This window comes from Monodelphis domestica, chromosome 8, assembly GCF_027887165.1.
Source record: "Monodelphis domestica isolate mMonDom1 chromosome 8, mMonDom1.pri, whole genome shotgun sequence".
Lineage (NCBI taxonomy): Eukaryota > Metazoa > Chordata > Mammalia > Didelphimorphia > Didelphidae > Monodelphis > Monodelphis domestica.
The window spans coordinates 39,585,457-39,729,635 of record NC_077234.1 but is presented as its reverse complement, the minus strand read 5'-3'; positions in this window follow the sequence as shown (position 1 = coordinate 39,729,635).

Sequence of the window (144,179 nt, the reverse complement as noted above, 5' to 3'; positions counted from 1 at the left end):
AAGATAGCAATGATTTGTTCTTTAGATGTTTTTCCATCTGGTAGAGATCAAGATCCTGCTACAAATTCATTTTCTTCCCTCCCTCCCTCACCATCCCCTGAAAATCAGAAGTTTTTCAAGTATAAACACATTCTTTTCATTGAAGTCTATTTTCAATAATAATTACTTACACAAATTTGAATTTTCCTTGGGTACAATGTGAACTCAGCTCAATTTTTCAAGTGAAAAATGTCTAAGTGTTTTAGTGAACTAAAATCTCAATGAGTCAGCAGCGTGAGGGGGCAACCTAGAAAACCAAAGAGATCTTGAGCTACATCGAGAGAGGTAGAAAGGGGGGAAATGGAACAATAAAGTAAGAGATTACATCACTCTCCAAATCCTCCCCAAAAATAATTTAAAATAATGCCTCAGAGGGAACTTCAATGTGACAGAAAAAGTGAAGAGTTAGAATAAAACTAATGTCTACACAAAGACAACTTGGGAAGGTGGTAGGAAGGCTAAGACCTCTCAAGTTGGTAATCTGATCTGATTGAAGTGCAGACATCTCTAGGCAGATACTGATGAATCAACAAATAATAAGGCATGGGGGGTGTATAGGCAGCAGCTTCATCTCCAGAGCCTTCCACCTACCAACTATATAGAGACGGGGTGATTTAGCAGGGGAAGATTTCTGGGGTCCAGGAGGTCTTACCAGACACCACCTCAATTGCTGAGAGGCAAAGGTCCTGAGGGCTATGTTCTCTCCTAATAGAGCAAAGTCCCTAGATACAGTTCTAGGGTGGAGGAGCTAATCAACACTTGCAGCTGCTGGAGGACCATTGGGAGTAAGAGCCTGAGGGCAGAGAAGAGAGGTCATTCAAAATCTGGGGCATGAGTGGGGCATCAGAGACCACCCCTGGCCCGGGGTTGTAGAATCTGAACTAAGAGGTCAAAGAGTCTCAGAAACCTCAGTAAATAACAGCACAAAAAAGTCCTAAAATATTATCCTTCACACCATGTGAACAGAGTCTGACACTAACATAAAGTTAACAATTAAGAAATGGGATTTTTTAAAAAAATTAGTGAGCAAAACAGAAGGAATCCAAGCAGAGGTAGCTACTATGGTGATAGAAAAGATCAGGGTTCAAATTCAGAAGACAGTAAAGTTAAAATACCTACTTCTAAAACTTCAAAGAAAAACATAAAATGGTCACAGGTCCAAAAAGAATTCTTAGAAAAGCTTTAAAAAGACTTTAAAACCCAAATGAGGTGAGCTGAAGAAAAATTAGAGGAAAAAAATAAGAGTAATGCAAAAAAAAATTAAGAACTTTTTTTTTAATTAGCTAGTTGGAAAAAGAGATTCAAAAACTCACTGAAGAAAATATTTTTTTAATTAGAATTGAGCAACAAGAAGCCAATGACTTCATGTTTTAAAAGTTTAATTAATTAATTAACTTAGAATATTTTTCCATGTTTACATGATTCATGCTCTTTCCCTCCCCTTCTCCTATCCCCCTCCTGTAGCCAACACACAATTCCACTGGATTTTACATGTGTCATTGATCAAGACCTATTTCCATATTATTAATATTTGCACTAGGGTGATCATTTAGAGTTTATGTCCCTAATCATATCCACATCAAATCATGTGATCAAGCAGTTGTTTTTTCTTCTGTGTTTCTACTTCCACAGTTCTTTCTCTGGATGTGGATAGCATCTTTCTCTTAAGTCCCTCAGAATTGTCCTGCTAGGAGAGAAGTACATTATATTCAGTTGTGCCACAATGTATCAGTCTCTGTATACAATCTTCTTCTGGTCCTGCTCCTTTCACTCTGCATCACTTCCTGGAGGTCTTTCGAGTTCACATGGAATTCCTCCAGTTCATTATTCCTTTTAGCACAATAATATTCCATCCCCAAAAGATACCACAAATTGTTTAGCCATTCTGCAATTGAAGGGCATCCCCTCATTTTCCTATTTTTTTGCCACCACAAAGAGCACAGATATGAATATTTTTGTACAGGGATTTTTCCTTATTATCTCTTTGGGGTACAAAGCAGTGGTATGGCTGGGTCAAAGGGCAGGAAGTAATTTAGAGCCTTTTGGGCAAAGTTCCAAATTTCCCTCCAGAATGGTTGGATCAATTCACAACTCCACCAGCCATGCATTAATGTCCCAACTTTGCCACATCCCCTCCAGCATTCATTACTTTCCTTTGCTGTCATGTTAGCCAATCTGCTAGGTGTGAGGTGATACCTCAGAGTTGTTTTGATTTGCATTTCTCTAATTATAAGAGACTTAGAATACTTTTTCATGTGCTTATTGATAATTTTGTTTTCTTTATCTGAAAATGGCCTATTCATGTCCCTTGCCCAATTGGGGAATGGCTTGATTTTTTTGTACAATTGATTTAGCTCCTCATAAATTTAAGTAATTAGACTTTTGTTAGAGGTTGTTCTTATAAAGACTTTTTGCCAATTTGTTGCTTCCCTTCTAATTTTGGATGCATTGGTTTTATTTGTACAAAAACTTTTTAATTTAATACTATCTAAATTATTCATCCAATAACTTCTTAAGAAATAATAAAATAAAATCTAAAGAATGAAAAATAGAAGATAATATGAAACATTGTATTACACAAGAAGTATAGAGTACACAGCTAGGGAAGTGAGACTCCTGCCAGACCCCACATTGCTCACACAATCTCTAAGGTACTAATGTTGAGTTTGGTTGCCAAGTTTCAGGAAGAACACTGACAAAGTTGGAGAGCATGCAGAGCATAGTGACTAAATTGTTGAAAGGCCTGAAATTCAAACTATAGGAGAATCAATTGAAACAACATGGAATGACAAATAAGAGATATGTAAAGAAATAGTAGCCTTTTTCAAGGAACAACAACACTGAGTATTTATACATCATTTTAAATAGCGAAGTACTTTAAAATATTATCTCATTTTCACAACCCTGAAAAGTAGGTATTATAATTATCCTCATTCTATAGATGAGGAAATGGAAAATGAAAGAAGTTAAGTAATTTCCCCAGGATCACACAATTAGTAAGTATACAAATAATTGATTAGATATTATATCAAATTATATTTCTCCAATTGGAAGAATTTGAAGTTATAGGTGGAGGTTGCAAAGAGGTATATTTAGGTGTGATGTGAGGAAATTCTCCAATGATAAGAGCAAACCCAAAAATGGAATTAAACTGCCACGGGAGTAGTACCATTCACTTTATGGGAGGCCTTCAATAAAAAATGAGATCAATTGTAAGATATGATGTAGAAGGAATTCTTATCCAGTCTGAACTGGACTTTGGCTTCTGTGATACTACAGTTATGTAAAACATCTCAGAGAGCTGCCAAAATACCTATAGCCCTCCCCCCAAAAACTCACTCAATCATGCAATAACCTCCAAAACATAAACCTGATTTTGAAATGACAACATGTAGTAAAAGTTGCATGGGATTCAAGAAATTCTTCAGCCAGTTTTCAGTCAAAGAATGTTAGTCCTGGAATGCCTTGATGCCTAGGCATCCAGGTGAAAACCAGAAAATTAAGTCAATCATCCTGATGTTATTTCTCTATGACACTCAACATCTGGATTTTCTAAACAACCATCCAGGCATTTCCAAATATCCAGATGTTTGACATCCTGTAGATAGAGACAAAAATATTTAGATGATTGATTGAAATGTTTACTTTCCAACCCTTGATTCTGGCATCACTCAGAGAGTACAGAATCTCCACTTTCCCATTATCCCAAAACTTGTAATTCTGTCATTTGGGGACAAAAAGAGAAAGTCTAGCCCCTCTTCCACAGGTCAGTCTTTCATATACTGGAAAATATCTACCCCAGATATCCCCTTTCCAGTAGTCTTCCTGAAACAAAGTATCTCCAAGTCTTTCAACCTGATAGTCAAATGCATATCAGTGTTCCCACCCAGGAACAGAACTTCACCAATGTAATTCAACAAATACCTACTATATCTTTAAAGAGAAGAAGGAGGAGGAGGAGAGAAAGAGACAGAGACAGACAGACAGACAGACAGAGAGAAAGAGAGCCTGAATCTCTAATTTATGGCATGTTTCATATTTTCATATAACTCTATTGTATCTGAAGGCTAGCATGATCCTATGTCTACATTAAGCACTTCTTCTAAGTCAAGATTCTTCCTTCAAATAACCCATGATCAATGGTAAATGAGGAAAATGTTTTTTTCTCTTTCCCAACACCCTTTCTCTTTTGTCCACATAATATGAATCAATTTGATAATCTCTAATTTCATGCTATCATTGGTGGTGATGGAGACAAAAGGAGAGCCATAAGTATGATAGAGCCAATGGATGTTTTCCCCAGTGTGAACCTGGGGTGGTATATTTTTTATCTCCACAGTGGCTCAGTGGTTGGCATCTTCAATGTAGTATCTCACAATCCTCCATCTGCCTGCAATAGTCATAGCTCTATTCTTTTACCCAGTCCCAACCCATCCCACAGAGTCTCATTTCCATAAAGCTCCCCTGCCAGGGGAGTATATATTTTCCTTAACCACATGGTTGGAGGAATATAGAGGCATAAATTTAGAATTGGAAAGGACCTTCAAGGTCATTTAATCCAACCCTAATATTTTACATATGAGGAAACTGAGGCCCAAAAAGTAAAAGTTCGCCAAGTCTCACATAGGTTGTAAGTAGCAAAGCTGGAATTCATACCCAAGTTGTTTGGCTATAGATTCCATGATTTTGAGATTTCTCTGTGCCATAATCATTCCCATTCTCTCTGAGACTGTCTTCATATGTAAAATAAGAAGGTAGGATTTGAAAAATACTACAGTCCCTTCTAATTCCAAATCTATGATCCTCTCTCAAATTAAAAAGACTTCAGACACTATATCCACAATATCTACCCTGGCACAAAGATTCACTGAAAATGGAAACCTGGAGGGCAGCTAGGTGGCTCAGTGGATTGAGAGTCAGACCCAGAGATGGGAGAACCTAGGTTCAAATCTGACCTCAGATACTTCCCAGCTGTGTGACCCTGGGCAAGTCACTTAACCCCCATTGCCTAGCCCTTACCACTCTTCTGCCTTGGAACCAATACATAGTATTTATTCCAAGATGGAAGGTGAGGATTTAAAAAAAAGAAAAAGAAAATGAAAACCTGGAATCTGATGACCAATGTGGGAAGGCTATGACTGTGGGCCCGGTGGTGGTCTGTCTGTCTGTCATCTAAGGGTCAAGCTAGTAATTTAAAGAAGCTAATCACCAGCTGGGTAACAGATGGCAAATGTTTTGGCTACAAAAATTCTTGAAGACTGACTACAAGTTCAGAGAAGGGTTGCACTCTACATTGTTGTAGAGAATACACTAACTAAATCGTAGGTGCTCCCAAAAGAAATATATGTATGTGTACGTAAATGTATGTTTATATACTAAGTATATATATATATGGACTTATATGTCAGTAAGTATAAATTTTATATTATATATATATATATCAGCAAGGGTATATAGATTCTCTCTAGATTAGATATGAAAGAGAGGTAAATGTGCATACATATACACACATAAAAATATATATTCATACTAGTAATTATAAGTCTATTTAGACACATATATGCCAGCAAATAAATGGGTGTATGCATGTAGAGAGACACACAGAAAAAAAGAAAGAGAGAGAGAAGAGAGAGAGAGAGAAAGAGAGACAGAGAGAGCGAGAGAAAGAATGATGTAGTCACTAGAGAACCAAAATAGTGGTCAATAAGACCTGGTTCAAGTCTTGCCTTTGAAACATTCTGACTGTTTTACAATAAGTCCCAGTTTCTTGGGTCTTTAGGCAAACTCTAACAGTTTCTAATAAACTATAATTTGCAGGGAAGATACTTAATTACATTTGAAGAGGGAGTTTCTTCACAGATTATTCCCAATAGAAAAGAAATCACAGGTCAATCTCTATCCATAATATACAAATCTATATGAATATATGTTTTATATATGTACATACATACAAGTAAATATTCTTTAAAAAGTCAGAGAGGACAGAGACCTGAGAAGGAAATCAACAAGACCTGGGCTCATGTGCTGCCACCAACACATACTGACTGGGTGACTCTGGATCACTCCCAGGCAACTCTAAGTTGTAGAACGTGAGTTGATCTGCTTTAGTAGAAGGAATTTTGTCATTCAGAATTCCCTATACCAATGAAATCATGCTCTGTGTATGTGTGTGTGTGTGAGACAGACAGACAGACAGACAGAGATTGGAGATCAGGAAGGGAAAAGAATGACTCTTCCAACAGCCTCTATAATGATCACAACTCTGTATACCTCTTTAGTGTCCTAGGAGTTATGGAGGATAAAAGTAAAAACAACAATAAAAGTGGACATTTCAATATCATTCAAAAAGCACTTCTGAAGCAGTATCAGATTTGAACCTCACTATAACTCATGAAAGATTTGGATTGTGGAGGCAGATTGAAAGAATTTTAAGGGAGTCAGTGATGCCAAGCATCCTTTAATAAACAATATCTTAAATGCTAGCACACTAAATTTGACCTAGAACAAAGATCAGTGGGTTACGATATTACTAGAGGTACTAAATAATATCAACTTATACTCCCCCTTAAAAATTAAATAAGAAGACAAGAGGAAATAGATGGTAAATGGAAAAATATCTCAAACACTCCTTGGAGAAGCTGATGAAAGAATTGACAGCCTGGATCTTATCCTTATCCAAAGACAGGAAGAAGCATCATCTCATGGGAAACTTTGTCATCTCACAATTCAGTACTCATAATAAGCATTTATGAGAAAGACCACCATGTTTGACCCAGAGATCCCATTAGAGTTCAAAGATATAATGAAAATGTTCGTGGTATAGCACAGGATACATTATAAGAATTGAATGACTATATGTGTATAGATACATATATATAATATATACACAAACATATTAATTTATATGTATATTATTTATATGCATATATATTTGTGTGTATATTAGAGTCATTTATTGTTATGATAAAAACCTAAAACCAAGTTAAACCAATAATTGGAAAATGGCTGAACAAATTGTGTTGTGAATGTAATGAAATATTAGTTGACTATAAGAAATGACAACAAATTCAGAGAAGCATAAGAAGACTTGTATAAAGTAGTACAGAGTGAAATAAGGAGAACCAGGAGGATAATCTGAATAGCAAATATAACAAATACAACACACACCACACACACCACCAATCTGTTGCCTTCCCAAATTAGAATGTGAGCTCCTTGAGAGGAAGAACTTTCTCATATTTCTCTTTGTTTCTCCAGCACCCAACATGGTGCTTTGCATATAATTACCACTTAATACAGGCTTTGTTATTCATTCATTAATAAAAGGAAATGATGGCTTACTGCTGTGTGAGTCAGTGTCAGACTACCTTTCTGGGTACAGTCAAGCTGTCAATTTGTCAAACCAAATATCAAAATCAATATCATGTTAGAATACAGAGAAAAATTAGAACCTATGTTGGCCACATAATGAAAATATTGAAAGAGAATCAATGAGACAAAACAGATAGGCATGAAGACTTGTACTCTTTCCCTCCTCAACACTTACTAGATCTGTGACTATGGGCAAGTCTCAGTCTTCTGTATAAAATTGAGAGGGAATGCTTATGGTCCCTACCTCATAAGGCTATTTTAAAACCTTAAATGAAATGACATATTTTGAATGCTTCATAATCTTCATGGTGCTTTACAAAGATGACTATTCTTATTACTTCAGAAAGCTCTTGGGAGAGAAAATTGGATCCTGGTCAAAAGAATAAACACTGGAAAGACCATCGTCATTCCTTAGAGAAGTATAAATGTGTGAAGCAATCTCAACAGTAAAGAGGACAAAAGAAGATAGAAAACCCCTTAGTCAGCTAGTATTAATCTCCTTGCTAAGTTGGCAGCTAAGAATAATATCAGGGCATAATTTAAACTCATTCTTAAAAATCATATGGAGGAAGACAAAGAGGTATGTAGTGGAAAGAGTTATGTTATGGAATCAGGAAAACGAGTTCTAGACATAGCTCTGATACTTTCCAGTGGTTGTGACTTTAAGCAAGTTACTTAATTTTTCAGTGCCACCAACCAACTCTCTAAAATAAATTGTAGAGCAGTGGCTTATCTAGGGGTGGGAGGGAGGATGGAATTCCCATACTGGAAATTCTTTATACTAATAAAATCCATTTGGGACTAAAAAATAGGGAAGAATAGATGAAGATTGTGAGCAGCATCACTTCATAAATGGTAATAGAAGGAAAACAAGCTTGTAAAAGGCTTGGCAAGAGATTCAATCAAGCTGGATCATCTGAGAACATTTAAGGATGAATTTGGAAGAGGGACTCCCAAAAGATGGAAATTAAAAATTTTTTATCAAGATTTTAAAACAAATTGTGTCTCCTTCCATGACAGCAGAACCAATATATTTGGATTATAACATCACAACTGAATATTCTGTTTGAAAACATATCACTGACACTTAATAGGACAAAGATGTGAAGAGAGTTTTACCAGAAACAATTATATACCCAGGAAGTTTTTACTGAAAAAAGCCAACTTTTGATAGTGCTGAGAGATGAGTTCTCAAGATATTTAGGAAAGGATACCAAATGCTTAGAAAATAACACAGATTTTTTTTTCAAATGAAATAAGGTCATATGAGAAAACATCATGGTCAGCCAATCAACCAACCAACCAGCATTTATTATGTGCCTCCTATGGGCATATTTGGGCTACATAGAAAGGCAAAAACAACAACAACAAACAAACAAACAAACAAAAGCCCAACAGTCCCTGATCTGAAGGAGCTCATAGTCTAATGGGGGAGACAATATAATGAGTGATGATGACCTGTCATCTGAGCATCTAGGTAGCTAAACTCAGAGAAACTCATTACTATAATGGCTACAGGTTAATAAGTTTTTCATCCCAAAGGACTCATGAAAATCTTCTGCCAAGTAAAATAAGGGCTCTGAGCTGAGTCAGGGGACACAGGACCAACAAGTCCTTGAATGATTAAAGAAAAATAAAAAGTCAAACTTTATTTGTCTAAAAACTATGTCTTTCAAATGTGAGAGGTGAGGGAGGAAGACTGCTAGTGGAGATTAATATGATCAATGAACAAAATCAAACCAGATCATTTTAGATTAAAAAAAGAAATGTCTTTTGCCTTAGGGGTCTGGGTTTTTAGATGTAAGCAAAGCAGATGAGGACATCAAAAGAACTAAATCCCTGGCAAACTTTCTCCTCTCTTTGAACTATGCAGATGCAGCCATCCTATTGTTGGGGTCTTGCCATCTCTCAGACTATGATAAACCAATTTATTTTTTTAACTCTTACTTTCTGTCTTAGTAACAATTCTATGACTGAAGGGCATGGGCTAGGCAAACAAGGTTAAATGATTTGTCCAAGGTCATACAGCTAGGAAGTGTCTGAGACCAGATGTCAACTCAGGTTATCCTAACTCCACCTAGCTGCTCCATGATAAATTGATTTAAAATGTCCCTGACCTCTGTCTCTTTCCCAGAGATGTCTCAAGTGTAAAACTCAGATAGATTCAGCTTGGAGCTACAGGAGGTAGATTGACCCTAGATCTGGAGTCAGAAGACCTGGATTTCAAGTTATTTAACCACTCTTGGCTTCAGTTTCTTTATCTGAGGAAAATAAGGATAATGATACTTAAACTTATGAAGTTGTTAGCCATGAATCAATAAGCATTTTTAAGCACCTTCTGTGCACCAGGCACTGTGTTAGTGCCAGAGATATATGAACAAAAGACAAGCAGCCCCTATCCACTATGAGCTTTAGTTTGATTATTGAAGAACTTTGATAAATTGACAAATTTGACAAATCTCCTCTTTCCTCCTCATCTCCATCCTTCTTCTTCTTCTTGTTCTTCTTCTTCTTGTTCTTCTTCTTCTTCTTCTTCTCTTCCTCCTCCTACTCTTCCACATACTCCTCCTCCACCTTCTATAAACTACTCCATTGCTACCAATATGAATGTTTGCTCAAACCCATTTTGGATACATGGGTTTGTCACATTTCCCTGTACTCCTTTATTGCCAGGAACATCTTCAATGACATGGGGGAAGCTGAGAAGTCATGATAGTGAAGCAAAAAAAGAAAGAAAAGGACACCAATGAAACATTTTTAAAATACTCAGTAGAGAGCAGAAGAAAATTCAGAAGGGCCCAAAGATAAGCTAGCAAATTCACAGTTTAAATGAAAAAATGAATTTTAAACTGGCTTCAGAAGTTAAACATTCAAGAATGTAGGCATATTAATTTTGTGGCATTTTCTATGTAAAGTTACAATAAGTAACCACCTCCACCAGAAAGTATATTGCTAATTTTGTTGATATAAAGTTAGTTTGAGAAAATTATATTTTACCTTGTCTAGAATCATAGACTATCCCACCAGAAAGAGATATTAGGGATTATCTGATCTGGCACAGTCACTTCATAATGGGTAAACTGAGACTGAGAGAGGTTCCTATGGGTTGTACAATGAGGCAGTTGCATAACTGTGACCAGAGAACTGGGTTCAGAGTTTGTGCTAATAAAAGAAACATCTCTACTTAATGTTGCTCTTTCTCTAGCCTCTAACTTACTTTAAGAGCTAGTTTCCAAAAAATAAGCAATGGCAGAATAAATAACCATCTCAATATATAAAACCACTGAATATTTGAAAATCATGAAGGCTTTTAAGGCAACAATTATCATATTAGGGGCAGCTGGGTAGCTCAGTGGATTGAGAGCCAGGCCTAGAGATGGGAGATCCTAGGTTCAAATCTGGCCTCAGATACTTCCCAGCTGTTTGACCCTGGGCAAGTCACTTAACCCCCATTGCCTATAAATGAATAAATAAATGAATGAATAAATGAATGATTATTGAGTGATCCAGGACATTAAAGTTCTGGAATATTCACCAGATGGATCAGCAAGAAATTCTTCATAAACTGGCCTGAGTTTTGTAAATAGTAATTAATTAATTAATAACAATAATAACAACAATTACAAATTCATCTTTAAATAGAGGATAACTTTCCAACACCAGCATTCAGCAGGATTATTAGTGGCTGAGCCAGCTCCATCACACCCAAAGTGGTACGTCATGGCTATGTCATCTTCCTGGATTGCTGAGTTCTTCATTACAACAGCCCTCAGGAGATGAAATATTGATGGAAAAATGATGAGGATTTCATGAAACAACAAGCCATCAGAAGTCTGAGCAGATTATATTTTAAAACTGAGGAGCAGCATAAGGTGCCTCTGTATTTATCATACCACTTTCCTTTCAGATAATTATCATTTGTCATTTGAGTTTATTTGAAAAGGAAATCTGATTTTCTAAAAAGATTGACAGAGTTAAATCAAAAGCCTTTAACAGGCACTTAATGAATTCCCCCTACTGATGTTTACATTCCGAGGCCATCTATTTGTAGATCAGCTGTCACTCGTTTCCAATGTGTTCCATTTCTTTCAGCTGCATTAGTTGCAGTGCTCCATGAATCAGGCAATTACACAATAACCTTTCCCAGAAGTGAAGCCAGCATCTACCGTTCCAACTACATGGATTTCAGGGCTAATCCACATTTTAAATTACAGCTGTCTCAAGTCAAGAAAGAAGGAGAGAGAAGCAGCTGGTGGACAAACCACCCACTACTAAAGCCAACTGATGGATTTGTTTGGCTGTAATATTATAGCTAATTTTTTTGAAGCCTTAAAGCAAGGGAATCATATTTTCACAAACTCAATGACACATAAACCAATGGTGCTTTTTATCACTTGAGTTAAAAGGATGACTTTGCCCAGGCTTAGAGTCTTTACTGTCTTGAATTCTTTCTTATACAGAGAAATAATCCCTAATGAGTACTTGTAAGCCTGGTTCTGAAATGCTCTTTATTGGAAATGTTTTTGTGTTGTGTCAGAATAAATAATCTACCATGTCAATGTCTGGCCTCATTCAAATGGGTTTTCTCATGATCCTAAGTTGTTGTTTTGGTGTTTTTTTTTTATTCCATCAGTGTGTCTGTTGGACCAGATTTTCCTGGTTTGCCTAATTTAGATGTCAACAACCTTCCCCATGAGAGGCATCATAGTCTTAAAAGTCTTGAAGACCTTGAAGACCATGATCTGCCTTTGTCACATAATGACTCTATGACCCTGGATACATCACTTGATGTCTCAGTGAGTCAGAAAACTCTTCAAGAGGATAAGCTATAAGAGAGAGTTCTGTAAGTAGGAAAAGCTATATTGGGGAATGAGAGATTTAAAAACAAAAAGAACCAATACAAAAATTCTAAAGTAGCAAATGCTAGTCATTCCTTAGAAAATTCTTTTTTTAATCCATGCAAATGACCAAGGAATTGCTGACCTTTGTGCACAGAGATCATTTTCCACACTGGCAGATTCATATACCAATAAAATCACGTCTGGGGGAAGGGGGGGCCTGGGAGATTAGAGGCAGGGAATGACTTGTATTAGAAATCAGGAGATCTAAGGCCGAGTCCCAGGCTTGGCAGCAGCTAGCTATGTGACATCAAGTAAGCCAATTCTTCTTTCTGAACCCTGACTTCTTCAACTGGAAAATGAGGTGACTGTGTTTCATGTGTCCTTCTATTTTTAATAATTGATAAGTCAACAAATATCTTGCTTGATGGTGTCTACTTTTTAAAAGTAATGTTTACTTAATAGAAAGAGAATTCATAAATTGGGACATCAAGGTGGTCCACAGATTTTAGATTAGAAGTCCATTGTTTGGAAAACACACACACTTATGGGAGGAACAAATGTCGTGAAGCAATGAAGCATCAGATAGAGCCTCCCCTCCTGCTGTCTTCAAATCCTGCTCCAGGCGTATATAGGTTATAAGATCAGAGATTCAGAACTGGAAGGAGCCTTAGATACCATCTCTAGCCTGACCCTTCATTTTACAAAGGAGGCCCTGAGGACCCAGAAAGGATAAGTGATTTCCCAACTATGCATAGATATTAAGTCAATGGATCAGGATTTGAACTCCTTTCCTATAACTCAAGACCTGTGCTATTTCTAGTGTGTTCAATTGCTTTGGGGGAGGTTATTGAGATCTCAGGTTACACAAGCAGCCCCTCTCCCATTTCTGTCAAAACTACTGCTCCTCCCAAGAAGTCTGGCTTCCTCCCAATAATGGTAATTTCCTTAGATGGAGATTCTCAGTCCGTCTCCTCTACCCATTGTGCCCAAGTTTGTACCTAGCATGTGGTAGATTTATTACTTCATCCATTCACTTGACAGGCATTTCCAGGGCACCTGTCCTAAGTGGTGGATGCACCAAGACAAAAATAGCTCCTGCTCTCAAAGACCTTCCATTCCATAACAAATATACAGATAAGTAAATACAAAGTATATACACAATAAATAATTTGGGAAAAGGCATCTTGGTCCTGATTAACGTGAATAATTAATCCTTTGAAGTAGTCACTTTATTCATTCTCCCAACATTCAAATTCAAAATTATAATTGTAGAAAATAGGGTCATTGGTTCTAAGCTATGGAGCTGGGGGAAGAGGGGAATCAAGAATGACCTTCTGTAGGAGATAGAATGGAGCTAGGAATTCTAAGGGGGGGGGGGGGGGGAAGAGATAAAAACTCCAGGCACAGAGGGACAGCCTGTGCAAAGGGATAAAGATAGAGGATTGCTGGTAGAGAATTTCTCTCTCCATTACGTCTCTTTGTTTAATGTCATCTCTCAATAACATGGAGGTCAAAGACCACTGAGTAAATTCAGGTATAGATGAGCCTTCATAAAAAGGAAGTTAAAGAACCAAGGAACCAATGAGACAGGAAACTGATCCCAGAGGCTCTGCCCCTTTGGGCAGTCCAGGCAAATTAAGAAACAATGGTTGGTTCCTGAGATGTGGCATGTAAGAGCTAGTGGTTGGAGAAAAGAGCTTATAAGTGGTAACCAGGAGATCTTTGGGGTCTTCTGGCTGGAGCGAAGGAACCTGGAGGAACTCTTGTCAGTGCTTAGCTTCAATTCATCATGGCGGCCAATTGATTAGAAGGTGAAGTATCTCTCTACCTCTTTCCTACCTTTCCCTCTCTTTACTACTACTACTTTTATTTAATAAAGTTATAAAGCCTCTATCAGCCTCGTAATTTTAATTATTACAGGATGAGATGGTATGTATGGAGACTAGTTAGGCTGGAATATAAAGTGAACATAATGGAGTAATACAGAAAGATAAAAAATCCCTGACTAATTAGAAACTGCTGAATGATCTCCCCATTTTGTGTTGAGATGATTAGGAAAAGACAAAAATGGAGAACTCTGGGAACACTCTCCATGGGCTGAAATGCAGCTTGTCAGTGATCTCTTGTCTGAAAAGAGAGAAGTGAGGCCAGTCAGTGTCTTGAATAAGATAATCCTATGCCAAGAGGATACTTAATAGGCTAGCGGAACAAATGAGTCTTTCTCTCTTCCAATTGCTTTGATTCTCTGAACAGGCAGGTCAACCAGCACACACTGTACTAGGTCAGCAGGACCTCAAAGAAGCCGAGTTAAAGCAAAGTTTAGGACGCTTGAAGAGAGACATTTTTCCTTCAAGCAAAGGATGCTCATATGCAAAGAACTTCTACTCCACTCTCTACATATTTGCTGGACAGGGTATGTCTGGATGATTTTACACTGAAAGAATCCCATATTTCCAAAAAGTCATTCATATAGAGATCCTCCACAACTTCCTGGTTTATTAGGAATGTCCAACCCTCTTAATGGTAATGATGGTTCCCATTTATCTACACTATAGTTAATATCTGGTTTAACCCTCATAATGACTCTGTGAAATAGATGTTATTATTACCCTTATTGTATACAGCAGGGAAATTGAGGCTCAGAGACACAAAAGGACTTGCCCAGGGTCAGACAGTAAATAACTAAGTATGGTTCAGTGGAAAAAACATGATTTCTGGAGTCAGAGGATTTGGGTTCAAATATCACCTCTGATTCTTGTTGTCTGTATAATTTCATATATTATACATATTTATGTATATTTTATTATATATAAATATGTGCTAATATTTATATATGTGAGAGCACTTACCACTAGAAACTGTCTAATAAGTTTATTTTATTTTTCAAAACCCTCACCATCTTAGAGTCAATACTGTGTATTGGTTCTAAGGCCAAAGAGTGGTAAGGGCTAGGTAAAGTGACTTGCCCAGGGACACACCACTAGGAAATGTTTGACACCATATTTGAACCCAGGACCTCTCATCTCTGGGTCTGGCTCTCAATCCACTGAACCACCCAACTGCCCCTGAGTAGTTATTTCAACTTATTAATTATTTCAACTTATTAATAAATTTATAATCTGATAAATTACAAACTCTCCAAGCCCCAGTTCTCTCAATCCCTCATGATCCATAAGATTTCTGTGGCCCTTCTATTCCTGTATCTTTGATTGGAATCATTGGCAGCAGGATTCAAATGTTGTTCTTCTTGACTCATCCATTGGGCCACGTGGCCTCATCCTGTAGGCTACTCTGGTTTCCAAAGGCCAAAAACTCTTCCCAGATTTAGATGGACCCTTTACTCTAAGTTTAGGGGACACAAGGAGCCCCTGTTTATGTCACATCTGGCCAACATCTGTCAGAGCTAGAGGTGATGACCAGGCAGATATTCTGACAAAAACATCATTTTTCATCCACTAATTCCATTGAAACTCTATCTACTGCTGCCTCATAGCGGACATCAATTGGACATTAAACACTGACCCATTTAGCAGGAAGAATAAATGTCACAGGGCTGGCCTCCAAAACCTGGACCCACATCTTTACATCCCTTTTCCCTCTCCAGCAGCAAAGGTCCTGAACTGCAGAATTGGGAAGCAGAAGCCAAACGCCAGAGATGTCCCATCCGACGGAGAGCGTCTCCATTGGAGCTCTGGTGGGATATTTTCTCTTCTCTGTCCCTCTCATCTCTCCATCTTCAGCCCAACCAAAGATCTCATTAGTGACAAGGCCTCCGGAGGAAAGGGAGAGCACTCACCCTGGGCTTTTATAGACTGCACTAAGGAGCCAAACATGACAGATGTCTTGGGTGGAAAAGAAACATTTGCAACTGTTTTTGTCAATACAGTTCATTCCAGTAAGCAAAGAGGCATCCCAGTTTCTAAACTCTGAGTAGTTATTTCAACTTATTAATTAACTTATGGACCATGATTTGTTGTCAAAAGCAATAACTCCTAAACATAAATCTAAATGGAGAAAACAGTCCAGTCTGCTTCCCTTCCCCCATCATTGTTTTCTTTGTTATGAGAAATAAAGGAGAGTTTTACTTTCAAAGCAGCAGGGCATGGGAGAAATCAATTTGGTTCAATTAAATTACACAAACATTAATCTTAGAAACAATTCTGGGAGCAAACAACATAGAAAAACCAGTGAAAATAAAAAATATGGATACAATGCTAGCAATAGTACTGGAAATAGATAATAAGGGGAAATGTTGGAAACTATTAAAAATAAGTATTAGGGAAATAATTTTGAAGAAAAACACTCATTGGTAGAAAGGTTGCTCCTTTGGAGTCAGCGGTGAATGTGAATTCTGTTACATTCTGCCTGTGTGTCCTTGGGAATGTCAATCCCCTTCTCAAAGTCAAAGTTTGATCACTGACCAATGATACATGTAAAAAATAAATAAATAAATAAAATGAGGTTTAACAATTTAAAAACAAAACAAAAAAAGTTTGATCAATTACAAAATGAAGAGGTTGAACTAAATTATCTCTAAAATCCTGTGAGCTGTCCTAAACACAACTATGGTGCTAATGGGAATTAGTTCAAGTCCATGAGACTAATTCAATAGACCTTGTCTGAATTCAGTGACAGAAGAAATCTCAACAAGGCAATTAGATAAGTGGATTTCTCCCTTCTCCCTTTTTCCTTTTAAGATATTCTTTGAAGTTAAAACTTGCGTGTATAATATTCTACTTTCAGAAGAAGCATATCCATTAATGAAGCATTTAAAGTATAGCAGCAACCCTACCACATTAAAAAAAAACAAACTACTGTAGATTTAAAGCATCCTGTGCATCATCACCCATGACTCTAGGTCATGAGCCCCTATACTCCAAGGCCATCTTGGCTCTGCCTCCCCCAGTTTGGGTTTTAAAAGATTATCCTATTACAAAACTGAATAATATGGAAATAGGTACTGAATGATAATACATATATACCCAGTGGACTTGTTTGTCAACTCCAGGATGGGGGAGGAAAGAGGGGAGGGAGAGAGCATGAATCATATAACCACACACACAAAAAAAAATACTAAAAAAGGAAAATTTTTTAAAAAAGAAAAAAATTGTTTTTAATTTTTTTTTAATTTTTTTTTAAAAAGGACTTTTGGTGTCCTTCAATTATCAAGTCAACAAGTCAAGAAATATTACTATGTGTTAGGTCCTGTTACAAGGGAATCACTTTAAAAGACTGATATATATTAATTTAAGCTAAATTAAATTAAATTAAGCTATGTAATTCCTAAATGAAAACTTAAATCAGCCGTCAATCTTTTATGGAGTTTAATTCCTAAATGAAAACTTAAATCAGCCGTCAATCTTTTATGGAGTTTAATTACAATAGGAGGAAGTAATTAGAGATAGAGAGAGAGAAAAGGGAGAGAAGGAAATAGGGCTTAAATACCCCTTCTGTTTAGGCTGGGCCAAAAGGCCCAAGCCCTTAGATAGCTGGGGCAAAGAAAAGAGATCAGTCCCTATTACTCACGTGACCAAAATGGAGAAACAGTCTCAGGGGCCTCCACCTTCAGCTTCCTTCAGAGCAAGCTTCTCAGAGCCCACACGAACCACACCGACCAACTATTCAACCAACCCCCTGGAGTCTTCAGACCCCCTATCTTTAAGGAAACCATCCAAGTTCCTCCCCTCAGTTCTCCCATCTACCAATCACTGTTCATCAATTTCCCTGTGCCAATGGAGGCTCTAGCTTAACCCAGGACCGCCCAGAGGTTTCTGGCTTTTGCACATGTCTGTTGAAGGTCATATTTTCAAATGATTAAATCTTTGCTCCTTTGCTACAGCCCTTTCTAAATCCTGTTAACCTGAGTAGGGTAGAGATTGGAATAATTAAATTTTGATCTGGGCTGCAGCCCTTACTCAATCCTGTTAGGACTGAATAGGGTGGAGATTTATTCCAAGTATCTCCATTGTATCAATTCTAAAATCAATCATGACTCAAAGAAATTCCTGTTCTATGCTTAAGCATAGGTCAAAGTCCTTTCCATTGTTCAGCAAAGGGTTTCTGTCCTAAAGTAATCTTAAGAAGGGAAGAGAAGGAACCTCCCATGCCAATGGGGTTCCCATTCCAATAGACTATCAGTAAGAAATTTTCCAAGTATGAAATATCCCAATGGTGAAATTTCCAACATTTATAAGTCTAAGGAAATTTGAGGTTTACAGTCCTCTGCTTAGAGCTAGAAACATAAATGCAAGCAAAAATTGAAATTGATTGTCCCTGCCCTAAAGGAACTTACACAGTATAATAGGTGAGGACAGAACATAAAAGGAAGATGAAAAGGAGGGGAGGGAAGAGAAGGTACCCACTGAGCGAAAGAAGAAAGAAGTCTTGAGTGACAGGATTGGAACCCAGAGGGGAATCAAGGAGCTGAAGTAACTGACATGGGCACCTAGTATAAAATAGAGGGCCAGTAAGAATTGACCAATCAAAGGAAGAGACCACAGGACATGGAGATTTTTCAATGTGAGAAGGCTTCTACAATCTTCCAGAGTGATAAAGCTCACCATTAATGCATTGTTAATTATATGTTTCTTACCCAATTAGAACTCTTTAAAAGTCTCTGCTTTCTATCTGTTTGTACCTCCAATGCTTAACACAATGTTTGGTATATAATAAATGATTAATAAATTCTCTTTTTGTCATTAAATCATTCAATAAGGAAAATCATTGCTTCATGATTTAGAGAGCTAAGCACCATAATTCAAACAAACTGGCAGAAGACCGAATATCTTAAGTCCATCCCTTGTGTCATTTTCAAAAATGTCTCCAAGATTTCTTTTCCAGCTGGAATAATTAAAAAAGGTAACTTGGAAAATCTTCCCAAGCCATGAGGAAATTAGATTCGGTGTGATCCAGTGAAAAGAGCACTGGTGCTGGAATCAGAGGGGTTTGAATCCTGTCTTTGATACCTACCATCTATGTGACCTTGAGCAAATCACTTGCCCTCTTCAGACATCATTTTTTCATCTATAAAATAAGGTAGTTGGACTCAAGATCCTCTGAGGTTCCTTTATGCTCTATGTCTATATTCCTACAATCCTCAAATCCTCTAATCTATGATTAGAAAAAGATAGCCAACCAACTGGCATTGGGAGAGAAAACAAGTGACATATTCATTCACTGAATCTTATTAAATGTCTATTCTGTGTCAATCATTGAAGATACAAAGACAAAAAATGAACTAGACCCTACTCCCAAGAAGCTTTCATTTTAGAAGTGAAAACAATGTGACCACTTATACACTTGATATCTCTACTGCTTTTTCAGGGCTACTTCTCAAAAAGGCCTTCTACAATAGATGCTGGTACTTTCTCTTCTCTCACTCTCTTCTTAACTTTTTACAGTCCAGCTCCTGACCTTATAATTCCACTGAAACTAATCTCTCCAGAGTTCCTAATGAAATCTCAATTGCCAAATCCAATGGTCTTTTCTCAATCCTCATTCTCTTTGACTTCTCTGCAGCCTTTTTTCAGACACTGTTGACCACTTTCTCCTTGTTGTTCTCTATTCTAGGCTTTTGGGACAGCATTCACTCCTTCTTAATTTTGTTTCCAGGTCATGCCCTCTAACCATACATGTCTCTCAAAATCTGGCCCTGGGTCCTCTTCTCTCTATTTGGTGATCTCATCAGCTCCTATGTATTTATCATCTTTATGATGATTCTAAAACCCACCTATCCAATCCAAACCTCTCTGTTGACCTCCAATCTCATATCTCCAAATGCCTTTTAATCATTTTGAATTGATAAGCAGGAGGATTCTTAAAATGGAAATCATTTTCTTTTCTCCCAGGTCTTTCCCTCTCCACCTTCCCTATGACTGTATAGGGCAACATCATCTTCCCAGTCACTCCAACTCACAACCTAGGAGTCAGCCTGAATTTCTCACAATCTCCCCTCTACCTTATCCAAGGTTTTGCCAAAACCTGTCATTTTCACTTTTGTAACATCTCTAATACATCCTCTTCTCTCCTTTGACACTGCCACTGCTCTAGTACAAGCCCTCATCACCTCACAGCTGTATTATTTCAACAGCCTGTTGTTGGTCGGTCCAAGTCTCTCCCCACTCTAATCCACTCTATTCAGCCACAAAAATTATTTTCCTAAAGCTTAGGTTTAATTATGTCAAAGTTCTAATGGATTCATATTTCTTCCAGAATCGGATTCAAAATTAACTGGCATTTAAAGCCTTCCCTAACATAACCTCCCTCTCTCTTTCCAGTCTTCTTACACCTTACCCCCAAAACATAATCTTAAATACAATAACATTGACATCCTTTAAATTTCTCAAACATGACACTCCATCTCTCAGCTCCAAGCATTTTATCTGACTGCCCCCCATACCTGGAATGCTCTTCCTCTTTATCTCTGCCCATGGACTTTCCTGGTTTCCTTTAAGTCCCAAATAAAATCCCACCTTCTACAAGAAGATTTTCCCAACCTTTCTTAATTCTACTACTTCTCTCTATTAATTATTTCCTATTTATACTTTCAATGGCATGTTTATACATATTTGTTTGTCTGTTGTCTTCTCTATAAAATCATGAGCTCCTTGATAGTAGGAGCTAGCTTTGTCTCTTTTCATATCTTCAGAACTTAGCAAAGTGCCTGGTGCATAGTAGGTGCTTAATAAATTATTTTTTACTTATTTTTTTAAACTCTCACCATCTGTCTTAGACTCAATACTGTTGTGGTTCTAAGGCAGAAGAGGAGTAAAGGCTAGGCAATGGGGGTTGTGACTTGCCCACAGTCATATAGCCAGATTTGAATCCAAGACCTCCCATCTCTAGGTCTGGCTCTCAATCCTCTAAACTATGAAGCTGCCCCCTAATTTTTTACTTATTGACAGATAAGTCAACAAAAAAAAACATATAAAGTATTTTCTTGGAGTACTACTAGAGGAGAGACCATTTAAGCCTCACTTAAGAGATGATAATTTAGCTAATACTTAGAGAAAACTAGGGATACCTCAAGGGGAGATGAATAGGGAATGCCTACCAGGCATGGAGGATAACTTTTACGAAGGTACGGAATCAGGAGATGAAATGTCATATGTGGAGAACCACAAGGACATCAGTTTGACTAGACTGTAGAGGACATGGATATGTAAGATTAAAATTAGTATCCAATAACTCCAAGTGTTATATTTTATGAGATTTATTAATAATCACTAGAAGTAAAGGAATAAAAATGTAATTATCTAATAAAATAGGACCATGTGCCCAAGCTCTCCTTGCCTATTTAAAAGAACCACTCCACCAAAGTCATGTCAGGAAGAGAAGAGAGCGAGAGGCAGAACTAAATGGAATTGATATCCTGCCTACATCAGCACATTACAACAGGAGGAGAGTGGGGTGCTGGGAATCGTAGTCCTGGGGTCCAAAATTCTACTAACACAGATAGGATCATGTGCCACAGCCTGGAGAAGCAGACTGAGATTCTATTGTAAAGGGCTTTAAATGCCACACAGAGAACTTAACAGTTGCATAAGCAGTTCCTCGCCCACTCTCATCTCCCAAAGTAAAAACATAACATGATCGCTAACCTAGCAGGTGCACATTAATAAAAGATTACTTGAAAAAATAAATAAAACCTGCCACTCAGTAGATAGCATGTCACCCTCAGGAAATAGGAAGTGAGCCCTAAGATACATATTTTTCTATACTAACAAGCTTTCAACTCTCGAAGCAGGGAAAGCAGCCATGGCGATGGCAGCCAGTACTACTTTAAATTAGGAGGACCTTAAACAAGTATGAATCCATTTCTTTAAAAGTGTCTTTAGGGAAATCAGTTCTGGGTTGACTTCTCTTCATGCCAAGATGTTATATATCAGCTGCAAAAGGTTTGAGGCTAACACTGTGCAGCCACAAGCAGGACAGAGGCTTAAGATTTTCCCCTCCAACTTCTCTGACCAGGGTGCCTCATTCAGATGGCCAACCTACATGGGTCTACAGTGCCCGCCTCCTGTCCTCTCTTATTCACTCAGGACTCTTCTTCGGCCCCATGTCTCCCACATTGACGTAGGTTCTGGTAGACAGCTGTAGAGGGCATGCTGAGGAGGATTGCCCTCCTCCTCCGAACTCTGCCCCCCACCCAGAGGAAGTGAATGAGCCCACTCCTCCCTCCCTGGTCTCCTTCACAAGGTTAGACTCACCTGGTCCTGAGTCTTTTTCTTGGCCCTGAACTATAGTCAGTTCACAGCCCTGTATAGTGCTGGAAGACGTTGACCTTTATAAGGAGATACCCACCGACTTAGAGAAAATTAGAAAAAGAGGTCAGGTGAGAAAATATAGAGCAGCTAAACACAAAGCACAAAGTCAGCACCATGGAGAACAGTCCTGGGCATGGATACAGACCCTCCAAGGAACTGTGAGGCCCCCCAGCAATGGAGGAACTGATGGGAACATGGACTAAGGAGATGTCTGCAAACAGAAAGGAGAAGACAGGACAAGGACACGTCATCTCCTTGCTAATACTGCCGAAACTGCACATGTATATAGGAATATATGTATGTGTGTATGTTTGTGTGTATGTTTATGCATGTGTATACACATATGTTTCTGCCGTATGTATTTGTGTTTGTATATGTACTGTTTATATGTATTTGTGTGCATTTATATGTAAAGGTGGGACCTACTAAAGAGAAGTGACTTAACTCCCGTAAAATTTATTCCCTTTTTAGGAGCTGTCCTAGCCATAGCATCATTAGAGAATAGATTTAGAAGTAGAAAGGATCTTAAAGGTGTCAGACTAGTTGACAGGGGTTCTACAGAGAGGCAAACGAGACAGAAAGATGGAGCAATGTAGCAAGGCTTTATTGTGGGAAAATCGGGGGGTGGGAGGGGGAAGAAGTGAAGGCAAGGGAGGACTCCACAACCTGTAGATGCCAGGAGTCTCCACCTGGATGGAGAAGGGGGCAATCTTTTATAGAGTGATGGGATGAGGTAACTTGGGTTGTTTCTATTGGGAAAAGTTGGAGTATTTGTGTCCAGATGATTGAACAGACCTAAAGGGGCTGGCTTTTGGGGATGTGGGGCTTAGTTCCCAGGCTGGTAAAGTCCTTAATATGGTACAGACAGTATAAGTCCAGAGCATCAATCTGTCATGGGAAGTATCAGTGTCCCATTCTTTTTTTTAAACCCTTACCTTCCATCTTAGAATCAATACTGGGTATTGGTTCCAAGGCAGAAGAGTGGTAAGGGCTAGGCAATGGGGGCTAAGTGACTTGGAAATAACAGTGCCCCGTTCTTAATAGGAACAACTGCTTTGTTCTGGAGGTACAGCATGTGCAGGAGAAGGAAAGGCTAACAGGGAAAAGGGGGAAAGAGGGCTTTGGTTCCAGGATCTATCAAAGGTCATAGACTATGACTCTCTTATTTTATAGTGGAGCAGTTTTCCTCAGGTCACCCAGATAAATATCTAAGGGTAGGATTTGAATCTAGCTCTTCCTGTCTGTAAGTATAATGCATGATCTACCATGACAGGTTATCTTTCAGGGTCATCTCTAAGTCAGGAAGACCAGATGACTAGAGTATAGTCAGAGAAGGAGATAGCTTCAGTCTCTAGCAAAGCTAAATCCTCTCCCCCTGGGATGGGTACACTGGATAGTGCTCTTAAATCAGAAGGACTAAGGAAGGTAGAGATCCAATGGAGAGCCACGGAGAATTGCCTTGACTGTTTATCAGTATGGGTTGGGGAAGGGGTGAACATTGGCCTTCAATTGGATTATTTTGTTAGCCTGAGGGCTTGCAAGGAAGCAAAAGACCCTTAAAAAGTCCTAACAACAAAATTCTGATTTCTCAAAGGCAACCTCGACATATCCACAGAGTTATTAAGGAGACATCTTTAAGACTGAATGTGATGAACTGCAAACGTCACACTGTGAGCCAAGGATTTCACAAATGAACAGGGAAATCAGTAGGGGTCAGTCAACAAGTCTTTATTTCTATGTATACAGTGTCTAGTACCTATTAATGTCAATCACTTTTTCCTGGGCTATTGAGGCCATATCCACATTCCTTTAAGCATGGCGATTGGGTTGGGTACCGCTATGGTGAGAGAAGGGCCCCTGGTGTTTGTTGACTGAGGGTGGTGCTAGTGAAGTGCTGAAAGGGAATGGAGGGATGGGTGGAGAGGTGGGGGTTGTGATTAGAATGATTGAGTGGCTACAGAGATAAATAGCATGAGTCAGAGGTTAAGAGGCTAGGTATTAAGACTGTGAATCTGTTTTCTGAGAATGAGGGAGAAGGACTAGTTATGTGAGAGTGTGGGTGTGCCTGAGTATGGGAAATAGGATCAAAGCATCCTAGAATCTCAGAGCTGGGAAGCTCCTCAGTGGCACTCTCAGTTCCCTTATCACAATTCCCTATTAATATCTTCCCCAGGTCCCCCTTCTTCAGATCTCCTCAGCTTAGAGACACACAACTGGCACAGGGGATAGAATGTTGAGCCTGGATTCAGGAAGACCTGAATTCAAATCTCCCCCTCACTGGAAATTTTTAAGAAGCTGAATGAAAAAAAAAAAAAGAAAAAAAATTTTTTTAAAGAAGCTGAATGGACGTTCATCTAGTAGATTGTTGTGGACATTCTTCTTGGGTTATGGGTAAAACTAGATGGATAGAAGGAAATAAATGTTTAGTAAGCATCTACTATATACCAAGTATTTTACAAACATCTCACTTGAGCTTTATAACAACCCTGGAAGATAGATGCTATTATTATCATTGTTTTTCAATTGAGGAAACTGAGGCCTGAGAGAGTTTGAATGACTTGATTAGGATCATACAGATATGAAGTGCCTGAGATCAGATTTGAACTCTGGTCTCCAGACTGGTGCTCTGTCCACTTGGCCACCTAGCTGCCCTGCTGATGTAATTTTGAAGTCAATATGTAGAACCCAAATTTAAGATTTTTATAACTCTTCCTATTGAATTTCACCTTATTATATTCAGCCCAATGCTCTAGCTTGTCAAGGTCTTTTTAGACTGGCTCTGTCGTTTAATATTTTTGTTCTTCCTCTCATCTCTGTCATGTGCTAAAATTAAAAGCTATAACTTGTATCCAAATCACTGAAAAAATGCTAAATGGCACAAGGATAAACAAAGGTTCATGGGACCATGCCACTAGACTTCCTTCCTAATTAGATTGGATCCATTAATGAGCACTCTCTGTACCTGACCATTCATTGAGTCCTGAAACCCCAGTGGCTAGAGAAAGGGGCTTGATCCTTAAGTTATAGAAGTATGTTTTTGAAATATTATTTCCTAAAATTGTAACTAAGGCAATCTTTGGGTTAGTGACACACTACTAACATTCTGGCCCAGTTATACTCTGGGATTTTCTCATTTTTCTGTCTCCTTCCTATCCATATGATCACGACTTGATTCAAGTATCTGATGTTCCCCCAAGAGTGGTAACCAGTTTCCCTTACAAGCACCCAGGCTAATAAGGCTCAAAAGAGAAAGTGCTTTATTTATAAATTAATAGAAATAGGTAAGATACCTCAAAGCTCATAGACTAAAAGCCAAACTTTCCCCAAGAAACTTTAACAGTCTCAGTGATATAAAACACTGGGCAGGATTCCCATAGAACTGTGTTGCTTATTTCTAGAAGCTAGCATTTCCTCTTCCTCTCTATAGGAGTGATCCCAAGTCACTGCCCCCATCATTGCTCCTTATTATTATCTACCACACTTCCTCCTTCTTCAGCTCTCTTCAGGTCCCATCAGGTAACTAATTTCTTTACTGGCTCCACACCCTGTTCTATAATTTCCTGGTTCTCCTCAGTCTTATAAATGATGTTTGTTCCTTTTCCCCAAGAAGCAATTCTTTTAAAAGGTCACTCCTATGGGCAGAACTCTCCATGTCTCTTTATAGCTCAGACATTGTTGTTGTTGTTGTTATTGTTACTTTTTTTTAATCCCAGGCTTCCCTCATAAATTGTCTCTTAGAGATTATAGGAACCCTCTGCTTACACTTCATAAGTAGGTTTCTTATTCTAACTCTGTAGGTTTATGGTGTCATTACTATTCAAATTCACTCTACCCCAGGGCTCAATGGGCACATCTCCCATTTGTATCAGCACTTTCTGCTAAATCTAGGACTCTAGGGGAAATACCTCATTCTTTCCCCAGCTGTCACTCCAGTCTTAGACTCCTCCCTGTTCTGTCTCTCTCACTATGCTCACCAATACAGCTGCACCAGGTTATTCAAATAACCTGGAATTGCTTCTTATAGTATCTAAACCAAAATAATAATAATAATAATAATAAGTGGGCAGAGGAAAGAAGCTCTTCCCAGCACCACCCAGGAACTTGAGAGAGATTTAGAATCCCTGAGACTTTAACAATGGAAACACCAATTGCTTCTCTCTCTAAAGCTTAATACTATTTATAGCTATCCAATAATCTGCTAAAATACACCTCAATCTTGGGTAAACTGAGCAAAGTTAAGGCTAATTCCAAAGAGCTAAACTAACTATTGTGGAAGAGGCATGAAAGAAGAGAGAACTTCATGCATGCAAGACAGAAAGCTGGGGACTTCATCTGTCAATCAAGGTGAAGATTTGGAATGGAATGTTCCCAGGAAAGTCAGTTGGAGGCAAGCCAGGCTGAAGAGGGAAGAAGCAGGGACAGATCCATGTTAGCTTCTGTCCTAGACTAAAGGACCCTTTGGGGGGGTGGGGGCACTTCTGAAATTAGGCTGAGAAGAAATTAACTTTTGTTGGTGGCTTTGTGTGATTGAAAGAAGAAAGAAGATTAAACAGTTGTCCTCCATCTCCCTGACAGACTTTGTGTCACAGTTGTGACAGGACTGACATTCCCCATAATCCTCCTATCCCTCATTATAGATTAGGGAAACCCTCATTCCTCTCACCCCATTTTACCTCAGTTCTCCATCCTGTTCTTCCCAATAAATCCCCTTACCTGAGAAAGGAAGAGAAAAGAGTGTTTCCTCATAAACCTCAGAATCCATTCAGGGGGGAGGAGTGAAGCCTAAAGGTTTCAGAAGAACGGTGGTGAAGGGAGGGATTGAGGGAGGAGGAGGGTAGGAAAAATATTGATCTATTAGCTATAATCTATCAGGAGGGTAGGAAAAATATTGATCTATTAGCCAATAGTGATCAATAGACAACCCCAGAATATCTCTCTCTAATAGTATTTCTCTCTTTCTCAGAAGTATTTCTATCTCCATTACAACTAGGCACCCTGAGGTATCCCCTAGTACCTCTCTAGTCAAGCCAGAGTATTCCTTTACTGCAACTAGAAATAGTTCCGTAGATTATCATTTCTAATACAATTGGCACCTTGAAGTTTGACTGAACCCCACAATCCTGTGAAAGGCAGAGTAGAATAAGAAAGAAACAATGTTTAGACAAGTTATTTGTGGGACTGTGATTGTGGCTATCATAGCTTGTTTTGGGGTCTACCACATATTGTATAGCAGAATGACCCATATGATAATGGAATCTATTGATTATATAGGCAACATAACAAGGTCTGTTTTGCAGTTGCCATTCCCAACAGACCCTATACTCTGGCAGGTCCTGGCTCAAGTGTATGTGCTCTTTATGGTTGTCCTTCAAACTCTAACCCAAGTGAAGAAAATATTTAGATTTGTGGTTCCCCTTAAGGCAGAAAAGATATTGGCTATTGGAAACAACCTGGAAAGCATGATTAAGGCTATATTTGAGCAACTGAGTAAGGGAAAAGGGCTAGATCACTTTGTGGGCAAGGACAATGGGCAAACAGAGAGTGTACCTCAGGAAAATGAAGGTGACAATGAGAACAAGCCTGATAGTGAACCAGAAAAAAATCTGTCCACTAAAAGAGGTCACCAAATTATCCAGTAATGCCGGTGTATTACACTCCAAAGCCCATACACAATTCACCCCACAGGAACTTAAATCCATAAAGAACTGTTTCCCAAAATTTGTAGAAAATTCTTTCAAATCTAAAAAGGAGCTGAAATGAGCTTTCAGGGTCTTTGATCCTGATTTTGAAGATGTCGAGTTCCTACTATTAGAACTGTTCAGCCCCCATGAACAGAGACAATTCTTGGAGAAGACAATATCTAACAGTAATTTAACTAGCTGGCCAACTGTGGAACAAAGGGTTCCAGTAGGTTAGACTTCGCTAACCCTACTTGCATGTCTTACCTTAGAACATTCAGGGAGGATTTGCTTCAGGCCATAAAACAATGCTGTTCAAAACCTAATGCATGGGCTAGGTTTGACAAGATCTTGCAGAGCAAAGGGGAACATCCTGCCACATACATAGACCGTCTGTCAGAGATGGTAGATTCAATCTTCGGTCTAGAAGCTGATAGTGAAGAGTCTGCTAGCCATGTCCGTAGGCAATTTTGAAGGGGTTGCACACCTAATTTGAAAATTTTTTTCAAGCACTATTTCCCCAAGTATGATTCGGTCACTCTGGTAGAACTGTGTGAGGCAGCGACTTACTTGCATGAGAATGAGTCAGGACAAAGTAAACAAGTCCAGGATCTAAAATGAAAAGTTAGAAATAACAGAATAATCTTTTAAAAAAAAGGAGATTGAAGAAATCAAGAGACTGAACACAGGACTTACACAACATCTAGTTACAAGAAACCTAGTTACAAGGAAAAATCAGTGCAGAGAGAAACTAGGGAATGTTTCTTTTGCCACAAAAAGGTCACTTGATTAGAAATTGTTTTATAAAGAAGAAACATGAGAAGAACAGCAAGAACACACAAAATACACAAACTAGATACAAGAAGTCCACTTGTTGTTCACATTGCAAATTAAAGTCCTCACAGCAAGCTCTGGACTTGAATGAAATGCAACTTAATACTATTTATAGCTATCCAATAATCTGCTGAAATATACCTCAATCTTGGGTAAACTGAGCAAAGTTAAGGCTAATTCCAAAGAGCTAAACTAACTATATAGTCTTGTGTTGGCTTTGTATCCAGAGAAAACTAGAAACTCACCCCACCGTCAAGTCCAAGAGTTTCTCAATAGCATACATATGCATCAAAGACCAGAATTACATGTAGATACATGCACTCCTGAGTGCAGGTTGCATAGTGTAATTAGTCTGGTGACTCATCAATCTGGAATATGTCGGGCAAGAAAACTAAAGTGATTAAAGGCTGCATGGAGAAAGACGTGCCATGACTGAATCAGAAGGTGATTGTCCCAGCTCCCCTGACCTTTATCAGACCTCAGGCAGAGAGTAGGTTGTTCTGGGTGCCATAGTTTAGGAAAAACATCAATTAGCTGAACAATGTCCAGAGAAGGATGGCCAGGATGGAGAAGGGCCTTGAAAATGTACCTTGGGTCATCAGACAATGATGAAGGATGTTGATTGAGCAAAGAAAAAAGCTGGGACTTTAGGATAATTGGTTTCCAATTCATTATCGGGTATTTTAAATTGCCCAAAGCACTTTACCTACACTATCATAGTTTGTCCTATTCATGCAAAGAAAAAGAAGCAACCCATCAAAGTGGGTAGACAGCTTTTCTCAGAGTCAGGGAAATGTGTCTCTAAGTCCCATCTGACATGTAGAGACTATAGGACCCAAAGCAAGTTTTTCATCACAAACCCTGGGCACTCAGTGCCCTGGGCAACTCTCTAAATTTAAAAGATGCAGTGGTTATGAAGAATTTCCCAACCTTCAATCCCAAGTCCTAGTTGAAGAAGGCAGTGTGGTGTCCTAAGTAGAGCACTGGGTTTGGAGAAAGGAAGATCTCAGTTATGATATCAACACAGCATAAAGAAGTTCCTTGGAGCAGAGACTGTCTTTCTTTTTACTAATTTTTATATCCCCAGTGTTTAGCACAATGACTGGCATAAGGTAAATGCTCAATCAATTAATGTTGCCTTTAAACAGGACATTCATTCTAAACATCCTGAAAGAGATTCCTTTACCTAGCCTCCAATGATCCCAGCACCTCACTGGCAGGTGAGGGTGAGATTATCCTAAACTGAGAAGAAATAAAGACAAGGATAGATGCACCATTGCCAGATGAGATCAGCTGCAAGTGAGGCAGGCTGGAAAGTCAGGTAGCTCCCCATTTGCACTATGGGGTATGTCAGCAAGTGAGACTAAAGACCAGGAAAGTCTTCAGGAAACCTTTTCTGGAAGCACCTGAGCAGGAGGGGGAGATATTAATGTAAACTTATTTTTTAAATGATCTCAAGACACTTACATGATGCTCAAGGAATACTGACAGTGTCCCTAAGCAGAATTTTCTGGTTCAATAAATGAATGAATGAATGAAAAAGCATTTATTAAGTATTTATTAATTTCCAGGCACTGTGCTAGAGAGACAAATTCAGAAAATTAGACAGAGATTTCCATTCTAATAGGGAAAGACAGACAGATAGATTTGTGATAAAAAGAAGAGGAGAGAGATAATAGATCTATGGTAGATGAGAGAGAGAGAGGAGGGATCAGTCTATGGTAGATGGATAGATATGTGATAGAGTATAGTTAGATTTATGATAGCAAGATGATAGATAATATATAGATCCATGGTAGATAAATCAATAGATAATTCATAGAGAGATAGATAGATAGATAGATCAGTCTGTGGTAGATGGATAGATATGTGATAGACTATAGATAGATTTATGATAGAAAGATAATAGACAACATATATAGATATTTGGTAAATAAATCAATATATCCAAGATAGATAATAGATAGATAGATAGATAGATAGATAGATAGATAGATAGATAGATAGATAGATAGATAGATAGATGAACACACATGTAGGATAATGGGGACCAGAAAAGAGCTTTGGGTCTGGGAAGTCCAGGTCTGATAGAGGTTTAATGAGGGAGAGCAAGACACAGAAGGGCATGCATGAAACACCCTGTTTTGAAGATGATAATCAAACAATGTTCTGGATCCAATTCAAGCCAGATATTAAAACTCTCAATAATCAAAACCCCTAGAGCCCCAGAGTAGGAAATGCAATATTGGAGTAGAGGTCAAGGGTAGAGTAAAAGACAAGTAAAATGAGAGCTGGCAAATATCAAGAGACTTAAGGTTTGCAAAGCACTTTACAAACATTATCTCATTTTGATTGGTACTACCAATTCATAAAGGAGGTATAATAGGTCTTATTACTCCTATTTTACATATGAGGAAATTAAGTCTTGGAGAAATCAAGTGAATTGTCCAGAGTCACAGAGCTAGCACGTATCAAAGGCAAAATTGGATGGTCCTTCAAGTCTCTCAGATTCTACATCTCACAGAGTATGTACTTATAGTTGGGAGGGGCTTTCTAGGGTATCTAGTCAAACTCCTTCACTTAACAGATGAGGAAATTGGGTCTAGAGGGAAGTGACTTGCCCAAGGCCATATAGCTCAAAAGTGTATCAGTTGATATTTGAGGTCAGATATTCCTTACTCCAAGTCCAGTATCCTATCCAGTATGTCACACTGGCTCCTTAACACAGGATTTAGGATTGAAGGCTGGGAAATTCTTTGTAACTCCTGTTACATTTTGATTGGGATTATATCCTCAAAACCTGTTTCAGAGACTATTAAAAAAAAAAAAAAAGCTATTTTCTAAGGCATGATCTTGCAGGTCTTCACTGATCTATTTGGCTTTTCATGGGCAAGAATATTAATGTCTTCCTAAAATATGGCCTCCAGGACTGAACTAATAACATCAGAATTGGAAGGAATTTTAGTTTTCAGAGTCCATGTAGTTCAACCTATATCGAAACAGATTTCTCTAAAATCTCCCCAATGATTGGTCACCAACCTTTACTTTGGAACACCTAATAAAAGGAAAATCACTACCCATTCCCCAATGCAGCCTTTTCCACTTTTTCTCCCATTCATTAAAGGCTCTGCCAATGGAACCCAAGCTCTAGAGATTCCATTAGAATGGAAAGGCATTCAGCAGAACCTAGCAGAGGACTTGGGGAACAAGGGGGAAGGGAAGAAGGAGTTATTTGAAGATCAACCTAAACTCATCTGAAGATCCATCCCCAGGAGGCAAATTTTCTGTCTTCAGTCACATATCTTCCCTAAGAAAGAGGGTTATAAATTAAGTAGTCCCCACACTGATGAGATCACAGCTCCCTGAAGTAAAGGACAGCATCCAAAATTCCAAACAACTTAACTCCTACAAAATCACTGTGGCTCGTTGAGGTGATTCCATAAAAATTTATAAGATGCCATAAGCTGTACTAAAATTGTCAAAGCTGCTCATCAGCACCCGAGAGGGACACCCTTATAGAGATGTGCCAGGAACTAAGGGCTGGATAATGCTTATCTAACTGTGTAACCCTGGACAAGTCACTTAAACTTGTTTGTCTAACCCTTGTCACTCATCTGTTTTAGAGCTATTACTAAGATAGAAACTAAAGGGTTAAGGGAAAAGAGTATAATAATAGTATATTGAATATAGAATTTCAGTTCGTAGAATTTGAGTTCAAATCTGGTCTCAAACACTTATTAGGTACATAAGCCTGGACAAGTCACTTAACCTCTGCCTCAGTTTTTTTCAGATGTAATGTGGAGATAATGATAGGATGTACCTCACAGAAGTAGATTGATTTGAGGATCAAATAAGATAAAATGTTTTGCACACTTTATCATGTTCTAAAAATATTAACTATTGCTATTATTTCCTAAATCCCTTTCATTTTCAGCAGTTTAGGACTCTGAGCACATGATTCTGTGCCTACAATCTCCCTTTGGGTGTGCCTGGGAATCAGGAAGATGGATAGGAGTGCTTGGGCAAAAGGGAGTATGACCTAAAGGGCCAGTGATTTGTCAGAGCCAAGGACTCTTTGGATCTGCCCCTCCCTACTGAGGTTCAGAGCTGACCAAGCAATTATGCTTACAGGAGGGAACTGGTCTCCACCCTATATCCAATGGCCCCACTTCACCCCAGACTGAATGCCAGAATAAGGAAAGAAAGAAAGAAAGAAAGAAAGAAAGAAAGAAAGAAAGAAAGAAAGAAAGAAAGAAAGAAAGAAAGAAAGAAAGAAAGAAAGAAAGAAAGAAAGAAAGAAAAGAAAGAAGAAAGAAAGAAAGAAAGAAAGAAGAAAGAAAAGAAAGAAAGAAAGAAAGAAAGAAAGAGAGAAAGAAAGAAAGAGAGAAGAGAAGAAAGAGAGAAAGAAAGAAAGAGAGAAAGAAAGAAAGAAGAGAAAGAAAGAAAGAGAGAAAGAAAGAAAGAGAGAAAGAAAGAAAGAGAGAAAGAAAGAAAGAGAGAAAGAAAGAAAGAGAGAAAGAAAGAAAGAGAAAGAGAAAAGAAAGAGAGAAAGAAAGAAAGAGAGGAGAAGAGAGAAAAAGGAAGGAAGAGAAAGAGAGAAACAAAGAAGAGAGAGAGAGAGAGTGAGGAAAAGTTTTATCATTGTGTTTGGTTTTTACATTACAAACATTTATTCCCATTTCTGTTAAGGAAAACTAAGAAGACAGTCAACTTATCTATTTCAGTAAATGCAACATTTTGCATCTGTACCCTCTCTCTATTTAAAAAATAAAAGTTTATAAAAACCATTTTCCCTCCCCACCCACTGAAAATAAAAAAGGAAAAAGAAACTTCTAGTAACAAAAATGCATTCAAGCAAAACAAAGTCCCTCAATGATTGTATACATATCTGTGTGTGTGTCAATCATATTTACAAATGCCTAATTCTTCACCCTAAATAATTCATCACCTCTCTGTAGTAATAGTCCTTCAAAATCCAGGCTGGTCACTGAACATGGTCTTTATTGTTTCCAAAATGATCTGTCGTTCTGGTATTGTTACTGTATAAATTGTTTTCTTGGTTTGGCTCATTTCATTCTTCATTCATTTCTAGCAGTCTTCAAAAGTGTCCATTTTTATAATATTTTGATGTTATAGTGAACATTTTTCTTCAGGATCCAATTACTTCATTCTGCATCCCCTCCTTTCTTCCACTCCATCATATTCATATACTACAACTTATTGAGCAGCAGGATGTCTGGCTTTGATTGATATCTTTGATTTTTGTGCCACACACAGGACTTTCCCTTATAACAGAGAAAAAGTTTAGCAAATCCATGTGGTGACAACTCTGAAAGATATAGGTTCAAATGCTGCCCTGATCAAGTCACTTAATGTTTCTGCACCTGTAAAATGAGAATGGTGACCTAGATGGACTCTAAGATTTCTTCCAGCTTTAGGTCTATGATCCCATTATCATCCAGAGCAATACTTGAAAGGGCATGCAACATTAGATGTCCTGAGCTCCCCACCTCTCTACTGAGAAAAGAGCAGAATGCTGCATTACCTGTTCTGCAGGACCAGAGTTCATCAGCCTCCCTATTTGGCAAAGACTCCTAGAATGTAAGAGCTGGAAGGAATTTCCAGGAAGCCTGGGCTAACTGCATTCCCACGCCCATTTTTCAGAGGAGGAAAATGGAGGCCAGAAATTGTATAAGATTTCACAAATGGTAAGCAGAATCAGGGACTTAATTACCCGTTGCCCAAACTAGGGTTCCTTCCATCCCAACAAGACCATCAGACTGTGAATGGCAACAACCATGAGAATGCAGGTGATGGGCTCCTTCCATTGTATTCTGTCACCAATGGCACTTTATTCATTCGTGCATTCATTTATTTATTTGTTTTAAACTCTCACCTTCTGTCTTAGAATCAACACTGAGTTTTCAATGGGTTCCAAAGCAGCAACGGCTAGGCAATGGGAGTTAAGATGATAATAATTCTTGAAAGGCACCCATGTTAACCACCACAAGAATAATGGCAACTCACAATCAGTTCAATTGAATTCAACAATTAAAAATGAATGAATGAGGGGCAGCAAGGGAGTTCAGTGGACTGAGAGCCAGGCTTAGGGGCAGGGGGCTCTGGGTTCAAATCTATCCTCAGACATGGCCCCAAAGAAGAAATCCCCCCTCTTTTCTTTGCAGAAGCGGGAAGGGGGGAGAGGGGGGACTCCGGGGTGTCATTCTTTTGTAATATGTTCATTCATCCTGCTGAGTTTGTCTCTTCCATTTTCTCCTTCGTCATAAGGGGTGATTCTCCAGTAAAGGAAGGGATACGTAGGTGACACAAAGACGAGAGATCAGTGTTTTTTTCAAAGATCTGAACGTGGGGTTTGGGTGCTGCCTCCGCCATTCATTCACCTCTGGGACCACACTCTGCGAGGCCATAAAAGGGAGATGAAGGGAGATGGGAAAGTGTGTGCTCACTGCCTCCCTGGGTGGTCAGCTCTTTGTCAAACTATAAAACTCCTGAGAAATACGCGTTTTTACTATGACGACCTCTGGCAGACGGCAAGGAGTAAGAATAGAGCCTGGGTCGGGGCCTGGGGGATTGCGAGAGCTGCGTGGGGCTGGAGCAGGGGAAGAACCAGGCAGATGCCCAAAGAACGGTGTGGCCTATCTCAAACTGGCCGGGGGCCAGACCCAGAGGCTGGGGTTCCGAGCTGAAGGAGGACTGGATCTTCGGCGGGTCAACAGCGACTTCCATGGGGGCCCTGCAACAATCAGGCAGTAGGGATAAGGTGAGAGGTCTGTGGCCGGGGCAGGCCAACACATTTAGCGAGGGAACGAAAACTTTCTGGAACAAATAAACCCGATTAAATGGCTCCGAGTGGAAATGTTAACCAGCCGTGTTTGGTTCGGAGGACAGCTGTGTCCCAGTGAGTCAGGATCTTGGCACGGAAACACACGTCTGTGGAAGATAGAGAAGGATTAGCGTGTTTTTCCTAAATTCAAGCAATGGCCTCCTGCCATGTCTTTGAGATTATAGGAGATGTTCAGAAAGGAGGATTCTCGAAGGTTTTGAAACAAGAAACGGCCCGGGTTCTTTGAAGGGGAGAGGAGAGAAGAGCTTGTAATACTGTCTCGAAAGAGCAGCGTCTCTCACTTATACAGATAAGTCTCGATTCGAATGACCTGATGGTCTGAGCATGACGGCATGTGAAAATCATTACTGCTTAACGTTCAACGCATCGCGGACATCTCAGCAAATACTTCTGGAGGGCCTCCTGGGGCTTAGGTGCCAGGAAGGGAGAGCCAAACCAGTCTCTGCCCCGGGGCACATTCTAGTGAGAAAATGAGGAATGCCAACCAACCCGTAGATACGGAATAATTGGGAGAAAGACATCCCGCGGAAGGATCAGGAAAGGCTTCTTACAGAAAGTGGCCGATGAATTGAACCTTAAATGAAGGTGGGGGTACAAAAAGGCAGAGGGGAGGGGAATGGCCCTTCATAGGGATTTGGGGGGACAGCCTGAGCCAAGGATAGGAAAAGAAAATCATACCATTGGGTTCAGAAAAGAACAAGAAAGCTAGTTTGATTGGGACAACCCACATTTTATCAATACACCCATAAAGAGAAGACCCATTAGTAACCTAAGTTCAGGGGGAAGCTGGGTTGCTCAGTGGATTGAGAGTCAGGCCTAGAGATGGGAGATCCTGGGTTAAAATCTGGGGTGTGTGACCCTGAGCAAGTCACTTGACCCTCATTGCCTAGCCCTTACCACTCTTCTGCCTTGGAACCAGTACACAGTATTGTGAGGGAAAGAAAGAAAGACAGAAAGACAGAAAACCTAAGTTCAAATCCAGCTACTTATTAGCTGTGCATCCCTAGTCAAGGCATTTCACCTTAGTCTGCCTCAGTTTCCTCAAATTTAGAATAAAGATAATAATAGTGCCTACCTCGAAGAGTTGTTGTGAAGATCGAATGAGATATTTGGGAAAATTACTTAGCACAGTGCTTGATATATATATATATATATATATATAGAGAGAGAGAGAGAGAGAGAGAGATTTATATATATATATACATATATATATATATATATATATATATATATATATATATAGTAGGCCCTTAATAAATGCATGTTTCCTTCCTTCCAAGATGACCTCCATTCCATTTTAAATGGATCACCATAAGTTAGATGTACACAGAAGGCTGGTGAAATGTTCTGAAACCACAGAATTTGGGGATGTCAATTATCTCACATGCCATCAATCTAAACTCCTCATTTTGCAGATAAGGAAATGGTGACCCAAGCAAAGATGCTGGAATTTAGAGCTGAGAGGAGCCTTGGCGGCAGTCTGCCTAGTTCAACACCACTTCATGAATGAAGTCACTGAGAGGTCATTCAAGTTGCAAGTTGGCAAAACTGGGATTTGAACCTACACACTCTCCTCTACTCCTCCTCTTGTCCTGCCACCTTAGACAGCATGGGTCATCCCTACTCCAGTATTCATATGGGAAAACACATCAATTTCAGCAAAAAGAGAACTGGTAGAAAATATGCCCCAAGGCTCCAATAAAATTTGGAAGTTGGTGGAGAAAGGGTGGAGGAGGAAGAAAAGCTACACTGTGACAGGGAGATATTTCTAGACTTCTGGGAAGAGCACATTGGGAAAGGGGATGCCCAGGAGGGTGATTGTCCTCTAAAACAAGGCTGGATCCAAGTGAGCTCTGTGGGAAAGGCAAGAAAACACTTTGGGAACAGCATCCGTACTTACAACCCTTTAAAATTTCTACCCTGAGGCAGTCCCAGTGGCCCTGTGCTAGTTTCGACTCTCCACTCACAAACCATTGGACATTTTCACATAATTGTCATCTCCCTCTAATGCCCACTGGAAATCACCAAAGGGTTATGCTAGTGAGGAAATCTTCCCATCTATCAGGCTAACTAAGGAATCCTTCAGGGATTCAGGGAGAGCTGTGCTTGGCCATTCTTGGTGGAAGGAGTGTGTAGAAATAAGTGGCATTAGAGGGAGGCACACATCTGGAATGATCTCACGTCAAAGCCGGCACTGTGATTTTTTTTTTCTTTATAATGACTGAGCCTTTGCCTAGAAGAGGAATGATAAATACAGAGAGCTTTCAGAGGACTGGGCCAGAGCCAGCCCGCTTGTCCAATGATAGAAAAGGTTTAGGATCTGACAGCCACTCAAGATGTTATGGAAAGAAAGAGAAATCTGAGTTTAGCCCTTAAGAGAAAGACATCTCTTCTCCCATTGGTTCCCTTGTGGGAAGAGACGGGGAAGAAATAAACGCCCATCTTTCCACGTCCCTGGCTTGTCTGCTTCAGGATTTTTTGGGAAAAAATGAAGCCATCCAGTCTCAACATCACTCCAATCTGGCATCATCCCTTCTGGGGTCCTATTTGTTAGTTTATTCATGGGTTTTTCTGCCTCTGACTCCTTGGCTGCTGGAAAACCCAACTCAAATGGCACCTTGAACACAAATGGAGCCTTTGCTTCCCCCTCTCAGTTCCTACCGCCCTCCTGCCTGAACCTACCTTTTATATTTTTGTATGTGTTCTACATATGCTCATCCAGGTCCATGTTGTCTCCCTGACAGCAGGGACTGTTTGGCTTTGACTTTGTACTCCCAGTATTTAGCACACTGACTGGCACATAGTAGGCATGTAACCAATGCTTGTTAGTTGATATATTTATGAGATAAATAGAAAGTATGTTTTTCTCCTCATATTTCACTTTTTTACAGCTTTTTACATTTTACAGCTAAAAATAACTGAGGCTCATAGACAAATCACACAGCTGGAAAGAGAGGGAGGCTAGAATTCAAACTTAGATATTCTAGGTTTAGGTTCAATGCTCTGTCCACTAAGAGAAAGAGGAATCGCGCTTCCCTTAACAAGATAAGAGAATTGTGCCTCTAGAACTAGAAGAGACCTTACAGACCATCTAGTCTACCCATTTCATTTTACAGGGGAGCAAACTGAGGCCCAGAGAAATTGACTGAGTGGCCAAGGTCACAGTGGTAGGGGCAGAGGTAGGCTTTGAACTCAGGGCTGATGAGGACAAGCTCAGTGCTAAATGCGTCTACCATTTCATGAGGGACTTCGACCATGCACAACTCACTCAGGACTTCATCTCCCCGCCCTGGCAGCTCTCTCAGGTCCTTCAAGGGTCCCCTTTCTCCACCCCACCCTTTTCTTTCAGCTCCCCTTTATGAATTATATCCCCTGGAAGAATGTAAGTTCACTAAGGACAATCTTGTCTGCTTGGATTTGTATCCCCAACACAGTATGGTGTCTGGTACATAGTAAATAATTAATAAACATCTATCTATTTGTTTGTCTGTCTGTCTATCCGCCTCCCTCCACTTCACTAGAAAACATTTATTAACAGAAACAGATTATCTTTCTGTATGTGGGGGAAGGGATAGAGGATGGAGGGAAGGAGAGAGAGACAGAGATAGAGACAGAAAAAGAGAGGAAGGGAGAAAGAGAAAGGAGAGACAAAAGAGAGAGGAAGAAGGGAGAGAGTGTGTGTGTTATAAAGTTTGCTAATACTTTACATATATTAATTTATTAGAATCTCAAAATATCCCTAGATTCTATTTAAAGCTGGTAGCATCGTCTTCTTTTATAGATAAGGAAACTGAGAGCCTTGGAAGTTAAAGGATTTTCCCCAACCTTAAACAGCTGGATGTGTTCCAAGGAATGAGTCCTGATCTGAGTCTAGCCCTCTATCCACTATAGAAGATGTCAAACACAAGACCCACTGGCCAAGCACTCACAACACTCCTAAGTGTCTCTTGAACCAGTTTAAAATGTAATTGGGAAATAGAGAACAAAATAAATAAAAATACAATGCACAATAGATAATGTTCCTTTGTGGTTTTCGATGTCAATATGCTTCCTTATGAGACTGACATCACCAGGTACACCATGCTGCCTCTCTAAAATAGCATTTAACATTTGCAGTAGCCTTTTCAGATCTGTATATCCCTTTTCCTCCCTTGAGATAGTCCCTTTGCCTCTTGTATTCAATCCCTCTCACATTGGGGATATAAACACCGAAGCCCAGAGAAGCTGAGACTTCTTCAATGTCACACAGCAGTAAGCAGCAGAAATGGGTTTCCAGTGTAGCTCCTCAGACTTGGAAAGCAGCATCCTCTGGCCAAAACCAAGCAGTTAAGTGAATGCAGGCTCATCAGGATTCTGCTGAGGCCTGAGCATTCCTCAGTGTCGGCTCAAGCCACAGGAACCTTGGCCGGTTTAGTGGTTCCACCCATCCCCTGGGCAGAGCAAGCCTGTGAAATAAGGCCTCCCCACTTTGCTGCCAAGAACCCCAGTGATTATCAGCAGCATCAGGAATCGAGCACCGGCCCAGTGCCACAGCCAGGCTTCAGGAACAGCCGCTGCCATGGATGGCGGCTCTCAGAGAAATGCTCTACCCACAAGCATGCTCCTACTGCATGGAAAAGATGATGGACGCCTTTGACGTATGCCTGGGCAGCTTTGGAATACAGCCAGCACACTGAATTTAAAACCCCTGAATCATGGGGAAATGTCTTCCTCCTTCTGAGTTTGGAAGGGTAGCATCATAGAGGGGAAAGAACTCTACCCTCCGAGTCCTAGAACCTACATTGGAGTCCCAGCTCCGCTACCATCATCCGTGGGAGCTCCGTACAGTCTTATCTTCCCCATGAGACTGGGAGCTCCATGAGGGTGGAACTCTCCATCCACCACCTCTGTCCTCCAAGCCCGGAGGGCACCCACGCTTCCAATCTGCTTCTAACAATCTTTCATTTCCTTCAAAGCCCAGTTCAAACATCTCCAAAAGAGGTCCTCTTCTGATGCCTCCAACTCATAGTATCCCAGCCAAACCACTTGATATTTTATACTATTATTATTTTAATATTATTACTTATAGTATCATGAAAAATATTATATACTTGGAAAAATAAACAAATCTTATATCCATATATCCTATCTTTTATCCATTTATAAAGATAGATAGATAGATAGATGCAAATATACATATAGTCCCCCGTAATAAAATATAATATAAAATAAAAATGCAAGCAGAGGTAGTCGGGTGGTTCAGTGGATAGAACTCTGATCCTAGAATCAGAAAAAAACAGAATTCAAATGAGACCTCAGATACTTACTGGATATGTGGATGGACTGAGCCAGTCACTTCATCTCTATGTGCCTCAGTTTCCTCAACTATGAAATGGGCTACCTCCCATGTTTGTTATGAGGTAACATTAATAAAGTGTGTAATAGTAATTGTCACAAAGTAGATGCCATGTAAGTGCTTCTCTCCTTCCCCTCCTTGAGCAAGCACATTGTTTCATTTTTGCCTTTGAATAGCCAGAACTTAGCAGAGTGCCCAGAACATTCTGTTGATGTTTAGTAGTTTTCAGTCATATCCAACTTTTTGTAACCCATTTGGAGTTTTCTTGGTAAAGATATTGGAGTGGTTTTCCATTTCCTTCTCCAGCTCATTTTACAGAATCTGAGGCCAATGGGGGAAGTGACTTGCCCAGAATCACACAACTAGTATGATTCCAAAGGTTATATTTGAACTCAAGAAAATGACTCCAGACCCAGTGCTCTATATACTGTACCACCTAGTTGCCCCATCCATAGCATAGTAGGTGCCTAATAAATGCTCATTAATTAATTATTAATCAGAGGCTTAACTAGAACCCAGATCTTCCTAAATTCAAGGCTAGGCTTGTTATCCTCTATGCCCCACTGTGTCTCTTAAACTATAGTCTAAAGGAAACTGAATGGGGGGGGGGGGGGGATATTTAACAAATGGTCCTGCTTCCTTGTAGGTTTTTGAGAGGAGCCTTATATAAATACTCTGAGAAGGAAGCACAGTGAGAGATCCCTGAAGGGCACAGGGCTGGAGTTAGTTCCATGACTGTGTCCATCCCAGCTCATCCCCCAAACCAAACCAACACACTATGGGTCCTTTCCTTCTCCAGGACTCTGTTCTGTGAAATGAGGAGGTCTGACGATGCTCTCTATGGTGCTTCCATCTCTCAGATTCCATAGTTCTACATCACTGTGTGACCTTTAGGAAGTCCTTTCCCTCTCTGGCCCTCTCACTTCCCACCAGTGCAATGAGAAGGACTCTTCCATTTTACTACAATGAACAGATTTGGTCCTTGACACTCTTGGAGTTGATTTCCACTCAAGCCCTTTCTCACTCTCAGGTTGATCCTCTGAACTGCTCGGTCTTATATGCCTACATGGTTGTTCCATGTGATGAAGTGGCTGCCATTTTTTTTGCAAACTTTCAGTGTCATTTAATAGGGCAGTTACATATTGTACAAGTTCAACTAAAAATACCAAAATGCCCTTATTCTCATGAGTGAAAGGAAGAAATTGTAGGAAATCGACCTGTAATAACAGAGTAATTTGGTCAGCTAACCCTTCTACCCACAGACTCTTTCCTCCTCCCTCCCTACTCCCACATAACTTCCAAAACTGGTTCCTCATGAAATTGCTCCCCTTCAGCTTTAAATAATTCCAACTACAAAGATTTCTTTGCATCTTTCATGGAACTGTTCCATTGTTAGAAAGTTTTTCTTACTTAAACAGAATTTTTCTCTATTTTTAAAGATGCATTTCTTTCCCTCCCTGCTGAGAACTAGAACTCCATTATTTTTTGATGGTATATTCCCTTCCCCGTGACTTTTCCTTCAAACTAGTTCCTTCAATAATTGGACTTCTGTCACTGGTGAAAGGTTTGTAATCCTATCACTCTCATCGATTTTAAATTTCACAAATGGGAGGCAGCAAGGTGGCTCAGTAGATTGAGAGTCAGGTCAAAAGACAAGAAGTCCTGGGTTCCAGTCTGACTCAGATACTTCCTAGCTATGTGACCCTGTGTAAATCACTTAATCCCCATTACCCAGCCCTTACTGTTTTTCTGCCTTGGAACCAATAGACAGTATCAGTTCTAAGATGGAAGTTGTAAGGGTTTAAAAAAATTACACAAATGAGAATGGAGTTATAAAACATTTTGTAACTAACCCATGTGGTTGTTCTTGTTAATAGTTCAACTATTCTTTTGAGTAAGAAAGGTCTAAGTGATTCATGATGTCCCTTGATTCTCCGACTTCTTTTACTCTCTCCCTAGTAGATCTGTCTCTTCTATATAATGCCAAACCCACTTTGGCAATCTGATTAAACCCAAGGACCTCCTCTCAGAATAAGGTTTTTAAATACATCAAAGAAAATACCTTGGATTACAAAGGAATTTGATTACATTGAAATAAAGACCACCGTTTTCCCCCGTCCAAGTTCAGGGACCTTGGGAAATCTATCCACAGATTTCTCAGCCATCCAGGTTGCCCAGCTTACCATCCCTGCCCTGAGCCAATACACCACATACAATATCAGGATTGGAGTAAATTATTTCCTCCTCTAACATCTCTGATTCCTTCCCAGACCTTGTCACATGGTCGTTCTTACTTTTTTATTTCTAGCAACGAGAGGATTTCCTTAGCACTCAGTACATTGACAGAGAGTTAATATGGACGTCAGAGCTGTCTTTGCCTTCCTTGATTGAAACTCTCTGTGAGCACAACGTCAAACTTAAGAGCTTTTCAGGGTTTAATGGCTCAGGCCACAGAAGGGACGTCTTTGAGTGCCAACATGCATCCATCTAAGCCCATCTGGCTGGTTCTACTAGGAAAGCTATACTCCTTTTAGTTCTGTTGAAGCTCGTTGTAGCTGTTCATCCCTCTGTTGGAAGCCCAAGCCATAAATTCACGTTGGAGGTCAGGTAAGACCATAGTCCCTCAGGACTTCATCCGACTCCATTGTCTTTAGATGATGGGGATGTTTCTTTGACCCTTTACTGAGCATAACCTGCTCTCTGACTTATTTAAGTAAAATATACCTCATTGGGTCTTATTTGAAATTGTCTCCAAATTTCCTAGAATTTGGAGTTTTAGCAAATGGATTCTAGTTGTCTTTGTTTTTTCATCAAACAAGAATACAATTTGTAAAACACAGGATGGGAGAAAGAGCAAAGAGGGCCACTTGTGTGACTTTGGAAAGGAGTAGGACATAGAGTGTCAGACATAAACATTTATTAGGCACTCACTGTGTTCCTGGCACCATGCTAAGCACTGGGGATTGTAACAGTTAAATTAGTCTCTAGTAATAAAAGTATTATATTTTTATGAGGTTTATTAAGATTATTATAAATCAAGGATACAAAATAATAAAACATGTTCCTAGGGCACATTAGCCCATTCACATCTTACTCACTACATCTTGCCATCTCTGAATACAGTGAGAGAGCTCTTGGGAGGCAGAGAGCCCTTTAAATACTAAATTGTGATCTCACCCCAGGTGGAGACTCAAGTGAGATTATAGGGAATTCTGAGAAGTACCAAAGACTTCTGGGAATTGAAGTCTAGAATTCAAATCTCCATTTTTACATCCCCTGTGATCCTTTTGGGGAAACAGTTTCCCCAAAGGATCATGGATACATAATCAACTTAAGGATTACAATAATTTGAGTATAAGAGGAAAAGAGAACAAAACCAATGATTGCTAGGCACATTGACAAAAAACCAGTTAGGGGGCAGTCCCCTTTGACATAAGAGTATACATACAAAACAAATACATTCAAACCCCACACCCAAATTCATTCTTGATCTTTCTCGTGCAGTTTGTGGTCTATGGCGGCATCTTCATGGTGTCTTCTCCAAACAGTTCAGTTTCTGGATTTGGAGAGGTATCATGTTTCTTAACCTAAAATTTCTCTCTCAAGGAATTTAAACTTTTCAATTTAAAATAATAATAATTATACATCACCCCCCTGAAGAGGGTAATTGAAAAACACAGGGATCACTTAGGGATGCATGGCTGAGTTATGAGGTATATGAATCAATTGGTAAGAGAAATCAAAAACATCAAAAAAATCCAAATAAAAAAGGATAATTTGTGGGTGAAATATAGACCATCAAAGTCTTATGTGTAAAAATTCTAAGTAAAGAAAAAATAAATCTATAACAGGTCCTTGAATCAGGGCCCAATTAAAATGATATAAGCAAGTAAGCATTTACCCAGTCAGTAGCCAGGACTACAGAAAGTTGCCACATTATGAAAGACAGAAAAGGGACTAGATTATAGGAGCCAGGTAGGAGCCAAATTTGATTAATGTTTGTGTCTGATTCTAGGAAACGGGCAAAAAAGGAGCACAGAGATAACCTGAATAGTGCCAAAAGAGCACACAGATCAACAAAGAAAAAACCAATCTAGGTAGGATTGATGCACTTCTAAGCCAATACAAAGGACTTGAACCAAGTGTGAGACTCAAGGTTGCGACGCTTGATATACATTAAGACATAGACTTTCCTTGTATCCGTGCTCTTCATGAAAATACTTACAGACAAGTACCAAAGGTTATCTATCATCCTGGCTCCCTCTATCCCTGAGAATGAAGGTAAAATCAGACCAGGGAATGACACTTCCCTATCAAAATAAAAATATGGTCCTTTTTTTCTCTCCAAATAGTGTGGCAACTTCCTGTAGCCTTGGCTGAAAATGGGTAAGTGAAATATTACTTCATTTTGTCCTACAGATTTGTGGAATTAGAAATTACCTAATTGGACCCTAATAAAAGGGCCTGTGAGAAATTTATTCTTGCTTTCTCAAAATTTTGTATACATTGATTTTTGATATTTGATACTGATTCTGAATTCTTCTTAATATATATAAATTAAAAGGGTTTAATTTTCTTTCATTATTTTTTATTTCTTTTGTTTTTGTTTTTGTTTTTGTTTTTGTTTTTTTTTTTAATTGAATCACACACACCCATAACTAAACCTTGCATCCTCAGCTGAACTAGGTGCTTTTCAACACCTTCTTCAGGGAGGGTTGTATTTTCATAAAATCCAAGATTTAAAAATTTTGTTCAAGAAAGATCTTCAGAGAAGAAGCTTTCTAACTCCTAAGTCCAGAGAATGAACCGTTTGCAGAAAGATACCTAAACCCTTACACTACAGGAAGATCTAGAATGAACCTTGGGGTGTGGTTGCTTGAACTGAAGGTTGATTGAACATTTATTTTGAATGTACACTCTTATGCCAAAGGGGACTGCCCCCTAATTGGCTTTTGTCAATGTACTGAGCAAAAACATTGGTTTTGCTGTCTCTCTCTCCTCTATTTCCCCCTTATCTATAACTATTGTGGTTTTCCTCTTATAGGGTAAAATTTTATATACACCTGCAGTTAGAAATTTTTAGGGTGCAGAACACTTATGTTAGTGATGAATTGGGGAGACTAGTCCTCCAGTCATCATCAGGTATGATTGTGATTTTTAAATTCTCTCCATCTTGCTTGGTCTAGCACCCAGGAATGTGCACACCCACACTACACGGGCATGTGCTAGCTAATGACAAATCAGAAACAATTGACTGCCCCCCTGAGCTGTTCCAAGCCAAGCTTGAGCCACCATTGACACATGTGAGATTCAGGAAGTGAGGTAGAGAACTGCCTTTGGAGTTCTCAACACTTCCTGTGGAGAGGGCTAGAGGCCAGTTCGATCCTGGAGCTCAAGCTTGGAGTAGCCCCGCAGATAGCTTTCCTTCAGATCAGTCACATGAGTGATAAGGACTGACTTCCTTCTCTGCTTTGGCTCTCCAAGGCCTTAAACTCCCGCCTGGCTCAGCCTGAGCCAGAGCGGTTTTGAGTTAAACTCCTTTCCTTCTCTCTCTCTCTCTCTCTCTCTCTCCCTCTAATAATTTTTTCCTCCTGTTGTAATTAAATCACCATAAAACTCCTGACTTGAGTGTTTCATTTAGGATTTTATAAATAAAATCTTTGGTGAACAATAATTATTATATTCAGTCTCAATCCCCTAAATTTAACAATAACAGGATAGAAAGAAATGTAAAAGACAATCTCTACTCTGAAAGAAACCATACTTTAATGGGAGAGTCAACATGCTTACAACTAGGTACAAACAAGGTAAATAAAGAATAAACTAGAAAAAAATAGAGTAGAAAGAATACCAGCTCTTGAGTTAAAAGACCCAAGTTTGAATCCACACATATATGTGCTCTCTTTGCATTCAAACATGTATGTATGTACATGTATGTGTACATGCATCTTTGTGTGCATGCATTGTGTAGGTATAGATGAGAGCACTCTGAGAAACTTAAAACACAATATAAATGTTAACTAAAGGGATTATTATCATTATTATTATTACTGTCTATGTGACCTTAGCCAAGTCACCACTCCCCTGGGTTCAGCTTCCTCACCTATAAAATGAGGGAGTTGACCCAGGTGGCATCTAAGCTGTCTTCCAACTCTAGGTCTATGCATCTGTGATCTCATGACTCATCATAAGCCTTCAGCAATCATTGGATATAAGATGGGAAGTGAACTTCTAAGGAATCAAACCCCATAACCCCATTTCACATATGAGGAAACTGAGGCAGACAGTTTGAAAAAAGACAAAAAGCAGGTTTGAGAACATATTTGAATTCGAGTCTTCCATGTTCTCACCACTGAACCAGCTAGTTGATTAAATCTTTGCCAGCCCCATCACAGAAGATCTTTAATCGACATTCATACATCTCATAACCATGTTAAGACAGCATGGAGGATCATGGAAAAAAGAATCCCTAAACATAGTGACTACATGAGGGACAGGAGAGCTCTGACTGGGCAGCCAGGCAGAGTCCTCTCTGTTTGACAAGAAAATGGGAGGGGATGGAGAAGGCGGAACAACAAGTGCATTCTGAGCCATTAGTGTCACAGAAATCACTGAAGCTCGGAGCTGGGAAGGACCTCAGGAGCCAGCTTGTCCAACCCAGACTGGAATCAAAATCTCCTCTTCAATACATATGACAAATAAATGGCCACTCAAACTTTCTGGTGACTTCACAGAACATTTTCTCTTTCTTCAGGTAGCCTTCTAGGGGAGAAGCATGACTCCTTTAAGAAATCAGTTAGTTTAGCATCTACAGTATAGAAGAAACTTTAAAGGACAAGGAGTCCAACAGAAGAACAATCCCCTCCCCATCATGCCCTGGTGATGATCCAGCCATATGTAAGACTAAAAATCAATATCCAAATACCACAAGTATTATACTTAATAAGATTTATTAATAATAACTTGAAGGAAAGGAAAATAAAAAGCTCAAGCAAAGAGGGAGTTAACTCAGCCGCAGTTGCAGGGAAAGAGAAAGAAAAAAAAAGGCTGAGTTTCAGAACTTATAAACAATATACGAGGACTCTACATAGATGAAGGGGAAAGGATTCTGGGAGACGAAGTCCAAGGGTTCAAGATTTTCTAATTGCGCACTTTCCATGAAACCTTCCCTCTCCCTGCCAGGGACCCCCAGTCTATTATGGAGTGGCTCCAATGGTTAAAAAGTGCCTTCTTTATAAGTCTTCTATATAAGTCTGTTTTCCTCTTTGTCACATCCATTCCTTGTTGGCACAGCTACAAGTCAGGACTTCTGGGGAAAAGCAGACCAAGACTGAGCCTTCTTGCACTGGGCAGCCCTTTCACTAAAGCTCATCTCCTTACCCAGTGCAACCACTGGGACTCTGAATGTCCACTTTATCTCGATCCCACACCATACTGTGGATATCTTCACATTGTACCCCCTGGAAAGAGTCCAGGCAAACCTGAACAACCTCGCATGGCACCAACACCAGGAAAGTGGTTTGCCATGGTTGAGGTCTGTGCAACAGTAACTGGTGCCCACTTAATTCAGACTCTGAATTCCAATTGCATGCCAGTGTTCTGTACATGAAGCTAAGTATAATGAAAATGTTGGCCTTCCTTTGTACAAGTGTTGTGCCAACCCATAATATGCTCCTTGAGGATAAAGAGTTATAAAACAGCTGTTGGAGACATAGTCCCCTGCACCCATAGCCATCATTATTTTTGGCTTGATTGGAAAAAGAAACTGAAACCCTTTGTGGTAGCCAAAAACTGGAAACAAAGTAGGTGCCATGATGGGAAACTAATGGAACAAACTAAAATCCATGAATTTAATGGCATAGTACTCTGCTGTTAGAAATAATGAACAAGGGGCAGTTGGGTGGTTCACTGGATGGAGAGCCAGGACTAGAGATGGGAGGTCCTGAGTTCAAATCGGACCTCAGATACTTCCTAGCTGTGTGACCCTGGGCAAGTCACTTAACCCCCTGTGCCTATCTCTTACCATTCTTCTGCCTTGAAACCAATACACAGTACTGATTCTAAAATAGAAGGAAAGAGGGGCAGCTGGGTAGCTCAGTGGATTGAGAGCTAGGCCTAGAGATGGGAGATCCTAGGTTCAAATCTGGCCTCAGCCAACTTCCCAGCTGTGTGACCCTGAGCAAGTCACTTGACCCCCATTGCCTAGCCCTTACCACTCTTCTGCCTTGGAGCCAATACACAGTATTGACTCCAAGACGGAAGGTAAGGGTTTTAAAAAATAAAAATAAATAAATAAAATAAAATAAAATAGAAGGAGAGAGAGAGAGAGAGAGAGAGAGAGAGAGAGAGAGAGAGAGAGAGAGAGAGAGAGAGAGAGAGAGAGAGAGAGAGAGGGAGGGAGGGAGGAAGGAAGGAAGGAAGGAAGGAAGGAAGGAAGGAAGGAAGGAAGGAAGGAAGGAAGGAAGGAAGGAAGGAAGGAAGGAAGGAAGGAAGGAAGGAAGGAAGGAAGGAAGGAAGGAAGGAAGGAAGGAAGGAAGGAAGGAAGGAAGGAAGGAAGGAAGGAAGAAGAAGGAGAGAGGGAGGGAAAGAAAAACTGCAGAACATTGTACACAGTAATAGCAATAACATATGGTGATCAACTGTGAATGACTTAACAATTATCAGCAATGCAAAGATTTCAGATGACTCCAAGAGACTTAGGACAAAGAAGGCTATCACTGCCATAGAGGGAGCTCAAGTCTGCCATCCCACCCTTTTGTCACATGCACTATGAAGAGTAGTTCCTTTAGAAACCTTCATGCTTATTTTATTTTCTTTCTAAAATATTAAATATAAAATTATGCAAGTTCTTTGAATACAATGAGCTGAATACAGACTGAAGCATGCCATTTTTCACTTTATTTTCTTCATGAGTGCTTTTCTTCAATAAATTATATGTATCTTCTTTCACAACATGACAACCATGGAACTATGTACTGCACAATAGCACATATGTAACCTATAACACATTACCTACTGACTCCAGGAAAAGGTAGGAGAGAGGGAAAGAACTTGGATCAGAAAATGATTATTAAAAATTGTACCTACGGGTAATCTGGAAAAAATATTATAAATAAAAAAATAAATTTTCTTAAACTGCAGTAAATTTACTCTCATGTGATTTTTATATTGGTGGTTTTCAGAGATTAAGATTTCTCAGATACAAATCCAGATTATGAAACGAGAGGGCTGTGGAAGTTTATAAATGTCCCCGAGGGTCACACTTCCTCTTTAGAGATGTTTCTCTGGAAAAAAAAAAATTAATTTATCATTTCCTGTTTTCTTCTTCTCTATTCTTACACCAACCCTGACAGATGATAGGATCATCAGAGAATCTTCACTCAATCGCTTGAAGACACCTCAGGAGTTAACTAGTCCAACCCCCTCCCATTACAGATGAAGAAATGAAGGTCAAAGAAATTCACTCAACCTCACCCAGCTAGTAGGGACATAATGTGAAACTAGATATTCTAGCACTGAGAAATGATGGCCAGAGAAAGTCTGATATAAATCAAGTCAAAAGGGATGGGGCGCACTAATGACATCTGCCGAGACCCAGGAAGCAGTGGGTAGAAACCGTAAACATCTGAACCCTATATTTGGAAAGAACCACAGCTTCATTACAAAGAAAGGTTACAAGACTAGCAGTTGGCAAAAATCTCTCTTGGAGCTGATGAGACATTAGCCACTTCCCTTTGACATCGTTCCTTCCAATAATTTAAAAGCTTGGGCAACCGAGACAAAGAAATGTCAGACCATATGAAATGTAATGGACCCTGAGGGCAGAAATCCTCCCCTGCTGCACCCCGTCTCTCATAGCCAGCAGTGCCTACCTATTTAAGCCAGACAGGCTCTGCAGGAATTTAGGGGGTGGGGGGAGATGGTAGACTAAACAAACCCCTGCCCAAATGGGAATGAGTTGTGCTCTTTCTGGTCTTTCAAAGTCATCATGGCAAAGGTCCCAGATCGTAAGCATTGTACCTAGTGCAGCATTTCCCAGAAGATAATAATGCTCTCATTTCTGCAATGCTCTCTTATGGCCCAGAGCCTCTAATTTTCACCACAACCGTGCTCTGAAGAGTGAAAGTATTATATATTAGTGGCAGACTTACTATGCATGTGACCTGGGACAAATCACCGGAACTCTCTGAGATCAGATTTGACCTTGAGATCAAATGACCCTAACTCCTTTATCTTCTCTGGACCACAACTGGAAAATAAGGGGGTTGGATGAGATGGTCTCTGAGGTCCCTTCCAACTCTAGATTTATGACACTGATTTTACAGCTGAGAAAATATGGCTTTAGGAAATTAAGGAGGGGCAGCTAGGTGGCTCAGGAGACAGAGAGACAGACTGGGAGATGGGAAGTCCTGGGTTCAAATATAGCCTCAGACTTTCCCTACTGTGTGACTCCAGGCAAGTCATTTGACCCCAGTTGCTTGGCTCTTATGACTCTTCTGCCTTATGACTAATAATTAGTATAGATTCTCTGATAAAAGTAAAGGTTTTTTTTTTAAATAATAATAGAGATTTAGGGACTTGCCCAAGTTCACATGGCCAGAAGACAAGGTTTCTAACTCTTCCCCCATCCCACCCTGCCAAACTGTCCCATGGACCCCAAGTGTCACATGCAATGTAAAGAGTAGTTTCATTAGAAAATTTCATGCTTTTATTTCCTTCTAACATGTTAAAAATAAAAGCATGCAAGTATCAAAAATACCTAATATTTGTAGCCACATTTGAAGGAAATTTTACTGAAGAAGGCTCAATTGATTTGGATTTTCTCCATTTCCCAATTTCTACACAGGGGAACTGCCTACAAGGGAATACACTATGGTCTACTCTGGGGTTTGCCTACTGATCCCTACTGATGGCTGATGGATCTGTATGTCTTTCTAATCTCCTCCCCCCTTCACTCCCCCTCTTCTCCAACCCATTCCTCCCAATTCTTGAAGCCTCTGGCTTCTTCCCTCCCTCCTGAGTGAACTATAAAGATACTCTGGTTGCTTTCTCAGTCAAGGGGTTTATTGGGATAACAGGATGGGAAACTGAGGTGAGAGGGATGAGATTTCCCTAAACTACAAGGATAATGTTAGGAGGGTTTGAGTAAGTAGTCCAGTAACAAACTGTGACTCTAAGACAGTTAGGGAGATGGAGGACAACAGCAGTTCAAAATCTTTTTTCTTCTTCTTCACAAAATCAACCTGGCTTGTCTCCTTTCTTAGCTTCAACCCCAGAGAGAAACAAAGTTCAAAATCCCTCCTTCAGCCTGGCTTGTCTCCTTTCTCAGCTTCAAGTGCTCAGAGCCAGAGACCAAATCCAAAACCTTTTAGATCCTGCTTCTTCCCCTCAGTGTGGCCAGAAACCCCCCAACTGCCACTCCTGGGAACATTCCATTGGAACCTTCTTCTCGATTGACATCTCCAGCCCTGGTTCCTGCATCTTGGCTTACAAGTCCTCTCCATGCCTCTACTACATTCCTTTATTCTAAAGATATGCCATGATCAGCCCAACTTTTATGAGATGATTAATTCCCTTTGGAGACTAATTAATGAGATCATGGCTCCATTTGTGAATCCGACTATGAGTTCCATCAATGTAACTGAGTGAATGTAACAAAGTGACTGAATTAGTTCATCTGAAAAAAGCCATCACAAGTGATTTTGTTGTTTTGTATGTTCTCCTTTTTCCTTTATAAGAGATAACTGTGATGTTAGCCTTGAAAATAGAGTGATGTTACTGTTAGTCCCCCATCATAGTATGCTGACACCTCCTGGCTTTGAATGGCCCCAAAAAGCTTCTTCTATCTTTTGACCTGGATTACTGAATCATCTTTTGACTAGTTTGTCTAAATATAGACTTTTCCTCCTCAAACCTTGCTCGTTAGGGTTTATTTGAAAGCATGGGAGCCTTCCCTGAATCTCTGTGAATTTCTGGAAGTGAGTTGGCTCTCTGGCTTTTCTAATTTTTAAAAATAAAGATCCAGGATATACCCCTCAAGGTGACATGTGCAGTTCTACATATGCTGGACACTGGTTCCTGATTGAGAAAGATCTAGGGATTTTAGTGAGCTGTGGGATAAATACAAATCAACTATATGACCTGGCAGCAAAAACTCAGGCTAACATAGGCTGCCTTAGAGAATGCATTCAGAAAAGTGGAACTGAGTTCCACTGGACTCTTTCCTGACCACATATGGGGTATTGGGCTACACTTTAACAGTAATATTTACAAGCTCAAGTCTGTCCAGGAAAGGGTCTGAAGACCATGATATATGAGAATTCATTAAAAGAACTAGAAATATTCACGCTGGAGAAGAGAATACCTAAATTGACCTTCATAACTTTTCAATTATTTGGGGAATGATCATGGGAAAACCAGATTGGAGGGGTTTGTTTGACCCTGGAGAATAGAAGCAAAAGCAAAAGCAACAGGTAGAAGATGCAAAGAGTCAGATTTAGCTTTCATATCATCATCAACAACTCAATAAGTATTTATTAAAGACCTACTAGGTATCAGGAATTCATTCTTAACAATTGAGGTTGTCTAGAAGTGGAATTAACTTTGGTAGGAAGTAACAGATTTTTTTTTTCTCCCTCACTGAAGGTCTTCAGGCAAAGGCTGGATGACTTGGATCAAAGAATAGAGATTTAGAGTTGAAAGCAACCTGAAAAGTCATTGGATCTCATCCCCTGCCTTTTTTTTTTTTACAAAGGAGAAAGCTGAGGACTACAAAGGTAAAAGGGATTTGCCTAAGGTTTGCCCAATTATAACAGTAATTGTCAGTCAGTATTTTTTTAAACCCTTACCTTCTGTCTTAGAATCAATACTAAGCATGAATTTCAAGGCAAAAATGTAATAAGGGCTAGGCAGTTTGGGTTAAGTAACTTGTCCAAGGTCACACAATTAGCAGTTTCTGAGGTCATATTTGAACCTAGGACCTCCCATCTTGAGAGCTACTTTTTTATCTAGATACTGTGGCTCCACATCTCCATATGGTTCCTCTTTCCAGTTGACCACGCTTACTATTTATAAGATATGTTGCAGAAAGGAGTCTTGATCAAATAGATTGAAGTAGATGGCCTCTAAGCTCCATTCCAGCTCTGAGCTTCTATAGATCTGTGATTCTATGATCCACAATTTGGCTTTCTCAAGGAAATATAAATTTGCCTGTATGTACGTAGTTCAGCAGAAAATTATTGATCACTTCAGTGAAAAGTGAGTTTGATAAAAATTGGAAAACCTAGGAAAAGATTTTAGGATGCTCATATGATGGAGACACGGGCATTTGAAGTGATTACATTTCCCATGAGGATTTGACCCTCAAAGTCAACTGAGGTTCCTAAAACTTCAATTTCTATGAAGGTGTGTTCCAGTATTATAGAATATAGGAGGAAGACAATGAAGATTTCCATTCTCTTCACCAATTTTTTTAATTTCTTACTCTCGACAGAAATGCTGTTGTCCCCACCCTCTTGCATCCTGTTTATTCTCCAGAATCCATCACAATCTCCTCTTGTTCTTTAAAGCCTTTCTCCATTTATGTAGCCCACCTGAATCTCTCTCTTCTCTGACCCTCCCTAGAAATGATTGCTGGATTCACATAATTGAATATTTGATCATTTTAGCTTTCTCATGTTCTTTAGTTATTTTGTGGGTGTGAGCTCATCTCCCCAAGTTGTTCAGCATCTTGAATGTAAAGACCATGTTTTATAACTCTAGGGTCTCCTACATAGCACCTAGCACAGGGTCTTTCCCACAGAAAAGGGGGAAAGGAAAAAAGCATTTATCAAATACCTACTATGTGTAGGCTACCATGCTTGGCTCTAAACAAATATTGACTCATTTATAACGAAGAAAACTGATACTTAGAGACTGAGCTTACTTGCCCTCCAAATACTTCACATACTTCAGGGAAGAGCTTCATAGCATTCAAATCCATGTCTTCTAAGTTCATTTTTCCAGGTATAGTAAACTTCCTCTATTGCTTTTAAGGATAATTGCTGGTGGTCTTTCCCTTTGCACTTAAGCTCTGCCCAGATATTGACACATTTCTACATAGCAGCAATAACACGCATGAGGACTCCCATGATCTCATTTTGTAAACCCCATGCAAAAAAACAGAACCCAAAGAGCAACAATCTTCTAACTCTGTGGTAGCTGGACAGGCCTGGGAACAAAACCACTCAGTATGCAATAAGAAGCATAAAGGAGGTTTATAACTAGGAGCTGAAAATATTTTTACAGCTGTTACAGTTCTCAGTTCTTTCGCAGCTTAATTTGCTACCTTTGTGATTTTAACAAATGAAAAGATTATGTGTTCAGTCTGTAATAATTGGCTACATGCTCACACCAACTTCCCAAAGATTTGCTGTTTTTCACAAATCATAACAGGCCATGACCTGGAAAATTCAATTTCCAATGGTAAAAATCCCCTGACCAAGTTCGAAGATGCTGGTGATAAACTAATGGGATCCACAATAGTCTGTTTTGAGTATTGGATTGACCTGTAAGTGTTCCAGATATTGCTTGACGAAAATGGGTTTTATTATTTTCCATTAGAGCTGGCTACAGCAAAATGAACTGCTGATGCACCCGGGAAATAAAAACATTTCTGTCTTCTCAAACACATCTGCTATGTAAACAAAGCCCCCTTCAATCTCCCTCTGCCCACCTTCCCCCTTCAGTTTTCTAAGCAACACAAGAGCACTTCCACAGCGGACAAACTCATGAAGGACAAAGGCATGGACCAAGAGCCTGATCAGACTATAATTCCATTCAGAGCAGCTCTTGGAAGCTTAAGGTCAATTTGGCTGAAGCTCAGTGGGGCTTAGGGAGAAGAGCTGGAGAAATCCAGTAGGCCATTGGGAGCCATTGTCAGGCGTGATGGCAAAGTAACTGTCCTCTGACCCTTGGTCCCCATTGTTTGCTTGCACTAACAATGGATTTTACCCATTTTTTGTTGTTGTTGTTCAGTTGCATTTGTGTCCAACTATTCACAACCTCATTTGGGATTTTCTTGGCAAAAAAACTGGAGTTGTTTGTCATTTCCTTCTCCAACTTATTTTACAGATGAGAAAACTGAGGCAAACAGGACTAAATGACTTGCCCAAGATCACATTGCTAGTAAATATCAGAAGGCAGATTGGAACTTAAGGAGATCGGTCTTCCTAACTCCAGACCTGGCACTTCATCCACTGCAACACCTAGCTGCCCTTGTGATATTGTCCATTATTGGATATCCAAATCTTGGATCCCCTAATTTCCTTTATGGGTCAACTCTTAATACCACTTCCTACGCTTAAGCTTTTCCCAATATCTTGTGTTTCTAATTCACCATTATGGAATTACTTAGTAATAAAAAGCTTCATATATATTTTATTCTTTTATCTATCAATATCTATTAATATCAAGAGATATTGAGAGAAAGATACAGAAAGACAGAGAGAGACAAAAGGAGGGAGGAGGGAAAGAGAGACAGAGGGAGGGAGGGAGAGACAGACAGAGACAGAGACAGAGAGAAAGACAGAGAGAGACAGAAAGAGAGAGAGACAAAAGGAGGGAGGAGGGAAAGAGAGACAGAGGGAGGGAGGGAGAGACAGACAGAGACAGAGACAGAGACAGAGAGACAGAGAGAGAGACAGAGGGAGGGAGTGGGGAAAGAGAAAGATGTCCCCACGCACAATAGATATAAGCTCCTTGGGCTCAGAGACTGTTTAATTTCTGACTTTAAAACCCCAGAATAGGACACCATGCCTTGTATTTTGTAGATGCTTAGTGAATCTTATATTAATTGAGTGTTTCGTGTTCTTTGTGCCCTGTGACTGATACTGAAAATTCTTGGAACTTAGAACCATGGTATCATTGCAAACTGATATTCTGAGCCAGAAGTAACCTCAAAGTCCATTCCCTTTATTTTACAGATGTGAATCTTAGGCCATGAAAAAGTAAAATAACTAGCTCAATCACAAAAGCTATAAAATATGGAGCTGGGGCTGGGACACAAGTTAGGGGACACCAAATTTAGTCCTCTTTACCCCATCCCACCACCTCCTTAACTCATTAGGAGGAACTTCCAATCCTTTCTTCTTTATTGAGATAGTAGATTAAGAAGATGCAATTACTTTTTAAAAAATAAAAACTCTTACCTTCCATCCTAGAATCAATACTATGCATTGGTTCAAGACAAAAGAGCAACAAGGGCTAGGCAATGGGGATTAAGTGACTTGCCCAGGGTGCCACAGCTAGGAAGTGTCTGAGGTCAGATTTGAACCTAGGACTTCCCGTCTCTAGATCTGACTTTCAATCGACTCAACAACCTGACTGCCCCTGATGCAATCACTTTAAAGAAGGCTATGTTCCACACTCATTAACACAATTAAACATTTGCTAGATGCAAGGAACCATTTTGAAAATGTCCATTTAACAATTCACTTCAAGATTTATAAAGTACCAACTCTTCCAAGCACATTGGGACAGGACCAAGTGACAATATGCCATAGGTAGGATACAGAATCTGGCTCAAACATCTAAATAATTACCAAATTTTAATTAAGGGCTACTTACTAGGTGGAAGGGACTGTTAAGCCCTGTAAGGAATACTAAAACTTCCTGACCTCAGAAAGCTAACATTCTAGGTGGACAGATGATGGAGAAGTATGAAATTATACATGCCCAATACAAGGCAGTATGTGATAAATTTCCAATGGATTGTATGGATGGGTCACAGAGGGATGTCAGGGTAAGGTGTTGTCTCCATAGAGGGAGTTAGTCAGGGATGCTCCAAGAAGAAGAATATGGGTAATAAGATTTGGATAAGAGAGAGTGGAAAAGGGCATTGCAAGTCACAGAAATGGAATGAAGTCAAGGTAAAGTGAGAATAAGAAAATGCAAGTCACATTCAGGAAAAATAGAGTAGGAGAATCTGATTGAAACAGAGTTCATGGAGAGAAGACCCAGGGGATTCAGTTGAAACAAAAGATTTATCAAGGGATGTGATTGGGGATTGGGCGTTAAAAGATCACTCAAGTGCAAATATGAATAACATGGAAATAGGTGTTGAACAATGAACCAAGTATAACTCAGTGGAATTGCTTGACAACTCCTGGAGGAGGGAGGAAAGAGGGGAGGGAAAGATCATGAGTCATGGACCCATGGGAAAATATTCTAAATAAATTAATAAACTATTAAAAATAAATAAATAGAAAATGAATAAATAAAGGATTTATCAGGGAGTCAAAGGATCTCAGAGTTAGAAAGGACCTTGAAATCTAGTCCCATTTACAATAGAAAAGGTATTGCCTGTAAAGCTTCCTGGATCAGTAGTCATCCAGCCTTTGCTTGAAGATTTATGGTAAGAGCATATTCCCTACCTCCTAAGGCAATACATTCCACTGTTGAATAGTGCTAATTATGAGGAGGGTTTCCTTATGTATGTGGCATTTGAATGGGGTGGGATAGGGTGACAGAAAAACTACCACAGGTTTAAGGCATTCTTTGAACCATATTCACTCCAAACCATAACACATGAGCCCCCACTAATGTATTCACTGTTACTAGTCAGTCAGGTAACAATTAGTTCAAAGGAAAGGCATTTAATTAAGTAAAATAGTAAATAGAATAGCAATAGACCTATCCCCCTAAACCTGAAATGCACTCTCCCATAAATACATATATCATGAATGAGAAAATGCCTAGAGATAATGTCGTATACACATAACAATCATGAAGGAAAAACATATATGTTCAATTCTGTAAGACTGCTAATATTCAGGTAATGTCACCACTCTGCATTCTACTCATTTCTTCTTGAAATATAATCTAATTTCCTGTGAATTCCCTATCTGAACCTTCAACTTCACTCAAATTCTTCAATTTCAGATTTGCTGAATGTGACATATATTCTTGCTTCCATATCCCTTCCATGTACTAGATGGATTGTTCAGTTACACTGTAATCACTGCTGGTCTCATAGTTGCTTCTAGATGCATTTCTTTGCTGGGGGTTACTTTTCTAGATGTAGATAAAAATATTTTCTCAAATTTTCTTTTCTACTAGTTTCTGGACTTCATCTTTTCAAGACTATGTAATGGCCGTCTTTTTCCTAATAAAGGCAGATGGAGAAACCTTTTGGCATCACCAGAAATTAAGAGTCACAGCAGCCATCTTAACAAACTGTAAACATAAATAAACTAACAAACAAACAAGCAAAACCCCAGAAGATTGCCTTAGTTGAAAGTTAATTTTTTTTTTCCAAATTCCCTGTCACTATGGCAAAATTACAACCCTTTGCCCCCCAACAATATCTGATTTAGAACTGGAAATCCCCAACATCCTCTCTAATTTGACATGCAAAGGAATTTGAGCCAAAACAAAAACTAATTGAAAGTGAAAAGTCCGTTTTTTTTATTATCGTCTAGTCCAATATTCTTGCTTTTATTATATATATCTGTCCTTGGCAAAATACCCTGGTTCTGGCACTATATTTTGTCTTACAAAAAGGCTCACCATCAGCCTCCAATCCCTCTTCTATAAGAACACCCTTCAAATATTGGAAGGCAATAATTTCAACAACTTAAGTGAAAATATAGCCTAATGTTTTATTAAAAATTAATGCTTTATTAAATATTAGTGATTTTGTATTTATTTTCACTAGCCTAGTTTAAATAGAAAGAACTTGTTCTGTTTGGGGGAAGCCATCATTCTATGCCCCCAAAGGTAGTGTCAAGAAGTTTTTGTTCTAGTCTTGATTTTGCCAGTGACTTGGGGTGATTTCTTTGATCATTCAAGGCTTCACTTTTCTCATGTGCTTCCTGCTCCACAAACTAAGTAATAGTTAAAGCTGGTTGAAGTTGTGATGCACTGAATTAAGATTTTTGCTTGTATTTTCCCCAATCACTCAGATCCATCTGCTCATGGAGCCTGTTTCTGGTTAGAGAGAATTCTGGACCGACACCTTTCCCTCTTCAGTAACATAATCTCATTTCCCAAATAATGACTTCATCCCAAAGACGAACTCCACCCTTTACAAAGAGGGCAGCCAGATTCTTCTGACTGGGAAATAGGAGTCTGGGATACAGGAAGTAGTCAGGAAATGGAAATCTGTGATACAGAGCTAAAAGTGACAAGAAAGAGGTTCATTCTATAATTGTTGTCTCAACAAAGAATCTCCAACACAAAGACATCTTAGCAGTCCAGACTGCCTTCTAAAGCATCATTTTGAGATGTGTGGATACTAATAGGACATCTAGGCTCAAAAGGAAGGGGAAAGGAGAGCAATATATTTGGAAATTAGGGTCATGCAAAAATAAAAGATCATAATAAAACTTTAAAATTTTAAAAATAAAAGTAGCTAGGAACAGATGCTCCCAGGAGACCTCTCAAAAAGGGGGGGAGGAAGTTAAAAGAACAAAGCATTATTATTTTAAATTATAATTGCAATTCAAAGCTACAGAAAGATCTTCAAGATTTCAGCCAATTGACAAGGGAGAAGTTCACTTCCCTGTCCTGAATAAAAAAGTCTGCTCATCTTTACTTTAAAAAAAAAATCAGGGGGTGGGAACGGGAGAGAAAGAACATGAATCATGTAACCATGGAAAAATAATTTGAATGAATTAATTAATTTTTAAAAAATCATATACTACTTTGTAGTAGCAGTAGGGTATAGTAGAGAGGTCATAGGATCATATATTTAGAGCTGGACTCATCTAGTACAGAAATTCTTAAACTGGGGTCTGTGAATTTGGTTTTTAAAAAAATATTTTGATATTTTGACCTGCAAAAAATGGTTAAGAATCCCTAATCTAGTCTAACCCCCTCATTTTAAAGATAACGAAACGGAGACTCAGGGAAGTTATAAGGCGTGCTCAGAGTCATACAAAAGTAATTAACAGATTCAAGATTCAAAGCCAATGGTTTTTTCCTTTTCATTCCTTAAAGGCTCCTATGAGAATCAGGAAGACATGGATTCAAATCTGGCCTCTGATACTATCTACATGACCATGAGAAAGACATTTAAGGGACAGTTGGGTTGCATAATGAATAGAGCACCAGTACTGTAGTCAAGAGGACTTGGGTTCAAATCTGACCTCATATATTTCCTAGCTGTGTGACCCTGGGCAAGTCACTTAACCCCCACTACCTAGCCCTTGCTGCTCTTCTATCTTAGAACTGATACTAAAACAGAAGGAAGGAAGGAAGGAAGGAAGGAAGGAAGGAAGGAAGGAAGGAAGGAAGGAAGGAAGGAAGGAAGGAAGGAAGGAAGGAAGGAAGGAAGGAAGGAAGGAAGGAAGGAAGGAAGGAAGGAAGGAAGGAAGGAAGGAAGGAAGGAAGGAAGGAAGGAAGGAAGGAAGGAAGGAAGGAAGGAAGGAAGGAAGGAAGGAAGGAAGGAAGGAAAAGGGAGGGAGGGAGGGAGGGAGGGAGGGAGGGAGGAAGAGACTCACTTAAGCAATTGGATCCTGCAGGCAACTCTCAGGCTGTGAATTAAAAATAGATGTCCATTTGCATCAGTGGAGGGAATTTCCAAACTAGAGGTTTCCTCAAGCTGTTAACCAAAGGTGGAGAGGAGGGTAATAAATTTCCAATAGCAGCCAAAAGAAATCTTTAATATCTTTTCTATCAAAAAGGATTAAAGAGAAGAAAAAAAGGAAAAATTTTATTCCTATGCATGATGACAAATGAACTGATTCTAGTGAGTTTGGGATTTTTTTAAGAAGCATGAGGGTTTTCAATATCCATGGATCAGTGACACCCATCCAACAGAAAGGATTTCTGCCACAGCCAACTGAAAAGAACAGAGCCTCCAAGAGATGGAACACCACTGTTTGGATCTAGCATGTCACTGTTCTCCAAGCAGAAGGGTATAAAAAAAATGGGAAATAACAAAGCCTCGTCTGGCCCAGAGAAGGAGGGAGAAGAATACTCTGAGAGTTAGGCCAGTGATGGAAATGAGGTTCCATTACTGGGGATACATTGTTATAAATGGAGAAAGCCAAAGATGTACACTAGGATTTCACATCAATCTTAGAAAATGTGACCATTTAAAACTTTATTTTAATCAGGCTAATGTTACTCTAGTTTGGGTTCTTTTTATGCCTTGCTGGATTTTTTAATTCAGAGGAAAAATCTGTAACAAAAATGGACTCACATCCTAGTGGATTTCTGGCAAAACAATGGCGTAGGGTCCTTTCCCCTCCTTCGATACTACTGTATAACTCCATAGGAAATTTTTCGCACTGACATCTTTCATTTCTTCTGGTTTGAAGATAAATGATCTTGGGTTTCTTTTAGACTTGCATAAATCAGAAAAGCAATCCACTAGGAAAGCTGCCTGTAGCAAATGCTTCTACCAGAACCAAGAGGAAGCTGGAAAATATCTCTCTTGCTTACACAAGGAGTAACAGAGCCTGAGTTATCCAAATACCACCTTGGTTTTCCTTCTGCGTACAAGGCAAGGCATGTGAAACAAAAGGTTAGGCTGACAGTGATATGGCTGGATAATCTCTTCTTGTGATATGACAAGCACTGGCGTCTCTAGGACTCTGGCAGTTACAGTGTAAACTACTTTGACTCTTCTTGAGCTGGAGAAAATACTTCCAGAGACTGAAATGTTTCTAGCAAGAAATTCCTGGTCGGCTCATCTTGCTAAGAAAACAGGTGAAATCAGTGACATGGTCAATTTCCTTGTGACAGAGCTATAAGGCTTGATGCCCAGTGTCTGCCACCCTCGACTCTTCCCAGCCTATAGCAATAGGGCACCGAGGCAAAAGTATAGTGGTTGGCCATGTGATGTTTGGAAACTAAATTCACATAGAGCTATGAGTGAATGAATGGCTACATGGATGAATATGCATTGATTAAGCACCTACTGTGTGCCAAGCACCATGCTAAAATACAAATGCCAAGGCAATCTCTGCGCTCAGAAAAGTCTTCAAGCAGAAGCTGGACAAATGACTGCTTTGGAGTCATGATAGATCAGGGATTTTTCATGTATAAGTTGAACTAGGTGAGCACTAAGGTCCCTTAAGACTCTCATATTCTGGGACATTGTAATAGGGGGGATGAGCATATTTAAGGAAATAGTGGTCAGAGACAAATATTTCAGTTGAGTAAGTTACAGAGATAGCAAGTAGGATGGTAGGCGAATAGACTGAGACCTCTTCCAGACGCAATGACAGAGCTGAGTGTTCCAGAGACAGAAGGGAAAGGTAGGAGGGCACACCTATGCAACAGAGCATCTGGCAAGGAAGGAGCTGACCAGAGAGGAAAATGAAGCATCACTGGAGCTGGGGCAAGAAGTAATGGGCTCCTGGAGCAATGAGGAACTGTCCTGGGTCCCAGAGTGGAAGTTCTGGGGGTAAAGGGTTCACGTTCTCTAGGATAAGGTTTCAGGTTCCAATGTCTTGATGGTTGATGAGGAGAACAAGGAATGAAAAATTAAGATGATGGTGGCAGAAACCACAGGACACAGCAGAAAAGATCAGCACTGGGGTAGGAGGAGGGGGAGGGAGAGCAGCAAGGATTATGAAAGAGTTCACATGAGATATAAATCCCTGAGGAAGGGGAAAGATACATCTATCTAAGTAATTTTCTCCTTTACCTAATTATTCTTTTTTTTCCTAAAACTCATACTTTCTGTCCTGGAATCAATTCTGTGTATTGGTTCCAAGGCAGAAGAGCAATAAGGACTAGGCAAGGGGGATTAAATGACCTGCCCAGGGTCACACAGCAAGCAAGGTCAAATTTGAACCCAGGACCTCCCATATCTAGGTCTGACTCTCAATCCACTAAACCACACAGCTGCCCCACCCCTCCCCAATTATTCTTGATAATGAGGTGCTAACCTAAGTTATTTCTGTTCTCCAAATTTTGGTTCCTTAAGGCAAAATCCCAATTGCCCCACCTTAGTTATACCTCTCCCTTCATGGAATTCAATTTCCTGTTTAACAGTCTTTCTTAAACTCCTAATCAACACAATCAGGTTACATTAAGTCTGTCTACTATTTTGGATCTTCCGCCCATCCCTCCCTTCCATTTCAACCTGCACAATGTCTCTCTATGGGAGCAACAACTCACCAGCAATGAAATGTCAAGTAGGAAGAAGTCCAGCTCAGTTTAGTGACATCTTTTCTGTACTGTCAAAATAACATTCAAAATGAGCATCTCAGTTTCTTCCATTTTAAAAATATATAATCACACAACACAGTGTCCTTCCTGAATATTCTCCTTTCCCTCTGTCTTTTTTTAATAATTTCTGTGTCTCCCTTGGTGTAATTCAAGCTTCCCATGTCACAATTTCCTCTTCTGTCAAATGAAATACTCAAAAAGCATTTATTAAGTGTCTGCTATGTGCCAAGCACAGAGGATACAGAGTAAAGCAAAAAACAAATCAACAGTTCCAGACCTTAAGGAGCCCCCAGTTTAATAGGGAGAGCAATACATACAAGGGAAATGGAAGATAGTCTCAGAGGAAATAAAAATTCCTCCTGCACCTACTTCCCAGTTGTCATGCGGCTTGAATGAGATATTTATAAAAGCCCAATGAAAATGCCAAGGACTATTTGAGTGTGTCAGCTAACATCTCACTGTCATTATCATCACCATCATCATCACCTATTTCTTTCTCCTTAAATTTTTCTCTTTATTTTTTCTCCATCTTTTTACTCCCTCACTTTATCAGGGTGACTTTATCTCTCCTCTCTTCATTTTCTCTTGCATAATGTGTCTCTGTCTCTGCCTTCTTTTCTTCTCTCTATGGCTTTCTCTCTCTCTCTCTCTCTCTCTCTCTCTCTTTTATCTCTGTCTCTTTGTCTCTATTAATCTATCTCTGCCTTTCTCTTTATCTGTCTCTTTCTACCTCACCATTTTCCTTTCTCTCTCCTTCTTTGCCTGGTTTCCCCTTTCTTTCCATCTCTCTTTCCCTTTGTTTCCCTTCTCTTTCTCTCCTCTTTTTTTCTTTCCCTCTCTCTTCCTTTGCCTTCATATTTACCTCTTTCCCTTTCTTCTCTCTTTCCTTCTATTCCTCATCCTCTTTCCCTCTCTTTCTTCCTTGTCATGGTATTTCCAACCTGTAATCAAAGGCAAAATCTTGTTGAAATATTCACAATAAATCTCATTCTAAAGAAACTTCCAGACCAGTCATATGAACCATCTGGTTGAGGTGATGTTTGAATAAGCCTCTGGATTGAAATTAATCTCCAAATCTGTCACAATCATGAATGAGAACAAATATCTTTCCAATGAGGGCTCACTACCTGAAGCAATCTTCATAGAAATTTGAAAAAGATCCTGGGCACAATCTAATCAATTTCACCCACTTTATGTATGTCTGGGACTTTTTTTTATTTCTCCAGTCTATTATTAAAGGCCAAATGACTTGGGAACTATCTTTATTGCAAAAGAAAGACTCGTGATTTTTAATTTTTGAAGAAATCTAGTGTTATTACTTGCAAATATATACAGTAACTCAACTAGGCAAATAAAGTGTTTCCAAGTAGAAAGTCTACTTAATGAAAGGTTCAGAATGATTATAATTAGCATGTTGTTTGTATATAAATGAGTGTTAATGTGATTAGCATATTATTTGTATGAAAATGGACTCTGAAACAACTTGTTCTCTGAAGTAGTTAAACATTCCCCCTGCCATCTTATTCAGACAATTAATTTGCTTAGTGAAACTGCTTCTCATCATAGAAAGGGTAAAGTAAAACTGCCTCCCAGACCATATCCAAATTGTCACAAATTCTGAATTTGTACAGCTGAAGAAGTTCTGCTACATATTTTAGCTCTAGTGGCATTAAGAATTACAATAATCACATCTTTGCAGTCAGGTTCAACAAATATATTTGAAACACTTTTGAAGGAAAGAGTATTTTTCTGCCCTTTGCAGAATTTGAACACTGAAAGAATACTTACTGGATTTGGAATCAATACACATAGGTTCAAATCTGAAAACAGCCACTTAAACTCTGTGGACCTCAGTTTCCTGACCTAGAAAATTAAGGGGATTAAACTAGAAAAATCTCTAAAAATCTGAACTTAAGATTATTTGATTCTAAGAACTCTCCCAAGTTCTTCAGCATCTCTTCCTCTTTCTCTAGGTAGCAAGTCCATAAAGATCCCTCACCTAATTGACCCCTTCCTACCACCACCCCACCCCAAGATAGCTAGCTCTGGTCAATGTTAGTCAATATTCTTTTTATAATACATTCTTTTTAAAATTATTCATCTATTTAATAATTCATTACATAAAAATACCCAATTAAATCCATTCAGCTCCTTCCCCAAATAGAGAAGGTATCATTTGACAAAAAGATATAGCTATATAGAGATATAGATCTTATTCTTTCTCTAGAGGCGGACATACATAAGTCATATTTCAAACTGTTTCTGTTGCTCTGGATCATATTTTCCTGATTCTTTTTGTTTTACTATTCATAATTTCATGTAAGTCTTTCCATGTTTTTCTAAAATTAGCCTTTTCATTTTTTTACAGAGCAGTAGTATTCTATCATAATCCTATGCCACAACTTGCTAAGCTTTTCCCTAATTGATAGGCATATCTTCAACTTCCAGTTCTTTGCCACCACAAAGAGAGCTGCTATTAATATTTTAGACCATACAGGAAAATTTTTTCCCTGATCATCGTAGGAAATAAATAAAATAATATTATTACTAGGTCAAAAGGTACACACAATTTTATAACTCTTTGAGTATTATTCCAGGTTGCTCCCCAGAATGATTAATTGAGCTCACAGATCCTCCAAGAGTGTATTGGTGTCCCCATTTTTCTACATTCCCTCCACCATTTGTCATTTTGCCCTTTTATCATTTTAGCCAATCTGAGAAGTGTGAGATACCTTCATGTTATTTCATTTTGTAATTCTCTAATCAATAATGATTTGCTCTAGAGCATTTCTTCATATAAGTATATTTATCTTTGATTTCTTCATCTAAAAACTGTCTGTTCATGTCTTTTGAGCATTTATTAATTGGGGAATGGTTCATATTCTTATATATTTGACAAAGTTCTCTCTATATATTTAAATATGAGTCTGCTATTCAAGAAACTGTCTAATTTTTTTCCCTAAGCTTAACAGTTTACCTTCTTATTTTGGTTACGTTCATTTTATTTGTACAAAAACTCTTCGCTAATATATTCAAAATTATCCATTTTACTATTCACAATGCTTTCTAGCTATTGTTTATTCATACATTCGTCTCCTATTCAGAAGTCTGATAGGTTTTCCCTTTTCTTCTAATTTGCTTATGATCTTTCCCTTTATGCCTAGGACATGCATTTTGATTTTACGTTGGTAAATCATGCAAGCTAAATGGTCTATATCTAATTTCTATCACACTGCTTTTCAGGCTTCCCAACAATTTTTACCAAGTAGTGAATTCTTACTCCAAAAATGTCTATCTTTACCTTTGTCAAACACAAGCTTACTATAATCTTTTATAACTGCTTCTTGTGTGTCCTTTCTGTTCCATTGATGAACTTTTCTATTTCTTAGCTTTGTTCAACTCTACAGTCCATCAGAGAGTTCCTTCTTCACCAGGGGAAGCCACCATCTCCTCACGTTCCAACTCTCTCCAGAGTATTTCCATTACATATTGCCATGCTTCTCAGGAAGCAGCCTCTTAGCCTCTTCCATGTAGGAGACGGCATCAGCCAGGGATTGTGGTACCTTCTCAGAAACCCCACCACTATCTAAGCCTAAAATAAACCCTGAGTGGGTGAGATGAAATCCAGGGTAGAATTAAGAGACAATGATAACCGAAAGCTCTGCTATTTTGTCACTGGATGAAAAGGTACAAATAGACCTGGTCTTCAGAGATGGAGGGGCTCAGTCAAACACTTTCCATGCACCAAGCACCTTGCTAAGTGCTGGGGGGATAGAAAGAAAAAGAAAAAGAATAAATTCTGCCATTAAGAAGCTCATAGTCTAATGGAAGAATTTAGAGCAATATCATACCCCCACCACAGCATAAGACAGAAATGAAACTACCCTGGGAAACTGAGGCAGTGTTGGCCCAGCTCTGACCCCCCAAGCCCAGCCAACACCATCAGGCTCATTGGAAAAGTTCCAGAAATTTGGTGAGCCTTGGAGTCTTGATTTGTAAACTTGGTTCAAACCATCTGCAGCCCATCTTTCTCATTATCTTTTCTCTAAGCCATAACATGAGACATTGTTACACAGTGTTCTCCCCAAGATATATTGACTAAATATAAAACCAGCTCATTAACTTTTAGAAATTTTTTTCTCTGAATCCTGTGTGCAGTGTGCAAATTAATTAAGCTATAATCCTATAAACCAGCAATACTGAGTATCAAACAGTTGAAGAGCCTCTGTGTCATCCAGAAGGCAGAGAGCAACCAAATAATTAACCATATTTCAGTTATTAAAAAGCACGTAAAAATGTTATAATAAAATAACAGTTCATTCCTCCAAATGGCTAAATAAAGGTTACAACCTGATTATCTCTTTTTTTAAGGACTCACTGGGAAATCTATAATTAATATCAAATTTACAGGGTCCAGAGTCTCACTCTCTTGGCTATCGGATTCAGTGTAGTTCTTAGAGTCTGAATTTTTAAACTGAGAAATGATTAAGTATTGGGATAATTCATAACGCTAGCCATATTACTTCCCTACTCAGCAATTTGTGGTGATTCCCTATTGCTACTAAGTTAAGTTACAAACTCTTAAATTTGGCATCTATTTGAAACCTCACCATAGTCTGGCTCCAAGCCATTTCCCCAGGCTTCCTGCACGTTACTCTCCTTCACAACTCTATGCTCCCACCAAACCGTCTGTCCTCTTTGCTATTCTCCAAAAGTAGTGTTGGGTCTTCTGCTACAAGCTTTGGGATAAGGTATGCTACTTGTTTGAAATAGGCTTGGTCTTCAGCTCCACCTCTTAGAATTCCTTCAAGGCTCACCTCATCGGCCACCCCCTACACAAAGTTCTTCCTGATTCCCCTCCTCCTCATTTGTTAATGACTTCTTTTTCTCCTTAAATTATTATATATATATATATAACTCATTTGAATCATAGGGGCAACTAGGTGACACAATAGATAGAGGTCTAGGCTTGGAGTCCAAGAAGATTCATCTTTCTGAGTTCAAATCCTGCCCTCAAACACTTACTAGCTGTGTGACCCTGGGCAAGTCACTTGACCCCCTTTGCCTCAGTATCCTTATTAAGCTAGAGAAGGAAATAGAAAGCCGCTCAGGATCTTTGCTAAGAAAACCCCAAATGGGGTCATGAAGAATCAGATCTGAATGGCAATATTTAAGATCATAAGACCATTACTTCAGAGTCAGATCCTTATTTTATTGATGAGGAAACTGAGTCTGGAAGGATTACTTGCCAAGAATTAAGCCTTCAACACAGCTCTTCCTCTTCGAATCCTGGGTCTCTTTTATGATACCCCTATTTGCACATTCTGTATCTTTCCAGTAGAATGGATGCTGCTTGAGGACAGCGACATTTTCTCCTTTTTCTCTTGATCTCCCTAACAAGCACCCAGTACTCCGCTCATAGGAAGCCCCCAGCACCATTGTCATTATGCATAGAAAACACTCAGTAACTCTTCCTGGATTGGTTTGAGTTGACTTCCCTGTTTGGCTTTTGGGGACCGTGATGGCACTGGGTTGGGATTTAATATCTGTTGTGACAGAAGTTCCTTGTTCAGTGACTCATCTTATCATACTTCACACCATACCCAGCCAAAGCCTATGAACATACACGGTTCCAATAATGGCAGGCGAACGAGGACAGCTTTCTCCATATGCCTTCCCGCATTTTTATGTGTAAGTACTCCTCCCCTCCAAGCTTACAACCTAGCCCCCTAGCTGAAGGATAAGTGGATCATGAGGCTGGAAAGCCATGTGGTTGGAGTTACAGCTGGACACTATTTACTAATAAAAACTCACCAACCTACAGCCAGGATTATTCTTGCTCCAGGCATGGGCGTGTCGCTTATAGAAAGTTGGGACACTTAATGGTTCACACTGGAGCTGTCCTGAGCTCAGTGAGGCTTTTCCCATTAATGAGAGGGGATGAGCCCCCATCCTAGAGATATGTTGCATCGAGTAACTCATTCTTAACACTAAATAAATCACATTTTATGTAGTGTTCATAGGAGATGTAAATTTGTAACTGTCTCCAAAGGAAATGGTTCTTTGGAACATTGGATTTAGAGCTAGAAGGCATTTGGGAGATCACAGAGATCCTCCACACCCTCCTTTACAGATTCACTGTTATTCTGCTGAGACGGTATTCTAGCTTTGCTTTCTGTCAGTCAGGCAATAACCATTTAATCAGCACCTACTATGTGCTAAATGCTCTTTATTAAGTACCTACTATGTGTCAGGCTAAGCACTGAAGTTATGAAAAGAGGCAAAAGATAGTCTCTGCCCTCAAGGAGTTTGCAGGTTCTTTTTTTTTTTTTCATGAGGAGAAAACAGGCAAGCAAATACATGCAAACAAGCTACAGACAGGATAAATGGGAAATTATTAACAGAGAGAAGTCACCAGAATTAAGAAGAGTTGAGAAATATCCCTCTGTCTTGTATTCAAGGGGTTGTTTAGCCGAGGGGTTCAGTCTTTCAGAATAGAGAGAAAGGAGAAGAGTGGAGACCTCCCCCTTCTCAAAGTGGGGTTCAGGGGAGACAGATGATATCTAAGGTTGGCTCAGAGAAAGGAGAGGTAGTTTGAAGATTTCCCCCCTTCTGCCTTCCCTCCTTAGCTAAGTCTGCTCTCCCAGATTCGCTCTTGTCCCTCTTGTCCCCCCTCTACTACTCAAAACCAAAGGGTCTCCCCTTGGTCTGTTCACTCACACTCAGCTTGGGGAAAGATAGCTATTTTAATGTCAACTCAATTGGAGTAATACAAAGGAATAACTAGCAGGGAAAAAAATGGGAAAGGAATGTGGGAAAAGGGGGTCCTTGTCTCTATCTAAAACCCTTTTCCCTCCCTCCTTGAGTCTGGGGGGAAACTCAGGCCTTGGCAGCCTGAGTCCCCTGAGAGAAAGTCAGGTTGACTCACCCTGGGTTTGGCCCTTTGGCCACAGTTCAGACTCAGGGCAAGAGGAGCTGAAGTAAAATTGGACAGAGATTTAAAATGCCTTTCTCAGGTTTCTTCTTCAATAGTCTTTTCAATTGGGAAATGTTAGGGAGAGAGATTTCCAGTCACCAGCAGGAAAAGTGGGTAACCCTCAGGAGAAAGTCTTTTTCCACCTTCTTTCTTCAGCTTCTCAAGACTGAGAGACCAACTCCTCTCCCAGCCAGAGTCTTCTCCTCCTCAATAGTCCAATCTCTTGGGGTGCCTTCCCCATCAAAGTGATCAGTTTCACACACTCTTCAGCCTGGCACTTTTCTTATGTGTCAGTCTCTGTCACAGCTTAGATTATGTAATGCATATGTGGAACAAAGACAGCTTGATACAATAAATAGAATTTCTGACCTTGAAATCATGAAACCATGGATTCAAAAACAGCCTCTGACCAATACAAGCTGAGTGACCATGAGCAATGAGCCCATAACTCAACTGACCCTTTAACATCAACAGTTACCTATGAGTTACCAATGTGTGGTGGGGGTACCCAAACCAATAAAATCATAGCCTGAAATAGTCAAAAATACATCATACACTGACATGAATTAAAAGGTAAAAAGTCAATATAAAGGGCAGTGAGATGGCTCAGTAGATTGAGAGTCACCCAAGTCATAAAGCATCAGAGGTAGGCTATGAACCCAGATTACCTGATACCAGAGCCAGGACTCTAAGACAACAGATGGAACAGGGCAGCTAGGTAGAGCAGTGGATAGAACACTGAGCTTGCAAATCATAAAAACCTATCCTGTGGTACTTACTAGTTGGTAGGAAGCTGGTCAAGTCACTTTAACCTCTATGTGCCTCAATTTACCCAGCTGTAAAATGAGAACCATAATAGGACCTAACTCCCAAGGTTGTTGTGAGGATCAAATGAAATAATATATCAATATAATACAGCATAAAGTAATTATCACGGCACCAGACACATACTTAATAAACGCATGTTCCCTTACTTCTTTCCTGAAAGCTCAAAGATAACACAGCCCATTCTCTTCACCTAACAAATACACACAGCCCATGAGAGGAGGAATATTCTAGGAATATTCTAACTCCTTCCCGATAAGATAAAAGTCATTTCATTCTTTCCTTAATCATCTTAAGGCAAGGAGAAAGGGATTGGTAATGTCATTTTCTTCTATTCTAATACAAAGATTGAAGACATAGAGTTGGAAGGAGCCCTAGAGGACTTCTAGCCTACCCCTCACCCATTTTAGAGATGTTTACACTGAAGGCTAGTCCAGTTACTTATGTGGCCTGCCCAAGGTCACACAGGGAACATCTGGAAGGGATTCGATTAAAATCTAAGCCCTCTGATGACCAAATCACGTTCTTGCCATACCATTTCACAAGGCATCTCCATTTTTATCATCTTCTTTCTATTGTGATTCTCTTATAAAAAAAGGGAAGTAAAGGGGTTAGCCTCAGACTACCATTATTTTCATATTCATTTACATTACTATTATAAATTATTTTTATTTATATTACTGTATTTGGGTGGCAAAATAGATAGAGCACTGTGTCTAGAGTCAGGAAGACCTGAGTTAAAATCCAACCACAGACATTTACTAGCTGTATGGCCCCACACAAGTCAATTAGTCCTGTTTACTTCAGTTTCCTCATCTATAAAATAAGCTGGAGAAGGAAATAGTAAAATATTCCAGTATTTTGGCCAAGAAAACTCCAAACAGGATCCCTAAGAGTCAAATATAACTGAAAAACAAAATGTTTACAAATTGAAATTGTCGCCTGAGACCATTTTGCAAGTGGAATATTTCTTTACATTAAAAGTAGAAAAGCAAATCAGAGTATTCTGAAGAGTTTCTATCTAGGCAGGAGTGTGCTGGCACCAGCTAAGACCTAGTATGTGAGACTTAATTGTTAAATTTTTAGAGTGAGCATTTATACTTTGGAAATTGCATCAAAGGCTACAAATCAGATTTTGATTTATCATTTTCTTGATTGTTTAAACTTAAGAAATCAATGAGGTAAATGTCAATAATACAGATTAAACTGAAAAGTGTCTCATTGGTACCATTTTATTTTTCAGAGAGCCAGTTGTTAAATATTGAGGAGCAAACTCCTAATTCCTAGAGCTCTAGAGCCTCCATATCCCTTAGCATAATATGATGGAAAGGGGATGGGATTTGGAGTTAGAGTTCTGAATTCAAAAGCTGATTCTTCCACTAACTACTTGTGTATGTGGGCAAGTTCTGGTTCTCAGTTTCCTCATTTGGAAAGTCAGGGGGTTGGACTTGATGACCTCTGACATCCCTTCCAGCTCTAAATTTGTGATTCTCAAATATTTCTAAAGACCTAAAATGTAGTAGGTGCTGAGATTTCTGCTTTGGGCGTCCCCTTTTAATGATTTGCATGACCAAGGCAATTCCCCATTATTGGCTCCTTACTTCCCCCTCAAGATGTTCTTTATTATTAATTATCATCAGAATTAACATTTATTGGGCACATTGCTGCACTAAGGCAGAGGACGAAAACCTTGGCTGCCCACCGGGCTGAGGATCTAAATATTTAGATCTTATATATCATGTTTTTAGGAATGGAGGCGCACTTTAATTTTGTAATAAGAAATAAAGTATTTATGGAAAATGTCAGCAACCAACTTTATGATCAGTGTAGCAGTAAATCACCCCACACTGAGTGCTGGATCTGGCAGGCAGGCAGCTCTGTCCTCCAGCTCACATGAAAAGGTGATCAGGGATAACTCTTCTTCCTTATTGCCAGTTTAATGGAATGCACAGTTTAGCTCCTCAAACAAAATGTGTTTTTATTAGAGGAAATTTGAGTCAACACAGTCATTTCTGGTACTGATGGATAAATCCAGGCCAGCCCTCTGGGTAGATCCAACTCAAGCTGCTCCAAGTCTAGTGGTTCAAGAGGGAGACACTGGATCTGAGATTTCAGTGGTATAGGTGAACCCCAAATTTAGGTCAGCACATTCTAAGCAATTTAGGGTCTTCAAGAGGTGCCCAGTGTGGGGGAGCAGTTAGGTAATTCAGTGGATTGAGAGCCCAGGCTAGAGATGGGAGGTTCAAATCTGGCCTCAGATACTTCTGAGCTGAGGGACCCTGGGCAAGCCACTTAACTCCCATTGCCTAACCTTTACTGCTCTTCTGCCTTAGAACCAATGCATAGCATCTATTCTAAGATGGAAGGGAAGGAATGAAGGAAGGAAGGAAGGAAGGAAGGAAGGAAGGAAGGAAGGAAGGAAGGAAGGAAGGAAGGTCCACAACAATGGACCTGGGAGACTCCTTGATTCTCATCATCTTCCTTTATGCATGAAGACCTGAGGTCTGGAAAAGCTAAAGTCACAGGTAATAAATGACAAGACCAGGATTTCCACCCTGATTTTGCACTTGAGATCCAGCACTTTCTTGCCTCCACAATGCTAGGCTTGGTTATTTCACTATTAAAAAAGCAAATGGGATTCCTACCTAATTCATTTGTCTTAACACAAGGCCCAAAAGGTCTAACCATTGCTCTCTTTTCCCCTCTTCCTCATTCATTGCCAGGGACAGGAGCTGGAGGGGATGTGCCAGGTTGTCTCTCTTCCACTCCAATTTTCTATTCATGTAAAGCCATTGTTCCACTGAAAAGTGATCTCATACCTCAGTCTATTGATGAAATAGCAAACACAGGCTCCTGGTGCAATAAATATTGCATATGTCAATGGGAGTATAAAAGGGCTGGAGTTTTGCCCCTTGGCATCAGGTAAAACCCATCAGACTCAGGTTTCCCCATTCCATTTTGTTCCAATGGGGTGGACAGAGGAACAAATTTCTACATAAGCCTTTAAAAACACACCCAGGCTACTGGTGAGGCATGTTGGATGGCAAGGACCTTTACAGACACCACTGTCCATTTGGGGGGGGGGGCAGGGGGAGCTCATATTTTTTGCCATGTAAATCTCTTTTAGGCACCCAAAAATGCATTTTCCAAACCTCCTGGAAAACATTCATGTAACAAATGACTGTATCTGGACCCTTTTGATCAGAAGGTGAAGAATGATGGTAAGAAAAGAGATCATGGATTTAGAAGAGCTTTAAGATCTTCTAGGACCACAGACAGAAGTGAAGGACCTTTGGAGGTTATCTAGTCAGACATCCCCCTGCCTTCAGCCCCTCTTTTGACAGATAAAGAAAATGAGGAGCAACAGTGACTGTAATTTGTCCAAGGCTGCAAGGAGCAAAGCTTGGAATCAGACTTGGTCCTTGGGCTCCAATTCTTGTGCTCTTCCAGCTGGTGGTGCCATTGGAAGAGCGTTATCGGGTTGGACTCGGGGAGGCCTGGGCTGGGATTTTGCCTCCTGTACTAAATACATAACTCTGGGCAAAATAGTCTCAGCCTTCTCATGGGTGGTGAGGATAATAAATAATAGCATCTATTTTACATGGTTGTTGAGAGTGATGCACATTAGCACATCTCAAGCCTTCAGGTGCCCTAGAATTGTTATTGTTGTTGGAAATTAAAAAAGAATTTGGGGATCAATTTGGACAAAGGATCCCTTTTTATAGGAGAAAAAAACAAAGTTTAAGAAGGAAAAGTGGCCTGTCTGAGGTCATCCAGGTAGGTTTCACTAGACTTCCAAAAAGACTAAAAAAAAAAAGTGAAGAGGTCATGGTGGTAGAGCTGAAAAGGACCTCAGAGGTTCTCTAGTCTGATCTCCTCGTTTTGCAGATGATGAGATTGAGACCTAGAGAGAACAAATATTTTGCCTGAGATCATACCACTTATAAGTATCAGAGGTGAATTTGAAACCAGGCCTTCTGCTTTGATCACCACTCCTTCTCTGTTCTACTCCCCCATATAGATCTCCTTTTACCCCTTTGCTGTGATTCCTTTGAGGGAAATACCCCCAATCCTAAGCTAAGGAGTCTTGGAAGAACACCACCGTGGCTCATTCTGGCTGTAGAACAAAGGGTCCCTTGTAATTAAGGATGCTGAGGAAACTTCCAGTTTGGAATCTTATTAATGATTTCTAGGCATCAGAGACACCAAGAAGTTGAATTTCTAGTTGGGGGCTGTGTAATTTGAATCTGCTACCCTAAAACTAGAGCCTCCAGCAAAACTGTGATCCCCAGAACCCCACTTGCTTCCCGTCATTACGTGCTGACACGGACAGGATATAAATTGGGTGGAGGTCCATCTCTCTCGCTCTTTCCTTCCTGTGGGGGTTTTGGCGGAGCGGGGATTTTGAACAGGTAGAAAAACTTAGTCACATGGTTCTATTTTGCCAAATAATAAACTTTATAAAAAGAATACTTGAAGTATTGGACACATTCATTTTAATCTTGCAGGACTCAAGGCAATACAAATGTGCCATTTCCAAGAGGTCCAGAGTTTTCTGATGTCTCCAGTGTTGGCATCCATTTTGCCTGCCCACCCATTCCCCTTTGGAATGGACTTAAGCCTGAAAAAAAGGTTAAATCTTAGCTTATTGGCTGCTCTTCTATTTGAAGCCATTAAAGCTGCATTCACTCTTCTATAGGAATAAGAGAGCTATTTTAATAGGCTGCCCAAGAAAAGACTCTCTTGTGCTTCATGCCAAATGCATGTGATCCAACCCAACAAAATATGGCTGGTCAAGGGAGTCAGAGTCAATCTAACTCACCATTGTTGAACAATCGATCAGCTCATTGCTTTAGTTAGTTTGGAGATCACATAATTGAAATTCATATGGCTTCTGTGGTCAACTCTCAGATAGAAGGGGGGGGAGTGGAGGATTTGGGGTAAGAGAACAGGAATAAAGAATAGCCAGCTGTCTGTAGCAACTTTTGTTTTCTCAGAGTCAATAAAGAGGAGACAGTTTACTGGGCTAGAAGAGATTGGGCATTGGTTTCAGGATATCGTAAATGAAAGGGTTTTTCTAAAGGACTTCCAAGGTCCCATTTTGTTCTGATTGTCTGTGTTCCTAGTGTAACCCAAAGCCCAGAACCTCAAGCTCTGGTCTTCCACAGACTGGTTTCAATTGTGGGTGCTTCTAAAAAAAATCACTTTAATTCATTTTACCTCAACCTGGGTTCCCCTGAGAACCTCAGATGAAAGTTCATGTCTGCATCTAAAAAAGATGCCATAACAGGGTCTTATCTCCTCATTAGAACTCAAGTTGAATACTCCAAAAAAAGCTTTTATTTTGTTGCTACAGAAATAATGCAGAGAACACAAAGGATTACAGAAAGCTATAAAAAATGTAGAAAAAAAGGGGGACCTATAACAGAGCACTGTCCTCCCTTCAGTTGAGTCCCTTCAATTTCACAGACCTTATAGTCTGACTCTAGTGGTTTGGAGGCTCCTCAGAAGGGAAATGACCTTACGGTTGTCAGTGTCAATCTCTAACATTTCTATTAGTCTTACTTCCTATCCTATTTTCATCTCCGACCTTTTAGTACTACACAACTGCTTTGGACACTCGCTGGGAGAGAAATGAACTTGATTGACATTGCTAGAGAGCCACCCTTTCACATTCTAAGGAATGTCTCCTACCTAACAGAGGGCTCTGGCCTTCTAGTATGACCTTAATGAGTTGGACATCTCCTTAGAGCAAAAATGAACTTTGGGATGCTGGAGAGGCAAACCCCTTCCAAGAGAACTTGCACTATCCAAATTGCTTTTAGCAGTAGCAGAGGGTAAAGGGGAACTTTTGCTTGTCCCCATCAGAATGTAGTCTCTTGGTGCCCTTCATCGCCAGATCTATATGATCCATCCTCAGTGGAAGGGCTCCTGGCATTCCTCAAAAGCATCAGAAAGGATAGAGCTCCCACTACTAAGTGATGGTCCCCTCCCTCCATAGATGACATCTTTCAAACTAAGAAACTGACATTTCTAAAGGAAAAGAATTGGGAATTATCTAAAAAGACAAACGAGAGACAAACAGAGACAGAGAAAGACAGAGAGACAGACAGACAGAGAGACAGAGAAAGACAGAGAGACAGAGAGCCTCATTTCAGTTCAAACCATGTCTGGATTATCAGACTTATTTGACCAAGCCTCTTCAGAGTTGTAAGTGCCAAAAAGGGAAAAGAAGAGAAGTATACATATAGCCAATTAGGTTCATGAGCTCTGCAGGCAGGATGAAATTGGACACTTGAATCAATCCTTAAAAGAAGAAAAATAACCTTAGTAGGGTAGAATTTGTTCTCATAAAAATGAAAGAAAGAAAAGCAAAAGAACTTGAGGGCTTGGGGGTCAGGGTAGCAGAAAGAGAAAGACAAAGGAATTAAGTGGGACAAAGGACTGAATTTTAGAGTAGGTTCTATTTCTATAGAAGCTGTTGGAGAAATAAAAAATATGACATTTAAAATAAAATGTGCAGTCAAAAAAAATTCTATGTATACATGCCATTTTTCTAATAAGTTTGTGAGGTCAGTGGTGCAAGTATAACTGTCCCCATACTATAAATAAGAAAATTGACCCTCTTAAAGGGTGGAGTAGTAAGGTAGATTTGAATGCAGGTCTTCTCACTCTAACTCTGATGGTCTATCAGCTACACTAATGGCCTTTGGAGAATGCAGGGAAAAGAGAAAAGGAGTCCAATCATTTGAACAATTTGTGTCAGTTACATTTGAGTTAAAATGCATTTGAAGAGAGAAGGTCAGCTAGGATTTATAGATGTCGGGGAATGATGTCATTAAGATCTTGGCTTGGGGGTGACCATACAATGGAAAGGAAGGAGAACAAATGAGTAGGAAAAATTGGAGCCAGGGAGTCAGAGCTGAAAGCGACCTTAGATACCTTCTGGTCCAAACCTTTCATTTTTATAAATGAGGAAACTAAGGTCTAGAGATGAAGTCTTTTGCCTAGGAGGTACTTAATAATTTCTTGTCAATAGGTTGATTGAAGCAACTTGCCATAGAGGCATTAAGTAAGAGCTCAAACCAAGGATGGAACCCAGATCTTTTCAGTCCAAATCTAATACTCTTTCCACTACCCCCAGGAAATACAAAGGGACCAAAGAAGACCCAGGTGCAGAAAATGCCACCCCCTCCCTGCCCTCACCACCACTTGAGAATGGCTACAGCCAATGGTGAGGAAAGAGGTACCAGAAGCGAAATGGAGAAGAGAAAATGAAATCTGGTGGTTCTAGTGACTGGTTTTCCCATCTAACCTAAGTTCTAAATCTTAGTGTCTCACTAATTAAAATGGGGAAAGAGTATCTGGTGCCTTTAAGCAAGATGCCACAAGGATTAATTAGTTAATATTGCTGTACTAGGATGTGGATTATGGAGCTGCTCTTCTTATGAAATGCATTATCAATGCCCAGAATGAGAGGAGGGGATGGGGATAAGTGTGATAAGGCAAGGAAAGTTATCTCTAAAGAGATTAAAAAGGCAATGAAAAACAAAATTAAGAGAAAGGGACCTAATTTGATCCGCTAAATCAAGCTTCCCATCTTCAGGAGCTTTGAATTTCTGTGGTTTTGTTGGACTACACGCTCAATGTGAGTCAGCAGGGTGAGGAGAGACCAAAAAAGCAAAAGTGATCTTGGGCTACAATCTGAGAGGTGGCCATCACTCTGTACATCACTCTGTGGCCCTCTTTGGGCCTCATCTGCAGTAGTGTATTCATTCTAGGAGCCATATTTTAGAAAGGATATCAGGAACTTAGAGGTCATGAAGAGAAGGACAAGAAAGGTGACTTAAGGTCCATATCATATGGTGACACAGTGGGTCTGGAATCAGGAAGGCCTTTAAATTTGGCCTCAGACACTTACTGGTTGCATGACCCTGGACAAGTCACTTAACCCTCATTCTCCTCATCTATAAAATGAACTGGAAAAGGAAGTGGCAAATGATCCCAGTATCTTTGCCAAGAAAACCTCAAATGGGGTCATGATGAGTTGGACATGAGAGAAAATGACTCAACAACACTCAGGCTAGACTGGATGGCTGTTTTCAAGAATTTGAAGGACTATAACATGGAAAGGACGTCTAAACTAGTTCTGATGATCTCAAAGCACCAACCCAGGAGCAATGGGGGGAAGTCACAAAGAGGCCAATTTGGGCTAATGTCAGAAATAACCTCCTACAATGTGAACTGTCCCAATGTGAAATGAGGTTCTTCCAAAGTATAGCTGGGATTGACTTACAGCTACCTATTGTATATGGAAGAGTCCTGATTCTGAATCCATCCCTCTTCCAACAATGCCGCCTAGCTGCCCTTATAATTTTCATCCCTACTAGATGCTAGGGAGGGTGTGTAATTGGAATCTGTTACCCTAAAAACTTCGACCCCCAGCAAAACTACAATTCCCAGCAAAAACTACAATTCCCAGCACTCCACTCACTTCCTGTCATTATGTGCTGACGTCAACAGGATATAAATTGGATGGAGTTCCTTCTCTTGTTCTCTTTCCTTCCTGTCACGACTTTGGTGGAGCAGGGGTTTTTGAGCAGGTAGAAAACTTAGTCATGTGGTTCTATTTTGTCAGATAATAAACTTTATAAAAATAGTATTTGAAGTATTGGACATTAATTTAACTGTTACAAGGGGGAAGAGGAGTCGGGAAGAAGGTATGGCTACAGGCAAACAATCCATGAGCTTCAAACAAGATAAATACCCATCCACACCCCTACACACATGCCAATATGACAGCTACTATCTCATTTTCAACTCCCAAATTCTCTGTGAATAGATTTATATTTGAAAGAGATTTTAAAGGTCCTATAGTATAACACCCTCATTTTACAGATGAGGAAATTGAAGTCCAAAGAGATTAGCTACTTTCTCAAGACCATGCATCTAGTAAGGAAGCAAAGCTAATTGGTCTACAATGCTCTTTGCAACTGAAATTAGCCATGTTTATTCTCATCTACTCTTACTCTTAGCTTTTGCACTAAAATATATCATCTCTCCACAACTACCACATCTCCTTCCACCCTCTAGTAATCACTATTGATGAGCTGACTTCCAAACAACCACTTCATTTTGCCTACATACCAAAGCCACCAGATATCCCATGCAAAATTTTCAACAATGGTTTCCCTTCCCAATGGTCCCACCTTGTTATTGATAAGAAGGAATCTCCCCACTCAAGTGACATCACCTGTATATCTCTCTCATTTCTAACTCTTTGGTGTATCAGCCTCCTAACTCAATTCAACTCTATTCAACCCAATTCAACCCAATTCAGCCCAAATAAACTGAACCAAATAAGCATTTACCAAATAAATGCCTATGATAGAGAAAGAGAGAGAGAGGGGTGAATGAATAGATAGTTAGATAGATAGATAGATAGATAGATAGATAGATAGATAGATAGATAGATAGATAGATAGATAGATAGATAGATGGATAGATAGATGGATAGATAGATGGATAGATAGATGGATAGATAGATAGATAGATGGATAGATAGATAGATAGATAGATAGATAGATAGATAGATAGATAGATAGATAGATAGATAGATAGATAGATAGATAGATAGATAGATGGATAGATGGATAGATGGATAGATAGATAGATAGATGGATAGATAGATAGATAGATAGATAGATAGATAGATAGATAGATAGATAGATAGATAGATAGATAGATAGATAGATAGATAGATACCAGAGATCTTTCTGCTATACAGCCTTTGACACTTTCACCTTCCTATGGGTCAAATCCTCAATAGGATTAAAGATTGTTGATCAGGTAATTAGCTAGAATAGACCAGAAATGTCTAAAAATCTCAGATCATAGACCATTCATAGAATCAAAGATTTAGAGTTAGAAAAAGGTCTTAGAAGTCATTGAATACAAGTCTTTTATTTGATGGGTGAGGAAATCAAGACTCAGAACAATTGACTTGTTCAGAGTCACGTAGTTAGTAAATGGCAGAACTGAGGTTTGAAGCCACATCTCTGACTCTAAGTCTAGGATTCTACCCACTGTATCACACTGCCTTACTAATTTTAGTTTCCTGGTTTTTGAGATCTTGTGGTCATGTGGCTTAGCCTCAAGTTGGTGCTACCAATAGAAGGGCACAAGACACAGGTCCTTGTAACTATTGTCAAAAAAGCTAAGCAATGACACTCGCCATCCTTTCTTATATCCCCACATATGATGGATAGGCAAGGCTGTCATATATAGGTGAAGCTAGGAAGCAAAGTCAGCATTTCATAGAAATTGTTAGGATAGGCAGAGTAATGAAAACAAGGAGTTATGCCATCTAATGCACTTTTTTTTTAACTTAGCTCTAGGCCTGTTTTCAAATGAATTACAAATGCTTTGCCCAGCACAATATTTCATGCATTAAGCTCTAGCAGAGCTCCTTTGCACATCAATAAGCCAATTCAACACACATTTATTAAGCACCTCCTATCTGCAAGGCATCATTTCTTTCCTTTTGGAATTCTTTGCTTTATTCAATTTCTTTAAAGGCAAAACAATACTGTCTCTTCTATCATGTCAGTTCTCGCATTATTTATGAGTGTAAGTGCCACCATTACCACAGATTCATAAGTTTAGAGCTAGGGGGGACCTTAGAGACTATCACGTCTAACCCCTTCATTTTACAGATGAGGAAACTGAGGATCCAACAGGTTCAATGATCTTCACAGGGTCATAGAGTCAGTAAACATCTGAGCCAATAATCAAACAAAAGTCTTCCTAATGTCAAACATTCCATCCACTATACCTCTAGAGCAACACCATGCCATGAATCCTGTTGCAATGTCACCAAAACATTAACTTTTGTTGTTGTTCAGTCATTTTTCAATTGTCCAACTCTTTATAATCCTAGCTGTTGTTTTCTTATCAAAGATACTAGGGTGGTTTGTCATTGCCTTCTCAAGTCCATTTTCAGATGAAGAAACTGAAGCAAACAGAGTTAAGTCATTGACCAGGGTCACACCACCAGTAAATGTCTGATACCAGATTTCGACTCAGGAACATGATTCTTCCTGATTCTAGGCTTTGGCACTCTATCTACTAAGCTCCCTCCTGGCTAAAACCTTAACCAGGACATGGAAATCAGGCAATCATTTATCCATTTTGGCAAATGATGTGAAATGTTGGTCTATGCCTAAATTCTGCCAACATAACTTAATTTTTAGATTGTATCACTTTCAAAAAATTATTTTGATATATTGTTTCTTGCCTTCTCAATAAGTAGAGAAAAGGCAAGAGGGAGGGGGAATTTGGAACTCAACATTTTAAAACATGAATGTTAGAAATAAAATTAAAGAAAAGCATTTTAAAATTTTATGTTCCCTAAATACTAGTGCCCTGGGATGAAATCCTAAAAACCTTAACTAGGACATAGGAATCATGTTAGAAGTATTTTCAGCTAGTCCCTTCAATTTGTTTGTATAGGAGATATGATCAGGTTTCATAATTTTTGATCACTTTGTCATTTCTGGAGGATAAGGGAACCCTAAGTTCTATATTGAAGTTTTGACCTCTTTCCCACAAAAAAAAACCAGTTCCACAATGAATATACATAGCAAATAGCAAATAAATGAATTTATCTAAAATGTAGCAAAACAGAAATCAGAAACAGTATATATAGGAGGATATATGTCAGACCATAAAGTGAAGGATGTCTCCCATTTGGAGCAAGCTAAAGCTCAATCAAGAGAGAAATGTCCCAAAGTCTCTAGAATAGCAAGCTGATAATAGGCACATGACAAAGACTTCCAGCTCCTCCGGTGTCTTCCTAAAGTCTTTTCCCTCAGCAACCTAAAGTGTGATTGGTCTCTTCCATCTTCTCACCAAGTCATAAGCACCCAAAGGAACTTAGTACTTGAACAAGACTCAAAGTCTGATGAATCCCCAAAGAGGACTGGCCTCTGAAAAGTCCTAAGAGGTGACTCTCACTTGAAGAATCTCCAAAGAGGGGACAGGCTAAGAACTGAAACTCTTGTTTCTGACCAACTTTGCCCTATCTTCTTGCAGGGATAATAGAGAAGAGGAAACACTATATAGGGGAAAAAATTGACTTTCTTGAATTTAAAAAAAATTTTAATACAAAAATCAATAGTTATTAGTTACTCTATCCTATTCTGTGTCTTTCTCAATGTATGCGTGTATCTTTTTTGCTTAGCTTTTCTTTTATATGGTAAAAATAAAGAGCTGCCCCTATGCTTGATCTAGAGGGTATACTGAAAAACTTTCTAATCCTCCCTTGGGAAAACCCTAGACATGGTCCAAAAGCTAAACTTGAAATGAATTTTCTCTGGAGCTCTGGGTACATGGAATCAAAGCGTGTGAGGAAAGGTCCCTAATCTTTTTCCTTTGAGCCTAGGTTTACTCAGTCTAAACCTGTTCTTACCCTTAAATGAAGAGAGAAGTCAATGACAAATACACCATCACAGCATAATGAAAAAATAGAAGTACTTACAAAGAGGAACACCATAAAACAAGTGTACATCCCGAGTGATACTGAAAAGATGCTGCTCTTTTGCCCATCATGAAATGGATGTTTTTGCAACAGGTGGATAGTGTCTGTCTCTCACACAGTGCTTAGTAGAGATTTCCCACATGGCTACCTTGAATTCTAACTCACGTGTCTCTCAAGAAGCAGTAGGCTTTAATTGGAAAATGAAAGGATGCCCTCCGATTAAGGAATGGCTGAACAAATTGTGGTATCTGTTGGTGATGGAATACTATTGTGCTCAAAGGAATAATAAACTGGAGGGATTCCATATGAACTGGAATGACCTCCAGGAACTGATGCAGCATGAAAGGAGCAGAACCAGGAGGACCATATGCATTGTGGTTCAATCGAATGTAATGGATTTCTATACTAGCAGCAATGCAATAATCCAGGACGATTTTGAGGGTCTTATGAGAAAGAGCACTATCCACATCCAGAGAAAGAACTGTAGGAATAGAAACACAGAAGAAAAACAACTGCTTGATCACATGGTTTGATGGAAATATGTTTGGGGATGTAGACTCTAAACGATCACCCTGGTGCAAATATCAATAAAATGGAGATAGGTCTTGATCAATGACACATGTAAAACCCAGTGGAATTGCATGTCAGCTATGAGGAGGGAGTTTGGAGGAGGGGAAGGAAAGAACATGAATCTTGTAATCATGGAAAAATATTCTAAATTAAATAAATAAATAAATAAATAAAAAGTTTAAAAAAAGAAACAGACACCTTTGATTGATCAAAATTTCAAAGACAGATATGACCAAGGCCAATGGCCACTGGCTAAATGTCTTCATGGGGCCCCCATGAAGCTGACTTTTTATAGATCTTTTGGAGGTTGTAGCATTTCCCATCTGGCCCTTTCAAACATTGTGTTTTACCCTTTCTTTGCCAAAGTTTACCCTGGCCTTGTAGAGTATTGTCATCATAACCAGCCCAGGCACTTAGCAATCTGAACTCTGAGAAATGGGTACCTCCATCAATCAAGAAGTGTTAAGGATAGGTAAAGGCGTACGTAGAATCCCCTGATTGGGCAACATGAATGTTTCCATGTGATGATCATCTTGGCAATGGGATGTACATAACCGGCATTGAGTAGAAGTCAAACCCAAATTGGGAAACAGAGAACAATGGCAGAAATGGACTAGGGCTCTTTTTTGCCTTGAGCTGACTGAGCTCTTTTAGATAAGTTTAGATGACAGTATGGACCTCAGCTTCCTCACTCATAAAATAAATGGTCTCTCCACTTCTTTCCAACTTTGACCTTCCATTACTCAATGGTTCCAAGTCTGTCTGCCAAAGGACAATAAACTAGTAGCTTATGACAGTCCTTTGTATATCAGAAAAACTTCAGAGCTTAATTTTAACTAGACTGTTGTTCAATAGGGAGCTATTAGCCATTAATTTGCTCCAATCCCCAAAGGTTAAATAAATAAATAAACTGGAAACTGGCCTACCCCACACAGCCTAGCTGCACTTGGCATTATCCTCCCCCTTTGTCTCCAGATATAATCATCTGTCTTCTCTCTATTCAACGTCATACATTGGAGTTATTGGAAAGTAAAAGAAATATGGTCCAACTTGTGAAAACAAAAAGTTGCCTTATTCAGGGGAAGCAGATTAGAATTCCTTTTGTCAAAAACATGCCTTTTCCCAATGTCCCAGTCTCTTCTTCACTCAAATGTTGGTTTGGATGCTGCATCTTATTTAAAGTTAAGAGTATTCCATAATTCTGTCTTTCCTTGAGGATGAGATAAACAGTCATGAAAGGCTGGCCCTGTTTATTTCTTCTCTCCTAGGGGTAGGGCCTCAGTGCCAACAAGAGGAATCTTCCTTAGGAAAATGTGACTCCCCTCTCCAGGAGGGTCATAAATATGTTGTAAGTTAATGCTGAAATAATTACTTGCTTTGGACATCTTTTTTAATTAGAGCTGAAAGAGTTTAGAAAAAAATAAAAACCACCTGGCAAGCAGGCTCTCTTTGAAAGCTGAATTAGAATCAAATGAGAAGTAATTAGGATGGCTGGAAATAATAAAAGCAATAGATACCAGACTCACATCTTCAACAAAACACAACAAACAAAAAAGGAACAGCACAATGTGGAATCTTAATTTGGTCCTGGTCCATGAAATTTCTCCCTTTTCCTCTCTTCTTTCTGTCCTTCTTGTTTTCTTTCTTCTCCTTTTTATCCAGCTTCTCTCTCCTCTCTTCTGCTTACTTTTCTCCATTTTTCTTCTGTCTCCTCTCTCATTCATTCCGCTCTCTCATTAGTCATCTTTGCCAACCTTCTCTATTCCATCTCTCCCATTTTCTTGCATTTCCTCTATCTCTACTTTTCTCCTTCCCTTCTCTCTTCCCTTTACTCCTCTTCCTTTCTCTTTATCTCCCTAGAACCATAATGACAAATAAAATACATGAAATATTTAAATCCACAATAGAAGCTAACATGTTTTATTTATATCCTTAATGTGGAGGAAGTTTAACATAGAAATGAATTTTTGCAGAATATTCAAAGTGAAGACTAGACTGTTGAGAACCCAGCACTGTCATTCCAAAAAATAATCCTGAAGCTTGGCATACATAACTTTTCTTGGTGATGGTGGTGGTGGTGGTGTGGTTCTTCATTCATTTTAGTCATATCCAACTCTTTGTGATTCCATTTAGCTTTTTTTTCCCAAAGATACTGGACTGATTTCCCATTTCCTTCTCCAACTCATTTTATAGATGAGGAAACTGAGGCCAACAAGATTAAGTAATTTTCCCAGAGTTACACAATTAGTAAGTTTCTGGGGCTAGACTTGAAGTATGGTCTTCCTGACTCCAGATTCAGCACATCAACTAGCTGAACCTCCTTACTGTTGACATTCTTAAAAAAATAAATAAATGGAATCTATGCAAGGTATGTTTGAGGTTCCATAATGCCAATTTCGACTCACAGGATTATTGATCTAGAGCTGAAAGGGACCTCAGTGACTGGCTAATCCATCCCTTCATTTTACAAATGAGGAAACCAAAGTCCAGAAATTGTCACTTTTCCAAGGTCATGCAGGCAGAAAATAGCAGACACAGGATTGTACCTGGGTCCTCCAGTTCCAAATACTGCACAGTTTCCATTATACATTGAGTTCATGACTATGGGTGATGATTTGGTACCCAACCTCAGTCATTATTTGAATTATAGCCAAGATACATGGAAGGTGGGGAGCCACAATGAAACTGCCTCTGCCCCTGGAAGGACACAAATGCCCCTTAATGACCACCTGTCATGCATGAAAGTTGGTGCTTATGATTCCAAACCAGGAGATTGGGGATTAAAGGAAGATTTCTCTCTGGACAGATGCTGACCAGATGAGAAGGGAGAATAAAGTCTGATCCTTTTCTCTGTTCTGGACCCACCTACTGCATTAGCATTACCATATTTTTTTTTTCTGTCCCTTCTCCCATCCCAATAAGAAAAGTTACTCTTACATGTGGTGCTATGTGAAAAAGAACTTGCAGTTACAAAGGTTATGGGGACCTTGTTCTCTCACATGAATCCTGGATTCCAGGCCAACTGGTCTATTCACTCTCCTCCAGAATAGTGAGGAAATAACCCATATTTCCTGTGATGTCAGTCTGGAAAAGACCCGAAAGGTTATCTAATCCCAACTCCCACACACATACTTTACAGATGAAGAAACTAGGACCCAATGAAATTAAATAACTTATTCAAAGTCATACAGTGAACAAATCAAGGCAAGATTTGTACCCAAATGCCCTGAATACAAATTCATCATTCTTATCATTGTAACATCCATATATACAGGCTAGATGGACACAGCAAATGAGTAGTAAACAGGGCTCCGAACTGAATAGCTAAAAAAGAGCAGACTGGATTGCATTTGGCAAATTGCAAAGTCCTTTAGCTTAATGACTCCAAGTCTCTACGAGAAACAAAGGCTCATCTTTTTAAAAATCAGTGTTTTTTTTTTTCATTAATACCACATGACTGTGAATCATAGAGACAGAGACTGAATTTGTGATTTTATTCTTAATGGAAATGAGTAGGTGAGTAGATTCCCTTTTCCAACACAGGTCAGAACCTTCTGTGTAACTTGGCGTCATAAAGAGATGCCAAGAGGTGCCCAGGTTAAGTGCCAGAGTTAGAGGAGCCCCTCTTTTTGTAAGCTCACTACTTAACGCAACATCTGGCATATAGTAGGTGCTTAATAAATATCACTTGATTGATTGATTGATCGAAGACTTGATCCTCATAATGACAGGGTTTTTGTTTTGTTTTGTTTTGTTTCATTGCTGTTCCAAGATGCCTTTTTTGGCTCTTTGCTATGCGATAAAGATGTGTCAGAGTCAAGTCTTAAATTAAAACTAGGTCTTCTTGGCTTCCAGGGTAGCTCTCTAGTCACTCCCAATACATTATCTCTCCATAGAGATCACAAAATCCAAAATGCTTTCAATTATCTAAAATGTAAAGGTTTGGGCACAAATAAAATGAACAACCAACATCAGGAGAAAATAGGAATCCAAGTTAGGGATATCCCCAAAGGCCATGGAAAAATATTGTATGTAGAAATAGTCAACAGTACATGAGCACTGGTAACTTTCATATAAAAAACATATCAAAGAGTCGTGTGACTAGAAACAGTAGTGGACTGATCAGATATCAAGAGAGAGACATCGAAGGATGGGATAACCTGGGTGCTGTCCCGATACCCATGAAATGTCAAAAAACAAAAACAAAAAAAAAAGAGGAAGCGACTCAGCATATGAAGTGGCTCCCCAATGAAAGTGTCAAGGGGTCAATGTGGACAAGAGCAGCATTGGATTGGGAAGGCATGGAGCGATGGCGATCAGTGTTGGTGAAAGAATCCTCACCTCAGTGACCATTTCACAGATGCAGTGATATATCAGGACATAGTTGTAGTTTATTGTTTTGGTTTGCTTTTTTTCCACTATTTTCAGAGAGCTAGTTGTTAATATTCATTAGCATATTCCTGTCTAAATACTAATAAAAGCTGACATTTTCTATCATTTAAGATTTGTCTGGTGTGGGACACCTAGGTGGCTCAATGGGTAGAGAGCCAGACCTGGAGAAGGGAGATCCTGGGTTCAAGATACTTCTAGCTATATGACTAATTGCCTATCCCTTGCAATTTTTCTGTTTTGGAACTGATACTTAATATCAATTCTAAGATAGAAGATATGGGTTTAATATATGTATATTTATTTATTTATTTATTTATAAGGTGATGGCTCCATTGCAGAGATAGGAGATTCACAGATATATTTTCTAATTTTTCCAGTGTATTGGTAGGTTCTACCAATTGTGTCCCCTTTTTTCTCTTCTTTTTCTTTTCTCTTTTTTCAATTACATATAGAAACACTTTGACAAATATCTTTTGACATTTTAGAATTCAGATTTTTCTCCTCCTCTATTCCCCATCCCCTCTCTGAGACAGGGAATAGTCTGATATGGGTTATATCCATTCTTTCATGTAATACATATTTCCATATTGCTCATATCATGATAGAAGATACATATCACACATGCATAGAAATCTCATGAAAGAAATATGGTGGAAGATGACATGCTTTGATCTGGACTCAGATGCCAATAGTTCCCTCTTTGGCTAGGGATAATTTTCATCGTGAGTTCTTTGTGCTTATCTTGAAGATTTGCTGTGCTGATAATAGTTCGATCCTTCACAGTTGATCATCATATAATATTTCTATTACTGTTCTCCTGCTCACTTTCCTTTGCATCAGTTCATATAAATCTTTCCAAGTTTTTCTGAACTCATCCTATTTGACATTTCTCATGGCATGATACTATTGCATTACAACCATATACCACAACTTGTTCATTCATTCCTTAAGTGAGGGACAACGACTCAGTTTCCAATTATTTGTCACTACAAAAAGAACTGCTAAAAATATTTTGGTACAGAAAGGTCTTTTTCCCTTACCTCTGATCTCTTTGGGATACAGATTCAGTATAGTATTGCTGGATCAAAGGATATACATAGTTTTGTGACCCTTTGAGCTATAGAATGGCTGTGTCAGTTCACAATTCCATCAAGAGTGTATTAGTGTCCCAATTTTCCCATATCCCTTCCAGCATTTATCATTTTCCTTTTTGGTCATGTTAGCCAATCTGGTAAGTGCGAGGCAATATCTCGGAATTATTTTCATTTGCACTTTTCTGATCAATAATGATTTGTAGCACTTTCCATATGATAGTTTTTAATTTCTTCCTCTGAGAACTACCTGTTCATATCCTATGACCATTTTTTGATTGATGAATGCTTTATATTCTTATAAATTTGACTCAGTTGTCTCTATTTTTGAGAAATGAGGCTTTGTCAGACACTTACTATAAATTTTCTCCCCTATATTTGTTATTTCCTTTCTAATCTTTGTTTTATTTGCCCAGAACCTTTTTAATTTAATGTAATCAAAATGGTCTATTTCATTTTTCATAATGTTCTTTCTGTCTTGTTTGGTCATAAATTCTTCTCTTATCCATAGATCTGGCAGGTAAAATTTTCCAAGTTCCCCTAATTTGTTTATGGGTTCACTATTTTAAATCAGGTATCCATTTTTACTTTATCCTCGTGTATGGTATGAGATATTGGTCCATGTTAATTTCTACCATACTACTCTCTAGCTTTCCCAGCAGTTTTTATAAAATAGTGAGCTTTCCTTAAAAGCCTGGATCTTTGGGTTTATCAAATACTAAATTGCTATGGACACTAACTCTCATGTGTTGATTACCTGCTCTATTCCATTGATCCACCACTCTGTTTCTTATCCAGGAACAGATTCTTTTGATGATTATCACTTTATAGTATAGTTTCATATCTGGTACAGGCAGACTTCTTTCCTGCATATTTTTTTTTCATTAATTCCCTTGATATCTTTGACATTTTGTTCTTCAGTTGAATTTTGTTGTTATTTTTTCTAGTTCTATGAAATAATTTTTGGGCATTTTGATTAGAATGGGACTGAATGGGTACATAAATTAATTTATGTAGAATTTTCATTTTCACTATATTGGCTCTGCCTATCCATGAGCAATTATATTTTTCCAGTTGCTTAATTCTGATGTGTGTGAAGTGTGCTTTGTGTTCATATAGTTGCTGGGTTTGTTTTGGTGGTTATACTCCCAGGTATTTTATGTTGTCTAGAGTTATTTTGAGTGAAATATCCTTTTCTATGTCTTTCTGTTGGATTTTGTTGGTAGTAAATAGAAATGCTGATGATTTTTGTAGGCTCTTTTTATATGCTGTGATTTTGCTGAAGATGATAATTATTTCTATTAGGTTTTTTATTGATTCTCTAGATATACCATCATATTGTCCACAAAGAGTGATAACTTTGTTTCTTCGTTTCCTATTCTATTATCTTCAATTTCTTTATCTGCTCTTATTGCTCTGGTGAGCATTACTACTAAAATATTAGATAAGAGTTATGATTGTGGGCATCATTGCTTTATACCTGATCTTATTAGGAAGGGTTTTAGTTTATTCCTGTTACAGATAATGCTTGCTGGTGATTTTAGATAGATGTCATTTATCACTTTGAGGAAGGTTCCATTTTTTCCAATGTTTTTATAAGGGAATGAATGTTGTTTTTTATCAAAATTTTTTCTGTATCTATTAAAATAATCATGTAGTTTCTCTTAGTTTTGTTATTGAGATGGTCAGTTATGCTGATGGCTTTCCTAATATTAAACCATCCCTGAAGTCCTGGTATAAAACCCACCTGTTTGTGATGTATGATTCTTGTGATATCATGTTTAATCTCCTGCTAGTATTTTATTTAAGATTTTTGCATCATTGGGGGTAGCTGGGTGGCTCAGTGAATTGAGAGCCAGGCCCAGAGATGGGAAGTCCTGGGTTCTAATCTGACCTCAGATGCTTCCTAGCTGTGTGACCCTGGATAAGTCACTTGATCTCCATTGCCTAGCCCTTGCCACTCTTCTGTCTTAAAACCAATACACAGTATTGATTCTAAGATGGAAGGTAAGGGTAAAAAAAATGATTTTTGCATCATCATTCATTCATTAGGGAGGTTGGTTTTAGCTCTTTGGTCTAGGTATCAATACAATATTTGCGTCATATCATCTGTGAAAACTCAGCTACTCTCAGCAATGCATTGATCTGGGACAATCCTGAAAGATTTTTGATTGGGAATGCCATCTAACTCCAGAGAAAGGACTGTTGGAGTCATCTTTCATATCAATGTATTTTTGGTTTTATTTCAGGGTTTTGGTTATGTATGATTTTGGTCTTACAACAATGACCAATATAGAAGTATGTTTTGCATGACAATAAAAATAAAATTTAAAAGAAAAAGAAAAAATAAATTTGCATCATAAAAAGAGTTTGGAAAGATTCCCTCTTCCTCTATTTTTTCTAAATAGTTCATGTAGTATTGTTTAGTAGAATTCACTAGTGAATCCATCTGGCCCTGGGGCTTTTTTCTTTAAAAAAAAATTTTTTTCTGATATATGAGATGATTTGATTTTTTGGGAGAAAGAAAGGAAGAGAAATAGCCATAAATGTAGGCAATATAAAAATATGTTATCAATAAAACTTTTTTAAAATATTTATAAGTTATAAACAGATCAGTTGATCTCACCACTTAGCACAGTGTCTGGTTCTTAGTAAGTGCCTAATAAATGTTTCATGACATAACTAATAATAATAATAGCAGTATTGTGCTATAAAGTTTGTAAGACACTGTACAAATATAATTCATTTTCTCATCACAGCAACCCTGGGATGTTCATGCTATTGTTCTCCTAATTTTTCAGATGGGTAAACTGAGGCAGACAGTGGTAAAATGATTTGCCAATGTTCTCATATCTAGTAAACATATGAGACTGGATTTTTACTCATGTTTCTGACTCCAGATCCAGAGCTTTATCTACTATACTACTTAGATGCCTCAATTTTTTTACCGAAAGCCTTCCCTAATCTCTCTTAATCCTAATAATGCCTTCTCTCTGATAATAATTTCTTTTCTATCTTATATGTAGATTGCTTTTTATTGTTTGTTTGTATATTGTCTTCAGTCCTTTGACTATAAGTATCTTGAGGACAAGGACTGACTTTTGTATCTTTTTTGTATTCCTAGCACTTAGCACAATGGTTGGCATACAGTAGGCACTTAATAAATATCATTTGACCAATTGATTGAAGACTTGATCTTCATAACAAGCCTGTAAGGTAAATGCCATGAGTATTATTATTTCCATTTTATGTATTTATTCATTCAAAAAGGTTCATTGACTTTCCCAGAGTCACATAGCTAATAATATTCAAAATATTCTCTTATGACTCCAGGGCCAACACTTTCCCCTCCACCACTTGGCTTCCTAAGCAGATGTTGTTTGCACCATCCCTTTGATGCTTAGCATATGTTGCTTAATATTGTTTAATTAACCATTTATGAGTTTCTATCTTAACTCCATTACTAGACAATAAACTCCATCAGGACAGGGATCAGAATTATGGAAGTTTAGACTAAGAAGGGATCTCAACAGCCATCTAAATCAATTGGGACCTGAAAAAGAATCCACACTAGTCAGTCAATGAACATTTATTAAGTAAGACATAGTTTTATATAGAAATGCATCTTTTTGTCAAATGATGTCTTCTCTAATGGGAAGAGGGAGGGAATTATGTGAGTAGTTCAACATAACAAAATAATTTCAATTTAAAAATAAATATTTACTAAGGCATAGTTTTATATAAAAATATATCTTTTTGTTAAATGATATCTACTCTAATGGGGAGAGGGAGGGAGTTCTGTGAGTAGTTCAATGTAACAAAATAATTTCAATTTAAAAATAAATATTTATTAAGACATAGTTTTATATAGAAATATATCTTTTTGTCAAATGATGTCTTCTCTAATGGGGAGAGGGAGGGAATTATGTGAGTAGTTCAACATAACAAAATAATTTCAATTTAAAAATTAATATCTATTAAGGCATAGCTTTATATACATATATATCATTTTGTCAAGTGATGCCTTCTCTAATGGGAGGAGGGGAGAGGAAGAGAATTATCTGAGTATTTTAATGTAACAAATACAAATAAATTTAATCTAAAAATAAGCATTTATTAAGTTCCAGGTACTGTACTAAGTATTTTACACTTTCAAAGAATGACAAAAAAAATAGTCCCTGTCTTCATGAAGCTCACAATATAATGGGGGAGACAACCACCCTACAAATACATACAAATGAGCTATATACAGGATAAATTGGAGGTGATCAACACAGAGAAAGCACTAAAATGAAGAGAGATTGGGGAAGTATTCCTGTAGGGGACGGAATATTATCTGGAATCTGAAAGAAGCTAGGAAAGCCAGGCAGTGGAGATGAGAAGGGAGAATGTTCCAGGCAGTAGCCAGAGAAAACACTCGGAGCCAAGAGATTTGAGGGTCTTGTTTGGGGAACATCAGGGAGGCCAGCATCTCAAGAATGGAGAGACCTGATCATTTGATCATCACAACGATCCTGTGGGTTAGGTTCCATGACTATCCCCACTTCACAGATGAGGGAACCAAGACTGAGAGAGGCTAAGTGTTTTTCTATCTTCGTATCCCTCCCTGTTGTTAACAGAGCACATCACACTGTGACATATTTCCATCATACAAGGCATGTGTTATTTGATCAATATATTCAAAGATAATAAGGATGGGTGGGGACTATGTGGGGATCCAGAGAGGAGGAAGGAAAAATGCTGGAGTTGTGATGCAGGAAACAGTAAGAAGGAGGACTTGGAACACTGAATGAGCTCAATTTTCAAGACCAGAAAGCAGAGGCAAGGACATGTGTAGACTTTGTCCTTCTATTATATCTATCTTCATTGATCTGCTTCTATTGTATTATGCAGATACACATATGTACACACCAATGCATGCACACAATTACCCAAAATAATGGTTTGGACCAGAAAATATTGTTCCATTGAAATAAGTTCTGTTGACATCCATAAGGAGATGTGGAGTATAAGAGAGAGACAGAGAGGGACTCTTCTGCACAGGCAGAAAAGGAGAAAGAGAAAGAGAAAAAAAAGAAAGAAAGAAGAAGGGAGAGGCCACAGACTCAGAAATAAGTCTATGCAAGCATGAGACATGAGTCTTGGGCAAATGATGAGAATGGATTGCATGAAGGTCCTTCACCTCCACAAAGGTGTAAACATCTTCCCTTTAAGCTGGTTCCTCTAATAAAATCCTAGTCTAGGGTCTCTGTTCAACATGGAGGGAACCCCAAATTTTCAAATACCTTGGCATTGGTGCACAAGCTCTAGAATGTCCTGTCAACCTAGAGAACCTTAAAGCAGGTGCCCCACAATGAACCAGATGCTTGTTATCCTTGAACCAGTCTAGCTAAATTTGGAGACACTCATTACCAAAAGGTGGGCCAGCATGTGAAGAATTAGGTTTGGGCTACAGCAGTTCCAGAACATGATCCACTAAGACAGAGAAGTTTCTTTGTGTCAATAGAAAGCCTCCTAGAATTTGATCCATGGAAGGGACCTCAGTGGCCCTATGATCCAATTCATTCACTAAAGGAACTGCCTCCACAACATGCCTGACAAGTGGTCATCTATCCTCTCCCAGAAGTCTTCCAAGGACGAAGAGCTCACTACCCCCCTCAGAGTTCTTATTGTTATGAAAGAACTTTAATATCCTTCTTTGGGGCTTCCATTCATCCCTGCAGGGTCTGTACTCTGGTGCTAAACAAAACAAGTCTAATCCCTCCTCACCATGACAGCCCTTCAAATACTTGAACAAAGCAGCTCTCATTGATGAAATCCCAGATCCCTGAAACTTTAAAGTAGAAGCAATACCTCTCAAGTTCCCAGAGTAAAGCCACAACCTTCCTGATGATATAGAACAGAGTGGCAAAGTAACAATAAGAGTTTTGAAATCAAGCGACAGACACAAGCAGCAATTGTCATTCTACCTAACATTGGCAAAGTCACCTTATTTATCAGGATGTATCTTCTCATTCATGGGCAAAGTTTCCTCTTCAAGATCATGAAAACTGAGGGAAATTATACTGGGAAGCAGGAAGGACAGAAACACAGAGTAGCCACTGATCAGCAACACAGAATTAGACAACTCAGAGATGCCAACGTCAATGTTGCAAGCCTTTGAAGATCCAGGGGAAAAAGTGATTCTGAACAACTACAGAATGATATAAGTGATCCTCCCTGAAATGAAACGGTTTTGCATAGATATGCCTTTAAATAAGTGATGGCAACCTCAGGAGAGATGAAATTTCAAAAGAAATTTTAAATGAAAGCCCTAATTCAATCAAAATGGAATATGAACATCAGAATTTTTAGTGCACCTAATAGGGAAAAAAAAGGTTTTTGAAGTTTAAATGGCATCAGATAGTTGAATATTTTTATAGAGGTTTAATTTTGCAATATCTCCTTTGAAAACCTCAAAGATTGGCTGAAGCATGCTTACAAATGGAATTTATTCTTCTAAAATCAGTCTGTTTTAAGAGGCAGCATGGTATAATGTGAAGGGCACTAAGCTAGAGACAGGGATATTTCTGAATCCTAGATTCCCATTCTGAAAGTAAGTGCCTGGGCCAATGATCATGGGATATTCATTTCACCTTTCTATAGATACGCTTCATTTGTCAGACAAAGGAATTCAAGTGTGAAGTCACTTTCAGCTCTAAAATTCTATAACTAGTTGCAGATAATCCTGAGAAGACTTTATGAACTAAAACAGTGAAGTGAGAAGAACCAGAACAATTTATATGAGCACAACATCATAAAGAAAAGTAACTTTGAAAGACTCAAGAACTTTGATCAATGCAATGAAAAACCATGAATCCAGAAGACAGATGACAAAGCATCTTATCCACCCTAAGAGTGTGGTAATAGATTCTTGATACAGAATGATATATATGCACTTTTGGACATGCCCAATATATGAATTTGATTTACTTCACTATGACCATTTGTTACATGGGAGGAATTATTTATTTAGGGGATGGATGGAACAAAATAAAAGGAATATTGATAGTGATGCAAAAATAAAGGAAAATAAAAAACATCAATGAATCAAGTTTAAATACATAGAAAAGAAGAAATTTTAAAATGAGGTACACACAGGACATTAAAATTTTCATGCTGAATTGATTATATACTCTAAAAAAATTTAACAACCAAACCATATATCAATAAATAAATAATTTATTAAGCATTTGTTATGTACCAGAGTACACTCTGCCATCCAGTGACATACTCCATCTCCTGACTTCAAGCATTTTTACTGGCTGTCTCCCATTCCTGGACATCTCTCCTGCCTGACTTCTCTGGTTCCCTTCAAATCTCAAACAAAGTCACATTTTCTGCAAGAAGCTTTTCTCAGTCTGCTCTAAGTTTAGTGTCTTCTCTAAGACTACTCCTATTTTTCCTAGTTTGTACATAGTTTAGACTATAAACTTCTTGAAGCCTGGGATTGTTTTTGCCTTCTTTTTTTTATTCCTCCTCATCAGTGCTTAATATAGCATCTGTCATATAGTAGATACTTTACAAATATTTGTGAAGAACTGACTGCTAAGGATACAAAGAAAAGTAATACCATTCCTGCTCTTAAGTGAATATTCTACTATAATCTCAATTCTCATTTTTTTCATTCAATCTTCTTAAAATCTTGTTTGGAAATTGAAATATTCTCATTTCTTAGTGTTTGTTATATTCAGAATAACAAAACATAAAAAAAAATTTAAATTAAAATGCCATGATCACTCTGATTCTCCCATTTGGCATTAGGAAACATGTCCAAGCTTGTTATTAAGATGGCTTTCCATACACCCAAAATAGAATAAAAGATGTGGAATATGGACATTCAACCCTATTCCTTTTCAAGACTGCCTAGAAGCAGACTTTGGTTTGGTTTGCTAGGCTTGTGTTTGTCAATATACTGTTTTACTTCTTAATTTCCCCAAATGGGATAATAGCCAAATGATGACCCTTCTTACTCGCCCCCTCCTTGAGCATTTTGAACACATGTGTGTCATGGGGAAAGGTTCACATAGTATTCAAAGCACCACCTCCCAAAATTGGGGTGTCCTTTGATCCAAGATGAAACCTTGTGATTATGTCAAGGTTCATTCCAGGATCAGGGGAAGAGTCGTGCTCAGCCTGGCAGTGACAACACTTGGCTCCAGAAGCTTTCCTAGAAATTCTCACCCCAATAGTAGATTCACCTGAGTAACTCAGAGATTGTTGGGTGGGATGGGAGTAAGGCAGGTGGGAATGGTAGTGGCAAAATAAAAAGGGCTGTCTGGCTTCAGACACAACTAGGCTTAGAGAGACAGTGATCCCTCTCCATAGAATCTGGTCTACACGCCCAGTGGGATCAGGTAGGAAAGGGAAAACCTGAAGGTGGGGTACCATGGAGACAAAACCCTCATAGGGGATGGCTATCCAGAAGCATGGGCAGTCCAAGAGTCAAGAGGGCAGGCACAGGTAGTAACTAAAGCAAGAAAGGGACCCTCTGCAGGGAGAAAGTACATCCTCTAATGTCCGTGCCTTGGAGCAAAGACTACATGACACCCACTACAGCACTTCCTGGCATGGGGGAACAAAGGCAAGATCACTGTGAGAGAACATAAGCATAGAAACCTAATCATATCCCTCCCCTAAGTTTTTCAAACAACTGTCCCCAGTGAAGGTGGTCAAAGGGAGCTAGATAAGGCATTGGGTACCCAGAGAAAAATTCCTACCTTCCACGGTTCCCCTCTTTACCACACTCTAAACCAAGGATTGATCCATGACCACGTGTCATCCCCTCTTAGTTCTCAGTTCTCTTCTCTAGTGTGGCAAGGAAATCACTTTTAAAAGACTGATATATATTAATTTAAGGATAGCCAAGGAATTCAGCTATGTAATTCCTAAATGAAAACTCAAGTCAGCCGTCAACCTTTTATGGAGTTTTAATTACAAACAGGAGGAAGAAAGGAATTAGAGATAGAGAGAGAGAGAGAGGGAGAGAGAAAGGGAAGAGAAGGGAATAGGGCTTAAATACCCCTTCTGTTTAGCCTGGGCCAAAAGGCCCAAGCCCTTAGATAGCTGGGGCAAAGAAAAGAGATCAGTCCCTATTACTCACGTGTCCAAAATGGAGAAACAGTCTCAGAGGCCCCCACCTTCAGCTTCCTTCAGAGCAAGCTTCTCAGAGCACACTGCAACCACTCCGACAAACTCCTAAAACCCCCCACCCTGAGTCTTCAGACCCCCCTGATCTTTAAGGAAACCATCCAAGTTGCCTCCCCTCAGTTCTCCCATCTACCAATCACTGTCCATCAATTTCCCTGTGCCAATGGAGGCTCTAGACCCAGAGGTCTCTGGCTTTGCACATGTCTGTTGAAGGTCATATTTTCAAATAATTAAATTTTGATCTATGCTGCAGCCCTTCCTCAATCCTGTTAGGACTGAATAGGGTGGAGATTGATTCCAAGTATCTCCATTGTATCAATTCTAAAATCAATCATGACTCAAAGAAATTCCTGTTCTATGCTTAAGCATAGGTCAAAGTCCTTTCCATTGTTCAGCAAAAGGTTTCTGTCCTAAAGTAATCTTAAGAAGGGAGGAGGGGGAAACTCTCATGCCAATGGGGTTCACATTCCAATAGCCAAGACCCACTGTCAATAGGAAATTTTTCAAGTATGAAATTTCCCAATGGTGAAATTTCCAACATTTATAAGTCTAAGAAATTTTGAGGTTTACACTAGGTCAACAGACTGGGCTTAATCTTCAGGTAATGGAACATTTCCTTGGTTGGGGGGGATCTCACTATGAGGGAGCAATTCCTCCCTCCTTGCCTCCCCCCACTTTTCAAAAGCATGCCAGTTACAGCAGCATACATAGCTCTTATTCTATAAGGGACTTCAACAGTCAGCTGGCCCAAACTCTTCATTTTATGCAAAAGGAAACTGAGGCCAAGAGAGATTAAGTGACATGCCTAAAGTCACACAGGGTGCAGGCAGGGGGGCCAGGAGTTGAACCCAAGACCTCTAACCCTAAACTCATCATTCTTCCTACTGGCACCAATCTGCCTCTTTAAAATAAGTCCATTTGCCATTGAGGGGTGCCCTATGTTCCCAGCGGAGACAAACTCTATTCATAATTTTAGAACTTGACTCAATACAAGTAAAAGTGTCTTCCTAGACACTGTAAATTCATTTTTCTGTGCTTCTGGCACCACAAAGGAGAATTAGGAAACAAAGCAGAAGTGCAGGCTAGAAACCAGAGAGCATAGTTTCAAATGCTAAATTCTCCACTTTCTGGCCATATGAACAGCTCTGCTGAGTCCCTGGCCACCATAGAAATACAAATTATTCATGAAGCATCCATTGTCAGAGCTGAACGTTATGCAAGTGGATGTTCAACAGGTTGTTCAACAGGATCCTACCATCAGGTGAACCTATAAGCAGGTACTTTAAGAAGCAACATGAGGAAGCAGCTAAGTGGCTTGGTGGATAGAGTGCCAGACATAGAGGCAAGAAGTCCTGGGTTCAAATCTTGATTTAGACACTTCCTACCTATGTGTCCCTGGGCAAGTCACTTCACCCCAACTGCTTAGCCCTTGCCATTCTTCTGCCTTAGAACTAAAACTAGGGCAGAAAGTAAGGATTTAAAAGAAGAAGAAAAAAGAACCAGTATGAGCATCCATCCATTGCTGGACTTCATAAGACTGTAGAGTGGAGAGCAGGGTCTGATTTTCTTTGGCAATGGGAGCCTTCTCCCTGGGAGTTCCTGATACCAAAGAAAGCACATATCTGTCCAGTGCCACCCCAACTCCCTGCCAAAACAAAAACCAAGCAATCCAATAAACAAGGGTGTTAGTCTAGCTAAGGCTCGTCAACCCTCCATGAGAGATGGTGACTTGAAAAGCAAATGGAAACTGTCAGCTATGAACTTCACGGAATCCATTCCAAACCCACTGAATTTCTGTGATTCCCAGAGCTTTCTTGGCCAATTGATTACCACTCCAGTTGTTATCCCTCCTGGGGACTTTATACCACGTCCCCCACCCTCTTGCCCTACACAGACTGACTCCCAGCCAAATGCTGGAGATGGCTCAACAGTGAGCCTTAGTCATCACTTATGGGCAGACTCTCTGAACAGACCTTTTCTTGAACTCTCAACAGCATGTCTAGCCATTCACCCTCAGCCAGCCAAAGCAATCAATGCAGGGCTAACCTTGACTCCAGTTACCTCAACTCATTGAAGGTATACAGAAAATCAGTGGGTGATAATTTGATTTTCTAAAAAGAGAATACCTGTCAAGACCATGATGACTGGAGACCCCATTTTTCTCAAGAACAGATAGGAATAACTTACTTCTTTCAAGAGATTTTCATTATTTTTTATTTATATATATTTAAAATATTTTATTATTTATCTATTATTTTATTATAGGTGTGATATGTGTCTTCTATCACAACATGAGCAATATGGAAATATGGATTGCAGAAAAGTACGGCTATAACCCATATCAGAAACTCTTTACGTCCTCGGAGCAGGGGAGGAGAAAATTGGAATTCTAAAATGTCAGAAAACAATTGTCAAAAATTGTTTCTACATGTAAGTAAAAAAACAAATATTTTTTAAACTGCAGCGACCTGGGAAGAAAAAAAAAGAATGGATAGGAATTGAATGAGGGAGTCTGCTTCTTACAATAAAAGGAAAAAAACACATTTCCCTTCCCAGATCCATCGGTTGTCCTATTACCCTTTGGTTGGCGCTGCATACAGTCTTCTCAACAGATGAGATATTGCAAGTTGGTCCTCAAAAACTAGGCAAATTTTTAGCCATGAGGAGGGATCTGACTCATCTCCCAGAGAGAGTATTTCAGCCATATATCATTGTTTGTTTTCAGGCAAGCCAGTACAATTATGCAACATAAATTCTTTTAAAGCATCTGGGACTTCAGTTCAATTTAAAATCCTGTGGGTTTTATTACCAGAATGAATGATTATAAAATATATGCATGCAAATGAAGAGATAAAAAAAATTAAAGGGCATATGAAATTTCATGCACACTACTTGTAATTCTGTGCCCAGTTGTAACAAAGGACAGCAGCTCTGGAATGCCGCGGGAAAACGTGGCGCACAATATTTATGGCTTTAGAATGTGGTTTTAATATTCTATTGTCATGAATAAATATTATAAACAGACCATGTTAGAAAATTAGGTTCTGGTGTTAATGGGAGGGGAAGGAAAAGAGGGACATGTCTCAGGACGAGGCTAATTTCCCAGCCTCGCCATACTCTTACTAAAGGTGATTTACTTGAGCAATAGAGAGGTTCAATGCCCAAGCTTGAGAAAATTCTACTCTGGTTTTGATTTTGATTTTAAAAACCAGTCTAAGATAAGAGAGGAAGCATATTATAGTGGAAAGGGGCCAGGGATCAATAGGCTATCTGAATTGAACCCAGGAACACCAGGGTTCAATTCCTACCTCTGACACATCTTTTGTTGTTCAGTAGTTTCAATCATGCCCAACTCTTCATGACCCCGTTTGAGATCTTCTTGACAAAGACACTAGAGTGGTTCGCCATTTCCTTCTCTAGCTCATTTTACAGATAAGGAAACTGAGGCAAACAGGGTGAAGTCACTTGCCCAAGGTCACAGAGCTAGTAAGTGTCTGAAGCCAGATTTGAACTCAGGAAATTAGTCTTCCTGACTTCTGGCCCAGTGCTCTATCCAGTGCACCACCTCACTTCTCTAGTCCCAAATATACAGGATCTATTGAGAATCCCACACACAAATACAGAATGAAGGAATCGATTTTCTCCTGGCATCATTTTCCCACTCCATCCTCTTAAAGACTCAGTCCACTTAGGAACAAGGGGAGAATGAGGCTCAAAATATAATTTAACATGTTTAACTAGACATAAACATAAACACTTAAAATATTAAAAGCTCATTCAGTCTTGGGCTACTTTGAGTAGAGGTCCAGCATTCAGAAAAAGGGAAGTGATCCTTCTGCTGCTCTGTGCTCTGATCATACCACATCTCAGGTAATACATTCAAATTTGATCAATTTTCCAGAAGGATATTTTGAAACTGGCGTGAATCTGAAAGAAGGTATCAAGGAGGGTGAAGATGAGAGACTAGACCATATGAGAATAAATTGGAGGATCTGGAGATGTTTTGGAGAGACAACAGAAGATTTAGCAGGGATCAGAACTTTTTAATATTTGAAAGATTGTCCCATAAGAGACAGATTAGACTTGTTCTGTTTGGACCCAATGGGCAGGAATAGGAATAATGGGTAGAATTCCAAAGAGGAAAATTTAGGCGGAATTTAAGGTAAAATTTCCCATCACTTAAAGCTGTCCAAAAGCATCTTGGTACGCCTTGGGGAGTAGGGGGTTCCTCCTTCCTCTAAGTCCCCAAGACTGACTGACCTCAAAGATGCTGCAGAAGGACTCTGCATTCAGGTATGGGTTGGATTTGTTGGCCTCAGATCCTTCTAGCTCTGAAATTCTATGTTTTGGGAGATTTAATTATGTATTATGAGAACAAATGTTATTTTTACTTTTTCCCCAATCCTGTAGAGTGATCATAAATCTTCCAGGGAATCCACATCCTGGAATCTTCAACTCATCCACCATGCCTATGTTTGGTGATACCACTTGCACTCAGCAGAAAGCCAACTTTGTTTGTGGCCATGGATGAAGCCAAGTGGAAGCCATGCCCTCCCTCCCCAGTACATGAGTATATTCATAGCCTGGCAGTCAGCTCTAATGGTCTCTTGGGTGGTGCTTAAAGTCCCTGAGAATGCTGTGTATCTGCCAGTGGCTGAAGAATCCTGCTCTGAACAAGTCTTGATTCTCTCTCTGACCTCAGCCCAAACTGAAGGCAAAAGTGAAGAGGAAGACGAAGAGACAGTTCCCTCTCCCAGGGCTCTGGAGAGCATCTTTCAGACCCAGAAGAGGATCACCAGGAAGCTGACCACCCTCTAATAAATGGCCTTTGGAGCTTAACAGATATTGCACTCTTCACTTATAGATTCTTTGCAGAGATATTTCTCTACCAAGGGAGCAGCCGATTTGATATTTCAGGGGAAGGATGGCAATGTTTTGGCCTGCTAAATATTGCCTCAAGAAATGGTTGCAAAAAAAAAGAGCTTATTTTTAAAATATTTTCCTTTTAAGTAAAAATGTAGAAGGAGCATTTCCACAAACTCTCACTGGTACCCAGTACTTCTATGTTCCTTTGATTTTATCATTTCTTTCAAGGGTGTAGGAAAAGCTATGACCCCACTTAAGTACTTAATGAATCAATCAATCAACAAGCCTGAGGTGGAGAGCTGGCCTGGGAGCCTTACTCCCCCAAAATGGACTCTTTGATCCAGGGACACTGGCCTCCTGTTCCATGAACAATACACTCCATCTCTCAACTCGGCATTTTCTCTGCTTGTCTCTCATGCCTATAATGCTCTCCCTCCTCCTCTCTGACTAGTGACCTTCCTGGCTTCCCTTAGCCCCAGCTAACATCCCATCTTCTACAGGAGGCCTTCTCTAATCCCTCTTAATTCCAGTGCCTTCCTTGTTCATCTATGTCCTTTTTATACTGGATATAGCTTTTTTGTCTCTGTTTGCTCCTTGTGTCCCCCTTTAGACGTAAGCTGCTTGAGGACAAAGGCTATCTTTGACTTTGTTTTGTATCCCCTGATCTTGTGCAGTGCCTGGCACATAGTAGGTGCTTATATAAACCTTTATTGACTGATTAAATTCAAGTCCTGCCTCTACTACATATATCAGAGTGGTCCTGGACAAATTTACCCTCTTGATGTTCCCAGGCAAATCTCGAAGACTATCCATTCTAGAGAGAGTGATAGACTACCTGCATTATCCAGAAACTCCCTAGAACAAAAAAAAAAAATCTCCAAAAATGCAGATAAAAAGTCCAGTTCCCATTCCTACCCTGATCTGGGGTGCCCCTATTTTTAGTTGCTGACTCTCAGAATTCTGACCTTTTGCATGGTCCGTGCCCTGTGCCTGAAATGAGTTTCTATCTCACCAGAAGAGTCCTTCTCTTCTTTTTTTAAAAACCCTTAGTTTCTGTCTTAGTCACAACTCTTTGGACAGAAGAGCAAGGAATAGGCAAATGTGGTTAAGTGACTTGCCCAGGGTCACATAGCTAGGAAGTGTCTGAGGTCAAACTTGACCCCAGGACCTTCCCATATCCACTGTACTGCATAACAGCTCCTCTTCTCCTCTTTATGATGCACATCAGGCATCAGTTTCTAACTGAAGCCTTTTCTGAGTTCCTCCAACTCTGCTGCTCTGCCCTCAAAATACCTTCTCTTTACTTTCTATAGGTTTGCATTGATGCTCCTTATAGTTGTACTGTATGCATGCATAAAAGGGCTTATCTCCCCCCTTGGAATATAATTATTTACCTTGTGAGTAGAGATTGCATTCCCACTGTGTCTGACACATAGCATGCTTCTGATAAATGCTTATTGATTGATCCTCTTTAGGAGGGCACTGGCTGGGGGGCCCTGAGTGCCTTCCCCCATCCTGCCCGCTCATGCCCCCTCCTATTGTCCTTTCCATTTTTTTCTTTATTTTTTTTCCTAATTTTATGTTTTTTCCTAATTTTATGGTTTTCCCACCTCCCCAAGGAAAGTCAAAGAGTAGCTTCTCCAACCCCTCAAAGACCAAACCAAGCTGATATTCTGGGTGGGTTCTCCACCCAAACCAGGCTCAGCTAGGGTCCATTTGGGAGGGGTTGGTCTAGTTAGTTAAATAACCACAATCTCTAGAATGGAGAGTCTTAGTATAGTCTTGCAGTAAGTGGGTAAATTTGCCCAGGATCACACTGCTCTATGGGTAGAAGCAGGAATTGAATTTAATTGATTTGTTAAGATTTCTATAACTAGATAATTTTGGACTGTATCTTCACTAGTCCTGCCTCTCTCCCCATGGCCAGTTCTGGCTAATAAAAGGCTCTTCTAAAAGGTAGGGAGGAGAAAATTAATATGCTTTCCAGGCTAAACAATGCTGCTCCCCCTGGACAGAGAGGGAGGAAGCCCTAGCATGCCTCTTGAGAAGATGTCACCGTTTCCTTCATCCATCGCATGATTTCCATGGTAGCTACATTGGCCTCCTGACACACAAGGGAAATAAAAGTTCTTAAATCTGCCATTTTAAAAAATAGCTCTCCAGTATGTATGCCCAACCCCCTCCCACATACCTTTCAAAGACAACCAAAGGATATTTTCCTTCTAATTCATTTTTCTTTCATTTCACTAAAACTGAAAGTGAACATGGCAGCTGCTCTTTTCAATTCACTTAGAAAAATGTTCAACTTCAGGGATACCTTGTCTACATCAGCTGCCGTGCATGGCACCATAGTTTTAGAATCTGGGATGATTTCAATCCTTCTTCACCCAGAGAGGGAGAGCTTACTCGATTGGACCACATGATTCAGGGCTAGAAGACTCATCATCTTGATGGGACATCAGTGGCCATCGAATACAACCTCCTTTTTAACAGATGAGAAAATGGAGGTACCAGAAAGATAAGGGATTGATCCAAGGTTTCACTGGGAGTTAGCATCAGAGACAGGACTTGACTGCAGATCCTGTGACTTCCAGGGCTTTTCTCCCACAGATCATCAGATTCAAACCCTTTCGTTTACAGATGAGTAAATGGAGACCCAGAGGGGATAAGGCACTTGTCACCAAAAAAATAAGTAAATAAAGTCAACCTGGGATTCAAACTTGAGTGTTCTCATTTCAAAGCCCCAGTACTCTTGTTCCTGTGACATATGCTCATCAGCGTGAGGATGATGGGCATCAGCTTCCCAGAAGACAGGCTGGCAAAGTCCATCAGCAGAGGGGAAACATTCCCCCCTCGCAGCTTGGGAGCCCTGGCAACTGAGTAGAGAAGAAGTTGAGAAAGGAGAGAGGAGCTGCAGTGCCTTTGGGAGAGCCAAACCTGCATTATTTACTAATATTTTTATTACCATTTAATAGAAAATAATAATTTGTTGACCTCTGACTAAAGGAAAGAATGAGCTGTGGGTGAAACCTGGGCAGAGCCTGAAGAGTCGATATAAAAGAGGAAAAGGGTTTGAGAAGGGCCCCAAACTAATTTTACTCACTTCCGTTTTTGCCTTGACTCAGCCCTGTCTGAGTCATCTGCTAAGTCTGTTATGGCCAGAGATGAGCAAAGCTCACTTGGGTCCTCTCTCTCTCTCTCTCTCTCTCTCTCTCTCTCTCTCTCTCTCTCTCTCTCTCTCTCTCTCTCTCAAGGAGAATTTTAAACAGATTTGGGCTCTGGAAATGAATTCAGATCCAAAAAAATAATGGTCAGGGCTTTTTTACCCAGACCTGCCTCCCCGACCAGAAGCCAGGAGCTTTGGTGGTCTTCCCTCTTCTTCATCATGAGCAACTCCCAGAAATATGGAGTAACTTGGAAGATTTATGTGAGCTGATGCAGAGCTTGGAGAACAATCTACATCATGACCCCAGCCATGGAAAGGAAAAGATGACTTTGAGAGACTTCAGAGCTCTGTTTTGTGAAGTGACCTGTCATTGCTTGCAAAGACTGACAAGGAAGCACACGCTCCTGAATGAATTATAGAAACAGAAGACATCACAAACTTTCTTTAGAAAAAAATTAAAAACCCTTACCTTCCATTTTGGAATTAATACTAAGTATCAGTTACAAGACAGAAGAGTGATAAGAGCTAGACAAATGGGGTTAAGTGACTTGCCCAGGGTCACCCAGTTAGGAAGTGTCTGAAGTCAAATTTGAACCTAGGACTGCACCCCACCCCATCCCCCAGGCCTTGCTCTCCATCCACTGAACCACCTAACAGCCCCCAAGTTATACACTTTCAAACATGGTCAATGTAGTGTTTACTTGGTTTAATTGAATATCCTTATTTATTTTAAAGGAGGTATGTATGAATTAGCAGATATTAATAGAGTTTCAAAAAAAGAAGAAAAGCAAAAAGCATCAGTAAAACATAGTTTAAAAATTCTTAACATGGGGAACACAAACAATAGGATATTATTATAATATTTTATTATATGATTATGAATAAAGTATTATATTGTTAAATGTAATAAATATTTTAAAACAAATTATGTAATAGAATTTGATCAATTTCTCTACTTTTTGGTTCTTGATATTGAAATGTGTGAGTCTTTTAGTAGGATCATAATTTTTTTTAAGTTTTTTTTTTTTAATTAAAACCCTTACCTTCCATCTTGGAGTCAATACTGTGTCTTGGCTCCAAGGCAGAAGAGTGGTAAGGGCTAGGCAATGGGAGTCAAGTGACTTGCCCAGGGTCACACAGCTAGGAAGTGTCTGAGGCCAGATTTGAACCTAGGACCTCCCGTCTCTAGGCCTGGTTCTCAATCCACTGAGCTACCCAGCTGCCCCCTTAAGTTGTTTTTTTTTTTTTAACCCACAAAATGTTTACTTTCTCATTCATCAATCCTTACCATTTTTTGAGTTCCTCTCCTTGAAAATGAAGGGACTGAGTTATATTGGAGAACCAAAAGCTCCACATCTCAGAATTGGTGGAGACCTCTCTAGGCTGTCTTATCTGATCCAGAATCCTCCCTACTACATACCCGAAAAGGAACCATTCAATCTGACCTCTGCTTAGAGATTTTTAATGGGGGGAGGGTGGGCAGGGCATGGGAATACCCACTACCACTTGAGGCAGCCAGTTCTGCTTTGAGATGACTCCAAAAATCAGGAAATAGTTCCTTAGGAACCCAATCTATCAGAGGAATTCTCTAATCAGCTTGATATCATTAGAGAGAGGTCAGTCTTCATTTTCAACTTTGACTACATTCCCTAATGGAGGGTAAGAGTCTTTCCCAAAAACAACCTAGAGAAGATTAAGGACATCTCTGGGCATTGGAGAAGAATTAATTTACTCAGCTCTTGTGGATGACAACCACCTCTTTGTGTTGGACCTTGACTGCTTGTGTTGGGTCTATATGCATCTTGAGTGCTTACATTCTGTATCTAGAGATACCTACATGACCTCCATTTTGAAATTTTCCATTGGAAACTGGCTGGAGACAAAATGAACCAAAGAGAGTGAATTTGGAGTCTGCCACCATGAAGCTATGTAAGCCCAGAGCTTGAAAGTAGTAAACCATGTATAACAGTTACATGAAGACTAAATTTCTAGCATTTAAAACAGTGCTTGGCACATAGTAGGTGCTCAATAAATATTGATTGATTGAAATTTACCTCGTTGCAAGTATCCCCACTGCCCCTAGCTCTTCCCTCTAGGGAAAAGGAGACCATGTAACCAATCATTCATTCTTCCCAATAATAGCCCTCCAAATACTGAAACATTGATAGGATACCCCAACCCAAGTCTCCAAGCCAAATAGCCCCAAGTCTCTTAAACTCATTCTCAAATGGCATGGAAAATTCCTTTTATTGTTTAAGAATAATTCCATTTTGAATCAAAAGAGCTAATAAACCAAAAGCAACCTCCTCCTCAAGGGTCACAAAGGGGCCCAATATTCTGGAACGTGTTATTCTGGCCGCAGCCAAATCAGGGAGGAGCTGATTATTCTGCTTCCCCACTCTCTGTCTCAAACAGAGAGAAGAAAACTGAGTGTCAGTGGAATAGTTAGGATATTGCCAGATTTCTGATACAGTCACTTAGTCCTACATTAGTTCTGAAAGCCCTAATCATCCCAAAGACAGCCCTTTGATGAAAAGGAGGTGGGGAGGGCAGGAGAAGAGAAGCAGTCCAGACAGTCAGCAGAACCCCCCAAAAAGAAACAAAGACCATAGCAATGTCTTACCCTTCCCAGGACTTGGAGACATCCTCCTACCCCACAAGAATCTGAATCTAAATCATAGCATTAACAGTAATTGAGGGGGCAACTGGGTGACTCGGTGGATTGAGAGCCAGGTCTAAAGATGGGAGGTCCCAGACCTCAAGTACGTCTAGCTGGGTGACCCTGGGTAAGTCACTTCATCTCCATTGCTTAGCCTTCCTGCTCTTCTGCCTTGGAACCAATACAGTATTAATTCTAAGATGGAACATAAGGGTTAAAAAAAACCCCAATAATGGAACATGAGATAAGGCAAGACTTTTTTTTTCTCTTTGAGAGCAATTGTGATATAGTAGAGAAAACACTGGATTTAGAGTCAAAGAAGTTGAGTTTAAGTTCTAATTCTGCTATTTATTACTTGTGCTACCTGAGGCAAATATGAGTTGGCACAGTAGATACAAGGCAAGGCTTTGAGTCAAAAAGACTTCATCTTGAATCTCGCCTCACATCCTTACTAGATGTGTGATTCTGGGCAAGTCCTCACTTTTCTCATCAGTGAAATGGGAATAATAACAATATCTAACCCATAGAGTTGCTGTGAGGATCAAATGAGATAAAGGGAAAACGCTTTGAAAATCTTAACGTACTATATAATTTATTATCATCATTACTGTGGCTATTATTATCTTACCAGCCTGGACCTCTGTTTCCTCATCTATAAAATGAGGAGGGCGAACGAGGTCATCTCTGACATCCCTCCCAGTAAATAGGCAAGGGTGAGGAAGTAATTAAATTTAAAATACCAGTGTTCTTTATCCGATTCTTTGAGAGTGATAACTTCCTTTTGGGGGCCCTTCCCTGTCTCCTTAGCACCCTGTTGTTTGTGGGTAAATATCCACCTGCTATTTTGCAGAATTCCTGTCTTAATTGGCAACCAGCTGCCTCCAGGAAATAAGGCGCTCTGTTCAAGTGAAACTATTTTCCTCCACCCCCACCTTATCACTGAGAAAAGGGTTGAGCCAAGAAATATGTTCTTAAAATAGAGAGCGTTTACTAAGCAAAGGGAGGTGCAGCTCACTCTGAGCACTGTTTTTCAAGCAAGTGTCACTTTCTTGAAGATGAGGATGTGGTGGAATAGAAAGTTTCTTGAGCTAGGAGACAAATGATATGGGATGCCTAAAGGAGCTCATGCCGTGTCCCCCAATAGAAAATAAGACCTTTGAGGACAGGGATTGGTTCATTTTTGTCTTTGCGCCCCCCCCCCACCATTGCCCTGTTGCAATGTTCTCTGCCTCAGTTTCCTCATCTGGAAAATGAGCTGGAGAAGGAAATGGCAAGCCACTGCAGTATCTTTACTGTGTGACCCTGGGCAAGTCACTTTCCCCTGTTTGCCTCATTTTCCTCATCTGCAAAATGAGCTGAAGAAAGAAATGGCAAAGCACTCCAGTATCTCTGCCAAGAAAAATCAAAATGGGGTCATGAAGAGTCAAGCACGACTGAATAACAAAAGCAAACAAAATTTATTTGTATTTATCCTCTTTATGTTTATTCTGTATATACAACTTTTCTCCAGAGGGACACAGTACCTAGAATATTGTGGAGGCTTCATAGATGCTTGTCAATTGATGGGTCATTTCAAGTTCCAGCTCTGCCCCTTCCTTGACCTTAGTTTCCTCATCTATAAAATGGGGTGAGGGGGATTTCCTGAATTTTGGAGATCCTTCTGTCTCTGGAGCTATGGTCTTTAGCCATCTTGTGAACGAAATGACAAGTATGAGGAATTCTAAGAGACTTGGTTGGAATTGGGTGAACCAATACAGAACAAAATAAGTAGAAACAGGAAAATTATATAAATACACAATGACTGAAATCACATAAATGAAAATAACACTGAAAGGAAGACAAATTCAGGTTAATGACAATGACTGATCTCGGTCATAGAGAATAAATGAATGATGAAACACATTTTCTTCTTTCTGTAGAGATATGGGGGGAAGTCCGGATGGGAATGGTGAATACATTTTCAGACAGTTTTTTTGTTGGTTGTTTTTGCTGGTTTTGCTTTTTCTTTCTTACAAAAGAAGGTTCAGAGGGAAAGGAAAATGAACTTAAATCGACTTTTAAAAGTGTCAATAAGACTTGTTAAATGTTGAAGAAAGATTTTTTAAAAGCAGAAATATTTATTGAAGAGAGGCTGAGATAATAATGTGTTTTTTGTTGTTGTTTTCTTATATTTTTTGATCCACGTTCTCCTCTTTTCTCCTCCCCAAGACGGCAAGATATACACAGTTTCTATGATTAGTTCTTTGACCAATTCATTCTTTACAATTAGATTATTTAGTTTTCAATTAATTTTTAAGTAATTTGTGTTAACACACATATTTCCATGTTCATCATGTTAGGAAAGAAGATACATATCACTTATACTAGAGAAAAATTCATGGAGGAAATGAAGTGAAGAATGCTATGCTTCAATGTGCATTCAGACTCTGTCAGTTCTTTTTCTGGTGGTGGAGAGCCTTTTTTGTCATGAGTCACTTGAAATTGTGTTGGATCCTTGCACTGCTGATAAAGTACTAATGGTTTTAGTACTGCTAAGACTATCTCCAGATCTAAGACTTTAAGACTGCTCCAGATATCCACGGAGCTATGGAAGAAAGTTAAGTCTTTGGCCACAAAGTGGAAGGAGGTGGAAAGATAAAACAATCAATTAATGAAAAACATGCATTCGATGAGCTAGACTTTGTGTTACATACTGGGGAGAGAAACAATCAAGCAATCCCTGCTTTTTCAAATAAATAGATATTGTTTTATATTTATAATATTTTTATAATTTTATATTTTTTCAATTAAAAAGGATTTATTTCCACTTCCTCTCACTTCTTTCCTCAACTGAACAAAAAGAAAAAGAAACAATAACAAATATTCATCATTAAGCAAATTAAAACCCCTAATTGGCCAATCTATGTCTCATTCTGCATCTTGAGTTCCTCAGCCACTCTGTCAAGAAAACAGAGGCTTGCTTCATCTTCAGTCCCCCAGAATCTTCTTTTGTCATTGAGTGGAGCAGAGTTCATCCAAAGTTGATGGTCTACACAATGTTGTTATTATACAACTTGATCTCCTGGTTCTTCTCACTTCACTCTGTATCAGTTCATACAAGTCTCCCCAAGTTTCTTTGAAACTGTCTATTTCATCATTTATGGAACAATAATATTCCTTTACATCCATATACCATAGTTTATTTGGCTAATCCCCAATAGATGAGCGATCTTGGGAATATGCTGAAAAGACCTGAAAACAGCCCCAAAGAAATGATTAAATTTTCAGTGTGAGCAGTCACATCTCAGAAAGCAGATAATGCTACAAACAATGCTACAAATCAGGGTTTGATTTATTGTTTTGTTGATTGTCTAGATTTTAAAAAGTGATGGGAAAACTGTTAATAATATGAATTAAATTTAAACTGTCATGTGTTCATTTTTATTTTTCCTGATGGCTGGTTAAGACATTCATTTACCAGCCTATCCACTGGCACCACCTTAGTTTCTATGTGTCTGCTACCATACAAAGCTGCTATAGTATATATTTTATACAAAGGTCCTTTTCTTCTTTTTAATATATGCTTAGTAGTAGTATCATTGAGTCAAAGGATATGCTAGATTTAGAGATTTGGGGCACAATTCCATACTGCTTTCCAGAATGCCTAGAATTCTACCAACAATGCATTCACATGCTGCTTTTCCTATCAGTCTTTTCCCATTGGTAATTTTCTTCTCTTCTCATCTCTGCCAATCTGACAAGTCAGAGTTGTTTTAATTTGCATTCTTCTAATTACTAGTGATTTGGAATATTTTTTCATAAGATTATAGATTGCTTGGATTTCCTCCTTTAAAACTTCCTGTTCATATCCTTTGACCATTCTACCCTTTGATCCAGCCATAGCACTGCTGGGTTTGTACCCCAAAGAGATAATGGACACAAAGACTTGTACAAGAATATTCATAGCTGCGCTCTTTGTGGTGGCCCAAAACTGGAAAACGAGGGGATGCCCATCAATCGGGGAATGGCTGAACAAATTGTGGTATATGTTGGTGATGGAATACTATTGTGCTCAAAGGAATAATAAAGTGGAGGATTTCCATGTGAACTGGAACAACCTCCAGGAAGTGATGCAGAGCGAGAGGAGCAGAACCAGGAGAACATTGTACACAGAGACAAACACACTGTGGTATAATCGAATATAATGGACTTCTCCATTAGTGGCGGTGTAATGTCCCTGCACAATCTGCAGGGATCAAGGAGAAAAAAACACTATCCAAAAGCAGAGGACAAACTGAGGGAGTAGAAACACCGAGGAAAAGCAACTGCCTGACTACAATGGCTGAGGGGACATGACAGAGGAAAGACTCGGAGCGAACACTCTGATGCAAATACTAACAACATGGCAATGGGTTCAAGTCAAGAACACATATGATACCAGTGGAATCACGCGTCGGCCACGGGGGGGTGGGAGGGAGGAAAAGAAAATGATCTTTGTCTTTAATGAAAAATGCATGGAAATGATCAAATAAAATACTATAAAATTTAAAAAAATAAAAAATAAAAACCAAAAAAAAAAAACATATCCTTTGACCATTTATTGGGGAATATCTCTTGTTCTTATAGTATAATCAGTTCTCTTTCATCTTGAATCAAGACTTTTGTTGGTAAAACTTACTGCAAAGATTTTGATTCGTATTTTTAAAAAGTTGATATTCACTGGGCTGGGAATTGACAAGGGAAAAGTAATGGGTAGTAATCCTTTGAGTATCCTCACTTGCTGTAGCCTCAAGTAGCACTTCAGGGTGGGAATGCATTGAGTTGAGCTCCCAGTTAGACTAAATATCTTCCATGTAGTTCCAATAAGAGTCTAATGAGAGATCCTCTCCAACTTTGAGAGTCTATGACAGCAAAGGGACGGAGGGAAGGGATTCATAGTGAAACATTCTAGGATTAAAAAGTATATGTTGGGGGGCAGCTGGGTGGCTCAGTGGATTGAGAGTCAGGCCTAGAGATGGAAGGTCCTGGGTTCAAATCTGACCTCAGATACTTCCCAGCTATGTGACCCTGAGCAAGTCACTTGACCCCCATTGCTTAGCCCTTAATGTTCTGCCTTGAAACCAAGACACAGTTTTGATTACAAGATGGAAGGTGAGTGAAAGAAAGGAAGAAAGAAAGAAAGAAAGAAAGAAAGAAAGAAAGAAAGAAAGAAAGAAAGAAAGAAAGAAAGAAAGAAAGAAAGAAAGAAAGAAAGAAAGAAAGAAAGAAAGAAAGAAAGAAAGAAAGAAAGAAAGAAAGAGGAAGAAAGAAAGAGAAGGGAATAAAAATAAATGAATGAATAGAAAAGTACATATTGAAGATGAGGAGGAAATTATGATTAATACATAGTAAGCACTAAATTAATGTTTATTGATCCATCAATCAGAAAACTCTAGCTTTGCCCTCATTGGAGTCAAAATGTATTTAATAACCCATTGGAATACTCCAGTAAAGATTGGATCCAGGCTAAAAGTTTGTCTCTGATCCCTCTAGAACCATTCCCCCTCCCCTAAATCCCTACACTCAGGTCTTTGAAATGGAAGGAAAGGGTCACCCACATTCTGGGTTGGAGATTTCTGGGGCTGCTGACCCAGGTGCCCAAGGGTTGGCATTCCTCAGAAAGTCATGGTGGTCAAGAGAGGTTTTATGCTAGATCTCCATGTCTTGATATGGTTGTTCCAGTTTATTTCAGCAGATGTTATCGCTGGATCTCTCCAGGACTGGGGAGTCAAGCGATTTTGCCAGCTTTCCTCTGCTGACTTTCCAGTGGAGTTTAATCTGATTCTTCTTTTCCCACTCTGTTGCTTTCTATCCCAGTTCTATTTTGAGCCATAATCCTGAAAGCATGACAGTAAACACAGTTGTTGGAAGTGTATGAACTACTCAAGTTACAGCGGTCACAGATCCCTTAACCCAAGGGAAGGCAGGTCTTCCAGAAGGCCCGCCTAGGAGGAGCCCTGCACGGAACCACCTACATTTGTCTATGAGCCTATTTTCCAATTAGAAAAGCTAATGCAATACAGCTCCCTCTTCCCCAGTCCCTTTTTAAGTCCGGGGAGGGCTTCATTTTCTCAGAGATGATGTCAGTATGATCTAAGGGCAGGGGAAAATGCTACTTATCCTTGGGGACCAGGAGAAGGGGGGAATAAAAGCTAATTGACTCATAGCCGGTTGACATTGAATCTCAAGCCGCCAGTGGCAATAGCCGAGAAGCCTAGACCTAACCAAAGCCCACATTCTCCTGTCAAGCCGAGGGCCTCTAGAAATACCAGGGAGAGAAAAATAGCAAATGTCGTTCCTTCATAATAAATCTTCCATCTTATTGTCTAAGACAGTTTGCTCTCCTGAGGGCACTGGCCTTCCCAGCCTGCTTCAATTTAGTGCTTCCTTCCCTGCCTTCCATTTGCATGAACACCCCACCTTTTCAGTCCTCATTCTCGCCAAATCAAGCTTTCCAATTTATCCAACATAATGCAATTTCTTAACATCCCTCCCCCCATCTAGTCCCATTTGTCTCTATCCACCCTCCTTCCCTCCTCCATCATCTTTGCCACCCTCCCAGGAGCCCCTTCTTCAAATCCTCGGAAGCCGACCGCTCCCAGATGAGACAGGCAAGCACTGGGAGACCCTCACGTCATTGCCGTGGCTCCGAGGCCTGCTGTTTTATGATGCTGGAAGCCATAAAATGTTCATTTCTAAATTTAACTCGTGTGATATTTATGACACAAGAGTGCTGCTTATCCACGGCCCGCCATATTGATTAGCATGGAAAAGGCGATGTAGAGAGCCCTAGGAATCGATCATTCTTTCTGAAGTGGTTCATCAAGTGTCTAATTCGTTCCCATGAATTTTCCCCCTCCAATGGGCCAATAGATCAGACAGATCTTGTTTACTGTAACTCAGATCTGCACATGATGACCAGAAGATAATCCGGCTAGAAATGGAAAAGGACGGTGTGCACGGGCCATGGGGAGAACAAGGCCATTCCAGAAAGGATCCTCAGCCACCCACACTCTCCCTTTCCTAAGAGGCTCTAAGCTGAAAGCCCTGAAGAATGCAGGCTGGACTGGGTCACCAGGGCTGCCTCTGCAGGAAAGATACTCCAGCCCCAGAGCAAATGGAGACTACTTTAAGAAATGAATGATGGTTTATGGAGGGTGGACTTGGTGGGCTTCTTTGGGCATAAGAAGAGCAGGGGAGAGAAAGGAACAAAGAAGTTCTTTAACGGGAAAAAAAAAATTCCTTTTCTGGGAATCAGCAAAAAAATTACATTGAATCATAAAAGCCTTTGAGAGAGTCAACCAGCATTTATTAAGCATTTACTTACTGCTTGCCAGACATTGTGCTAGATATGGGATATTTAAAAAAAAAAACTGGGTAAAAAAATGACCTCTGCCTTCAAGAAGAATACACACTAATGGGAAGAAAGTAGGCCAACTGGGGCAACCAGGTAGCCCAGTGGATAGAGATCCAGGCCTGGAGTGGGGAGGTCCTAAATTCAAACTTGGCATCAGATCCTCCCTAGCTGTGTGACCCTGGGCAAGTCATTTAACCTCCATTGCCTAGATCTTACCACTTTTCTGTTTTAGAATTGATACTGAGAGGGAAGGGAAGGGAAGGGAAGGGAAGGGAAGGGAACGGAAGGGAAAAGAGATATATGCAAGTCTAGAGCTGGGTCTGAAGGAAGGTATGGGCAACAACTCCCCACATCTGCTCTTCCAGCATAAATGGGTACATAGACCTGATGGTAGGTGGAAGATGAAACCATTCTCACTTCTCCAATAGCCAAGTGGTTAGAAAGGACTCACTCACTTAACTAGCAAGCATTTATTGGGCACCTTGGCTGTACCAGGCACTGTGCTAGGAGATGGAACTACAATGTCAAAATTAAAAACCAGCCCTATCCTCCAAGTACCTGCCATTCTACTGGGGAGAAGGAGGAATGGGCTCTGAGAATTCAGAGGTGGGATCCTGAGTGTTATGAATGCCTGTTGTTGTATTTGTGGAAAAACAAGTATATAAGTCTGTCTGAAACCCTGTAATTACCTGGCTCTGGGGAACACCTAAAGTAGAATCTCCCTCTACCACTGTAAGTGGGGCACTCAAAAATCATCTATAATCTTGGAGTTTATTAGAGCACAGAATGGTTAAGTGATTTGCTCGGGATCACACAGCTAATATATGTGAGAGACCATTTTTGAAGCCAGGTTTTCCTGTCTCCAAAGCCTGATAGAAGGAGGGAGGGAGCCATGGAACATAATTTGTTGGGATCATCACTGCTTAAGCAGTTTCCTCACACAACACCTTTTTCATTACAACATGCTGTCTCTCTACAGGGTCCATAATGTGTCATAATTGAAGGAAGAAAATAATTGAGGATTTTCTTCCTTCTGTTTTTTTTTCTGGTAGTCAGGATGTTCTCACAGTTTTTAGTACATTCAGATTTAATCTGTGATGAAGCAGGAATTCCAAGCAAAAATAAAATTTCTTTTAAGTCATCTAAAAATGTTTCCCAGTCTTCCTCTGGTGGATTTCCTTTCTTTTGACTGTGGCAACAAAAAATCAAGGACTAAAGTGTCTCCTTTTTTTAGCATTAAGATGGAGCAGACCTCTAAGACAATGAATGCTTTTTGGGAGGGGAGAGAGGAACAAATTTGTGGTTTCATTTCAATTGGGTTCACCTTCATGCCTTTGAATAGGTTGTACTTTCAGTCCTATAACTCACTCCTGAGGAAACTCCCACTACCAACACAGATTGGCAAGTGACCAGCACCTGCCCTGCAACTGATCATCTTAGAGAGACTCCTGGGGTACTGGGAAGTTAAATGACTTCAGCAGGGTCACACAGCCAGTCTGTGTCAGAGGCAGGACTTGACTCCTTCTTCCTGCCTTGGAAGCAGGTTCTCTAGCCACTAGACAAGAAACAAACATTGCAATGAGACAGTGAATTGGACTCCAAATTAAGCAGGAGAGCAGGGTGGACCGCCCTTCGAGAAAATGCAATGTTCTTTCCATGATCCTCCCTCAGACTTCTTGCAGAAACAAAGGCTCATTTTTAACACCAATATTCTTTCTATTGGTGTTGGCGGCTTTGAGTCATGGAACACTAGAGTCCTCAAGGAATTATAAATGGGTATCACCCAGAGGGCAGTGGAGAAGCAGGACAAGGGTGGATGTGAGCCAGCTATGACATATAACAAACAAGGAAATTCAAAGAACTGTATTAGAGAATGTAAATCAAGGAAGTGTGTGAGTCAAAATGAAAATGGGTTGCTTAATCACAGGGCTAGAACTAAGGGTGAATGAATGAATGAGCATTGATTAAGCATTTGTTATGTGCAAAGGAGTGTGCTAAGCACTGGGGATAGCAAGGAAAAATCATGACAGTCCCTGATCTTAGGGAGCTCACATCTGAATGGAGAAAGCAATACATATGGAAGGTTTCAATGCAAGATTGATGGAAAAGTCCCATGGCCGTTAGTAGATAGAAGAAGCAAAGTAGGGGAGAATACTTCTTTTTCAATGTTATTTCCACTGATAAAATCCTTATCTTTTTCTGATTTTGAACCATTTGACAAGGCCAAGGTCTTTTCATTTGGCCTTTTGCCTTGACATAGGCTAAGATGATGCTCTAACTTGCAGAGATTTCCAGAAGAATCTTGAAATTTAGCTCACAAAATACAGAAGTATATATTTGAGGGGTTGTTTGCTCATTGGTTTTGTGTGTGTGTGTTCATATGCTCGACCAGCACTCCTGGAGTGGGAGCTCAGGTGGCACAGAGAAACCCTAAAGCCATCCAGCAATAAACTGAGCTTTCCTCCTTGAAAAAATGTTGATCCCATCTCCAGGGCAACAAGACTCTCTGGGACTAGGAGGCTTGTGGGTTTGTTTGGTTTTTTGTGGGGTTTTTTTTTTCAGAGAAATAGTACACCAAACTCATCTGTGGTAGAGTCTTTGTCAAACTAAGATTTTTCTGGACAAGTCATGAAAGCTACCACTTTAGAGCCAATTCTGGGAAAGTTTGCATTTCCCTTGCTTCTCCCTCAAACGCAGGACTGCTTTCCTTTGATTTCAGTGAGATCATCTCAAACAGCCAGGCTGTCTAACTCAGGAAGGATCACAGCTTTAGACCTGGAAGGGATCTCCCAGTCATCGAGCCTAGCCCCCTCACCTATAGAATGATGTGAGATGTCCCTACCCTGTTTGTGTGCTGAGCAGGGATAGTTTACTATTTGGTTCCATAGGTTATGGGGTTTTTCTCCTACTTTATTATATTATATTATTTTATATTTTATAATTTATATTCTATATAATATAATTTATATTGATATATTGATATATATTATATTATATTATATTATATTATATTATATTATATTATATTATATTATATTATATTATATTATATTATATTATATTATATTATATTATATTATATTATATTATCCTACATTATGTTGTCAGGAATAGTGTGAGAATGGAAGATGTTGTCATCTAGTTCCCACCATATGGCAGCATTTTGGAGGGGAGGGTGGACCCTGCCACTGGGCTGGCTTTCAATAACACATGATGCAGTTTCATACATCTTAACCACATGCTTTCTATAAGGTAAGCTGACCATGGAATGGTGGAGAGATGACTCTTTGTCAGGAAGACCCAGATTCGAATCTCACCTCTGATAGATGATATATCCACGACCATAGGCAAACTACTCACCCTCTCACTGCCTTTAACTGACAAAGATGTCTTCCTGACCTCAAGTGCAGTACCCTATTCACCACTTGCTTTTTTTTAATATTACCAAATTTATTACTGTTATACAAACATCTACATGTCTGTTTCTCCTTACTTCTTTCTTGCTTCTACATTTCTTTGCATTTCATTGATAGTCTTTCCTTTCATTTATTCTTTCTTTTGCATCATTATATTTCCCTCCCCATTTGTCCCAACCCATATAATGCTACCCTTCCTGCAATAAAAGCCCTCCCTTACAGCAAATCATTCTAGTCTAGCAAACAAATTTGTGCTGGATTAGTCATGTCTGACGATATATGATTCAGTCTATGCCAAAAGCATGTGATCTCTCCATCAAGATGTGGGAAGCAAAGTTCATCAATTATTTTTCTGTAGCTCTCATTGGTTATTGTATTTCCAATTCTTCATTCTTTTGGAGTGGTTTTGTCTTCACCATGTTGCTGTTTGCATATCCATTGTTCTCTTGGTTCTTCCTGCTTCATTGTGAACCAGTCCATTCAAGTCTTCCCAGGCTTCTCTGAATCATTGTTTAGGTCACAAAAGTATTCCATTTCATTCATCCACCATAGTATTTTCGGCTCCCTAGATGATAAGAATTCCTCTTAATTTCCAGTTCTTTGCTACTACAAAAATGCTGCTATGCATGTTGTCAGACAAATGTGTCTGTTCTTCTATCTTGAATATATTTGGACCATAATCCCAGTAATTCCATCCATTGGACAAAGTGGCTTTGGAGACGTAGTTCTGAATTGCTTTCCAGAATGGCCTGACCAAATCAGAGTTGCACCGATACTGCATTAATCCACCTATTTTCCCACATCCTCTCCAATAACTGCCATTTTCCTAGTCGGTCCCCTTTGTGGAACTGATGGCCATAAGATGGAACGTTGCTGTTCTCATATGTATACCTCATTATTTGGAACATTTTTTTAAATTTTGTTATTGACCATTTGTTTTTCTTCTCTTGAGAATTGCTAGTTCATAACCTTTGAGCCCCTGAAGGAGTTTTCCATCGAGAGAGGAACTTGCAATCCTGGCGCTTTAATAAGGCCCACCTAGTAGGGAACCTTTCAGACAAGTACATTCTCTTCTCTGTTTATCTCCCAGACAGCCTATCTCTTTCTCCATTGTTACCAAGAGGCTGGCTGGCAGCTTTCAGGGATAACGTTTATCAGGATCCTGCATTCTGGCCCTGCCCGTGTCTCACTACATCAATCAGAGATTGCAATCTGCCGGCAGTCTATTGAGCCAAATGAGAAATGACAAGACGCTTTTATAGAATGGCTCGGTCTTTTCACCTGCATCTCTGTACATTACTCTTAATGGTCACTTAGCAGAGGGCCTGGCACACATATAGTCAGTATTTAATAAATGCTTCATGGCTTGATTTGATCTTTAAAAACCTGATGTACAAAATGACTGCTTGAAAAGAAAAGATGTCAAAACTGTCACTTTGTTCTGCTAAACAGAGTCAGAGCTGGGAGAGACCTCATAACCCTTCAGATATTTGATTTGGATATTCTCATTTTACAAATGGGGAAATTAAGGCCCAAGGAGCACTGTCTGTGTAGTAAGTAGCCAAAGTGTGACTTGAATGCAGGTCTTCTCCAGAGCTCCTTCCACTGAAACCATATGGATCACACATTTTGAACCAGAAGACTTTAGAGACTCATTTCATGGATGAGACTGAGACTCAGAGAATTGAAGTGATCCATGTAACAAGTGGAAAAACTGGGATGGGAACCCTAGAGCTCTGGATTCCAATTCCAGGGAATGGATAGATAGATAGATGGATAGATGGATAAATGGATAGAGAGAGAGAGAGAGAAATAGAAAGATAGACAGACAAATGGATGGATGAATAGATAGAGAGACAGACAAGTACAGAATTGCAGAGATGATAATATACTTGTGATTTCTTTGGTTTAAGGATGTGGCTGGTGAGATAGAGACTGGAACCTATCTGGCAGTTTAGTCTCAGTACCAGTGTGCTGGTTACATGATTTGCCCAGAGTCATACAACCAATATATAAAAGTGGAATTTGAACCTAAGTGTTTCTGACTCTGAGGACAACTATCTGTCCATTTTTCCATGATTCTTGGGACACTTGGTGATTCTGGAAGCAATCTTATAGGTCACCTAATCCAAATGTTTCATTTTACTAATGGGATCCAGAAAGGTCAAAATGATTTGTCTAATGTCACTCAGGTAGAAAATAACCTAAAGTAAAATTCAAACCCATGTTCTCTATCCCTCAATTGTGTATGCTTCTACTTATCCATACTGCTTCTCCAATAGAACAGCTTTCTTGGCCTGTGACAGAACTGATATCTGGCCTTTCCTCGAATTTCTAACAGAGAACAGTGTCAGTCAGTCTACAAATGTACATTGCATGATTGTTACATGGGAGGCCTGGGGCTAGACTTCTGTGGGGCACAAAAAAAATTATAATAGTGATAAGATTATAAGTTCTTAGATTCAGAGTCTTCTGACCCACCTTCTCAATTTATAGATAAGTAATCTGAGTCTAGAGGAGCCAAAACAATGTTCTCCATTAAAATGTAAACTCCTCTAGGTTAACAAATGTTTTTCACTTTGTCATTATGTACTCCCAGCATAGCATAGTATCATGAATACAATGGGCACTAAATTAGTGCTTGACATCGATAGATATAAACCAGCCTCTCCAAGCCTTTCCAAGTACTGAATGGTAAAGGAAAATGGCAGCAATGGAGAAATGGAAAGTCAGTTACCACAAACTGGCCTTCAGAAAGGATGTCTGCTCTCCATAAACTTGAGGGAAATAGATCAATACTTATACCATTACCCATTAAATGCACCACCTCCCCACTCAGGCTCTCTCTCTTTAGAGAGAGTAAAACTTGATTGTAGATTGAACCTCAAAAGGTACTGTGTCCAAATGATAACTATTCTGCCCTGGTTAGATCATGTCTGAGACATTTTATTAGCTTCTGGGAGCCACACCATGGAAAGGCCATTGATGGGTAGAAAATGTCCAAAGAAGAATAACCAGGATAATGAAAAATGAATGCATGCCTGAATGAATGAATGAATGACAAAGTATTTAAAGGCTTAATAAGTACAAAGCATTGTGTCTGAGATTGTGGTATATCAGGATTGGTCGAAGGAGTTAGGGATTTTTAGCTTTGAGAAGAAAAGATCTGGGGGAATGGGATAACTCTTTCATATATTTGAAAGACCATCACATAGAAGAGGGATTCAATTTGCTATGCTTGGCGCCATGTTAGAAGATTCAAAAAAGGAAGGTGGAGGCTACTTATAATGAAGAAAGAACCAACTACATAAGCCATCCAAAAGCAGAATTGTGGACCTCTGGAAAAGTCAGTTCCCTTCTTACTAGAAGTCTTCAAGTAAAAGGCAAGATGGTCCATTAGTCCAATAGAATGAAAAGAAAAAAATTTGTTCAAATACGTGTTGGACTAGACAGCTGCTGAGGTCCTTTCCAGCTCTGAAATTTGGTGATTCTGTGAAAAGGTGGCCAACTATGTCTGACTTGGTTTAAAACTCTATATTTTTCCATTATTTGAGGTACAGCATATGTCAACATGCATCTAGGCCCTGACTGGTGAATTATTAAGCTGATATGTCATGTATTTTCACGCAAATTCAACCCACATGGTTCTAAATCATTCTTGCTCAGTCCATGGAAATATCATTTTTTAAGGCCTATTTAATGTTCAGGAAGCCTTATGGGACTCTCTAACAGCCTATTTAAGCCTTCTTTTGGACACAGGAAGTTTAACTTTGGCAGAAATAAACCAAGGCAGGCCTATTGGCTGGAATTTTAGTCAGAACTCCAAAACCATGATGTTAGAGTGACCTTAAAATCCTGGCAAAAATCTGCCATTCCTGGTCAATTACACAGAACGTATTCATCTCGATAAGTAGACTGTTGACTCCTGTCTAATGAGGAGGTTAAAGGGAACTAAGATCCTCTCCAATCACTTCAATAAAACTAATTTAGCCCCTTTTAAGAAATAGTAGCAGCAAGGTAATCAAATAGTAACTTTGATTCATATTGTCCTTTAATGAGTGAATATAGAACTGGAAGGTGCCTTTGAGCCTATTCAGTCCAACTCCTTTATTATAAAAATAAAGAAATAAAAGCCCAGAGTTTGGCTAAATGGCTTGCTTGAGGTCACAGAGGTTGTGCTAGAGCCATGATTCCCACCAAGGGCCTCTGACTCTTCTGCTTTTGCTACCTCTCATTCGTGCTTCTCAACAACCCTATAGGGAAGGAACTCTAGGCATTATTGTCCCCATTTTCCAGATGAGAAAACTAAGACTAAGAAAGGTTAAGTAACTCTCTAGTAACACATAGCTGGTGAATGTTAGAGATGGGATTTGTACTCAGGACCATGGTCTATCCAAGAGGCCATATCAAGGTTGTGCCAGTGGGTGGTAGTTGTAAGAATTAAAATTAAATCTCAATAATAGAAATGTTATATTTTAGGAAATTTATTAATGATCATTAGAAATCAAGAAATAAAGAGGATACAAAATAAAGGCCACATGCCCATGGCTGATTAGCCCATTTAAAATCCGAGCACTTAGCTTGCCACTGCCACCATGCTTGGCTGCAAGCCCAAGAAAGAGGCCCAAGAGGACTGCCCACTTGCTAATATACTCTGTCAACAGGAAGTACATAACAACAAGAAGTCAGTGGGCTCCTGGGAAATGTAGTTCCTTTTAGGGTAACATTTTAACAGATTTTCAATTATACAGAGTGGAATAAAATATAAAGGGTGTTTGAGGACAGAAGGCAACAAGCTGGCAGAAACTTTTCTCCAGCATCTGATCATCATCTATTTATACACATCACTGTAAATATTCAAAAGTAATCATTAACTAAAGTTTCTCCTAATTGAAGGGTTGTTCCCAAATTCTGTAGTGCCAGAGACTGGTAGGCCCTAGGGGTTAGCAATCCTAGGTTTAATATTCCTTCCTTTCTAGAATAAATATTGGCTTATTTATGTGGGATGGTCTTTAAAAAAATAAAGACAAACTTTGAAAGAACCTTCCTAGGGATGTGCTTTTCCAAGAGTTGCCTATCTTCATTTTTTTCAACCCAATGCCTCCACAATAGGTTCATCTTACAGCTGACACATTTCCCCCTCCCTTCTCATTCATCTGGCAGAGAGCAGAAACCAAAGCCTTCAAAGAATAAACAAGACTTTCTCAAGGCAGGTAACCTGAGTCTCTAGGACATTAGATGGTTCATACCCTTCTGAGTTTTTATTGAGGGCATACAGTGAGAAACCCACTCATTTTTCCCTCCGTGATATTCATTGGGGATTTCAAGTTGATAAAGGCATCTAGGCGGGTCGAACTTGGACCCTTTCCCTCAAGGTACGACTTTTTTTAACCCTTACCTTCCATCTTAGAATCAATACTATGTATTGATTCCAAGGCCAAAGAGTGATAAAGGCTAGGCGATGAGGGGTTAAGTGACTTGCCCAAGATCATTAGGCTAGGAAGTGTCTGAGGCCAAACTTGATGACTGGTTCAGAAGAAGACTGACATCATATTGATTTCCATTTGCCATATAAAGCTCAATGAAATACTTGTATTGTTCCAGTCCACTTCACTGGTCACCAGCCCTGCCCGCCTTCATCAAATGAGTTACCGGATTTAAATAACACCTAAGTCTCAATATTCTAACCTGAAAATGGTAATACTTGTAGCATCAGCTCATGACAAAGATGGATGAAGAAGGAAACGCACCTTCTTGAAGATGGGCAACGCCTGGGAATCTGTTTTGCTTGACTAAACATCATTGTTGTCTTTCTTTTAACTTGGAAAGGAGGGGAAGATAAAATATTTGTTTATTGATAAATCAAATTAAATTGAGAAATTCTAATAAAAAAGAATCAATAATCCCTACAATCCTTACCTCAGGTTACTGTTAAGCCTCATTGAGATCCTATTTGGAAATTTAATAGTTTGAAAATCTTTAAATGTCACCTCTTGTTTTTATTAATTGATTCATTCCAACAAGTATTTGGTAATGTGATAAAGGATGAAAGGTTTGCAAAAACTGTTGCAAAAACTGAGAGATGCAACCCTCGGAGAATGATTGACAGGAGCATGTGACTAAGCATCACATGGGAGCCTGAGGCTAGAAATCTGGGAAAATTCTATGCCCAATAGATCTTCATCTCATAGTCTGCTCTCCTGGAAGGACCTAAGGCTTGAAGAAGATTTTTCTCCTGTGACCAACAGAAGAAAAGAGGTTTTTCTGGATCAGTAAGAAGATCTCTGGACCTACTTGGACATCTACCAACTTGAGATCCTGGCCCCATTTGATTGGACTCCTGGTGTGAGACTTGGGTATTAGAAAGTTAGTGCTTAGCTTAATAAGATAGTTTAGTTAGTTTATAAAATTTAGCTTTTAAGATAAACATAAGTATAGTTACTCCTAAAACCCCTGTTCCTTCCTACCTTTCCAACCAATAAATTTGAATTTATTTTAATGTTCCCTTTTGTTCTTTCCTCACCCCAAATCCCAACATAACAGTTTTGGCTGAGCCAGCTTGGTTAATAAGATCAAAGCTAGGTTGAAGAGGCTAGATTTATTTGTCTGTTTATTGTATAAGTATTTTTTAAGTATTAAGCATTCTACTCTATATTTAGGTGGCTAGGAGCTTAGGGGGAAAGCCACATAGAATTTGAAGGGTTTGGCTTGCTAAAGGGGGTTAGTGAGGCTGCACCACAGACCCCCAGCAGCCATCTTGGAGTGGCCATCTTAGAAAAAACTTTTTAAAATTTGAAATTTATTTATTGTTTTCTTTGTTTTATGTACAAATTATAGTGCAATAACATTATTCTGTATAATAATTTGACAATGGAAGCTGACATGTCAGTAGACATGTTTAGCAACATATTAATGATGTTTTTCCACTATATTATGTATATTCCCTAGTTTATATTTGTGTCCTTCCCTACCTACTGCCATTAGGTTTTTGACATGGATTGTAGGAAGTCACTGATGGATCTAAAGCTGTGTAATATTATGGCATAAGTACCCCTTGCTGTGATCTGTTGGTGTATTGTATACAAGTCTAGTGCCTCTGTGTAAAGCATCTTAAAGATCTACTAACCTGGGTTAGAAGGGATTCTGCCTTAAAGTTGATTGTTATACAAATGAAAAATCAAATGGATGCACTGGAGCAATTTATAAACAACATGAATATGAACCAAGGCTATGCACATGACAACAAATTAAACAATAAAGGGAAAAACCTAAATAGGCTAAAATAAGAGGAAGCAGCAGGAATAGTAAATTTATGCCCACTAAGAGATATGCCAGTGGTTAAGCAAAATGAGGTACATAAGGTTAAGATGCATAAGAGATTTTCCCCAAAAGAACTTGAATCCATTGAAAGGAGGACCTCAAATTTCAATGATGAACCAAATAAAGTAATTAAAGAAATGCATAGGGCAATTGATTTATACAATCCTGATTTCAATGATTTTGCCCTATTAATGAAAGAGGTCTTGACAAAGAGAGAGAGAACCAGATGTATACGGGAGACAAGAACAGATCCTTTATTACAATCTTGGCCAGAGGACTTAAAGGTGGATACAGCAGATGAGGGGACATATGGTATGTTGATAGAAGCAAGATATACAATCCTAGAGGTAATGGGTAACTATACTAAAAGGCCCAATTCATGGTCAAAATTTGAGGTTATAAAGCAGAAGATCTCTGAAGGTCCTGCGGTTTTCCTGGAAAGGATAACTGAGGCAGTTGAAACTTTATTTGGGATAGATCCACTGAAAGAAAACACAATTGCACACATTAAAAGGGTCTTTGTAAAGAATGCAGTCCCAAAGATCAGACAATTTTTTCCAATGTTTTTTAATTAATTTATTTAGTCAATTTAGAACATTATTCCTTGGTTACAAGAATCATATTATTTCCCTCCCTCCCCTGCCCCCACCCTTCCCGTAGCTGACACGCAATTTCACTGGGTATTACATGTGTCTTTAATCAAAACCTAATTTCCACGTTGTTGGCGTTTGCATTAAGATGTTCATTTAGAGTCTACGTTCCCAACCATATCCCCTCGACCCATGAATTGAAGCAGTTGTTTTTTTCTTCTGTTTCTCCTTCCACAGTTTTTCTTCTGAATGTGGATAGTGTTCTTTCTCATAGATCTCTCTAGGTTGTTCAGGATCACTGCATTGCCACTAATGAAGAAGTCCATTACATTCGATTATACCACAGTGTATTGGTCTCTCTGTATGATGTTCTCCTGGTTCTGCTCCTTTTGCTCTGCATCATTTCCTGGAGGTTGTTTCAGTTCCCATGGAATTCCTCCACTTTATTATTCCTTTGAGCACAATAGTATTCCATCACCAACATATACCACAATTTGTTCAGCCATTCCCCAATTGAAGGGCATCCCCTCATTTTCCAATTTTTTGACTCCACAAAGAGTGCAGCTATGAATATTCTTGTACATGTCTTTTTATTATCCCTTTGGGGTACAAACCCAGTAGTGATATGGCTGGATCAAAGGGCAGACAGTCTTTTAGTGCACACAAATTGCCCTCCAGAATGGTTGGATCAATTCACAACTCTACCAGCAATGCATTATTAATGTACCGACTTTGCCACATCCCCTCCAGCATTCATTACTTTCCATTGCTGTCATGTTAGCCAATCTGCTAGGTGCGAGGTGGTACCTCAGAGTTGTTTTGATTTGCATCTCTCTGATTATAAGAGATTTAGAACACTTTTTGATGTGCTTGTTAATAGTTTTGATTTCTTTGACTGAAAATTGCCTATTCATGTCCCTTGCCCATTTATCAACTGGAGAATGGCTTGATTTTTTCTACAATTGATTTAGCTCTTTATAAATTTGAGTAATTAGACCTTTGTCAGAGGTTTTGTTATGAAAATTGTTCCCCAATTTGTGGCTTCCCTTCTAATTTTGGTTGCATTGGTTTTGTTTGTACAAAACCTCTTTAATTTGATGTGATCCAAATTTATTTTATATTTTGTGATTTTTTAGCACTTGCTTGGTTTTAAAGTATTTCCTTTCCCAAAGATATGACATGTATACTATTCTGTGTTTACCTAATTTACTTATAGTTTCCTTCTTTATATTCAGGTCATTCACCCATTCTGAGTTTATCTTGGTGTAGGGTATGAGATGTTGATCCAAACCTAATCTCTCCCATACTGTCTTCCAATTTTCCCAGCAGTTTTTATCAAATAGTGGATTTTGGTCCCCAAAGCTGGGATCTTTGGGCTTATCATAGACTGTCTTGCTGAGGTCACTTACCCCAAGTCTATTCCACTGATTCTCCTTTCTGTCTCTTAGCCAGTACCAAATTGTTTTGATGACCACTGCTTTATAGTATAGTTTGAGATCTGGGACTTCAAGCCTCCTTCCTGTGCATTTTTTTTGTCATGATTTCCCTGGATATCCTTGATCTTTTGTTATTCCAAATGAACTTTGCTATGTTTTTTTTTTTCTAATTCAGTAAAAAAGTTTTTTGGTAGTTCAATGGGTATGGCACTAAATAAGTAAATTAATTTGGGTAGAATTGTCATTTTTATTATGTTAGCTCATCCTGCCCATGAGGAATAGATGTTTTTCCAATTGTTTAGATCTAGTTTTAATTGTGTGGAGAGTGTTTTGTAGTTGTGTTCATATAGTTCCTGTGTTTGTCTCAGCAGATAGATTCCTAAGTATTTTACATTGTCTAGGGTGATTTTAAATGGAATTTCTCTTTATAACTCTTGCTGCTGAGATGTGTTGGAGATATATAGAAATGCTGATGACTTATGTGGGTTTATTTTGTATCTTGCAACTTTGCTAAAGTTGTTGATTATTTCGACTAGCTTTTTGGTTGATTCTCTAGGATTCTTTAAGTAGACCATCATATCATCTGCAAAGAGTGATAGCTTAGTCTCCTCATTGCCAATTTTAATACCTTCAATTTCTTTTTCTTCTCTAATTGCTACTGCTAGTGTTTCTAGTACAATGTTAAATAATATAGGTGATAATGGGCATCTTTATTTCACTCCTGATCTTATTGAGAAGGCTTCCAGTGAATCCCAAATGCAGATGATGTTTGCTGATGGTTTTAGATATATATTGTTTATTATTTTTAGGAAAGGCCCTTCTATCCCTATGCTTTCTGGTGTTTTCAATTGGAAGGAGTGTTGTATTTTGTCAAAGGCTTTTTCTGCATCTATTGAGATAATCATGTGATTTTTGTCGGTTTGCTTGTTAATATTGTGAATTATGTGGATGGTTTTCCTAATATCGAACCATCCTTGAATTCCTGGTATGAATCCTACTTGGTCATAGTGAATAACCCTCATGATCACTTGCTAGAGTCTTTTTGCTAGTATACTATTTAAGATTTTTGCATCTATGTTCATTAAGGAGATTGGTCTGTAGTTTTCTTTCTCTGTTTTTTACCTGCCTGGCTTTGGAGTCAGTACCATATTAGTGTTGTAAAAGGAAGTTGGTAGAACTCCTTCTTTGCTTCTTCTGTCAAATAGTATAATATTGGGATTAGTTGTTCTTTGAATGTTTGATAGAATTCATTTGTGAGTCCATCTGGACCTGGGGATTTTTTCTTAGGGAGTTCTTTGAGGGCTTGTTCAATTTCTTTTTCTGATATGGGGTTGTTTAGGTAGTCTATTTCTTCCTCTGTTAGTCTAGGCAACTTATATTTTTGTAAATATTCATCCATATCACCTAGATTGCCATATTTATTGCCATATAGTTGGGCAAAGTAGTTTTTAATCATTCAGTCAATTTTTTAAAACAAATTACCCTGACTGGGAAGAGTTAGATCTGGATGACATAAGGAGAAAAGCCACATATTTGACAAATAACTTAGAAGATAGAAATGATGAGAGAGATACCATTGTTGAGGATTTGAAAAGTAAATTAAAGGAAGCTGAAATGAAGGCTAGGAAGACCATGAAATTAAAGAAATAAAAGCTGTGCCTGCATTGAGATCTGTATAGCCAAGGTATAATAATAGCAATTATAAGCCTAATGAGAGGAGATCAGGCCCTACGCACTATTTCCTTTGTGATTGGATTGGACATCTATACAGGGACTGCAGATTCAGGAATCAGGTTAGAAGACAATTAAATAATGGGTTTAACAAATACAATAACTGGAATAGTATTAATAATTATAATAACAACAAATGGAACAATAATAATAATAACAATAATCAAAATAGGTATGCAAATCAATTTCAGAATGCCTGTTTCCAGGGACAACAAGCACCAGATCTCAATACTATGCAGTCTTGGGTAAATGCAGGGACTAGACCTAAATACAGCCAAGTAGTAAAGGGTGACCAGCGTAAGAATGCTAGTGCCTTATGAAGGTTTCCTCTAAGACACATGAGAATGAATCAAGAAATGAGTGTGGTATAATTGAAAATTAGTTGAGGATAAATAAAATTGGGAGTAATGAAAATAAAATACATAGTAATACAAATGAATTAATTGACTCAAAGGAGGATATAGTTGGTGTAAATAATTGTACAGAGAAAGAACATTGTAATATAAATTTAATAGAAAATACTAATGAATGTAGAATAAGAGAAATTACTGAAGAATGTAAACTAAATAATAATAATGAAATTGTAAATGGGAATAATGATACTAAGATGGAGAATTTAAGGACCAATGAGAGTAATATAAAAGCTAATGATACAAAATCCTGGGCAAGTCATGTAATTCAAGCAGATGTAGACTTGGATGGACAGGAAATGACTGAGCTTTGTACTGATATTACTGTGCTTGCACCAATTCTTAAAACCTTCCAACCTCCAAACAGTCCTGAACCCTACGTTTCTATAACTATAGGGGATCAGATATATGATCTGGATACTGGTGGATATTATCTGGTGGATACTGGAGCCATTAAATCAGTTTTGCAAAGTCTTCCTAAAGATTGTAAAGCTATTGGTACTATGGAAGTGATTGGAGCTACTGGAAAACCTGAAAGAGTAGCAAAATTACAACCTAAAATGATAACTTTATATCCACTGACTGTGGAGCATGCATTTCTTTGTATGCCAGAATGTCCAATGAACCTTCTTGGGAGGGACTTGCTTTGTAAATTGCAAGCAACAATTCAATGTACTGACACTGGGGATATATCATTACAACTCCCAGAAGAATCTCTGAAAGCTTTTACATTGCTGTTCTTAGATTCAGTCAGTGCAAAGAATGAGTTGAATTCCATCTATCCTATTCCTGAGGATATACCACAAGTTTTATGGGCAAAGTCTTCCACAGATGTAGGCCTATTACAATCAGCTACTCCAGTAATGGTGAGAACCAAGGATGGACCAGTTCCTTCTGTTCCTCAATATCCTTTGAGTAAAGAAGCTATAGATGGAATAAGACCTATTATTGAGTCTCTAATTCAACAAGGGATCATAATACTGTGTTTCTCAGAATACAATACTTCCCATACTGCCAATAAAAAAACAAAAGCTCAATCAAGATGTCAGAATTGTCTATAGATTCATACTGAATTTGAGAGTTTTTAATGATCATGTAACAAAGACTCATCTTATAGTATCAAGTCCAGCTGCTATAATCTCATTCATTCCAAGTCAAGCAAAATATTTCACTGTGGTAGATTTATGTTCAGCATTTTTCTTGATACCAATTTACAAGGATTCTCAAAAGATCTTTGCTTTCACATAGGACAGTACCCAGTGGACTCTCACTCATCTGCCACAGGGATACTGTGATATCCCGAGTCAATTCTCTCAAATTTTGAACAGAGACCTTAAAACAATAACATTCAAGGAAAGTTAAATAGTACATTTTGTAGATGATATCCTCCTAGCATCTCCATCTGCTAAACTGTATTTAAGAGATAGCAAGATTCTTTTGATTGAATTACATAAATGTAGACATAAAATCTCTAAAGCAAAACTTCAGTGGGTTTTGCCTCACATTGAATGTCTTGGTTTTGTGTTGTCAGAGGGTTCCAGAAGTATCACTAAGAAAAGAATGGCTGATATCCAGAAACCAAATGCACCAAAGACCAAGAAGCAACTCAGAGCTGTTCTTGGAACAACTGGTTTCTATAGACAATGGATACCTGGGTATACTGAAATTACTAAATGTTTAACAGATCTAACCAGGAATACAGAACCAGAACCACTGAAACTCATACCTGAACATCTGCAAGCCTTAAGGAAGCAATTTTATCTGCACCAGCTCTTGTAATCCCAGACTATACTAAGCCTTTTCAATTATTTGTGAATGAGTCCAAAGGAATTGCTTCTGGTATACTGGCACAGACTTTAGGACAAAGTTATTGTCCAATTGGATACTATAGTTGTCAGTTAGATCCAATTGCTGCAGGTACAGTTCCTTGTTTAAGGGTTGTAGCTGCTGCAGCTATGTTAGTTCAGAAGTCATCAGACTTAGTTTGGGGATGTCCATTGACAGTATTTTGTTCACATCAAATAGAAGCACTAATGAGGAAATTTCATACTCAAGCATATTCAGACCAACAAATATCTAAGTATGAAATTATGCTTCTAGGTAGCGAAAATATTGAGTTGAAAAGGTGTAGTGTATTAAACCCAACTACACTTCTTCCTGATTTGCCAAAGATCAGTGAACCATTACATGAATGTTTAGTAGTAGATCTAGTGGATATGCCAAGGATGGATTTAAAAGACACTCCAATAGAAAATCCAAATTTGGTTTTATTCACAGATGGTTCTTCATATTTGTGTAATGGAATTAGATGTACAGGTGCTACAGTTGTCACAGAATTTGAGACACTATGGTATGGATCATTACCTAGTAACCTTAGTGCTCAAAATGCAGAGTTGATTGCATTAAAGCAAGCATATCTTCTGGCTGATGGTAAAAATGCAAATGTTTACATAAACTCGCATTATGTTTTTTCTGTTTGTCATGCTACAGGAAGGATCTGGAAACAACAAGGCTTTATTATTGCATCAGGAAAACCAATTGCTCATGCAGAAATTATAACTGAGTTGTTGATGCTATCCAGAAACCTAAACAGCTAGCAGTAATCCATTGTAGAAGTCATACTAATAGAAGAGATTCAGTTGCTAAAGGAAATCATAGAGCTGATACAATTGCTAAATTTGCCACCAGAAATGCCCCGGTGTATATTATTAACTTATCAACTATAGAATCTGATGATCTAGAAAAAGCTTATGTAGACTCAGAAATACAAAAATGAAAAGAGAAGTTTGGAGCAAGAAAAGAACATGGTATATGGTTAACAGATACAGGAAAGCCACTGTTACCAAAAGACCTGTACATCTATTTGTGTTGAGCCATTCACACAAAAGGTCATTCTGGTACTCAAGCTGTAACTGACACCATAAAAAGACAATGGGTTGCTCTTGGAATAAGTACTGTAGCAAATAAGATCTGCTCAACCTGTTCTGTTTGCAAAAAATTCAATCAAGGAACATTCAAACAGAAAGGTTTAGGTGGAAGACCTTAGCATATTGTCCATTTGAGAGTGTGCAGATTGATTACATCAGCATTCCAAAAGCTGGAAGATACAAGTTTTGCTTGGTAATTGTTGATAGATTAACCAAATAGTCTGAAGTTTTTTCCATCAAATACAAATACAGCTAGCTTTGTGGTGAAAATGTTGATTAAGGAAATTATACCTAGATTTGGAGTATCATTAACAATAGACTCTGATAAAGGATCACATGTCACTCACGACATCCTGAAAAGAGTCTATGAAAACCTAAGAATAACACCAAAATATCATGCGCCTTATCATCCGCAAAGTTCAGGGCAAGTGGAGCACATAAATAAGGAAATAAAGACTATGGTGGGGCAGCTCTGTGCTGAAACTCATCTCAAATAGTCAGAGATTCTTCCCATAGCTTTGTTTTACCTACATACGAGTCCAAGAGAAGATTTACATATATCATCCTATGAAATGCTCTTTATACATGCTCCACTACAGGTGAAAACTTGTAAGACAGTCTATACATCTCTCTTAGGAGGAGATTTTCAACTTGCTTCTTAAGTGCTTTACAACAAAGACTAAAAGAATTACATGATATGGGAATATTAATTCAAACTGGTCCTTTGGATTATTCTCTTCATAATTATGAACCAGGAGATACGGTATATGTAAAAAATTTTGCTAAAACATCAGCATCACAAGAAAGTTGGTTAGGTCCTTACAATATTGTGTTAGTTTCTCCATCTTCAGGAAAAGTTTTGGGTAGAGATTCCTGGTATCATTTTTCACATATAAAATTAGCACATGGTATATAAATAATGAAAATGTACAAATCATTGAAGAAGAAGAAAATGAAGAAGAGATTGCAAAAAAATAGAATCATCAGTCAAATTGAGTCTGCAGTCAAAAACATCAGTAAGGAGAGGACCATTCCTGCAGAAGAGGATAGAAGAGGACAATGCAGATGAAGAGGAGAATTCAGGAATTAATAAACATTGTTAAAAGACTGAAAATTTATAAATTTAAAAGTGTGAAATTTGCAATGAAGAGGATTACAGGATAAATGGACTAATGAATTTATACTTTGGGTAATGTATTATAGTAAAAAACACAAATATATTTACTACTATGGAATTGCAGAAAAATATTCAAAAAGGAGGTGAGAAGAGAAAGAAAGATCCAAAGTAGGGGTAAGTATGTTGCATACAACATAACCTAACTCTTACATAACAGTAGCACTGACATTAAAATAGCAAAACAACATGACAGCAAAAGTAACAACATAATAAAACAAACACAAAACATAAACATGGTTAGGTTACATTGAATCACTAATTAAATGAGTGAAACAATGTATAGTTAGGGTACTAACTGTTATGATTAGCTATAGATATTTATTTACTAACAAAATGTAAGTACATACTTAGATTTAGTTTAGATGTAGAACTCTAGTTAGGCAGAAGTATTTTGAAGATAGATATTAGTTAGGTAAAGTTAAGTAAGATTAGATAAGAAAATTAGATACTGATATACACTACATCATATATTACAAAACACAAACAACATATGACATCACATATCAAACACACTTGTAAATAAATATGTAAATATATATAAATAGCACATATAATAGGATTGTAAATTAATTGTATTATACTGTATATCTATATGTAAACTATGTATACATATGAAGTGTACATAAGTATACATATATGCATGTGTATAGCATACATGTATATATTGTATGTGTGTACTATATGTATATATGTAAATTATGTACACAGCTCACTAATATCTAGTGTTACATGTATTTGCATAAGTGAGTTTAATATTTGGTTTGATTTTCAGAGTAAAACTTATGCAATGTTGTGTTTATTGTAATTTTCAAACATTTTTCTCGAAGTTTAATATTAATGTACTGCAATAGTAGTACAATGTTCTGTATTAGCTGATAAGAGTATTTTAAGTTTGATGTTTGCATGGAAGTTATGTTCATCTTTTGTTTGATGGTATTTGCTGTTTTGATTTTGTTTCTGTTTCACATTTCTACTCGTTCGTTGTTTAATTCCTTTTTCTTTTTCCTTGTTAAAATTCCCTAGAATAGGTTATTGTTAGAATAAGACAGTTGAGTGTAGGTTGTTTGTTATTTTGGGTAGATTTCTTAGTTTAGGCAACTGGGAAGTATTTTAGATTGTGCACAAATTCAAAAATAGTGTTTCCAACATGATTTCTGGTTTGTGAAAAAGGGGAGAATGTAATAAAGAATGAAAGGTTTGCAAAAACTGAGAGATGCAACCCTCGGAGAATGATTGACAGGAGCATGTGACTAAGCATCACATGGGAATCTGAGGCTAGAGATCTGGGAAAATTCTATGCCCAACAGATCTTCATCTCATAGTCTGCTCTCCTGGAAGGACCTAAGGCTTGAAGAAGATTTTTCTCCTGTGACCAACAGAAGAAAAGAGGTTTTTCTGGATCTGGCTACTGGCAGCATCAGTAAGATCTCTGGACCTACTTGGACATCTACCAACTGAAGATCCTGGCCCCATTTGATTGGACTCCTGGTGTGAGACTTGGGTATTAGAAAGTTAGTGCTTAGCTTAATAAGATAGTTTAGTTAGTTTATAAAATTTAGCTTTTAAGATAAATATAAGTATAGTTACTCCTAAAACCCCTGTTCCTTCCTACCCTTCCAACCAATAAATTTGAATTTATTTTAATGTTCCCTTTTGTTCTTTCCTCACCCCAAATCCCAACATAACAGTTAGCATCTACTGATGAGCCCAGAGGCGCTAGGGGGGTTAGGGTATAAGATGGGGGAACAAAGTCACCAATGAAAAAAATCTCGGTCTTCAAGTCTCAAGAGTCTTACATCTGATTGCTGGGAAATAACATATATGTGAAAAAATGAATGAAATAGATGTGAAGAGGAGAGAAAGAGAGAGAGAGAGAGAGAGAGAGAGAGAGAGAGAGAGAGAGAGAGAGAGAGAGAGAGAGATAAATGATGGATAGGGATAGATAGATAGATAGATAGATAGATAGATAGATAGATAGATAGATAGATAGATAGATAGATGAGCTTAAAGGAATCTAGGAAGAACATTCCAAGTAGGGAAGTGAAGGATGGGAATGACAGGGGGAGAAGGGGGTGAGGAAACAGGGAATAGTGAACCTTTGCAAAGGGATGGAAATGGGAAATCAAATGCTATGTACAGGGACCAGCCAAGTAGGGCTCTTTATTTGGAGCTTGGAGTATGTGAAGAAGAAAGATATGAAAAAGAAAGTTTGGACTAGATTTGTAAAAGCCAAATGGAGGAGACTTGTGTTCTATCTCAGAGGTAAAAAGAGAGACACTGGAGTTTCAGGGATCAACATGGCCAGACCTGTGTGTAGTCTCTGCCATCTCTAAATCCATCCTCCACACAGATACCAAACATATTTTTAAAGTTAAGCCCAGACCATGTCCTTCCTCTGCTCAAAAAGTAAGGTTCAATTTCAAAAGAGGTGAGGAGGAGGAGATTTCCCAAAATAACCTTGATGTCAGGACAAAAAGCATCAATACAATGTTTTTAATTAAGTAAAATTGGTCTAAATTCCACTAGAATAAAAATCAAAGTGACACTGCAGTACTGAAAAGGTATGTATTCAAATCTAGAAATACCTGTAACCAAAATTTGGTTTAGGAAAAATCATTGGCAGCAGGATCATTTTATTTAGTATTCCATGTATTAAATGTGCAATTAAGCAGGGAAGTCAATGATTTCCTTTCTAAATCTCCTGACCTGACTCCTATGGCTTTAAGGAACGAAATATGTTCTATTGGCTCAGACCAAAGGCAAAACTGAAAACAAAGGATGAGTGAGTGGCTGGAGGTCAAATTGGAGCCACATCCTAGGTGTGACCCTTTGCTAAAAATCCCCAACCTGTTTGCCAAGAGTTTCACTGCTGTGTTGAAAAAGCAAAGGCATGATGGGAATGTTCTTCAGAGAACTATTGTTCACTTTAGAGTTCTGGTTTTTTCCACACAATGCTTAAACACCTGATATCATTTCCGTTAAGGAAAAAGAGCCAAATAAATAGAGGCAGTCCCCAACTTACCAACTGGTTTTATTCCAAAAGAGTGTTTATAAGTGGTTTCTTTGGAATTTGAAATCCATTTTCCAATAGAAATGATGTTGTAAACGGCAGTTCAGTTCCAAGTATAGCTCACAAAGGACTAATTAACTCAGAATGCTGTCAAAATACTATGAATTGGGTAAGAGTACAGTTTTTTTGGTGCTATATGTCTCATTTCTTGAAATCAAATTGTTTGAGACTGATTAGACCAAGTCCCTTCCCTCTAGAGAAAGTAAGGAAGGGAGAAGGGCCAGGTAGAGAGAAACTCCTACAGTGACTGATGAATCCATTCATTCAGCCTTGATATCAAAGGAATTCTACCAACCAACCAACCAACTGGTATAGCCTTATCTGACTTATTCATAACTGGTATGCACAAAGGTAGCTTAGATCTGATTAGCTCTCTCATGACACATGGATGGATAAATATATGCTAGATAGACCAACAGATAGGTAAAGGGATAGATAGATAGATAGATAGATAGATAGATAGATAGATAGATAGATAGATAGATGGATGGATAGATGGATGGACAGATTGATAGATGGATGGATAGATAGACAAATTAATAGATTGACAAAGATAGATGGACCTTTTTTTTCGAAACTAGGTCTCTCGTTTTTCATTCCAGACTGAAAGTACAACATTCACTCTTTGGGCCTGATCCCATTACCAAGTGGCACAAAAACTTTCCATGAATGAATAAATGAAATATTTGAATGCTTACTGTGTGCAAAAGTAAGACAAAGAGCTCACATTCTTTAAATGGGGAAGACAATACAAATGGGAGGTTTCAGCTTCAAAAGAGGTACAAAGATAATATGGTTCTTAGGGTATAGCAGCAAAGTAGATATTAATGCATTTTTATTAATATTGTTTTCACTTGTAAAATCATATTAATTTCTGAAGTTGCGCTATTCAAAATTTATCAAACACACTTTTCTGGGTCTTTAGAAGTTAACCTCCATTTCTGAACAGGGACCCCTCTTAAGCATCCTCATGATATACCCACTTCTAGGGGGGTTGCTCATCATATGGGTACCAGGATTAGTATGGACAACTGAGACTTCAGCTCTACCACAGCTCAGAACTCCTGAGCTGAAGTGATCCAATAGCCTGAGCCTGCGTGATGGCAATCAGGAATTATAGGCATGTGCCAACAGGTCTAGCAATACCATCTTACTGGTAAGTTGCAAAGCTGGGTCTAAAACCAGAATCTCCTAATTTCCTGCCCAGCTTGAGGAAGGCATTTGTGTTAAAGAATAGGAGGAAAGATGAATCTACATTAAGGAGGATCTTGAAAGTCATGCAGAAGAAGTGAGGTTCGATATTCTAATTGTGGATTCCCAGAAAAGGCAGAATGATGTCAATAAATCAGTTTAAAAACATTTCTTAAGGGATAGCCAGGTGATTCAGTAGAAAGAGAGTCCAGCCCAGAGATGGGCAATCCTGGTTTCAAATCTGGCCCCAGACACTTCCTAGCTAAGTGATTCTGGATAAGTCAATTAACCCCCATTGCCTAGCCTTCTGCCTTGGAACCAACACATAGAACTGATTCTAAGATAAGTGTTGTTTTTTCTTAAGTCAAGGAAAACTCCAAGATTGAGAACTCAAACAGCTACAGGGTTGGTGGTTGCCCTTGACAGAAACAAGGAAATTCAGAAGAGGGGTGGGTTTATGAGGAAAGATAATGAGTTCTGTTTTAGATGGGTTAAGTTTGAGATGATCATAGGACATCTAGTTCAAAATGCCCAGAAAGCATTTGGTGATATGGAATTGCTATTCATCAGAAACACTAGGTCCCTTTATATAAATCAGAGAATTGACTGCACCAAGGTAATCAATGAACCAAGGAAGATGATGAGATGAGCAAGTGAGACAGTGTAGAGAGAGGAAAGACAATAAATAACTTAAGAGAGAGGCTTGAGGGACATTCAGAGTTAGGAGGTGTCATACTGATGATGATCCAGCAAAGGAGACCAAGAAGGAATGATCTGATTTCATAGGAGAAGAATCTAGAGTGAAGAATATCATGAAATCCAAGAAAGGAGAAGGTGATTAATAGCATCAGATGCTATAGAAATTTCCAGAAGTTTTTGAATTGAGATTCAGTTAAAAGAACTACATTGAGGGATAGTTAGGTAGCTCAGTGGATAGAACCAGGCCTGGGGATGGGAGGTCCTGGGTTCAAATGTAGCATCAGACACTTTCTAGCTGTTTATGACCCTGGGAAAGTCATTTAACTCCAATTAGCCCTAACTGTTCTTTTGCCTTGAACCTATACTTAGTGTTGTTGATTCTAAAATAGAGGCTAAGTGTTTTGTTTTGTTTTTTAACCAGGCTAACTACATAGAACACAACCAAGAAGCAATTTATTTTTTTAAATGCAATATCATTTTTAAGTATATCAACATGTTAGCCAGGGTAGGGATGTCCTTCAATGAGCCAGATCTTAATCTAGTTAAGATTTAATAGACAAATCTTGAAGAGTTTTCTAATGATCAAAGTCGTAGAACTAGGAAAGGACTATAAGGGAGTTTATCCAGTGAAAAAGTTCTTAACTTTTTTTGTCATGGACCCCTTTGACTGTGTCCAATTAAGCCTTTTTAAAACATAAGATTATGAAGAAAACTATATTGAAATACAGTTATCAAGATGAATATTTTTAATTTCACAAACCCAAGTTTAAGAATCCTTGATAGTCTAACCTCCTCATGCTATACTTGGGAAAATTCAGGTCTGGAGAGGGTAAGTGATTGCCTAGAGTCACATAGCTATTTAGTGTAAATGGCAGGATTTGAAATCATGTCTTTCTGATTCCAAATCTAGGCTGTTGGACTGTCCACCAGAAAATGCTTCCTTCTTCTGCAGCTTCACAAGCAATAGGAACTTATTGCTAATAATTTGTCATCAAGTAATATCCTTTAAGGGACCTGCTATAATGAATAGATAACAATGATTTGTTATCATTGTCACAATCATTTGCATGTAAATAATTATTTCTAAATTGTTTCTTTTAAAATGCCTTTCTGCTATAAAAATGAACAATGAGGGAATATATTTTGAGTGAAAATACATGTATAACCCAGAAAAAAATGATAGATAAAAAATGAACTACCCTTAAGTAAGTTAAATATTCACCTAACAATTTTATTCACATGACTAATTCACTTAGCAATATTTTTTCCTACATAGAACAAAAACTAACTCCAGTCCATCTGGAATGATCATAAATTACAAATAGAATCAAGTTTTACCCTATTATACATCTGGTCCTACCTTTAGTCATTAAGTTCTAATTCAAATACTATGAATGAAGGACTCATGATTTTATTTTACATTATTTACTCAGAGAAAGCAGGTTGAACCCGCCTTTCCCTCATCAATTTTTTCTAAAGCTTTTTGCCTTGCATGTCCCTTGCCCTCTTGACTCCTGACTTTGAATTATACATATGAGTTTTATATTCTTATTAGTAGAATTGAACTTAATTGAACTCTGAGTAAACATCAGCAAACTAAAAATGAATTGTGACCCCAGAAAACAAATAAATCATAGCAGCCTCTTCTAGAGGGAAAGTGAGGGGCTACTGAGGTTTTAAAGGTGTGTACACTGTCAGATGTGGTCTTTGTATCAATTGTTTTTGCTTAACTTTTTTCTTTGTGACCAGGGAGAATGGAGAACAGAAGACTTAGGGGATTTAAGTGTTTGAAGGTCAAGCATGTGGACGATGGGTTCAACTTGATCTGGTTGGCCCTACAAGATGGAACCAGAAACAATGGTGAATATAGAGAAAGATTTCCTCATATGAATGTGATCCCAAAGTAGGATGGACTACCTTGAGGGATGGAGGTCCCCCTTCCTTAGAGGTCTCCAAGCAGAGGCTGGATGACATCATGATGTGTATCGTATAGAAAGAATATCTTTAATTTATGGGCAGAACTAGATGGCCATTGAAGGTCTTTCAAGTTCTCAGATTCTGTGACTGTAATTTTATGGAATGAGATACATAGATAAAGCATTAAGTGCATGTTATATGTCAGACACTGAGCTAAGAACTGGGAATACAAACATAAAGAAGCAAAATGGTCCTTG